The following is a 112,125-nucleotide window of genomic DNA, read 5'->3' as shown; positions in this document are numbered from 1 at the left end:
ACAGAGGTGGGACTACTGCCTGTATGGTTTATTCAGAGGTGGGACTACTGCCTGTATGGTTTGAACAGAGGTGGGACTACTGCCTGTATGGTTTGTACAGAGAGGTGGGACTACTGCCTGTATGGTTTGTACAGAGGTAGGACTACTGCCTGTATGGTTTGTACAGAGGTGGGACTACTGCCTGTATGGTTTGTACAGAGAGGTGGGACTACTGCCTGGTTGGTTTGTACAGAGAGGTTGGACTACTGCCTGTATGGTTTGTACAGAGAGGTGGGACTACTGCCTGTATGGTTTATACAGAGGTGGGACTACTGCCTGTATGGTTTGTACAGAGAGGTGGGACTACTGCCTATATGGTTTGAACAGAGGTGGGACTACTGCCTGTATGGTTTGTACAGAGAGGTGGGACTACTGCCTGTATGGTTTGAACAGAGAGGTGGGACTACTGCCTGTATGGTTTGAACAGAGAGGTGGGACTACTGCCTGTATGGTATGAAAAGAGGTGGGACTACTGCCTGTATGGTTTGAACAGAGGTGGGACTACTGCCTGTATGGTTTATACAGAGGTGGGACTACTGCCTGTATGGTTTGAACAGAGAGGTGGGACTACTGCCTGTATGGTTTGTACAGAGGTGGGACTACTGCCTGTATGGTATGAACAGAGGTGGGACTACTGCCTGTATGGTTTGTACAGAGGTGGGACTACTGCCTGTATGGTTTGTACAGAGGTGGGACTACTGCCTGTATGGTTTGAACAGAGAGGTGGGACTACTGCCTGTATGGTTTGTACAGAGAGGTGGGACTACTGCCTGTATGGTTTTTACAGAGAGGTGGGACTACTGCCTGTATGGTTTGAACAGAGAGGTGGGACTACTGCCTGTATGGTTTTTACAGAGAGGTGGGACTACTGCCTGTATGGTTTATACAGAGGTGGGACTACTGCCTGTATGGTTTGAACAGAGAGGTGGGACTACTGCCTGTATGGTTTGTACAGAGAGGTGGGACTACTGCCTGTATGGTTTGTACAGAGGTGGGACTACTGCCTGTATGGTTTGAACAGAGAGGTGGGACTACTGCCTGTATGGTTTGAACAGAGGTGGGACTACTGCCTGTATGGTTTGAACAGAGGTGGGACTACTGCTTGTATGGTTTGAACAGAGGTGGGACTACTGCCTGTATGGTATGAACAGAGGTGGGACTACTTCCTGTATGGTTTGAACAGAGGTGGGACTACTGCCTGTATGGTTTGTACAGAGAGGTGGGACTACTGCCTATATGGTTTGAACAGAGGTGGGACTACTGCCTGTATGGTTTGTACAGAGAGGTGGGACTACTGCCTGTATGGTTTGAACAGAGAGGTGGGACTACTGCCTGTATGGTTAGAACAGAGAGGTGGGACTACTGCCTGTATGGTATGAAAAGAGGTGGGACTACTGCCTGTATGGTTTGAACAGAGGTGGGACTACTGCCTGTATGGTTTATACAGAGGTGGGACTACTGCCTGTATGGTTTGAACAGAGAGGTGGGACTACTGCCTGTATGGTTTGTACAGAGAGGTGGGACTACTGCCTGTATGGTTTGTACAGAGGTGGGACTACTGCCTGTATGGTTTGAACAGAGAGGTGGGACTACTGCCTGTATGGTTTGTACAGAGGTGGGACTACTGCCTGTATGGTTTGTACAGAGAGGTGGGACTACTGCCTGTATGGTTTTTACAGAGAGGTGGGACTACTGCCTGTATGGTTTATACAGAGGTGGGACTACTGCCTGTATGGTTTGAACAGAGAGGTGGGACTACTGCCTGTATGGTTTGTACAGAGGTGGGACTACTGCCTGTATGGTTTGTACAGAGGTGGGACTACTGCCTGTATGGTTTGAACAGAGAGGTGGGACTACTGCCTGTATGGTTTGTACAGAGAGGTGGGACTACTGCCTGTATGGTTTGAACAGAGGTGGGACTACTGCCTGTATGGTTTGAACAGAGGTGGGACTACTGCCTGTATGGTATGAACAGAGGTGGGACTACTTCCTGTATGGTTTGAACAGAGGTGGGACTACTGCCTGTATGGTTTGAACAGAGGTGGGACTACTGCCTGTATGGTTTGAACAGAGAGGTGGGACTACTGCCTGTATGGTTTGAACAGAGGTGGGACTACTGCCTGTATGGTTTGTACAGAGGTGGGACTACTGCCTGTATGGTATGAACAGAGGTGGGACTACTGCCTGTATGGTTTGAACAGAGGTGGGACTACTGCCTGTATGGTTTGAACAGAGAGGTGGGACTACTGCCTGTATGGTTTGTACAGAGGTGGGACTACTGCCTGTATGGTTTGAACAGAGGTGGGACTACTGCCTGTATGGTTTGAACAGAGAGGTGGGACTACTGCCTGTATGGTTTGTACAGAGGTGGGACTACTGCCTGTATGGTTTGAACAGAGGTGGGACTACTGCCTGTATGGTTTGAACAGAGAGGTGGGACTACTGCCTGTATGGTTTGTACAGAGGTGGGACTACTGCCTGTATGGTTTGAACAGAGGTGGGACTACTGCCTGTATGGTTTGAACAGAGGTGGGACTACTGCCTGTATGGTTTGAACAGAGGTGGGACTACTGCCTGTATGGTTTGAAGAGAGAGGTGGGACTACTGCCTGTATGGTTTGAACAGAGGTGGGACTACTGCCTGTATGGTTTATACAGAGGTGGGACTACTGCCTGTATGGTTTGAACAGAGGTGGGACTACTGCCTGTATGGTTTATACAGAGGTGGGACTACTGCCTGTATGGTTTGAACAGAGGTGGGACTACTGCCTGTATGGTTTGTACAGAGAGGTGGGACTACTGCCTATATGGTTTGAACAGAGAGGTGGGACTACTGCCTGTATGTTTTGTACAGAGGTTTGTACAGAGGTGGGACTACTTCCTGTATGGTTTGAACAGAGGTGGGACTACTGCCTGTATGGTTTGTACAGAGGTGGGACTACTGCCTGTATGGTTTGTACAGAGGTTTGTACAGAGGTGGGACTACTGCCTGTATGGTTTGAACAGAGGTGGGACTACTGCCTGTATGGTTTATACAGAGGTGGGACTACTGCCTGTATGGTTTGAACAGAGAGGTGGGACTACTGCCTGTATGGTTTGTACAGAGAGGTGGGACTACTGCCTGTATGGTTTGAACAGAGGTGGGACTACTGCCTGTATGGTTTATTCAGAGGTGGGACTACTGCCTGTATGGTTTGAACAGAGGTGGGACTACTGCCTGTATGGTTTGTACAGAGAGGTGGGACTACTGCCTGTATGGTTTGTACAGAGGTAGGACTACTGCCTGTATGGTTTGTACAGAGGTGGGACTACTGCCTGTATGGTTTGTACAGAGAGGTGGGACTACTGCCTGGTTGGTTTGTACAGAGAGGTTGGACTACTGCCTGTATGGTTTGTACAGAGAGGTGGGACTACTGCCTGTATGGTTTATACAGAGGTGGGACTACTGCCTGTATGGTTTGTACAGAGAGGTGGGACTACTGCCTATATGGTTTGAACAGAGGTGGGACTACTGCCTGTATGGTTTGTACAGAGAGGTGGGACTACTGCCTGTATGGTTTGAACAGAGAGGTGGGACTACTGCCTGTATGGTTTGAACAGAGAGGTGGGACTACTGCCTGTATGGTATGAAAAGAGGTGGGACTACTGCCTGTATGGTTTGAACAGAGGTGGGACTACTGCCTGTATGGTTTATACAGAGGTGGGACTACTGCCTGTATGGTTTGAACAGAGAGGTGGGACTACTGCCTGTATGGTTTGTACAGAGGTGGGACTACTGCCTGTATGGTATGAACAGAGGTGGGACTACTGCCTGTATGGTTTGTACAGAGGTGGGACTACTGCCTGTATGGTTTGTACAGAGGTGGGACTACTGCCTGTATGGTTTGAACAGAGAGGTGGGACTACTGCCTGTATGGTTTGTACAGAGAGGTGGGACTACTGCCTGTATGGTTTTTACAGAGAGGTGGGACTACTGCCTGTATGGTTTGAACAGAGAGGTGGGACTACTGCCTGTATGGTTTTTACAGAGAGGTGGGACTACTGCCTGTATGGTTTATACAGAGGTGGGACTACTGCCTGTATGGTTTGAACAGAGAGGTGGGACTACTGCCTGTATGGTTTGTACAGAGAGGTGGGACTACTGCCTGTATGGTTTGTACAGAGGTGGGACTACTGCCTGTATGGTTTGAACAGAGAGGTGGGACTACTGCCTGTATGGTTTGAACAGAGGTGGGACTACTGCCTGTATGGTTTGAACAGAGGTGGGACTACTGCTTGTATGGTTTGAACAGAGGTGGGACTACTGCCTGTATGGTATGAACAGAGGTGGGACTACTTCCTGTATGGTTTGAACAGAGGTGGGACTACTGCCTGTATGGTTTGTACAGAGAGGTGGGACTACTGCCTATATGGTTTGAACAGAGGTGGGACTACTGCCTGTATGGTTTGTACAGAGAGGTGGGACTACTGCCTGTATGGTTTGAACAGAGAGGTGGGACTACTGCCTGTATGGTTAGAACAGAGAGGTGGGACTACTGCCTGTATGGTATGAAAAGAGGTGGGACTACTGCCTGTATGGTTTGAACAGAGGTGGGACTACTGCCTGTATGGTTTATACAGAGGTGGGACTACTGCCTGTATGGTTTGAACAGAGAGGTGGGACTACTGCCTGTATGGTTTGTACAGAGAGGTGGGACTACTGCCTGTATGGTTTGTACAGAGGTGGGACTACTGCCTGTATGGTTTGAACAGAGAGGTGGGACTACTGCCTGTATGGTTTGTACAGAGGTGGGACTACTGCCTGTATGGTTTGTACAGAGAGGTGGGACTACTGCCTGTATGGTTTTTACAGAGAGGTGGGACTACTGCCTGTATGGTTTATACAGAGGTGGGACTACTGCCTGTATGGTTTGAACAGAGAGGTGGGACTACTGCCTGTATGGTTTGTACAGAGGTGGGACTACTGCCTGTATGGTTTGTACAGAGGTGGGACTACTGCCTGTATGGTTTGAACAGAGAGGTGGGACTACTGCCTGTATGGTTTGTACAGAGAGGTGGGACTACTGCCTGTATGGTTTGAACAGAGGTGGGACTACTGCCTGTATGGTTTGAACAGAGGTGGGACTACTGCCTGTATGGTATGAACAGAGGTGGGACTACTTCCTGTATGGTTTGAACAGAGGTGGGACTACTGCCTGTATGGTTTGAACAGAGGTGGGACTACTGCCTGTATGGTTTGAACAGAGAGGTGGGACTACTGCCTGTATGGTTTGAACAGAGGTGGGACTACTGCCTGTATGGTTTGTACAGAGGTGGGACTACTGCCTGTATGGTATGAACAGAGGTGGGACTACTGCCTGTATGGTTTGAACAGAGGTGGGACTACTGCCTGTATGGTTTGAACAGAGAGGTGGGACTACTGCCTGTATGGTTTGTACAGAGGTGGGACTACTGCCTGTATGGTTTGAACAGAGGTGGGACTACTGCCTGTATGGTTTGAACAGAGAGGTGGGACTACTGCCTGTATGGTTTGTACAGAGGTGGGACTACTGCCTGTATGGTTTGAACAGAGGTGGGACTACTGCCTGTATGGTTTGAACAGAGAGGTGGGACTACTGCCTGTATGGTTTGTACAGAGGTGGGACTACTGCCTGTATGGTTTGAACAGAGGTGGGACTACTGCCTGTATGGTTTGAACAGAGGTGGGACTACTGCCTGTATGGTTTGAACAGAGGTGGGACTACTGCCTGTATGGTTTGAAGAGAGAGGTGGGACTACTGCCTGTATGGTTTGAACAGAGGTGGGACTACTGCCTGTATGGTTTATACAGAGGTGGGACTACTGCCTGTATGGTTTGAACAGAGGTGGGACTACTGCCTGTATGGTTTATACAGAGGTGGGACTACTGCCTGTATGGTTTGAACAGAGGTGGGACTACTGCCTGTATGGTTTGTACAGAGAGGTGGGACTACTGCCTATATGGTTTGAACAGAGAGGTGGGACTACTGCCTGTATGTTTTGTACAGAGGTTTGTACAGAGGTGGGACTACTTCCTGTATGGTTTGAACAGAGGTGGGACTACTGCCTGTATGGTTTGTACAGAGGTGGGACTACTGCCTGTATGGTTTGTACAGAGGTTTGTACAGAGGTGGGACTACTTCCTGTATGGTTTGAACAGAGGTGGGACTACTGCCTGTATGGTTTGTACAGAGAGGTGGGACTACTGCCTGTATGGTTTGTACAGAGAGGTGGGACTACTGCCTGTATGGTTTGAACAGAGGTGGGACTACTGCCTGTATGGTTTGTACAGAGGTGGGACTACTGCCTGTATGGTTTGAACAGAGGTGGGACTACTGCCTGTATGGTTTGAACAGAGGTGGGACTACTGCCTGTATGGTTTGTACAGAGGTGGGACTACTGCCTGTATGGTTTGAACAGAGGTGGGACTTCTGCCTGTATGGTTTGAACAGAGGTGGGACTACTGCCTGTATGGTTTGAACAGAGGTGGGACTACTGCCTGTATGGTATGAACAGAGGTGGGACTACTTCCTGTATGGTATGAACAGAGGTGGGACTACTGCCTGTATGGTATGAACAGAGGTGGGACTACTGCCTGTATGGTTTGAACAGATGTGGGACTACTGCCTGTATGGTATGAACAGAGGTGGGACTACTGCCTGTATGGTATGAACAGAGGTGGGACTACTGCCTGTATGGTACGAACAGAGGTGGGACTCCTTCCTGTATGGTATGAAAAGAGGTGGGACTACTTCCTGTATGGTATGAACAGAGGTGGGACTACTGCCTGTATGGTTTGAACAGAGGTGGGACTACTTCCTGTATGGTATGAACAGAGGTGGGACTACTTCCTGTATGGTATGAACAGAGGTGGGACTACTGCCTGTATGGTTTGAACAGAGGTGGGACTACTGCCTGTATGGTTTGTACAGAGGTTTGAACAGAGGTGGGACTACTTCCTGTATGGTATGAACAGAGGTTGGACAACTTCCTGTATGGTATGAACAGAGGTTGGACTACTTCCTGTATGGTATGAACAGAGGTGGGACTACTTCCTGTATGGTATGAACAGAGGTGGGACTACTGCCTGTATGGTATGAACAGAGGTGGGACTACTGCCTGTATGGTATGAACAGAGGTGGGACTACTTCCTGTATGGTATGAACAGAGGTGGGACTACTGCCTGTATGGTATGAACAGAGGTGGGACTACTGCCTGTATGGTTTGAACAGAGGTGGGACTACTGCCTGTATGGTTTGAACAGAGGTGGGACTACTGCCTGTATGGTTTGAACAGAGGTGGGACTACTGCCTGTATGGTTTATACAGAGGTGGGACTACTGCCTGTATGGTTTGAACAGAGGTGGGACTACTGCCTGTATGGTTTGTACAGAGAGGTGGGACTACTGCCTGTATGGTTTGTACAGAGGTAGGACTACTGCCTGTATGGTTTGTACAGAGGTGGGACTACTGCCTGTATGGTTTGTACAGAGAGGTGGGACTACTGCCTGGTTGGTTTGTACAGAGAGGTTGGACTACTGCCTGTATGGTTTGTACAGAGAGGTGGGACTACTGCCTGTATGGTTTATACAGAGGTGGGACTACTGCCTGTATGGTTTGTACAGAGAGGTGGGACTACTGCCTATATGGTTTGAACAGAGGTGGGACTACTGCCTGTATGGTATGAAAAGAGGTGGGACTACTGCCTGTATGGTTTGAACAGAGGTGGGACTACTGCCTGTATGGTTTATACAGAGGTGGGACTACTGCCTGTATGGTTTGAACAGAGAGGTGGGACTACTGCCTGTATGGTTTGTACAGAGGTGGGACTACTGCCTGTATGGTTTGAACAGAGAGGTGGGACTACTGCCTGTATGGTTTATACAGAGGTGGGACTACTGCCTGTATGGTTTGAACAGAGAGGTGGGACTACTGCCTGTATGGTTTGAACAGAGAGGTGGGACTACTGCCTGTATGGTTTGAACAGAGAGGTGGGACTACTGCCTGTATGGTTTGAACAGAGAGGTGGGACTACTGCCTGTATGGTTTGTACAGAGGTGGGACTACTGCCTGTATGGTTTGAACAGAGAGGTGGGACTACTGCCTGTATGGTTTGTACAGAGGTGGGACTACTGCCTGTATGGTTTGTACAGAGGTGGGACTACTGCCTGTATGGTTTGAACAGAGAGGTGGGACTACTGCCTGTATGGTTTGAACAGAGGTGGGACTACTGCCTGTATGGTTTGAACAGAGGTGGGACTACTGCCTGTATGGTTTGAACAGAGGTGGGACTACTGCCTGTATGGTATGAACAGAGGTGGGACTACTTCCTGTATGGTTTGAACAGAGGTGGGACTACTGCCTGTATGGTTTGTACAGAGAGGTGGGACTACTGCCTGTATGGTTTGAACAGAGAGGTGGGACTACTGCCTGTATGGTTAGAACAGAGAGGTGGGACTACTGCCTGTATGGTATGAAAAGAGGTGGGACTACTGCCTGTATGGTTTGAACAGAGGTGGGACTACTGCCTGTATGGTTTATACAGAGGTGGGACTACTGCCTGTATGGTTTGAACAGAGAGGTGGGACTACTGCCTGTATGGTTTGTACAGAGAGGTGGGACTACTGCCTGTATGGTTTGTACAGAGAGGTGGGACTACTGCCTGTATGGTTTGTACAGAGGTGGGACTACTGCCTGTATGGTTTGAACAGAGAGGTGGGACTACTGCCTGTATGGTTTGTACAGAGGTGGGACTACTGCCTGTATGGTTTGTACAGAGAGGTGGGACTACTGCCTGTATGGTTTTTACAGAGAGGTAGGACTACTGCCTGTATGGTTTATACAGAGGTGGGACTACTGCCTGTATGGTTTGAACAGAGAGGTGGGACTACTGCCTGTATGGTTTGTACAGAGGTGGGACTACTGCCTGTATGGTTTGTACAGAGGTGGGACTACTGCCTGTATGGTTTGAACAGAGAGGTGGGACTACTGCCTGTATGGTTTGTACAGAGAGGTGGGACTACTGCCTGTATGATTTGAACAGAGGTGGGACTACTGCCTGTATGGTTTGAACAGAGGTGGGACTACTGCCTGTATGGTTTGTACAGAGGTGGGACTACTGCCTGTATGGTATGAACAGAGGTGGGACTACTGCCTGTATGGTTTGAACAGAGGTGGGACTACTGCCTGTATGGTTTGAACAGAGGTGGGACTACTGCCTGTATGGTTTGAACAGAGGTGGGACTACTGCCTGTATGGTTTGAACAGAGGTGGGACTACTGCCTGTATGGTTTGAACAGAGGTGGGACTACTGCCTGTATGGTTTGAAGAGAGAGGTGGGACTACTGCCTGTATGGTTTGAACAGAGGTGGGACTACTGCCTGTATGGTTTATACAGAGGTGGGACTACTGCCTGTATGGTTTGAACAGAGGTGGGACTACTGCCTGTATGGTTTATACAGAGGTGGGACTACTGCCTGTATGGTTTGAACAGAGGTGGGACTACTGCCTGTATGGTTTGTACAGAGAGGTGGGACTACTGCCTATATGGTTTGAACAGAGAGGTGGGACTACTGCCTGTATGTTTTGTACAGAGGTTTGTACAGAGGTGGGACTACTTCCTGTATGGTTTGAACAGAGGTGGGACTACTGCCTGTATGGTTTGTACAGAGGTGGGACTACTGCCTGTATGGTTTGTACAGAGGTTTGTACAGAGGTGGGACTACTTCCTGTATGGTTTGAACAGAGGTGGGACTACTGCCTGTATGGTTTGAACAGAGGTGGGACTACTGCCTGTATGGTTTGTACAGAGAGGTGGGACTACTGCCTGTATGGTTTGAACAGAGGTGGGACTACTGCCTGTATGGTTTGTACAGAGGTGGGACTACTGCCTGTATGGTTTGAACAGAGGTGGGACTACTGCCTGTATGGTTTGAACAGAGGTGGGACTACTGCCTGTATGGTTTGTACAGAGGTGGGACTACTGCCTGTATGGTTTGAACAGAGGTGGGACTTCTGCCTGTATGGTTTATACAGAGGTGGGACTACTGCCTGTATGGTTTGAACAGAGGTGGGACTACTGCCTGTATGGTATGAACAGAGGTGGGACTACTTCCTGTATGGTATGAACAGAGGTGGGACTACTGCCTGTATGGTATGAACAGAGGTGGGACTACTGCCTGTATGGTTTGAACAGATGTGGGACTACTGCCTGTATGGTATGAACAGAGGTGGGACTACTGCCTGTATGGTATGAACAGAGGTGGGACTACTGCCTGTATGGTATGAACAGAGGTGGGACTACTTCCTGTATGGTATGAACAGAGGTGGGACTACTTCCTGTATGGTATGAACAGAGGTGGGACTACTGCCTGTATGGTTTGAACAGAGGTGGGACTACTTCCTGTATGGTATGAACAGAGGTGGGACTACTTCCTGTATGGTATGAACAGAGGTGGGACTACTGCCTGTATGGTTTGAACAGAGGTGGGACTACTGCCTGTATGGTTTGTACAGAGGTTTGAACAGAGGTGGGACTACTTCCTGTATGGTATGAACAGAGGTTGGACTACTTCCTGTATGGTATGAACAGAGGTTGGACTACTTCCTGTATGGTATGAACAGAGGTGGGACTACTTCCTGTATGGTATGAACAGAGGTGGGACTACTGCCTGTATGGTATGAACAGAGGTGGGACTACTGCCTGTATGGTATGAACAGAGGTGGGACTACTTCCTGTATGGTATGAACAGAGGTGGGACTACTGCCTGTATGGTATGAACAGAGGTGGGACTACTTCCTGTATGGTATGAACAGAGGTGGGACTACTTCCTGTATGGTATGAACAGAGGTGGGACTACTTCCTGTATGGTATGAACAGAGGAGGGACTACTTCCTGTATGGTTTGTACAGAGGTGGGACTACTGCCTGTATTCTTGCCTCTGATGTACTGTACAGTTGCCTTCTTTTTTTTAAATACAATAAAAACTTCAAAGAAAACATTTCCAATTTTCACCCCCCCCCCCCCCCCCCCCCCCCCCACCTCCATTTTGTTCTCTCCATTAATAATAATTAATACCATGACAACCATTGACGTATTGAGCTCTGCTAATATTATTAAACACACAATCATATCAGACCTAACGAGTGATTATGTTTTATGGAATTAAGAAAACTGAAACACGCACTCCCTGGACAATTAAGTATTCTTGTCTGCGGCAAATGGGCCGATGCCAATAATATAGTACAGTTGTGTAGAGTTGTACTGGGTCGGTAGAAGTGCTGAGTGTAGAGACTTTATGACTTGAGGGGTCACTTCGTTTTAGGGTCAATAAGGAGTGCTCAGAACCAGACATAGTGTTTTCATGGTTTTTATGGAAGGGGGCCTGAATGGGTGAAGAATGAATGACTGAAGGAATGACTCACAAAAACAACTATAAGATGGTATATGCCTCCCCTTTTGTAAGCAACGTGTTATTCTCAGTCTGCTGTTTCCCATGGCAGAATACAAGGTACCTCTCAGTTTGTGAGACAGTGAAGACGACATTTTTTGGGGCAGGTCTCCTGGGCTTTTGAATGTAGTTGGCCAATTCAATAAAGCACATACAATGGCAAGAAAAAGTAATACCTGGATTTCTGCATAAATTGGTCCTCAAATTTGATCTGATCTTCATCTAGGTCACAACAATAGACAACCAGTCTGCTTAAACTAATAACACACAAACAATTATACGTTTTCATGTCTTTATTGAACTGGTTGACCCTCCTCTGGCAGCAATAACCTCAACCAAACATTTTCTGTAGTTGCGGATCAGACCTGCACAACGGTCAGGAGGAATTTTGGACCATTCCTCTTTACAAAACTGTTTCAGTTCAGCAATATTCTTGGGTTGTCTGGTGTGAACTGCTCTCTTGAGGTCATGCCACAGCATCTCAATCAGGTTGAGGTCGGGACTCTGACTGGGCCACTTCAGAAGGTGTACTTTCGTCTGTTGAAGCCATTCTGTTGTTGATTTACTTCTGTGTTTTGGGTCGTTGTACTGTTTTATCACCCAACTTATGTTGAGCTTCAATTGGTGGACAGATAGCCTAACAATTTTCCTGCAAAATGTCTTGATAAACTTGGGAATTAATTTTTCCGTCGATGATAGCAAGCTGTCCAGGCCCTGAGGCAGCAAAGCAGCCCCAAACCATGATGCTCCCTCCACCATACTTTACAGTTGGGATGAGTTTTTGATGTTGGTGTGCTGTGCCTTTTTTTCTCCACACATAGTGCTGTGTGTTCCTTCCAAACAACTCAACTGTAGTTTCATCTGTCCACAGAATATTTTGCCAGTAGTGCTGTTGAACATCCAGGTGCACTTTTGCAAACTTCAGACGTGCAGCAATGTTTTTTTTGGACAGCAGTGTCTTCTTCCGTGGTGTCCTCCTATGAACACCATTCTTGTTTAGTGTTTTACGTATCGTAGACTCATCAACAGAGATGTTAGCATGTTCCAGAGATTTCTGTAAGTCTTTATCTGACACTCTAGGATTCTTCTTAACCTCAATTAGCATTCTGCACTGTGCTCCTGCAGTCATCTTTGCAGGATGGCCACTCCTAGGGAGAGTAGCAACAGTGCTGAACTTTCTCACATCATTTTTCTTGCCACTGTATATTGTGATTTTTCAGAGACAACGGTAGACTGACAGACTTTCAGCAGGTGTCGTTGATAGACCTACAGTATGTTCTATGGAGAGACCAGCATCATCTCCCCTCTCAGCTAACTATGGAGAGAGACCAGCATCATGTCCCCTCTCAGCTAACTATGAAGAGAGACCAGCATCATGTCCCCTCTCAGCTAACTATGAAGAGAGACCAGCATCATGTCCCCTCTCAGCTTACTATGGAGATAGACCAGCATCATGTCTCATCTCAGCTTACTATGGAGAGACCAGCATCATGTCCCCTCTCAGATAACTATGGAGAGAGACAAGTATCATGTCCCCTCTCAGCTAACTATGAAGAGAGACAAGTATCATGTCTACTCTCAGCTTACTATGAAGAGAGACCAGCATCATGCCCCCTCTCAGCTTACTATGGAGAGAGACCAGCATCATGTCCCCTCTCAGCTAACTATGGAGAGAGACCAGCATCATGTCTCCTCTCAACTAACTATGAAGAGAGACCAGCATCATGGTTCCTCTCAACTAACTATGGAGAGAGACCAGCATCATGTCTTCTCTCAACTAACTATGAAGAGAGACCAGCATCATGTCTACTCTCAGCTTACTATGGATAGAGACCAGCATCATGTCCCCTCTCAGCTTACCATGGAGAGAGACCAGCATCATGTCCCCTCTCAGCTAAATATGGAGAGAGACCAGCATCATGTCCCCTCTCAGCTAACTATGGAGAGATACCAGCATCATGTCCCCTCTCAGCTTACTATGGAGAGAGACCAGCATAATGTCCCCTCTCAGCTTACTGTGGAGAGAGACCAGCATCATGTCCCCTCTCAGCTAACTATGGAGAGAGACCAGCATCATGTCCCCTCTCAGCTAACTATGGAGAGAGACCAGCATCATGTCCCCTCTCAGCTTACTATGGAGAGAGACCAGCATCATGTCCCCTCTCAGCTAACTATGGAGAGAGGCCAGCATCATGTCCCCTCTCAGTTTACTATGGAGAGAGACCAGCATCATGTCCCCTCTCAGTTTACTATGGAGAGAGACCAGCATCATGTCCCCTCTCAGCTAACTATGAAGAGAGACCAGCATCATGTCCCCTCTCAGCTAACTATGGAGAGAGACCAGCATCATGTCCCCTCTCAGTTTACTATAGAGAGAGACCAGCATCATGTCCCCTCTCAGTTTACTATGGAGAGAGACCAGCATCATGTCCCCTCTCAGCTTACTATGGAGAGAGACCAGCATCATGTCCCCTCTCAGCTAACTATGGAGAGAGACCAGCATCATGTCCCCTCTCAGCTAACTATGAAGAGAGACCAGCATCATGTCCCCTCTCAGCTAACTATGAAGAGAGACCAGCATCATGTCCCCTCTCAGCTAACTATGAAGAGAGACCAGCATCATGTCCCCTCTCAGCTAACTATGTAGAGAGACCAGCATCATGTCCCCTCAGCTTACTATGGAGAGAGACCAGCATCATGTCCCCTCTCAGCTAACTATGGAGAGAGACCAGCATCATGTCCCCTCAGCTAACTATGGTTCATGAGTACCAATGAATAAAGCTCTGACTCTGACCGGCCTCTGCAAGTATTACATACCTTCTCTCTGTGAGAGAGCTGTTTCTGCCTTGAGGGGTAAACACAGGTCTGTGAGTTCTCTCTCTCTCTCTCTCTCTACACCACGACTCAAAATATCAGAATAGGGCCATGCATACACTGATAGCAGGAAACACGTTGGGAATTGCTGGTGCTTGCAGTTTGTATGGGATCAACATGGATACAGAGGTTTTTATTCAGGGTGATACATTTGAAGTCTGTGGAAAAGTGCTGATGTGACTATTTCAGAAGGTGTATTGACTGACTCCCCTTCTACAAAATGGCTACACAGACTATCTGAGTTGACCCTCATATTTCATTACATTTTTGCAGTGTCTCCATAAACACTCACAGGGCCCACTCACAGGGACTCACAGGGCCCAGTCACAGAGTCCACTCACAGGGCCACCTCACAGGGTCCACTCACAGGGACTCACAGGGCCCAGTCACAGTCGACTCATAAGGTCCACTCACAGGGTTCACTCACAGGGCACCTCACAGAGCCCACTCACAGGCCACCTCACAGAGCCCACTCACAGGCCACCTCACAGAGCCCACTCACAGGCCACCTCACAGAGCCCACTCACAGGCCACCTCACAGAGCCCACTCACAGGGCCACCTCACAGAGCCCACCTCACAGGGCCACCTCACAGGGACTCACAGGGCCCAGTCACAGGGACTCACATGGCCCACTCACAGGGCCACCTCACAGGGACTCACAGGGCCCAGTCACAGGGCCTACTCACAGGGCCCACTCACAGGGACTCACAGGGCCCACTCACAGGCCCACTCACAGGGCCCACTCACAGGGCCCACTCACAGGACCCACTCACAGGGACTCACCGGGCCCACTCACAGGGCCCACTCACAGGGCCACCTCACGCTCCTGCTACTCTGTTTATTATATCCTGATGGCTAGTCACCTTACCCCAATAAATATCTGCCTCTATCACTCCAGTGACTCACTGCACGTTGTTAATATACAGGAACTGACCCTGTATATAGTCACCTTACCCCTATACATATCTACCTCTATCACTCCAGTATCACTGCACATTGTTAATATGGTACTGGAACTGACCCTGTTATATAGTCAGTCACCTTACTCCTGTATATATCTACCTCTATCACTCCAGTATCCCTGTCACCTTACTCCTGTATATATCTACCTCCATCACTCCAGTATCCCTGTCATCTTACTCCTGTATATATCTACCTCTATCACTCCAGTATCCCTGCACATTGTTAATATGGTACTGAACTGACCCTGTATATAGCTTCTTACTTTCTCGTGTTCTCCTATTTCTTATTTGATATGTTGTGTGTTTTTGTTCTACCTTGTTGTTTTTAGTACTACATTGATATTGATTACTGCATTGTTGGAGTTAGAGTTGACAAGAAAGGCGTTTGACTGTAATTGTGCACGTGACATTAAAACTTCAAACTGAAACTGTTATACTGTGTACATATACGTGTGCACACACACATGCACGCACACACACACACTCACACATGCTCACACAAGCTCACACTTACAGACAGGCAGACAGACAGAGCCTGGTTTACCTTTATAAAGGCTGATGAACGAGGCTCCAAAATACCTGCATGATTTTAAAACACCCCTCTGAACGAGGCTGCGTTCACACCTAAAATAGAGATTCTCAAATAAGACGCCCTGAGACAAAAATAGTGTCCATACATTTACAGTCCTGTCATATGGCGTTATTTACTCTGCTTGACTATGTCAGAATGCTTCTCTTACAAGCTCATTATAATATTTGATAAAGATTTGTAAAAATAACCATGAAAATTAGCTTAGTAGGTCTAATTTAACAAACCCACAAGGATGACACAGACGAGCTACCTAATCACAATTTAGTACTGTTTATTGGTAAGTTTATTAAAATACATGCGTATATAAATATTTGTATCTGAAATACTTATTTTCTGTGTATTTGAGTTTTTTTTTAAATAATGTGGCCAAATCAACTACTTATATTTGAAGTATACAAAAGTATTTTCAAATAATTTTCTATTTACAACTTTTTTTAAATACTTGTTTCCAAATACATTTAAAATACCCTTAGGACCAAACAGACCTGGGTTCAAGTATTTGCATGTATTTAAATATTTGTATTTTAAAATGCATGCCAATAGTTTCCTAATGTATTTCCAAATACAAGTCAATCCTCAACTATTTGTACTTTCAAAGAAAAAATATTGAAATGCACATCTCGAAAATGTATTTGAAAGTAATTGAAATACAATATAAATATAATTTGAACCCTGGTCTGATAAAGAGATAGAGAACATTTTTAAATAAACATTACAATATTTCCAAGGGACATTAACAGTAACACACAAATACAAGCACACAGACTCCAGACTTCATTTTAAGGTGGATAAAAATATATTTGCATTGATGGATTCCTGACATTCACTCCTGCAGTTAATCTTCACAACCAACAGATGGCGCTGTCACTCGGAGACAGTAATGAGCCGCAGGGGATTATCCAAACTCTCCAGTCAACTCTATGGGGTTTAGTTGTATACTGCACTGTAATAGTCCCTCCCCTGGCGTTAATGCTTATACTCATCACTCTCCTCCATCATGACTTGGGGCCACAGGGCTAGACATAATGGTTCCTTTCACTCAACCTTCAATCTCCTCTCCCCTGCTCAGGGCTCCTTTCACTCAGCCTTCCATCTCCTCTCCCCCCCGCTCAGGGCTCTGTTGACACAGCCTCTCACTGTCTGTCAAGGGAGAAGACAGATTTTTTTTTTCTCACAGCCCTCCATATAAATGAATAGCTAGCTGTATTATGGGAGGCAGGGCATAGTCACTAAATATATAGCCTACATATGTGTTTACGCAATTTATACCCCAATTTATGGCTCCCTCTGCTATGCCAACTTATTGGGATGTCTAGGCAAACCGGCCCTACTGGAAATCATCTGTTGAACATTGTATGATGGGAATAGACTGGTGAACGTGTATAAGTAACAGGTAGGCACTTAAAGGCACAGTCTATTGATGTGCTGTAAACATTTTGTTAGGCGACAAAACAGTGTCTCAAAAGTGATGTTTTAATCACACACTGAGACTAGAGTGGAAGTTGTAACTGTTATACAGTAGCTAGCTTAGCTACTATACAGGAACACACGTGTGTGATGTATCACATTGTAAATCACTATGAATAATGATCCGTGAGAAATTAACAGCTCCTGTTATTGTAATGTTGAGAGGTTAGCAGGTCTTAGGGGGTATGACATTTGTGGGTCTCTAACTTTTCTCACTCATCATTATTCACGATCCATTCAGTATGATCTGTAATCATGGTAGCATCCACATTAATGTAGGAATGTTTACAAACATATTATATTCATATTTACAATAAAAGTTACCCCAAAATGACAAAATACATTATTTGCCATTCATTTTTATTAGGCACAAAATATGAATCTGAAACACAACCAAAACAAACAGCAAAATGCATCCAACAAGTTTGTAGAGTCACAAGCTTGATGTAGTCATTCTGTGCTGGGAATATGGGACCAAAGACTAAACTTTTGACTACTTTAATACACATAAGTGAATTTGTCCCAATTTCTAAACGGTTCACCTGATATGAATGAAAAAACCCTCAAATTAAAGCTGACAGTCTGCACGTTAACTTCCTAGGCATTGTATTATTTCCCAATCCAAAGTGCTGGAGTACAGAGCCAAAACAACAACAAAATAGTCACTGTCCCAATACTTTTGAAACTCACTGTAAGTCTCCAACTGGACAGTTTAAAAAATGTTTTTTACCATTGACTATGTGGCTAATTTAGTCAGGACAAACAATGACATACACAGAGTTTATCCAACTGTTTTTTTGCTCTGTCACAAGATGTATCGAAGCTCATATACCCCTCTCTGATGGCCTTTAATGTTCTAAATGGCTCACTCTGCACCTGAGCTAAATGACATGCCACTGCGTTCTTTACACAAACCTCTTCACCCCAGATTTCCTCTAGTTCTCTTCCCTTGTAAACTATTTACTAGGAACAAGGCCCTAGTTTCTTCCCGGGTAAAAAAAACAAGATGGCCACCACTGACCCAAGAGTACTGGCACCAGAGGCGGCCGGTCGACCAATTAGGCTCTGGGGAGAAGAAAAAGGGCGCCTAAGAGGTTATTACTACCTCCACTGCCTTCGTCTTTACTACATAATCATATCCAAATGTACACTGTAGAGCCCGAGTGGTGTCTGAGAGGTGGAGGGGGGATTTGAGAGGGGTGAGTGTTGGTTTTTAGGGAACACTGAATCCTTATGCCACAGTACAGACTGGCCTCTCATGTCCTGTTTCATGATGGGACCGGGAGCCTCCCCACACAGGCTTCTTCTTGACAGAGAGCCCACAGGACCGATACAGACCCGTCTGCAGACACGCCAGGGCCGTCTCTGTCTACGCCTGAGTGTCAGTGTGAAAACGGATCGTCCTCATTTATATATCTACTGTATGTCCGTTGAAATGTATAAGGTCTGTTACTAATGTCACATCTCCGATGGCCATGTTTGAATTTTACTATATTTAGCTCATTCAACTTGTATTCAGCTTGAATTCTTAACGAATTATACTTGATCCAACACTACTTTATACTTGATCCAACACTACTTTATACTTGATCCAACACTACTTTATACTTGATCCAACACTACTTTATACTTGATCCAACACTACTTTATACTTGATCCAACACTACTTTATACTTGATCCAACACTACTTTATACTTGATTAAACACTACTTTATACTTGATCCAACACTACTTTATACTTGATTAAACACTACTTTATACTTGATCCAACACTACTTTATACTTGATCCAACACTACTTTATACTTAATTAAACACTACTTTATACTTGATCCAACACTACTTTATACTTGATTAAACACTACTTTATACTTGATTAAACACTACTTTATACTTGATCCAACACTACTTTATACTTGATTAAACACTACTTTATACTTGATCCAACACTACTTTATACTTGATCCAACACTACTTTATACTTGATCCAACACTACTTTATACTTGATTAAACACTACTTTATACTTGATCCAACACTACTTTATACTTGATCCAACACTACTTTATACTTGATTAAACACTACTTTATACTTGATTAAACACTACTTTATACTTCATACAGTATGTGTTTCCTACATTTCTCAACAGCAATGTGTATCTTTGGGCCAAAAAAACAAAAATCATCCAGAAAACATAGAATGCAAGCCTCGAACGCAATCCCCGCGACAGCTGTGGACAAGGCCTTACACGTCTTTAGGTCGAATGCAATCTGACTCCCAAATTCTGTATTGCTTTGGCCTCAGCTCTCAGCTCCTCACACCTGAGAGAGCTGGACATGCGCTACAATCACCTAGGCCGTTCAGGAGTTATGCTACTGTCTGCTCCACTGAGAGATCCGCACTGTAGACTGGTGAAACTCGAGTATGTATATATTTGTGTCAACAGTATTCATGTGACATGAATTTTAAGGGTATTATTGTCATTATTGAAATTGTGCCAAACAAACTTTTAACTGATGTTGTTTAGACCAAGACATTGATAGTATAACTCCCATAATGGTAAGAACAGTGTCACGCCCTGACCTTAGAGAACCTTTTTATGTCTCTATTTTGGTTTGGTCAGGGTGTGATTTGGGTGTGGTGTGGGTGTGTTCTTTATTTCTTTGGCCTAGTGTGGTTCCCAATCAGAGGCAGCTGTCTATCGTTGTCTCTGATTGGGGATCATACTTAGGCAGCCCTTTTCCCTCCTTCTGGGTGGGATCTTGTCTTTGTTTGTGTGCAGGTAGTTTGCACAATGAAGCTGTTCAGTCGTTGTTTTCGTTATTGTGTTGTCTTTTCTATTCTAAAGTTTCACTTTGTTAATAAATTATGTAGAACTCAAAGTACTCTGCGCCTTGGTCTCATCCTTCATCTGACGACACTCGTGACAAACAGTAATGTGGTAACTGTTTGTTGACCTCTTTTCTTTGCCTTTTAATGTCACAGACCTCTTTAAGGTTGGCTACTATTGAGTTGTCACAGTGTGGCCCATGATGGAGAGTTCTGGTTCCACTTTTCTCTACAGTGTGGCCCATGATGGAGAGTTCTGGTTCCACTTTTCTCTACAGTGTGGCCCATGATGGAGAGTTCTGGTTCCACTTTTCTCTACAGTGTGGCCCATGATAGGGAGTTCCGGTTCTACTTTTTTCTACAGTGTGGCCCATGATGGAGAGTTCCGGATCTACTTTTCTCTACAGTGTGGCCCATGATGGAGAGTTCCGGATCTACTTTTCTCTACAGTGTGGCCCATGATGGAGAGTTCCGGATCTACTTTTCTCTACAGTGTGGCCCATGATGGAGAGTTCCGGTTCTACTTTTCTCTACAGTGTGGCCCATGATGGAGAGTTCCGGTTCTACTTTTTTCTACAGTGTGGCCCATGATGGAGAGTTCCGGATCTACTTTTCTCTACAGTGTGGCCCATGATGGAGAGTTCCGGTTCTACTTTTCTCTACAGTGTGGCCCATGATGGAGAGTTCCGGTTCTACTTTTCTCTACAGTGTGGCCCATGATGGAGAGTTCCGGTTCCAGAAGTCTAAGTTTTGATGACCGCAGTGAAAAACAACGGATGACAAGTCACAGTAGTATATCCAATGAAATATAAGGAGGGTGTAGGCTCGGAAGACAGATTTGTGTCCACAAAAAACTTTGAATCCAAAGTATCCGAGGGGGATTCTAGGTATCCTAGATACCGTCTCCTGCCATTGTGACCTTGAGTAAGGTACTTAACCCTAAACGTACAGTAATACTACTAGGTACAGTTCACTTCTCAGCACCTACGGTACTTGTGTTGTGCCTCTTAAGTGGTCTGGTTTCTGGAATCTTTTAGAATCTGTCAGAGGGTTTTCTGAAAAAGCGTTATTTGAGATTATTAAGTGACATTCTCTTATTTGTCTTGGTCTTCCCCATCAGATGCCTGTGAGCTCACACTGGACCTAAAAACAGCACACAGACTCCTCTCTCTAACATGATCAAAAAGGTGACGTGGGAGAAATGAACAGTCGTATCCTGATCACCCAGAGAGATTTGAGAAACGATCACAAGTGCCTCCTGAGCAATGGTTCTGACTGAGCAATGTTACTGGGAGGTTGAGTCATATTTATTTTTTATTTATTTAACCTTTCTTTAACGAGGCAAGTCAGTTAAGAACAAATTTTTATTTACAATGACGACTTACCAAATGGCCTCCTGCGGGGACAGTGGCTGGGATTTAAGAAAATGTGTACAGTGCCTTGCGAAAGTATTCGGCCCCCTTGAACTTTGCGACCTTTTGCCACATTTCAGGCTTCAAACATAAAGATATAAAACTGTATTTTTTTGTGAAGAATCAACAACAAGTGGGACACAATCATGAAGTGGAACGACATTTATTGAATATTTCAAACTTTTTTAACAAATCAAAAACTGAAAAATTGGGCGTGCAAAATTATTCAGCCCCCTTAAGTTAATACTTTGTAGCGCCACCTTTTGCTGCGATTACAGCTGTAAGTCGCTTGGGGTATGTTTCTATCAGTTTTGCACATCGAGAGACTGAACATTTTTCCCATTCCTCCTTGCAAAACAGCTCGAGCTCAGTGAGGTTGGATGGAGAGCATTTGTGAACAGCAGTTTTCAGTTCTTTCCACAGATTCTCGATTGGATTCAGGTCTGGACTTTGACTTGGCCATTCTAACACCTGGATATGTTTATTTTTGAACCATTCCATTGTAGATTTTGCTTTATGTTTTGGATCATTGTCTTGTTGGAAGACAAATCTCCGTCCCAGTCTCAGGTCTTTTGCAGACTCCATCAGGTTTTCTTCCAGAATGGTCCTGTATTTGGCTCCATCCATCTTCCCATCAATTTTAAACATCTTCCCTGTCCCTGCTGAAGAAAAGCAGGCCCAAACCATGATGCTGCCACCACCATGTTTGACAGTGGGGATGGTGTGTTCAGGGTGATGAGCTGTGTTGCTTTTACGCCAAACATAACGTTTTGCATTGTTGCCAAAAAGTTCAATTTTGGTTTCATCTGACCAGAGCACCTTCTTCCACATGTTTGGTGCACAAGGTGGCTTGTGGCAAACTTTAAACGACACTTTTTATGGATATCTTTAAGAAATGGCTTTCTTCTTGCCACTCTTCCATAAAGGCCAGATTTGTGCAATATACGACTGATTGTTGTCCTATGGACAGAGTCTCCCACCTCAGCTGTAGATCTCTGCAGTTCATCCAGAGTGATCATGGGCCTCTTGGCTGCATCTCTGATCAGTCTTCTCCTTGTATGAGCTGAAAGTTTAGAGGGACGGCCAGGTCTTGGTAGATTTGCAGTGGTCTGATACTCCTTCCATTTCAATATTATCGCTTGCACAGTGCTCCTTGGGATGTTTAAAGCTTGGGAAATCTTTTTGTATCCAAATCCGGCTTTAAACTTCTTCACAACAGTATCTCGGACCTGCCTGGTGTGTTCCTTGTTCTTCATGATGCTCTCTGCGCTTTTAACGGACCTCTGAGACTATCACAGTGCAGGTGCATTTATACGGAGACTTGATTACACACAGGTGGATTGTATTTATCATCATTAGTCATTTAGGTCAACATTGGATCATTCAGAGATCCTCACTGAACTTCTGGAGAGAGTTGGCTGCACTGAAAGTAAAGGGGCTGAATAATTTTGCATGCCCAATTTTTCAGTTTTTGATTTGTTAAAAAAGTTTGAAATATCCAATAAATGTCGTTCCACTTCATGATTGTGTCCCACTTGTTGTTGATTCTTCACAAAAAAATACAGTTTTATATCTTTATGTTTGAAGCCTGAAATGTGGCAAAAGGTCGCAAAATTCAAGGGGGCCGAATACTTTCGCAAGGCACTGTATATATAGGACAAAACACACATCACGACAAGAGAGACAACACAACACTACATAAAGAGAGACCTAAGACAACAACACAGCATGACAGCAACACATGACAACACAACATGGTAGCAACACAATATGGCAGCAGCACAACATGGTAGCAGCACAAAACATGATACAAGCATTATAGGAGTGGCATATGAAAGAATTGACTGATTTCATAGTGTGCTGATGTCATAGTGCTAGGCCACAATGACATATCTTGGAGTCTGAGGTGTTATAATGACATATACACTGCCTGGCACAATGATAAGGGCACTTTCTTAAGTAACCCCTTCTCCAATAGAGTAAGAGTGTATCTGGACTGGCAAACCGGCATGCTGTCCTTCTATCCCATCTCCCAAGACACATTAACCCTCCTGCACTTATTTGAGACCACATTCACTGAGCTCTCGATCCAGGTTTTTATGTAGGGCCTTTCTCCTCAATGTCCCCGTGTCAGCTAGAATAGCCTCGTGTCCTGGTTTCGTTTGGTTTGGTTTATTCAAATCCCCATTAGCTTTTGACAAAGCAGTAGCTATTCTTCCTGGGACACAAATTTTAAATACAACGATATACAAACAATGCACCTGAGCAAAAAAGGGAGGTCCCACTCCTGTTCCTATGTGATATGATGGAACATGTTTCCCTGAAAATACAACACACAAATGAAATACAATTAAGTCATGTCATGTATTTGTCACACGCTTCGTAAACAGGTGTAGGTAGACTAACAGTGAAACATGTGAGGCTGCTGCGGGGAGGACGGCTCATAATAATGGCCGGAATGGAGTGATGTGTTTGATACCATTCCATTGACTCCATTCCAGACATTACACTCCATTCCAGACATTACATTCCATTCCAGACATTACACTCCATTCCAGACATTACATTCCATTCCAGACATTACACTCCATTCCAGACATTACACTCCATTCCAGACATTACACTCCATTCCAGACATTACACTCCATTCCAGCCATTACACTCCATTCCAGCCATTACACTCCATTCCAGACAGTATACTCCATTCCAGCCATTACACTCCATTCCAGACATTACACTCCATTCCAGACATTACACTCCATTCCAGACATTACACTCCATTCCAGACATTACACTCCATTCCAGCCATTACACTCCATTCCAGCCATTACACTCCATTCCAGCCATTAGACTCCATTCCAGCCATTATTATGAGCCTCCACTGGTGTTGAGCCTTATTTGCATATATCCCCGTGTCCCTTTCGAGTGAATTTTAGAGTTACCAGTATCACCCATGACTGTGTTTGCTAGTGACAGAGACATGGTTGTTGCATTCATTCATTTTCAGTTCTGTGGCCATCACCAAGTGAGATCCTAAGTGATGTTATCATTAAAATGAAATGATTGAAGACAACAAAATACACATTTCATAAGGCCTTATTTTGAGGGCCTAGTTTTACCCTAATAAAGTGGACTGAAACTCATGGTTTACAGGCCACATCAGGCCTGCAAGTCACATTATGCTGGCTTGCAAAGTATTGTGTAATTTCTATTGGAATCCACCCAGAGTGGGGATAACAAACATTTGGAATTTTAATTCACCCGCAATCTGCATTCAGAAAGACTGCCAAGGTTAGAAAGACTAAAATATGAGACTACCCAAAGCAGGGGTATTCAACTCTTACCCCACGAGGTCCGGAGACTGCTGGTTTTCTGTTTTTCCTGATAAGTACAGTACTCGGGTTCCAGGTCTAAATAAGTCCCTGATTAGAAGGGAACAATGAAAAAATGCAGTGGAACTGGCTTCAAGATCCAGAGTTGAGTTTGAGGGACGTAAAGCATCTAAAATGGAACAACCATGTCAATAACGGGTAAAATAAGTCAAAATAATCGATTGGAGTAGTTTAGAAAAATGTATGTTATTTATATTTGAGTAGCATAACATTAATTAATCGATCAATCAATGCAAAAACATAAAATAAAATGAAATCAACCTGCAATACAGCATGCTGGGAAATATGATAATGATGGCCATGGTTTTGGTTAAACTCTGCTTATAAATGCTGTGTTCTGGTGCTAGTCGGAACAGGAAACGCAGACATTTCCGACATTTCCGACTCGGTCTGACTAGCACGTGAATGCGGCATTACACCAACACTGGGGTTCTTTTATGCCACTGAATTTTAATTGAACTTTTTTTTTCTACTAGTACTGACTTTTCCGATAGCTAAGATATTGAGGAAAAATGTACTTCCTATGACTGAGATCTGTGGTTGTTCCACCTAGCTATCTTAAGATGAATGCACTAACTGTAAGTCGCCCTGGATAAGAACGTCTGAAAACGTCAAATGTAAAACTCTTCACAGTGTTAATTTAACTCCTGAATCAACACTAGAAATGTAACATTGAAAAATCAACACTAGTTAAACACTGACCAATTTGCTGTGTGCTATGAAAGGGATACATTTCAATAACCTTTCAGAATTCTAAAGAACCCTAGATGCCATGTCAAGAACCCCCCCATTTAACTCAGTTTTTTTTAATCGGGCAACAGTTCTCCAAGGAACCTTAAAATCTGAGGAAGAACCATTTAATAACGTTGATTTTCCTCCCGTGTAGGTAGAATGTTTATTTGTCAGGTTGACACAACAATACTGTTTCTCAGTGAACTCTTTTGCACCGAGTGTCATTTTATGTTTGAGACATTTGATTTAGCTGTTTTTTTTTTTAAACCGATGAGAGAACATTATGGCTTTTCAATCAATTGAGTCCTACCTAACCGTGCTCTGTACCAATCCTTCATCCTAAGATGTTTTTCTTGCCATTGAATTGTATTTTTATTTATAAAAGTCAACATTGTAAATCAAATGCTTGACAAAGACACCCTCCCCAGGATTTCACATCCCTAGTCTGTCAGATGTATAATAGGTAGCAGAATTCTCCTTCTAAATAAAATAACCTTACCAAGAACGTCATAATTTAAAACATTGTAAATCATTTGTTTCTATGTACTTATGATAGCACTGTGAGCTCATTATCAGAAACACAAAATTGATTTCCAGTCAAGGTCATGTTCCGGCACACTCCAGACGGTAGATGGCAGTGACAAAGGCCTTTGTTTTAAAGAACCAAATCCTACTTCAAAGGAAAGGCGAAGCCCGCGTGCACGACAAAACAACTACCGAGGGGGAAGGAAGTTGACAGTTGGTTAATATTTAGTGGTAAGTAACTTTAATTGAGCACCGCAACACTCATTTACCAATCTTTATCGTCACTGCAGTGTGTTGGCTGTAATGTAAAGTTGACTAGCGAAGTGGGATACGTTGTAACTATTTATTTGCACGCAAAAACATTTGGCATGCAGGCAAGGTTGTTACAGTGTGCACACTTTCTTGACAGGAATACACATGAACCATTCGTGACAGACCGGTTCCAAAGCTTGTTCCTAAAAGAAAAATATAGCTGACTAAACTCTGATGAACTCCAACGGAGTGGAGCAGAGACCTAAACCGTATTCCCATTACGGAAACCGTTTATGAACCAAACGGAACAAAACGAAGTTTATATTGGACAAATTATGTTAGGTCCCTCCCCGTTGCGTTCCGTTTGCTTCTGTATAATAAACGTTTTTGCAACAATTGCCTCAGGGGTGTATTCATTGCGGAAAACGTTTAGCGTTTAAGAACCAAACAGAAGTAAACGGGGAAGGGAACTTCCTGAATTTGTCCAATATAAACTATTGTTTGGAGTAAACTGTTTGCAACATAATTTCATTTAATGACTACACCCCAGGTTTGTTGGAATTAATCATTAAATTTTTTTAAAGTATTGACCTTGGGTGAATCCATGTAGTTGGAGTTGAATTTCCATTGGTGAAGTGGAGCTGGAACTGAGCATGGCCAATTTTGACTGGAGGTCGGACAGAAATTCTCAAAGGCTGAAGCATTGGTCTTCTTGCCTGCTCCAGTAGTGCTAACTCTCACGCATGGCCGCCCATCATTTATTTAAACAGGAAGTCACATTGAGATTCAAATCCCTTTTACAAGAGAGCCCTGTACACATAACAATAAAAACAGAATATTAAAACAACATACACATGTGTATAAAACAATACAATTCAGCACAATAAGACAATTAAAAATAAAATAAAAACATTTAATTAAAGCAATCACATTCAGCTACAAATAAGTCCTCAATCAATAATTTAAACTGCCTGAGTGACACCACCAAATCTAACTGCAGATTGTTACACAAATCTGGGGCATAAAAAAACAAAATGCAGATTTTCCCAAATCTGTGGCGACTGAAGGGATCTCTAGTGTTATTCATTCCTGTGGAACAGGTTTGGTAACTTGTGATCTTAATGAATGATGTTCCATATGGAGGGAGTTTCTGTCAGATTGCGTTTGTATATAACTAAAAGAGAATGCAGCTCTCTTCTTACAGACAGAGGTCCATCCCATGCATTTGTGTGCTGCTATTGCTTTAGCTTACTGGCATGGAATTTGCAAAATATTTTAATACCGAAACTGATATAACACACAGGTGCTATAAATCACTACGTGCACATGATAAATTGCACATGATAAAGAAAGGAATGAGGTGGGTAGCTAATAAGTTTGTAGTAAAGTATTTATTTAAAAAAGTTTAACTAAACTTAAGTTTAGTTCGTTTTTGTTAGTGTACAGCTTTATGTCCATACATATTTTGTGTGTGTTTTTTTTGCCTTTACCGCCCTTATCTCACCTCATTTGCTCACATCGTATATAGACTTATTTTTCTACTGTATTATTGACTGTATGTTTGTTTTACTCCATGTGTAACTCTGTGTTGTTGTATGTGTCGAACTGCTTTGCTTTATCTTGGCCAGGACGCAATTGTAAATGAGAACTTGTTCTCAACTGGCCTACCTGGCTAAATGAAGGTGTTCTCAACTGGCCTACCTGGCTAAATGAAGGTGTTCTCAACTGGCCTACCTGGTTAAATAAAGGTGTTCTCAACTGGCCTACCTGGCTAAATAAAGGTGTTCTCAACTGGCCTACTTGGCTAAATAAAGGTGTTCTCAACTGGCCTACCTGGCTAAATAAAGGTGTTCTCAACTGGCCTACCTGGTTAAATAAATGTGAAATAAAATGTAAAAAAATACAAGCCTATTGTGTCGCACTTTCAAATGCTTCAGTGTATTTTTTTGTTGGCTGTAGCCTTGAAATAATGGAAGTAATATAGCCTAAATAATAGATTTGGTTCCTTCTTACGTTTCCTGTCTGGCTCCTGACCTATTTAGTGTTTATATGCTGTTTAATATGACATGTAGCTTATTTGAAATGATGAGCGCTTCTTACAGTCACCGATTCATGTTTATTCAAATACTTTTTTAATTCAAATCCATTTTGGTTTCAATACTTAACCAAATGGTAGTTCCAGGTAATCAGAAAAATAGATGGGTAAAAAAATTAAAGAAGCGAATTTAGTTTTAGTTTAGTTTATTTTTTATTTTTACAGGGACAGTGCACATTAATCAACGTTTCAGTAAAAGTGCCGGTTTTAGCCAGCCGGCTAATTTTCAACCGCAGTCCCTGGGCAGGTTATTAAAAACAATTACAATATAGACAATAGCAGCATAGAACAAGCAAGACATAGCAACAGGACAAGCAAGACATAGCATACAGACAGAGCAACATAGGACAAGCAAGACATAGCATACAGACAGAGCAACATAGGACAAGCAAGACATAGCATACAGACAGAGCAACATAGGACAAGCAAGACGTAGCATACAGACAGAGCAACATAAAACAAAAAGCAGCAAGACAAAATTCATAAAAGCAACAAAGTGTTTCCACACCTCACAAGCTACAGACAACAGACAACATGGAAAGCGGCAACACACAGCTAGGGACCATGTTCACAAATCTGATTGACCTTTAGCCATGTCTTCAAGCATTTTGTGAAAGTGTGATATGTGGTGCAGTTATGTGTGTCTGATGGCAGTGTATTCCAGACATGGGAAGCTCTCACAGAGAATGCAGATTTACTAAAGGTGCTTTTCCTTAGGGGAACTATACAGTCACCTCTCATGGCAGACCTTGTGGATCTGCTGCCATATGTCTGGGTTTTCTGTTTAACAAAAATATTGAGTGGAGGGGGAGCCAGGCCATTAAGGATCTTGAATACAAGACATGCGTCGGTGTATTGCACAAGATTTTCCCAACTCAAGAGCTCATGCTTTCTAAGAATGTGACAATGATGATGGCTATTGGGCTTCCTATCAAGCACTTTGAGAGCCTGTTTGTAGACAGACTGAATAGGTTTTAATGTTGTACAGCAAGCAAATTTGGAGCGGCAGTTTTTTGTTGTTGAGATTTTTAGCAGAGCAGGTGGAGAGCACAGAAGCAGTGGGAAGGCACTCCTCCATGAGCTATGAGGGGGATTTCTGACCTCTCAACTCCACTCACATACTCTTGAGTGGAGTTCATCAGAAACTTCCTTCACAGTGGAGTTTAGTCAGCTACCTCTTAAGCTAAAGTGATGTTTGCTAATGTCAGCAATCAGTCAGTGGTGACCTTTTTTTTAGAACATTTTTTAAACTTCTGTTTCATTGTTTGACAATTGCCTTGTTTTCCCCTTGTGTAATGTTGCTAGGTCACCCACTCTCAGGTTGGTTGTAAATAGAGTAAGCATTTTGTTGTGCGTGCCTCGCTATACAGTAAGCATTTTGTTGTGCGTGCCTCGCTATACAGTAAGCATTTTGTTTTGTCTGTGCTGTAGATGGCATCTGGGTCAAGGAGTGTTGGGGTATGGAGACTAGAGGGCTTAAGCTATTTCTGTGATGTGTGGCCGGCGGTGGGGAATGAGGTATTGTCATTCCTCGTCTGTACGTTCAGTACACTCCAGACTATTGAACATAATGATGAACAGATTTGTTAAAGATTTAAGCATTGGAGGCTACTCCGATTTTTAAAAATAAATAATAATAATCACCTGTGCACAGTCTCGATTCTGTCTCAGTGTTTCTGATAATACCTGTTAGGCTGTGTGAAGTCTCAGTGTTTCTGATAATACCTGTTAGGCTGTGTGAAGTCTCAGTGTTTCTGATAATACCTGTTAGGCTGTATGAAGTCTCAGTGTTCTGATAATACCTGTTAGGCTGTATGAAGTCTCAGTGTTCTGATAATACCTGTTAGGCTGTGTGAAGTCTCAGTGTTTCTGATAATACCTGTTAGGCTGTATGAAGTCTCAGTGTTCTGATAATACCTGTTAGGCTGTATGAAGTCTCAGTGTTCTGATAATACCTGTTAGGCTGTATGAAGTCTCAGTGTTCTGATAATACCTGTTAGGCTGTATGAAGTCTCAGTGTTCTGATAATACCTGTTAGGCTGTATGAAGTCTCAGTGTTTCTGATAATACCTGTTAGGCTGTATGAAGTCTCAGTGTTCTGATAATACCTGTTAGGCTGTATGAAGTCTCAGTGTTCTGATAATACCTGTTAGGCTGTATGAAGTCTCAGTGTTCTGATAATACCTGTTAGGCTGTATGAAGTCTCAGTGTTCTGATAATACCTGTTAGGCTGTATGAAGTCTCAGTGTTCTGATAATACCTGTTAGGCTGTATGAAGTCTCAGTGTTCTGATAATACCTGTTAGGCTATATGAAGTCTCAGTGTTCTGATAATACCTGTTAGGCTGTATGAAGTCTCAGTGTTTCTGATAATACCTGTTAGGCTGTATGAAGTCTCAGTGTTCTGATAATACCTGTTAGGCTGTATGAAGTCTCAGTGTTCTGATAATACCTGTTAGGCTGTATGAAGTCTCAGTGTTTCTGATAATACCTGTTAGGCTGTATGAAGTCTCAGTGTTTCTGATAATACCTGTTAGGCTGTATGAAGTCTCAGTGTTCTGATAATACCTGTTAGGCTGTATGAAGTCTCAGTGTTCTGATAATACCTGTTAGGCTGTATGAAGTCTCAGTGTTCTGATAATACCTGTTAGGCTGTATGAAGTCTCAGTGTTCTGATAATACCTGTTAGGCTGTATGAAGTCTCAGTGTTCTGATAATACCTGTTAGGCTGTATGAAGTCTCAGTGTTCTGATAATACCTGTTAGGCTGTATGAAGTCTCAGTGTTCTGATAATACCTGTTAGGCTGTATGAAGTCTCAGTGTTCTGATAATACCTGTTAGGCTATATGAAGTCTCAGTGTTCTGATAATACCTGTTAGGCTGTATGAAGTCTCAGTGTTTCTGATAATACCTGTTAGGCTGTATGAAGTCTCAGTGTTCTGATAATACCTGTTAGGCTGTATGAAGTCTTAGTGTTCTGATAATACCTGTTAGGCTGTATGAAGTCTCAGTGTTCTGATAATACCTGTTAGGCTGTATGAAGTCTCAGTGTTTCTGATAATACCTGTTAGGCTATATGAAGTCTCAGTGTTTCTGATAATACCTGTTAGGCTGTATGAAGTCTCAGTGTTTCTGATAATACCTGTTAGGCTGTGTGAAGTCTGTGTTCTGATAATACCTGTTAGGCTGTATGAAGTCTCAGTGTTCTGGTAATACCTGTTAGGCTGTATGAAGTCTCAGTGTTTCTGATAATACCTGTTAGGCTGTATGAAGTCTCAGTGTTCTGGTAATACCTGTTAGGCTGTATGAAGTCTCAGTGTTCTGATAATACCTGTTAGGCTGTATGAAGTCTCAGTGTTCTGATAATACCTGTTAGGCTGTATGAAGTCTCAGTGTTCTGGTAATACCTGTTAGGCTGTGTGAAGTCTCAGTGTTCTGATAATACCTGTTAGGCTGTATGAAGTCTCAGTGTTCTGATAATACCTGTTAGGCTGTATGAAGTCTCAGTGTTCTGGTAATACCTGTTAGGCTGTATGAAGTCTCAGTGTTCTGATAATACCTGTTAGGCTGTGTGAAGTCTGTGTTCTGATAATACCTGTTAGGCTGTATGAAGTCTGTGTTCTGATAATACCTGTTAGGCTGTGTGAAGTCTGTGTTCTGATAATACCTGTTAGGCTGTGTGAAGTCTCAGTGTTCTGATAATACCTGTTAGGCTGTATGAAGTCTCAGTGTTCTGATAATACCTGTTAGGCTGTATGAAGTCTCAGTGTTTCTGATAATACCTGTTAGGCTGTATGAAGTCTCAGTGTTCTGATAATACCTGTTAGGCTGTGTGAAGTCTCAGTGTTCTGATAATACCTGTTAGGCTGTATGAAGTCTCAGTGTTCTGATAATACCTGTTAGGCTGTATGAAGTCTCAGTGTTCTGATAATACCTGTTAGGCTGTATGAAGTCTGTGTTCTGATAATACCTGTTAGGCTGTATGAAGTCTCAGTGTTTCTGATAATACCTGTTAGGCTGTATGAAGTCTCAGTGTTTCTGATAATACCTGTTAGGCTGTATGAAGTCTCAGTGTTTCTGATAATACCTGTTAGGCTGTATGAAGTCTCAGTGTTCTGATAATACCTGTTAGGCTGTATGAAGTCTCAGTGTTTCTGATAATACCTGTTAGGCTGTATGAAGTCTCAGTGTTTCTGATAATACCTGTTAGGCTGTATGAAGTCTCAGTGTTCTGATAATACCTGTTAGGCTGTATGAAGTCTCAGTGTTTCTGATAATACCTGTTAGGCTGTATGAAGTCTCAGTGTTCTGATAATACCTGTTAGGCTGTATGAAGTCTCAGTGTTTCTGATAATACCTGTTAGGCTGTATGAAGTCTGTGTTCTGATAATACCTGTTAGGCTGTATGAAGTCTGTGTTCTGATAATACCTGTTAGGCTGTATGAAGTCTGTGTTTCTGATAATACCTGTTAGGCTGTATGAAGTCTCAGTGTTTCTGATAATACCTGTTAGGCTGTATGAAGTCTCAGTGTTCTGGTAATACCTGTTAGGCTGTATGAAGTCAGTGTTTCTGATAATACCTGTTAGGCTGTATGAAGTCTCAGTGTTCTGATAATACCTGTTAGGCTGTATGAAGTCAGTGTTTCTGATAATACCTGTTAGGCTGTATGAAGTCTCAGTGTTCTGATAATACCTGTTAGGCTGTATGAAGTCTCAGTGTTCTGATAATACCTGTTAGGCTGTGTGAAGTCTCAGTGTTCTGATAATACCTGTTAGGCTGTATGAAGTCTCAGTGTTCTGATAATACCTGTTAGGCTGTATGAAGTCTCAGTGTTCTGATAATACCTGTTAGGCTATATGAAGTCTCAGTGTTCTGATAATACCTGTTAGGCTGTATGAAGTCTCAGTGTTTCTGGTAATACCTGTTAGGCTGTGTGAAGTCTGTGTTCTGATAATACCTGTTAGTCTAGATGACTAACTAGTCATGATGGCCTACTTTGTTTTCATAGTGAACGCTTGTATGCTGCTGTCAATCAGCACAAGTAAATGGCTAGTGGAAGACAACAATACTCTGACTGTGCCGGTCTTTGCGGTCTCCTTCAATCCCTTTGAAATGAAACACTCTTTAATGGACAGCATATGGCTCCTGTATTTGCACAGACAGTTCTGTGTCATTGGCAGTGGCAACCCGCCCCTAAAAAAATGGTTGGATTATGGATTGTTTTAAATGCTCATAAAAGTGAGGTAAATGTGTACATATGGTGGTGAAAAAAAATGTACGTGAACCCTTTGGAAATACCTGGATTTCTGCATATATTGGTCATCAAATTTGATCTGATCTTCATCTAGGTCACAACAATAGACAACCAGTCTGCTTAAACTAATAACACACAAACAATTATACGTTTTCATGTCTTTATTGAACTGGTTGACCCTCCTCTGGCAGCAATAACCTCAACCAAACATTTTCTGTAGTTGCGGATCAGACCTGCACAACGGACAGGAGGAATTTTGGACCATTCCTCTTTACAAAACTGTTTCAGTTCAGCAATATTCTTGGGTTGTCTGGTGTGAACTGCTCTCTTGAGGTCATGCCACAGCATCTCAATCAGGTTGAGGTCGGGACTCTGACTGGGCCACTTCAGAAGGTGTACTTTCGTCTGTTGAAGCCATTCTGTTGTTGATTTACTTCTGTGTTTTGGGTCGTTGTCCTGTTGCATCACCCAACTTCTGTTGAGCTTCAATTGGCGGACAGATAGCCTTACATTCTCCTGCAAAATGTCTTGCTAACCTGGGAATTAATTTTTCCGTTGATGATAGCAAGCTGTCCAGGCCCTGAGGCAGCAAAGCAGCCCCAAACCATTATGCTCCCTCCACTATACTTTACAGTTGGGATGAGGTTTTGATGTTGGTGTGCTGTGCCTTTTTTTCTCTACACATAGTGCTGTGTGTTCCTTCCAAACAACTCAACTGTAGTTTCATTTGTTCACAGAATATTTTGCCAGTAGCGCTGTTGAACATCCAGGTGCACTTTTACAAACAGTCATGAAGCAATGTTTTTTTGGGGCAGCAGTGGCTTCTTCCGTGGTTTCCTCCCATGAACACCCTTCTTGTTTAGTGTGTTACGTATCTTAGACTCAACAGAAACAAACTTTATTTAACTAGGCAAGTCAGTTAAGAACACATTCTTATTTTCAATGATGGCCTAGGAACTGCCTTGTTCAGGGGCAGAACGACAGATTTTTACTTTGTCAGCTCAGGGATTCAATCTTGCAACCTTACAGTTAACTAGTCCAACGCTCTAACCACCTGCCTCACGAGGAGCCTGCCTGTTGCGCGAATGCAGTAAGAAGCCAAGGTAAGTTGCTAGCTAGCATTAAGCTTTTCTTATAAAAAACAATCAATCAATCATAATCACTAGTTATAACTACACATGGTTGATGATATTACTAGATTATCTAGCGTGTTGCATATAATCGATGCGGTGTGCATTCGTGAAAAAGACTGTCGTTGCTCCAACGTGTACCTAACCATAAACATCAATGCCTTTCTTAAAATCAATGCATAGAAGTATATATTATTAAAACTGCATATTTATCTAAAAGAAATCCAGGATAGCAGGCAATATTAACCAGGTGAAATCGTGTCACTTCTCTTGCGTTCATTGCACGCAGAGTCAGGGTATATGCAACAGTTTGGGCCGCCTGGCTCATTGCGAGCTAATTTGACAGAATTTTACATAATTATGACATACATTGAAAGTTGTGCAATGTAACAGCAATATTTAGACTCATGGATGCCACCTGTTAGATAAAATACAGAACGGTTCCGTATTTCACTGAAATAATAAATGTTTTGTCTACGAGATGATAGTTTCCGAATTCAACCATATTAATGACCTAAGGCTCGTATTTCTGTGTGTTATTATGTTATAATTAAGTCTATGATTTGATAGAGCAGTCTGACTGAGCGATGGAAGGCAGCAGCAGGCTCGTAAGCATTCATTCAAACAGTACTTTTGTGCATTTTGCCAGCAGCTCTTCGCAATGCTTCAAGCATTGCGCTGTTTATGACTTCAAGCCTATCAACTCCCGAGATTAGGCTTGTGTAACCGATGTGAAATGGCTAGCTAGTTAGCGGGGTGTGCGCTAATAGAGTTTCAAACGTCACTCGCTCTGAGACTTGGAGTAGTTGTTCCCCTTGCTCTGCATGGGTAACGCTGCTTCGAGGGTGGCTGTTGTCATTGTGTTCCTGGTTCGAGCCCAGGTAGTGGCGAGGAGAGGGATGGAAGCTATACTGTTACACTGGCAATACTAAAGTGCCTATAAGAACATCTAATAGTCAAAGGTGAATGAAATACAAATCGTATAGAGAGAAATGGTCCTATAATTCCTATAATAACTACAACCTAAAACTTCTTACCTGGGAATATTGAAGACTCGTGTTAAAAGGAACCACCAGCTTTCATATGTTCTCATGTTCTGAGCAAGGAACTTAAACATTAGCTTTCTTACATGGCACATATTGCACTTTTACTTTCTTCTCCAACACTTTGTTTTTGCATTATTTAAACCAAATTGAACAGGTTTCATTATTTGAGGCTAAATTGATTTTATTAATGTATTAAATTAAGTTAAAATAAGTGTTCATTCAGTATTGTTGTAATTGTCATTATTACAAATAAAAAAAAATGTCCGATTTAATCGGTATCAGCTTTTTTTGGTTCTCCAATAATCGTTATCGGTATCGGCGTTGAAAAATCATAATCGGTCGACCTCTACCATGTTCCAGAGATTTCAGTAAGTCTTTAGCTGACACTCTAGGATTCTTCTTAACCTCAATGAGCATTCTGCACTGTGCTCTTGCAGTCATCTTTGCAGGATGGCCACTCCTAGGGAGAGTAGCAACAGTGCTAAACCTTTTGTCAATTTGTCTTACTGTGGACTGAAGAACATCGAGGCTTTTAGAGATACTTTTGTAATCGTTTCCAGCTTTATGCAAGTCAACATTTCTTAATCTTAGGTCTTCTGAGATCTCTTTTGTTTGAGGCATGGCTCACATCAGGCAATACTTCTTGTGAATAGCCAACTCACATTTTGTGAGTGTTTTTTATAGGGCAAGGCAGCTCTAACAAACATCTCCAATCTCGTCTCATTGATTGGACTCCAGATTAGCGGACTCCAATTAGCTTTTGGAGAAGTCATTAGCCTAGGGGTTCACATACTTTTCCCAACTTACACTGTGAATGTTTTAATGATCTATTCAATATAGACAAGAAAAATACAATAATTTGTGTTATTAGTTTCAGCACACTGTCTATTGTTGTGACCTAGATGAAGATCAGATCAAATTTTATGACCAATTTATGCAGAAATCCAGGTAATTCCAAAGGGTTCACATACTATTTCTTGCCACTGTATGAAGTTATCTCAGATTGCAAGTTAACTGGCTAGTTGTGGCATGTTAGCTAGCTATCCCCAGTCAGATTGCAAGTTAACTGGCTAGTTGTGACACGTTAGCTAGCTATCCCCAGTCAGATTGCATCTGCATGCTTGTTGCGTTCTCCCTGGTGCGTGCGTGCGTTCGTTCGTGAGCTGACTGCTCATTCTAAATAGTATATTCGAATCCGTGTCGGCGTGAAGCTGCGTTCATTCGGTTTTTGACACGCAGAAGTAAAATGGGTGTGTTTATGCTGCTGTTCAAATGCACAGATCACTTTATATGTCTTCACAAAAAAAACTCCCGGTAGTTTGAAAGCTTGGCATCATATTTTATTCATGCAGCTTTGTTGATGACTCCAACCACCTCACTCCCCTAGTATTCAACCAATCAGTGGCTGTCATTGGGCCTGTTATCAGTGAGTCGGATAGTGCGTGCCTTTTCTGAGAGCTCCGTTGATGATCCCACCCTAATCATAAACATTGGTGGAAGCAAGGACTTTCTACAGGACACTGTCACAAAGGTTACTGTCTCAAAGGTTAAAAGCCTTTATTGGGTTCGTCACACTTTGGGTGGTGGAGGTGACCCACTGCCAGACAGACAGTGGGTCGGTCGATGCCAGAGGGAGATGGGAGATGGGGACGTGTTCTATCAGCCATCTTGGATTTAATTAATCATAGGTGTCGGAGGAGGACGTCGTAGGCATCGGCAGAAGTAGTGCCTTTTTAATGAAGGCTGAATCTTACAAAAATTGAGATGGTGAGGTAAAGGGATGAATGAAGCACAGCAAGGATTGGAAGATTGGAGACTAGAAACAAAGATGGAGCATTGTGCGCGCAGGCATTAGGACAGACGCGCAGGCATTAGGACAGACACGCAGGCGTTAGGACAGGCAGGCAGGCAGGCAAACACGCAGGCATTAGGGCAGGCACACAGGCAGGCAAACACGCAGGCATTAGGGCAGGCACACAGGCATTTGGACAGACAGGCACACAGGCACTAGGACAGACAGGCACACAGGCATTAGGACAGACAGGCACACAGGCATTCGGACAGACAGGCATTAGGACAGACAGGCACACAGGCATTAGGACAGACAGGCACACAGGCATTAGGACAGACAGGCACGCAGGCATTAGGACAGACAGGCACGCAGGCATTAGGACAGACAGGCACGCAGGCATTAGGACAGACAGGCACGCAGGCATTAGGACAGACAGGCACGCAGGCATTAGGACAGACAGGCACGCAGGCATTAGGACAGACAGGCACGCAGGCATTAGGACAGACAGGCACGCAGGCATTAGGACAGACAGGCACGCAGGCATTAGGACAGACAGGCACGCAGGCATTAGGACAGACAGGCACGCAGGCATTAGGACAGACAGGCACGCAGGCATTAGGACAGACAGGCACGCAGGCATTAGGACAGGCGCACGGCATTAGGACAGGCGGCGGGCATTAGGACAGGCGCGCACACAGGCATTAGGACAGGCGCGCAGGCATTATGACAGGCTTGCAGGCATTAGGACAGGCATTAGGACAGGCAGGCAGGTAAACACGCAGGCATTCAGACACAGACGCGCAGGCATTCAGACACAGACGCGCAGGCATTCAGACACAGACGCGCAGGCATTCAGACACAGACGCGCAGGCATTCAGACACAGACGCGCAGGCATTGACACAGACGCGCAGGCATTCAGACACAGACGCGCAGGCATTCAGACACAGACGCGCAGGCATTCAGACACAGACGCGCAGGCATTCAGACACAGACGCGCAGGCATTCAGACACAGACGCGCAGGCATTCAGACACAGACGCGCAGGCATTCAGACACAGACGCGCAGGCATTCAGACACAGACGCGCAGGCATTCAGACACAGACGCGCAGGCATTCAGACACAGACGCGCAGGCATTCAGACACAGACGCGCAGGCATTCAGACACAGACGCGCAGGCATTCAGACACAGACGCGCAGGCATTCAGACACAGACGCGCAGGCATTCAGACACAGACGCGCAGGCATTCAGACACAGACGCGCAGGCATTCAGACAGACAGACAGGCAGGCATTAGGACAGACAGACAGGCAGGCATTAGGACAGGCTGACAGGCAGGCATTAGGACAGGCTGACAGGCAGGCATTAGGACAGGCTGACAGGCAGGCATTAGGACAGGCTGACAGGCAGGCATTAGGACAGGCTGACACGCAGGCATTAGGACAGTCTGACAGGCAGGCATTAGGACAGGCTGACACGCAGGCTATAGGACAGGCTATAGGACAGGCGGACGGGCAGGCTATAGGACGGGCAGGCTATAGGACAGGCAGACAGGCTGGCACGCAGGCTATAGGACAGGCTTTACGGACAGGCGGACGGGCGGGCTATAGGACAGGCTATAGGAGAGGCTATAGGACAGGCGGACGGGCAGGCTATAGGACAGGCGGACGGGCAGGCTATAGGACAGGTGGACGGGCAGGCTATAGGACAGGCGGACGGGCGGACGGGCAGGCTATAGGACAGGCTGACACGCAGGCTTTAGGACGGGCGGGCAATAGGACGGGCTATAGGACAGGCAGACCTAATACTTTAAAGGGGCAATCTGCAGTTGCTACATCTTAAAAAAAAAAAATGTTTTAAATGAATGATTGAAAGGTATAGCTTCATAAGGCGGCAGGGTTGCCTAGTGGTTCGAGCATTGGACTAGTAACCGGAAGGTTGCAAGTTCAAATCCCCGAGCTGACAAGGTCGTTCTGCCCCTGAACAGGCAGTTCCTAGACCAGTTAACCCACTGTTCCTAGACCAGTTAACCCACTGTTCCTAAGCCGTCATTGAAAATAAGAATTTGTTCTGACTCGCCTAGTTAAATAAAGGTAAAAATAATAGAATATAACAGTAATATCTACCAGATTTGAAAGTCAATCTTCATCACTAGTTGTTCAACCATCATCACTAGTTGTTCAACCATCAACACTAGGTGTTAAACCATCAACACTAGGTGTTCAACCATCAACACTAGGTGTTAAACCATCATACATTAGCCATCAATTAAGGAAGGAAACTGAAGAGGCCGGCCTTCCAGTACCACTATTCTCCTCAACCCACCAGTTCTATCTCCCCCAGTCACTCAAGGCCTGATAGCCTTACTGCTGTGTTTCTTTTGAGCGCGGTGGTGTTGAGTGTCTTCACACTGTCGTTGTAGCTATGTATTTATGAGTTTATCTCCCGTCCTCGGCTGTCCGAGATGAGCTTCCACTTGGTTTAGTGCGGCCTGTCCGTGTCAACGCCGTAGAGGAGAGTGATGAGTTATGTTTGGGTAGCGGTACTAGTGTAGGCCTCTGCACCCAATACTTTTCTCTACCCTGTCCACCCCTGGCCCTCTTTCAACCTCCCTGAAAGGAGGGCAGGCTATTCTGGGGACCGGGGTTACCCATGGTCACATGTTATGTGTGACAAAGTTGAGATATGTGTGGGCAGGATCTGTCTAAAAGTAGCATGTGGTTTTAGCTAGCGTGCTAGCATTCTATAGCATATCATGAAAGGAGTTGGTTTTGTTTCAAATCAGATCAAATTTTAATTTGTCACATGTTTATTAACAACAGGTGTAGACTAACAGAGAAATGCTTACTTACTGGGCCCTTCCCAACAAAACAGAGAGGATGGGGGGGAAAAGAAAAGTAATATAAAGTAGCACAAGGAATAAATACACAAATGTTTTGTATACTGAGTGTATTTAGCAGACTTATGGCTTGGGGGTAGAAGCTGTTTAGGATCCTGTTGGTATCACTTATGAGATGAAGGTCAGGAGGTCAGAGACCTGGCAGTGTTGTGCCAGGACAACAACCTCTCCCTCAATGTCAGCAACACAAAAGGAGCTGATCGTGGAAACGGAGGGCCGAACACACCGTCATCCACGTTGACAGAACAGTCTATGACTTGGGCGGCTGGAGTCTTTGACCGTTTTTAGGGCCTTGGAGGTTGCGAGATAAATATGCCAATGAGCAGAAACGAAAATAAACTAATTGTAAAAAAAAACAGGCAATCCAGCGCATACATTTATGCATGTTTAAGTAGAAGCTACTGAATGTAATTTTTGGTAAGTTTGGATATTTTACAAGCGAATCTGAACGAGAGACATTGTGCAAATGAACAAAGTTTTGACGCATGCTTGTCTGCTCTGAAGCAGCATGTGTACACTGCGTCTGTCTGGAGGGAGAAGGGGCGGGAGGAGATGACTGGGAAGAGCAGACTGGCCGAGAATGGAGAGGAGAAAAAAGGCATGAAAATCAAATCAAGATGGTGGCAGCTGTACATAACTCCTCCAAAGGGCTTTGACTTCTTAAACATGGCAGAAAGCTCGCACAATATGTGACTCGTTTCATGAAACTATGTGTATGTCGCATGGCACTACTTCACAGGAGAGCCATTTGAATACATTTTTTAAAAATATAAATATTTTTGGCAGAAATGTGTTCTGGAACATGTGAACTTTCATGTGCCTTAATAACAAACGTGTATGCCATCTGAAAATGCAAATACAATTGTTAAATTAGGAGCCTAGTTGGTTTAGCCACAGAAAAAGTCAGCAACCTTCCCACTAGTCATGATTGGCTGAGACAACGAGTGGGCTGGACATGCCAAGAGATGAGTTTGCATTGGTCTGCCATGTAGCACGCTCCTGTCTATATCATGAGCTGGTCAGTATGTGTAGATAATAATTTCTAACAGGGTTTTTTTGTAGAACTGCATAAGTGTTGCTCTCCACTTTCTGGAGGACCGAGTTTTGAAATCAGTGGAATTAGAGTATGATAGCTAAGGAGATGGGGAACATTCTGGTGTTTCATTGCAAATATGCAGACTGAACCTGTCTCAGAGAGAAACACTCTGAATTTATGAACAGACAATCTGACAACGCTCTGAGTTTACAAATGCCCTGAGCACACTCTGGCACTCCAGATTAAATTGACCAACACACCCGTAGTACATAACAGCCTTTAGACAATGAGCTCTCCAGTAGGTACCAAAACATTCCAGGGCCATTTTCTCAAAAGTGAGTTTACAAGTTTATCAACATTCAAAGTAGAATTACTTTCCTATTGTTCCTCAACTCTAGTGTATGATATACCATTTTCTAGCTCTGAGTCTCTACTTTTATCCGATGTAAAAAAAACAACACAATTTCAAATTTTGCTACATAAGACCGACTCGTGCCTGTCGGTCCCATATGATGGCCCGTCAATTTATTAATTCAGTAAATGACTTCGAAAACCAGCAAGTTAAACTTAGGGGTCGCGTTAACAGAGATTTCTTTATTTTTCACACAGGAAAAAACAGTGCTTAAGAAATCTCTTGCTGTGTTTTGTAAGCGGAGATCTACAATGCTTATTGTAATTTCTGTTCACCATCGGCAATTCAGATAATGACTGTAACTCCTTATTTAGAATTTCAGTGAGCTCACTGGCTTTGGGTGCTGACATGTAGAGTGTACATAATCATTCTAGCTTTGTGTAAGACCAGTGGCAAATCATTTGTAAAATAGAGAAGAGTAATGGCCCAAGGGAACTGCCCTGAGGGACACCGCACTGTGCATATGTGACATGCTCAATCATAATCAGTCGGAAGTTGCGATGGCTAATTTGCATATCAATTATGTGTTTGTCCATTGAGATACAATGTGATTTCGGCTAGAAAATAAAGATGGACTAACTTTAACAAACGACTGTATATCACAGGACAAAAAAGGACCGTTTTAGTTATGCTCTTCACGGCATGTGGCCATAGCAACTCCAAACAGTGGTACGACACCCAGTAGATGAGTAGAGCTGAGTTAGAGAGATGAGGCAGCATTATTAGACAGCATGCGGACTTCTTCACAGGCGCTGAACTCAGTCTCTCAGGGTTGGTCTGTTTCTCAGTTTTTCTTTCTGTGTTGTCCTCCGTAGGTGTTGCCTGGTGGTGAGACTGGAGGGACCTTTGTGAACCAGTCATCTCATTGTCCTCAGCTTAGAGCGATGCCACTTTGCAGAATGAGACTCTTCTCCTGACACAGGGACTGTACTCCTCCCCCCAACCTTAGCAACCCGGACTCTCTACCTACCTACCTCACCCCTGACCCCCATTACCTCACCCCTGACTAACCCATAAACCCTCCCCTCTAATTACTACCTCAACACTCTCCTCTATGTAAACCTGCTGCTCTTAAACCGCTCTGTCCCCACCCTCCGGAGTATTACATTACATTCAATACATCAACAGGGGGAATTTAAAAAGCATTGTCAGTGCCTACTCCCTGGTGTCCATTTTGTGCCCAGAGTGTATCCTCAGTAGGGTGCTCTAAGCCTGTGTACTGGCACGTGACGATGCTGCTGAACTTCGAGTGACGTCCCCACTCTGTGATGTCAGAGGCTAGAGGAGAGGGGCGGGACCAGAGTGGGAATCTCTCGTTTGTGGTTGGTGGTGTCGATGAAGACCACCGAAGCTCAGAAGAAGGAGGAAGAATAAAGAACGAGGGAGAGATGCGAAAAGGAGAGGAGGAGGACGATGACAAGGATGATGACTCGGTGTGTATGTGGAAGCAGAAAAAAAAGACTAGTCTTTACTTGCTTCCTTGCTTCCTCACCTCCTTCTCGAACCGCATTTGAGGGGAAGAATCCAAGATCCCGTTCCTTGGACCTTCTCCTCCAAATGCATTTTGAAAAGGAGGAGAGATGACAGAACAGGAAAAAAAAATTGCCTTTGCAAGTAATCTTATAACACATCATGTACATTAAATGACAAACAGTGATCTTTACCTTTACACCCCCCCCCCCCCCTGGTTCCCCCAGCCTCCAGAGAGGCAGATCGTGGTAGGCATCTGCTCCATGATGAAGAAGTCCAAGTCCAAGCCCATGACCCAGATCATGGAAAGGCTGTGTAAGTTTGAGTACATCACGGTGGTCATCTTCCCCGAGGAGGTCATCCTCAGCCAGCCCGTGGACAAATGGCCCCTGTGTGACTGCCTCGTCTCCTTCCACTCCAAAGGTACAAACCAGCGTACGTACGTGCACCCACCGTACACTATTAAGTGCATCAGGTACTGGTTTTCTCGCATGCACATTGCGCAGCTACAGATGAATACTGAATATGCATGCCTGTAGTATACATGCGTACACAATCTCTACATTAAGCATGCACAAAGGAAGGAAATACCGAATGTGCACACACACACACACACACACACACACATTCCCGTCTTGCCAGTGTGTAGCCGTAGTATACGTCTGGCCTGGTCTTAGAACAGAGGTCAGAAAAATTAAATCTACATGGAAATGTATTTAGCCTGTATACAGACCCATGGAACAATGTCATGTATTTAGCCTGTATACAGACCCATGGAACAATAATGTCATGTATTTAGCCTGTATACAGACCCATGGAACAATAATGTCATGTATTTAGCTTGTATACAGACCCATGGAACAATAATGTCATGTATGTAGCCTGTATACAGACCCATGGAACAATAATGTCATGTATTTAGCCTGTATACAGACCCATGGAACAATAATGTCATGGTTAAGACATGTGTTTCCTGTATTTATTTACATGGTTGTGTTTATGTATGTGTTGGGGTGGGTGTGTAGGTTTCCCATTGGACAAAGCGGTAGAGTACGCCAAACTCAGAAACCCGCTTCTCATCAATGACCTGAACATGCAGTACTACATACAAGACAGGTATGATGGGAAACACTCAGTCATTCCTAGCCTGTTCATACTCTTGTAAAAGTCTACTGACTCGTTCCATTATATAATCGTTGTATTCTGTCCCCTCAGGAGGGAGGTGTATCGTATCTTGCAGGAGGAGGGCGTTGATCTTCCTCGTTACGCTGTGTTAACCCGAGACCCAGACAGACCTGAAGGTAAGTGTTACCATGCATCTTGTCTCTTGTGCCAGACTGGTACTATTAAATCAATTAGCTAGCTAGCTAGCTAGCATGCACCCAAGATTTGGTTCTGGGTGCCAAGATTACAAGTGTAGCCACTTGCACTGCTGAATGTGGCCTTTTTCCATAGCGCGATTGGTTAGAATGCTTCAGGAGGGTGGTTCAATGTCAATGCTCGAGTCTCATTATGAGCTAGATCAGGAGGAAGTGCTGCAGCTAAGGAAGCACAGCCACTTCCTTTTACATATGCATTTTCTGTAGATCTCAAGTTCCGCCTAGCCTAATGGAGATGAAGGCTGTTACCGTATCGCCAACCCCTACCCAGTCGGGCATAATTCAAGTGTGCTTCGAGGCCCTGTCTCTGATTGGCTGGGTGGCTTTTCATTCTAGAGTGTAACCTGGTGGAGGGGGAGGATCATGTGGAGGTGAACGGGGAGGTGTTCCCCAAGCCCTTTGTGGAGAAGCCTGTGAGTGCTGAGGACCATAACGTTTATGTCTACTACCCCACCTCAGCTGGAGGAGGCAGCCAGAGACTCTTCCGCAAGGTACTGAGGGACAGTCGGACGCTGTATTGGATAGGAACTGCTGTTGGAATTATAGTGGATGGGTGGAGTTTTTTTGGAGCCATGCTGTACAGAATGGGTTGAAACGCAACTGTACACACTTAGTACTCAAACCAAACTTTCAACCACTTATTTAGATATTTTAGTTGCACTTTATTAGATTTTGTTTTCTTCTTGAAAGAATCAAACAAATGGAATAGTCCCAAAAGTGCAACCCCGTCCCCCCCGTCCCATCTTGCTGGCTCAACCAAGCGCTCTGTCGATACGATTTTAACTCGGGTCTGATTGTCTCCTCTCTCCTGTAGATAGGGAGCCGCAGCAGTGTGTACTCCCCAGAGAGCTGTGTGAGGAAGACTGGCTCCTACATATACGAGGAGTTCATGCCAACGGACGGCACTGATGTCAAGGTATCATCTTAAGTGTGTGTTGGTGTGTGAGCCTGGTTGCAGTCAGTCATTTGTTTGATCGGCTGTATGGGGTGTGTGTCTTGTTGATGTTCAGGTTAATCGATTGGTGTACTATATACAGTGCCCTTTGAAATTGTTCCCACATTTTGTTGCGTTACGTCCTTATTCTAAAATGGATTAAATCGTTTTTTCCTCATCAATCTACTCACAATACCCCATAATGACAAAGCAAAAATGTGTTTTTAGTTTTTTTTGTGCTAATTTATAAAAAAAATAAGAGGATATATTTGCATAAGTATTCAGACCCTTTAATCAGTACTTTGTTGAAGCATCTTTGGCAGCGATTACAGCCTCAAGTCTTCTTGGGTATGACGCTATAAGCTTGGCACACCTGTATTTGGGGAGTTTCTCCGTACATTTTTTTAATACTGCATCAGGTGTACACTGTGGGGACTAGAGCTGTGAATTTTCAGCGACTTTACGATATGATATTATCACCATACCAAGGTGCCGATACGATATGTATTGTGATTTAGGAACGGTGATTTAATAAAAACAACTAAACATATTGCTCACCTTATGTCTGCTGCAGAGGGACACGATAGATGCCATGGGAAAACAAAAAGTATAGATCAGTCATGGAAATTAACATGCAGGTACACCCAACTAGTGCAAAAATAATATTGTCAAAACGATACGATATATCATCACCAAAATAATATCCCCATATGTCACTGTATTGTGACACTACAGTGGGCCCTGACGATGTGTCTATGATATGATGTCAGGTGAACACAGTGGGCCCTGACTATGATATGATGTCAGGTGAACACAGTGGGCCCTGACTATGATATGATGTCAGGTGAACACAGTGGGCCCTGACTATGTGTCTATGATATGATGTCAGGTGAACACAGTGGGCCCTGACTATGATATGTCGTCAGGTGAACACAGTGGGCCCTGACCATGATATGATGTCAGGTGTACACAGTGGGCCCTGACTATGATATGATGTCAGGTGAACACAGTGGGCCCTGACTATGATATGATGTCAGGTGAACACAGTGGGCCCTGACTATGATATGATGTCAGGTGAACACAGTGGGCCCTGACTATGATATGATGTCAGGTGTACACAGTGGGCCCTGACTATGATATGATGTCAGGTGTACACAGTGGGCCCTGACTATGTGTCTATGATATGATGTCAGGTGAACACAGTGGGCCCTGACTATGATATGATGTCAGGTGAACACAGTGGGCCCTGACTATGATATGATGTCAGGTGAACACAGTGGGCCCTGACTATGATATGATGTCAGGTGAACACAGTGGGCCCTGACTATGATATGATGTCAGGTGAACACAGTGGGCCCTGACTGATATGATGTCAGGTGTACACAGTGGGCCCTGACTGATATGATGTCAGGTGTACACAGTGGGCCCTGACTATGATATGATGTCAGGTGAACACAGTGGGCCCTGACTGATATGATGTCAGGTGAACACAGTGGGCCCTGACTATGATATGATGTCAGGTGAACACAGTGGGCCCTGACTATGATATGATGTCAGGTGAACACAGTGGGCCCTGACTATGATATGATGTCAGGTGAACACAGTGGGCCCTGACTATGTGTCTATGATATGATGTCAGGTGAACAGTGGGCCCTGACTATGATATGTCGTCAGGTGAACACAGTGGGCCCTGACCATGATATGATGTCAGGTGTACACAGTGGGCCCTGACTATGTGTCTATGATATGATGTCAGGTGAACACAGTGGGCCCTGACTATGATATGATGTCAGGTGAACACAGTGGGCCCTGACTATGATATGTCGTCAGGTGAACACAGTGGGCCCTGACTATGATATGATGTCAGGTGAACACAGTGGGCCCTGACTGTGTGTCTATGATATGATGTCAGGTGAACACAGTGGGCCCTGACTATGATATGATGTCAGGTGAACACAGTGGGCCCTGACTATGATATGATGTCAGGTGAACACAGTGGGCCCTGACTATGATATGATGTCAGGTGAACACAGTGGGCCCTGACTATGATATGATGTCAGGTGTACACAGTGGGCCCTGACTATGATATGATGTCAGGTGAACACAGTGGGCCCTGACTATGTGTCTATGATATGATGTCAGGTGAACACAGTGGGCCCTGACTATGATATGATGTCAGGTGAACACAGTGGGCCCTGACTATGATATGATGTCAGGTGAACACAGTGGGCCCTGACTATGTGTCTATGATATGATGTCAGGTGAACAGTGGGCCCTGACTATGATATGTCGTCAGGTGAACACAGTGGGCCCTGACCATGATATGATGTCAGGTGTACACAGTGGGCCCTGACCATGATATGATGTCAGGTGTACACAGTGGGCCCTGACTATGATATGATGTCAGGTGAACACAGTGGGCCCTGACTATGTGTCTATGATATGATGTCAGGTGTACACAGTGGGCCCTGACTATGATGTGATGTCAGGTGTACACAGTGGGCCCTGACTATGATATGATGTCAGGTGTACACAGTGGGCCCTGACTATGCCCATGCTGAGGCCAGGAAGTCCCCAGCCCTGGACGGTAAGGTGGAGAGGGACAGCGAGGGGAAAGAGATCCGCTACCCTGTCATGCTCTCCGCCATGGAGAAACTGGTGGCCCGCAAGGTCTGCCTGGCCTTCAAGGTGAGGCTTTTCAACCAATCAGACCACTCGCTGTTTGTGTGACTGTCATCTCACCCGATCAATCTGAAGCCATCTTAAACTTGCGGTGCATCCCAATAGTCTGAAGAGGCTTCCTCTCTTCAACCTCGTCTTATCTCCTTCATCTGCAAGAGCTGCGTTTGGTAAAAGCTTCTGTTGTGTTTTTTCAGGTAAGTGCTGATGAATGAAGGGGAGGAACCCTCTTTAGACTACTGGGATGCACTCCACTTGATTGGCTACATTCAGTTTCAATGTCTGACTTGCAACACTCTCTTTCTATCCCAGCAAACTGTGTGTGGCTTCGACCTCTTGAGAGCAAACGGCCACTCCTTCGTCTGTGACGTCAACGGCTTCAGCTTCGTGAAGAACTCCATGAAGTACTACGACGACTGTGCCAAGGTCTTGGGGTAGGTGAGGCAGGCTGTCATGCTGAAGGTTCAACTAGCGCTCATCCTTACATCTTCGTTCCTTTACTTTAGTAAAGTTTTACAGGAACAGTGTGCACTTGAATCAAATACCCTCTCTATGTAAGTGCCAGTTTTAGCCAGCCGCCTAATTTCCAACTGCAGTCCCTGGTTTAGCCCTCTGATTTCCACGTTGCTACCCAGGGGACAGCTGGGTAACTAGTCATATTGTACGTTGACACCCAGGGGACAGCTGGGTAACTAGTCATACTGTACGTTGACACCCAGGGGTCAGCTGGGTAAATAGAGCATACTGTACGTTGACACCCAGGGGACAGCTGGGTAACTAGTCATACTGTACGTTGACACCCAGGGGTCAGCTGGGTAAATAGAGCATACTGTACGTTGACACCCAGGGGTCAGCTGGGTAAATAGAGCATACTGTACGTTGACACCCAGGGGTCAGCTGGGTAACTAGAGCCATACTGTACGTTGACACCCAGGGGTCAGCTGGGTAACTAGAGCCATACTGTACGTTGACAAAGTAAAAGTGTATTTTTATTCACAACTCATTCCTTGAACTAGCTAGAATCCAAACTCTGCTATAGCTCACACTATTAGTTGTTCCCCCCCCACACACAGGAACATGGTGATGCGAGAGCTGGCCCCTCAGTTCCACATCCCCTGGTCCATCCCCCTGGAGGCTGAGGACATACCCATAGTCCCCACCACCTCAGGAACCATGTGAGTACCCCTCTCCTCTTTCTCTCCTCCTCTTCCTTTTTTTTTCATTTCTCCTCTCATCCTTCTGCTTCTTTCTCCTCTTCTTCCTGTGCCCCCCCCCCCCCCTCTTCCTTGCTCATCTCTTCTAGAGGTAGTCTGAGGTAGTTTAGTGAACCTTTCTCGAGACTTGAAAACTTGTTAGCTCCCACAGCTAACGTCTAGGCTTCATCTCATTGGACTGAACACAGTCCTGAGTCACATAAATGACCTAGTTTGATACCCGGTGTATATGACTGATTTACATGTCCATTAGCCTATTGGTTTTCCAGCCCTCAGCCTATTGAGATTCTCAATAACAAAGGATGAGTACAGTAAACAACTCCATATTGTCACCTATCCCACAGGATGGAGCTGCGCTGTGTCATCGCCATCATCCGCCACGGAGACCGCACCCCCAAACAGAAGATGAAGATGGAAGTCCGACACCCTCTGTGAGTCTATCTCTACCCCCTCTAAATCTATATACCTCAAATAGCCCCTCTGTGAGTCTAGATACCTCAAATACCCCCTCTGTGAGTCTAGATACCTCAAATACCCCCTCTGTGAGTCTAGATACCTCATAGCCTCTCTGTGAGTCTAGATACCTCAAACAGCCTCTCTCCCCATTCACAGTGGGCAAAATTTTACACGCTGACAAAATGAATGACTTCATTTGCTGTTCGTCCATATAACAAATACAAGTTGTAATTCACCTTCCCCAGTCCTGTTGCATTTCAGTGTTGAATCTGTTGTTTTTAGATTCTTTGCGCTGTTTGAAAAGTATGGAGGCTACAAGTCAGGAAAACTGAAGTTGAAGAAACCCAAACAGCTACAGGTCAGTCCAAGTACATCTTCTTTTCCCATAACACAGAAACCCTCTGTTGAGCTAAAGCCTATTTGTGGTGTTGGGGAAGCTACTCTGAAAATATAGTTCACCAAGCTACCAATGACTTCACACTGGAAGAAGTTAAGCTACATTAAAGCTAGCCTTAAGAAAAATATAGTTTGTTTACTTAAGTTACTTTGAAAAAGTAGTTCACTACCTCCAAACTACAGTACTTTGTGAAAAATTATCATATGGAAATCTGAATAGTGTGAATTAGGCAAGTCTAATGTCAAAAAATAAAGTTAATTATTGCCCATATGTGACCGACCGGCTTGATTCAATCTTATGTAGCAAAATTTGAAATGGTGTTTTTTACATCGGATAAAAGTAGAGACTCAGAGCTAGACAATGGTATATCATACACTACAGTTGAGGAACAATAGGAAAATAATTCTGCTTTGAAAGTTGATAAACTTGTAACCTCACATTTGAGAAAATGGCCCTTGAATGTTTTGGTACCTACTGGAGAGCTCTTTGTCTAAAGGCTGGCTTATACTATGGGTGTGTTGGTACATTCAATCTGGAGCGCTCTTGGTGTCTGTAAACTCAGAGCGTTGTCAGATTGTCTGTTCGTAATTTCAGAGAGTTTCGCTCGTGGAGCGTTCAGAGCGCACACTGGATGCTATGGCCGAGGAGTAGGGTTGATCCGAGCATTCTGACCTAACAACAGAAGTCACGCACACAAGCTAACGTTGGCTAGCTTGCTAGCTACTTCCAGATACAAATGAAAGTACAGCTCATTCTGACCATTTTACTCGGCCTAGCAGAGTTGGTTAGGCTTTTTTAAAAATGTTATCCAGAGCGTTGATGACTGCAACTGTGCTGCTAGCAAACATTTTAATTAAGCTTTTTTTTGCCAACATTTACTGACACCGGCCATATTCAACGGGTGTTGAGCGTTCATAAATTTGTCAGTTATTCTGCGCTTTGGCACACTCAGACGAGAGGGCTCCGAAATCAGAGTAGTGACATCATGAACTTTCTATTGAAATGGTTACTTGCATAGTGGAGACTTTTTGTTTAGACATGTAGCTAGCTAGCTGAACAATTAACCATAATCCCAACTCATAACGATACTACCCTGCATTAATCTGCAGGTAGCTAACCAACCAGGTTCAATGTTAGCTAGCTTAAATTAGGCTATTACTAGTAATGCAAATGGCTCTGAGAGAGGATAAATATTACTACACAGATCATACACGTAACGTTACCTAGCGAGGCAGTCAGCTAACGTTAGCTAGCTAGCTAACAATACACTAACTTTAAATGAAAACGACTTTCTGCCAAAATTAGAAATGTGTAATATCTGAAAATATAGCTAGCTAGACTCTCTTACCCATATACATGGATGGACACTTCTCCTTCTCTGTCACCGATGCCATGGTTGCCCTTTAGTTTGAAGATGTAATCCGGAGACAGGTTATACAACAGCCTTCTGTGTTCTCTTTTTGACTCCGTCTGCATATTTGCAATAAAACGCCAGGATGTTCTCCATCTCCTTAGCTATCATACTCTAATTCCACTGATTTCAAAACTCGGTCCTCTAGAAAGTGGAGAGCAACACTTATGTAGTTCTACTACGTGATATCTTTAGAAAAAGCTGCATTAGAAAGGATTACCTACACATACTGACCAGCTCATATTATAGACAGAAGTGTGCTACATGGCAGACCAATCCGAACTCATCTCTCGGCATGTCCAGCCGACTCATTATCTCAGCCAATCATGGCTAGCGGGAAGGTTGCTGACTTTTTCCGTGGCTAAAACAACTAGGCTTGATATTTTATCAATTTTATTAGTATTTACAGATTGCATGGTAAAACAATAGTGTGTAGTTCCAGTAGTTAGCTGCACCGCTACATGGTAAACAGTAGTGTTTAGTTCCAGTAGTTAGCTAAACTGCAACGTTTTAGACTGATCCAATGAACCATTGCTTTTCTGTTCAAAATATTGTATCAAGTCTGCCCAAATGTGCCTAATTGGTTTATTGATACATTTTCAAGTTCATAACAGTGCACTCTCCTCAAACAATAGCATGGAATTATTTCACTGTAATAGCTACCGTAATTTCCGGACTATAAGCCGCTACTTTTTTCCCACGCTTTGAACCTCGCGGTTTATACAATGACGCGGCTAATTTATGGATTTTTCCCGCTTTCACAAGATTCATGCAGCTCAAAAACTGAGCACCGTCACATAATGTGACGTAAATCGAGCGCGCTCAAACTTCCCATCATTCTGATTACGGTAGTCATTTTGTCACCCTCATCATGGCAAAGACACAGAGAAATGCATATGATGCAGCTTTCAAGTTGAAGGCGATCGATCTGGCTGTTGGAAAAGGAAATAGAGCTGCTGACAGCGTGGAGCATTGTCAACAAAATCCACTATCATCAACGGGTTTCGAAAGGCTGGACTGCTGCGTGTTGAAGAGGGCAGCGATCCAACATCGGATGAAGCAATTCTTAGGCTATTCAACTCCGACACCGAAGGAGATGACTTCAGTGGTTTCAGTGCACAGGAGGAGGAAGATAGTGACCAATGACTTTCTTGGTAGGCTACTGTTTAATTTTTGTTACAAGCCGTGTTTCGTTTAAAGGCTGTGTAAAGTTCATTTGTTTCAATGTACCGGTAGGCACCTGCGGCTTATAGACATGTGCGGCTTATTTATGTACAAAATACAAAATACATATTTTTTAATAATTCAGTGGGTGCGGTTTATATTCAGGTGTGCTTAATAGTCCAGAAATTACGGTACTGTAAATTGGACAGTGCAGTTAGATTAGCAAGAATTTAAGCTTTCATCAGATATGTCCTGGGAAATGTTCTTGTTACTTAAAACCTCATGCTAATCACATTAGCGCACGTTAGCTCAACCGTCCTGTGAGGTGGGGGTGGTGGTCACCGATCCTGTAGAGGTTAAGCACTTTGTGACAAATGTCAGTTCGATTGACTGTTGTGTGTGTTTTGTGTAGGAAGTGCTGGACATTGCCCGGCTCCTACTGGCTGAGTTGGGGCAGCACACAGACTGTGAGATCGAGGAGAAGAAGGGTAAACTGGAGCAGCTCAAGACGGTCCTAGAGATGTGAGAGACGCTTATGGGCACGCTACACACACTCACACCAGGGTTGACCATTCACGTGACCAGTATTGCGATACTCAGAAATATTTCGGCAAGGAAACAAAACATGATGTAGACTTAATTTCTTATGGAAACCAGTCCTAATGTTGACGAGGAACAAAGTCTGCTTTGTTTTTATTTTGTTGCCATGGAAAATCTGGTATCCTAGTACACACGTCACGCTCTAATCTGTCCATCATTTTATCCATGCATCAAGTAGTGATCTGCTCTTCTGTATGTGATGCTTGGTGTAGAAACCTCCTTCGTGTTGCTGTGTCTGTAGTCCAGTGTAGAAATCTCCTCTGTGTCATTGCTGTGTCTGTAGTCCAGTGTGGAAACCTCCTCTGTGTCATTGCTGTGTCTGTAGTCCAGTGTAGAAACCTCCTCTGTGTCATTGCTGTGTCTGTAGTCCAGTGTAGAAACCTCCTCTGTGTCATCGCTGTGTCTGTAGTCCAGTGTAGAAACCTCCTCTGTGTCATTGCTGTGTCTGTAGTCCAGTGTAGAAACCTCCTCTGTGTCATTGCTGTGTCTGTAGTCCAGTGTAGAAACCTCCTCTGTGTCATTGCTGTGTCTGTAGTCCAGTGTAGAAACCTCCTCCGTGTCATTGCTGTGTCTGTAGTCCAGTGCTCCACACATATTGAATTAGCCTCGTCCCTGTATTCCTGAAACACACCATAGCCTAGCAGCTTTCACTTTGTGGACAATCCCCATCCTCCTTGTGTCTCTAATTCTCTTTTCCTCCCTCCCTCCTTTCTCTCTCTCTCTCCTCCTCTTTCCAAAGGGAGTCCAGCTTGAATGACACTCGGTATACCCCCCCACACTCCCCCGGTTCACTCCTCACCCCTCCCCTGGTTCACTCCCCCCCCACCCCTCCCCCAGTTCACTCCTCCCCCTCCCCCGGTTCACTCCCCCCCCACCCCTCCCCCGGTTCACTCCTCACCCCTCCCCCGGTTCACTCCTCCCCCCACCCCTCCCCCAGTTCACTCCTCCCCCTCCCCCGGTTCACTCCTCCTCGCTCTGTAACCACCACTGCCATTAACCTCCATTCATAACGAGGGATTTTATACTGACCATTAGAATCAGGGACTGCTAGCCACATCCATGTGTGTGTGCGTTTTTGAACGAGTGCTGTGTTTGTCTGCGATGCATGTCGTTCTGAAAGTTGCCCTCTAATCTCACTACACCTTCGTCCTCTCACTCTTCTCATTCTCTGTGTACTGTATGTAGTCTTCCTGGTTAAACTTGTTGATAATGGTATGGGATTGCATATTAACCACAATTCAATGCAAATGGCACCTCTTTGACAATAACCAAGGATCAAACAGACAGGTCCATGATCTGTGAGGGTTATTGATCTGTGAGGGTTATTGATCTGGAAGAGTGCGGGAACGGGGAATCCAGGATCGGTTGTAAAACACAAACTGTATCGCCTATCAAACCCATTTTCACGGGGCTGTCATGTGTTCGTTCTGTACGTTGTCAAACCAGATGCTTGTCCCAAGGACACTCTTTTCTATTAGAGGAAGGTATGTTTTACATTAGTGACGGATATGCTAAAGTATTATAATTGCCAGAGCATTGAACAGCAGTAGGTAGCCTATCACTGTCACATCAATGTATCTCAAACCACAGGGGATGTAGAGCTAGGTGGGAGGGGTGTTATGCACTTTTACCAAGTGCATGCTGGTGTGGCACATAAGGGATTACCAGTAACACAGTGACCTCAGGCTACCAAAGGTCGTACACAACCACCCAAAACATGTTTCCAGAAACCAGGCAGCTAGTTTAGCCTAGCACTTGCTAGCTAGCGTTTGAAGCTGGTCGAAGACCTCTGAACTATGGTTCTGAAACTAAATGTTGTGTCAGTTCCATTTAAAAATAGCCAATTCCAAATGTACTTCCTAAATTGACAGAGTTCGATTGGAGTTGAGCTCAACGCTAAGCTCTTGACATTTGTCACATGTCTGTAAGGAGTGTGTACTGTACCTGTATAATGAGGACTGATCTTCATTAAGGGTGGATACCTGTATAATGAGGACTGATCTTCATTAAGGGTGGATACCTGTATAATGAGGACTGTTCTTCATTAAGGGTGGATACCTGTATAATGAGGACTGATCTTCATTAAGGGTGGATACCTGTATAATGAGGACTGATCTTCATTAAGGGTGGATACCTGTATAATGATAATCTTCATTAAGGGTGGATACCTGTATAATGAGGACTGATCTTCATTAAGGGTGGATACCTGTATAATATTGACTGATCTTCATTAAGGGTGGATACCTGCCCCCTGTGTGCGTGTCTCTTCCAGGTACGGCCATTTCTCAGGCATCAACAGGAAGGTGCAGCTCACCTACCTGCCCAACGGACAGCCCAAAGCCTCCAGTGAGGAAGAAGGTAGGGAGGAGGAGTCGCAGGCATACACCATCTCTGCTCATGTTCATGATTAACTTCTTTCACACACAGTTGAAGTCTGAAATTTACATACACCTTGGCCAAATACACTTAAACAGTTTTTCACAAATCCTTGTACAAATTCCCTGTCTTAGATCCGTTAGGATCACCACTTTATTTTAAGAATGTGAAATGTCAGAATAATAGTAGAGAGAATTATTTATTTCAGCTTTTATTTCTTTAATCACATTCCCAGTGGGTCAGAAGTTTACACTCAATTCATATTTTGTAGCATTGCCTTTAAATTGTTTAACTTGTGTCAAATGTTTTGGGTTGCCTTCCACAAGCTTCCCACAATAAGTTGGGTGAATGTTGGCCCATTCCTCCTGACAGACCTGGTGTAACTAAGTCAGATTTGTAGGCCTTCTTGCTCGCACACGCTTTTTCAGTTTTACCTACACATTTTTTATGGGATTGAGGTCAGGGCTTTGTGGTGTCCACTCCAATACCTTGACATTGTTGTCCTTAAGCCATTTTGCCACAACTTTGGAAGTATGCTTGGGGTCATTGTCCATTTGGAAGACCCATTTGCAACCAAGCTTTAACTTCCTGACTGATGTCTTGAGATGTTGCTTCAATATATCCACATAATTTTCCCCCCTCATGATACCATCTATTTTGTGAAGTGCACCAGTCCCTCCTGCAGCACAGCACCCCCACAACATGATGCTGCCACCCCCATGCTTCATGTTCTATTTTTGTTTCATCAGACCAGAGGACATTTCTCCAAAAAGTACGATCTTTGTCCCTATGTGCAGTTGCAAACCGTAGTCTGGCTTTTTTTATGGCAGTGGCTTCTTCCTTGCTGAGCGGCCTTTCAGGTTATGTCGATATAGGGACTCGTTTTACTGTGGACATAGATACTTTTGTAGCTGTTTCCTCCAGCATCTTCACAAGGTCCTTTGCTGTTGTTCAGCGATTGATTTGCTCTTTCCGCACCAAAGTACGTTAATCTCTAGGAGACAGAACGTGTCTCCTTCCTGGGCGGTATGACGGCTGCGTGGTCCCATGGTGTTTGTACAGATGAACGTGGTACCTTCAGGCGTTTGGAAATTGCTCCCAAGGATGAACCAGACTTGTGGAGGTCTACAATGTTTTTTTCTGAGGTCTTGGCTGATTTCTTTTGATTTTCCCATGATGTCAAGCAAAGAGGCACTGAGTTTGAAGGTACACCTTGAAATACATCCACAGGTACACCTCTAATTGACTCAAATTATGTAAATTAGCCTATCAGAAGCTTCTAAATCCATGACATCATTTTCTGGAATATTCCAATCTGTATATAGGCACAGTCAACTTAGTGTATGTAAAATTCTGACCCACTGGAATTGTGATACAGTGAAATAATCTGTCTGTAAACAATTGTTGGAAAAATTACTTGTGTCAAGCACAAAGTAGATGTCCTAACCAACTTGCCAAAACTATAGTTTGTTAACAAGAAATTTGTGGAGTGGTTGAAAAACGAGTTTTAATGACACCAACCTAAGTGTATGTAAACTTCCGACTTCAACTGTACGTTTAACATGCACATTCTTGGCCTGAAGGAACGAATGCAGTTGTTTTTGTGTGTGTTCAGAGTGTCCAACGGAGGGTCCGTCTCTGCTGCTGGTGTTGAAGTGGGGTGGGGAGCTGACCCCGGCAGGCAGGGTACAGGCTGAGGAGCTGGGCAGGGCCTTCCGCTGCATGTACCCTGGAGGACAAGGTACAGCACTCTACAACTGGACACTCCTACTACCTCTGGTTCCACTCCTCACCTCTACACTATATACTATCTCTGGTTAAACTCCTCACCTCTACACTATATACTACCTCTACACTATATACTACCTCTACACTATATACCACCTCTACACTATATACCACCCCTACACTATATACTACCTCTACACTATATACTACCTCTACACTATATACCACCTCTAAACTATATACCACCCCTACACTATATACCACCTCTACACTATATACTACCTCTACACTATATACCACCTCTACACTATATACCACCTCTACACTATATACCACCTCTACACTATATACCACCTCTACACTATATACCACCTCTACACTATATACCACCCCTACACTATATACTATCTCTGGTTAAACTCCTCACCTCTACACTATATACTACCTCTACACTATATACTACCTCTACACTATATACTACCTCTACACTATATACCACCTCTACACTATATACTACCTCTACACTATATACTACCTCTACACTATATACTACCTCTACACTATATACTACCTCTACACTATATACTACCTCTACACTATATACTACCTCTACACTCCTCTCCACTATATACTACCTCTACACTATATGCTACCGCTACACTATATACTACCTCTACACTATATACTACCTCTACACATTATATAGTACCTCTGGTTACACTCCTCACCTCTACACTATATACTACCTCTACACTATATACTACCTCTACACTATATACTACCTCTACACTATATACTACCTCTACACTCCTCACTATATACTACCTCTACACTCCTCACTATATACTACCTCTACACTCCTCACTATATACTACCTCTACACTCCTCACTATATACTACCTCTACACTCCTCAACCCACACTATATACTACCTCTACACTCCTCACCTCTACACTATATAATACCTCTACACTCCTCACCTCTACACTATATAATACCTCTACACTCCTCACCTCTACACTATATACCACCTCTACACTATATACCACCTCTACACTATATACTACCTCTACACTATATACTACCTCTACACTATATACTACCTCTACACTATATACTACCTCTACACTATATACCACCTCTACACTATATACTACCTCTACACTATATCTACACTATATACCACCTCTACACTATATACTACCTCTACACTCCTCACCTCTACACTATATACCACCTCTACACTATATACCACCTCTACACTATATACCACCTCTACACTATATACCACCTCTACACTATATACCACCTCTACACTATATACCACCTCTACACTATATACCACCTCTACACTATATACCACCTCTACACTATATACCACCTCTACACTATATACCACCTCTACACTATATACCACCTCTACACTATATACCACCTCTACACTATATACTACCTCTACACTATATACTACCTCTACACTATATACCACCTCTACACTATATACTACCTCTACACTATATACTACCTCTACACTATATACCTACACTATATCTACACTATATACCACCTCTACACTATATACCACCTCTACACTATATACCACCTCTACACTATATACCACCTCTACACTATATACCACCCCTACACTATATACTACCTCTACACTATATCTACACTATATACCACCTCTACACTATATACTACCTCTACACTCCTCACCTCTACACTATATACCACCTCTACACTATATACCACCTCTACACTATATACTACCTCTACACTCCTCACCTCTACACTATATACCACCTCTACACTATATACCACCTCTACACTATATACCACCTCTACACTATATACCACCTCTACACTATATACACACTATATACTACCTCTACACTATATACCACCTCTACACTATATACTACCTCTACACTATATACCACCCCTACACTATATACCACCTCTACACTATATCTACACTATATACTACCTCTACACTATATACTACCTCTACACTATATCTACACTATATACTACCTCTACACTATATACCATCTCTACACTATATACTACCTCTACACTATATACCACCCCTACACTATATACCACCTCTACACTATATCTACACTATATACTACCTCTACACTATATACCACCTCTACACTATATACTACCTCTACACTATATACCACCCCTACACTATATACCACCTCTACACTATATCTACACTATATACTACCTCTACACTATATGCTACCTATTCACTATTTGGTCAAACCCAAATGATTTGACATCAAAAGCAGCCCTGGTTTCAATTGAATTCAGTTGAACTACATGTAGATAACGCTGTACAGTGTTTGATAAGAAAACTTCCCTGCCTGTCCATACATACAGTAACACGTTTCTAGAGCCCTGGGCTTGTCTTCATGAGGTCACATGGTCAGGGAGAACTTGGGACATATTGTCATAACGTAAGATCCATGCGTTGAGGTTAATGGGGTATTTTTTTGTACGAGCTCAAATTAGGCATGCGGCTCTAAAGTTGGGATTCGTTCCAACGTCACTTCTGCCCTTCTCATTGCTGAAGGGAAATCACATCTCAAACGAAGACAAACGTCGTCTTGCGTTGACCATGTACTTGAGGAGCTCTCAGTCCTCTTGTTGGACACACCTTTTCTTTCACACACACCTTTCATTTTACACTGTGACCCCCCCCCCCCCACCAACCACCAAAGACACTCAACCATGACGTCACGTTGCAACTGCATTGTAACATACAGGGTGTCATTGAGGCACTTGTTCTAGGTTCAGCGGAAGAGACAGACCCTCAAGACTTCTGAACCGTCTGCCTGCTGCTTTTTTTCCCTCTTCCTTAATCATATGGACATTTTTAGAAGATGCATTGTATTGCCAAGATGATCATTAGTCCAACTCAATTTCTAACAAAAGTTGTGCAATTTTGTTGCACGGGCGTACACAAATGTTTATGTTTATGAGAGAAAAATAGTTGAAGATGCGCATGGAAGACTTGACATTTTATTTATCCTTTATTTAACTAGGCTTTAAGTCCATTAAGAATGGGTCTCCCAATCACGGCCGGTTGTGATACAGCCTGGATTCAAACCAGGGTGTCTGTAGTGCCTCTAGCACTGAGAGGCATTGCCTTAGACCGCTGCGCCACTCGGGAGGATTCATTATGGACGACTATTAAACAACCTGCAGGAGGATTCATCATGGATGACTATTACACAACCTGCAGGAGGATTCATTATGTTAGACTATTACACAACCTGCAGGAGGATTCATTATGGACGACTATTACACAACCTGCAGGAGGATTCATCATGGACGACTATTACACAACCTGCAGGAGGATTCATCATGGATGACTATTACACAACCTGCAGGAGGATTCATTATGTTAGACTATTACACAACCTGCAGGAGGATTCATTATGGACGACTATTACACAACCTGCAGGAGGATTCATCATGGACGACTATTACACAACCTGCAGGAGGATTCATCATGGATGACTATTACACAACCTGCAGGAGGATTCATTATGTTAGACTATTACACAACCTGCAGGAGGATTCATTATGGACGACTATTACACAACCTGCAGGAGGATTCATCATGGACGACTATTACACAACCTGCAGGAGGATTCATTATGGACGACTATTACACAACCTACAGGAGAATTCATCATGGACAACTATTACACAACCTGCAGGAGGATTCATCATGGACAACTATTACACAACCTGCAGGAGGATTCATTATGGACGACTATTACACAACCTGCAGGAGGATTCATCATGGATGACTATTACACAACCTACAGGAGAATTCATCATGGACAACTATTACACAACCTGCAGGAGGATTCATCATGGACAACTATTACACAACCTGCAGGAGGATTCATTATGTTAGACTATTACACAACCTGCAGGATTCATTATGGACGACTATTACACAACCTGCAGGAGGATTCATCATGGATGACTATTACACAACCTGCAGGAGGATCCATTATGGAATTTCCCAGGTCTTTAGTGGTTTATGATTTCAACCTCATTACATGAACCATATTTCATCCCAGGTATGAGATGCGAAGGACTGTTTCCTTTTCAGGCGAACAGAATCCCGAGTGGCGCAGCGGTCTAAGACAGTGCAAGAGGCGTCACTGCAGTCCCTGGTTCGAATCCAGGCTCTATCATATCCGGCCGTGATTGGGTGTCCCATAGGGCGGCGCATAATTTGCCCAGTGTTGGCCGGGGTAGGCTGTCATTGCAAATAAGAATTTGTTCTTAACTGACTTGCCTAGTTAAATTTTAAAAATCCAGTTGACGTCTTTTTGAATCACCAAATAACCAATGTTACCGACCTCATCAACTTTTTGCAGAGTCTGTGCCGTTGCGTAGATGGGTACCCTTTCTTCATGCTTTACCTTCCTCTGTGATGTCCTGTAAGCCGGATGTTCCTTCCTTCTCTGATGTCCTGCAAAAGCCTGATGTTCCTTCCTCTCTGATGTTCCTTCCTCTCTGATGTTCCTTCCTCTCTGATGTTCCTTCCTCTCTGATGTTCCTTCCTCTCTGATGTTCCTTCCTCTGTTCCTTTGTCTGTGATGTTCCTTCCTCTGTGATGTTCCTTCCTCTGTGACGTCCTGCAAGGCTGATGTTCCTTCCTCTGTGATGTCCCTTCCTCTGTGATGTTCCTTCCTCTGTGATGTTCCTTCCTCTGTGACGTCCTGCAAGGCTGATGTTCCTTCCTCTGTGATGTTCCTTCCTCTGTGATGTTCCTTCCTCTGTGATGTTCCTTCGTCTGTGATGTTCCTTCCTTCTCTGATGTCCTGCAAAAGCCTGATGTTCCTTCCTCTCTGATGTTCCTTCCTCTCTGATGTTCCTTCCTCTCTGATGTTCCTTCCTCTCTGATGTTCCTTCCTCTCTGATGTTCCTTCCTCTGTTCCTTCGTCTGTGATGTTCCTTCCTCTGTGATGTTCCTTCCTCTGTGACGTCCTGCAAGGCTGATGTTCCTTCCTCTGTGATGTTCCTTCCTCTGTGATGTTCCTTCCTACTCTGATGTTCCTTCCTCTGTGATGTTCCTTCCTCTGTGATGTTCCTTCCTCTGTGACGTCCTGCAAGGCTGATGTTCCTTCCTCTGTGTGTTTGACTCTGAAGGGGACTACGCTGGTTTTCCTGGCTGTGGTCTGCTCCGTTTACACAGCACCTACCGCCACGACCTGAAGATCTACGCCTCAGACGAAGGCCGTGTTCAGATGACCGCTGCCTCTTTTGCCAAGGTGCGTGCGTATGTCTGTAGATGTTTCAGTATACGTGTACAGTATGCTCACTAGCCTTGTTTCTTTCATTTGTGTTCAGTGTCAATATATCTCCAACCCTGCATATGTCAACCCTTTCTGTGTACAGTACGTGTGAACATATGTGTATATCTCTTAACTGTGTGTGTGTGTGTGTGTGTGTGTGTGTGTGTAGGGTCTGCTGGCTCTGGAGGGGGAGCTGACTCCCATCCTGGTGCAGATGGTGAAGAGTGCCAACATGAACGGCATGCTGGACAGCGACAGCGAGTCTCTGACCGACTGCCAGCAGAGGGTGAAGGTACGGCTCCATGAGATCATGCAGAAAGACCAGGACTTCACTGAGGCCGACTACCAGAAGGTACAGTCAGCAGACCCGTTCACCTAGACCACTACTAACCACCCAATCGGGGTTGAAAAAAAAAACATAGGCAGGAAAGCCCTGTTTAATGGTTAATAACACCTTACTCACTGTGTGCAGGTGTAATTGCTTATGAGTTGTTATAACCATGAATGTGCTTATAATGTCTCATAAGGCATTCAACTAAGAATCATTGAGATATTAAGACGTGTCATTGTTACAAGTTTTACACTGCATCAATGTATTTTACCTGCGTGGCTGAAGTAGAGAAATGGTCAAATTAACCCTCTGTTTCACTGATGGGAGGCTCCATCGTCAATTCCATCAAGTCTTTCAGTATTCTTGAGATTTAAAAACAATGTTTCCCATTCATTCCTTACCGTACAGCCATCAACTGAGCATGACATCTCTGTCAATCTCCAGATAAGAGATCTCGCATTTCATCACTGGTTGTTATGGATACCAACGTTGGCGTTACGCCGTTCCATTAGGTTCTGCACTATTAGTACCACTGTATTAAAATGGGACTGTTACCATGTGTTGCAGCTGGCCCCTACAGGCAGCCCCTCCCTGGTCACCTCTATGAAGACCATAGGGAACCCAGTGAGGACGTGTGACCAGGTCTACACCCTCATCCAAAGCCTCACCTCCCAGATCCGCAGGAGGCTGGAGGACCCCAAATCTGCAGGTCTGTATCTGTAAGCTAAGTCCTGTTCTCAGACCTGCAGCTGTACCTGTAAGCTAAGACCTGTTCTCAGACCTGCAGCTGTACCTGTAAGCTAAGTCCTGTTCTCAGACCTGCAGCTGTACCTGTAAGCTAAGTCCTGTTCTCAGACCTGCAGCTGTACCTGTAAGCTAAGACCTGTTCCCAGACCTGCAGCTGTACCTGTAAGCTAAGACCTGTTCCCAGACCTGCAGCTGTACCTGTAAGCTAAGACCTGTTCCCAGACCTGCAGCTGTACCTGTAAGCTAAGTCCTGTTCCCAGACCTGCAGCTGTACCTGTAAGCTAAGTCCTGTTCCCAGACCTGCAGCTGTACCTGTAAGCTAAGACCTGTTCCCAGACCTGCAGCTGTACCTGTAAGCTAAGTCCTGTTCCCAGACCTGCAGCTGTACCACAGTGAGACCCTGGAGCTGATGCTGCAACGCTGGTCCAAGCTGGAAAGGGACTTCCGGAATAAGAGTGGTCGCTACGACATCAGTAAGATCCCAGACATCTACGACTGTGTGAAGTACGACACGCAGCACAACGCCACGCTGGACCTAGAGGACACACTGGAGCTGTTCAGGCTGTCACGAGCCCTGGCCGACATCGTCATACCTCAGGTGAGGGGAAGACATTATTTATTTATTTATCACACTATAGCTGTAGTGTAGACCGACTGCGGGGACTATATCTGTAGTATAGACTCACTGCGGGGACTATATCTGTAGTGTAGACTCACTGCGGGGACTATATCTGTAGTGTAGACTCACTGCGGGGACTATATCTGTAGTGTAGACTCACTGCGGGGACTATAGCTGTAGTGTAGACTCACTGCGGGGACTATAGCTGTAGTGTAGACTCACTGCGGGGACTATAGCTGTAGTGTAGACTCACTGCGGGGACTATAGCTGTAGTGTAGACTCACTGCGGGGACTATAGCTGTAGTGTAGACTCACTGCGGGGACTATAGCTGTAGTGTAGACTCACTGCGGGGACTATAGCTGTAGTGTAGACCGACTGCGGCGACTATAGCTGTAGTGTAGACTCACTGCGGGGACTATCTCTGTAGTGTAGACTCACTGCGGGGACTATATCTGTAGTGTAGACTCACTGCGGGGACTATAGCTGTAGTGTAGACTCACTGCGGGGACTATAGCTGTAGTGTAGACTCACTGCGGGGACTATAGCTGTAGTGTAGACTCACTGCGGGGACTATAGCTGTAGTGTAGACTCACTGCGGGGACTATAGCTGTAGTGTAGACTCACTGCGGGGACTATAGCTGTAGTGTAGACCGACTGCGGGGACTATAGCTGTAGTGTAGACTCACTGCGGGGACTATAGCTGTAGTGTAGACTCACTGCGGGGACTATAGCTGTAGTGTAGACCTGCTATGGTGGGGACCATGACTTCTGAATGTTTCTATGTCCCTGGTTGGATAGAGAAACGTCAACGTACACAGAGAGGGTGGAGGAAGAGGGGGGATTCTCAGTCCCCTCAGTCTGAGGATGATTCTTGGCTCATCTACCTCCTTTCTTACTCTTTGGCATTCCCTTTTTCAATTCTTAATACCAGCTTACTTTGTTACCCTTTCAAGTGACCTGGCTCCTCATGACTGTTCTGTCTTTTCAAGTACAGTAAACCTGGCTCCTGATGACTGTTCTGTCTTTTCAAGTACAGTAAACCTGGCTCCTGATGACTGTTCTGTCTTTTCAAGTACAGTAAACCTGCCTCCTGATGACTGTTCTGTCTTTTCAAGTACAGTAAACCTGGCTCCTGATGACTGTTCTGTCTTTTCAAGTACAGTAAACCTGGCTCCTGATGACTGTTCTGTCTTTTCAAGTACAGTAAACCTGCCTCCTGATGACTGTTCTGTCTTTTCAAGTACAGTAAACCTGGCTCCTGATGACTGTTCTGTCTTTTCAAGTACAGTAAACCTGGCTCCTGATGACTGTTCTGTCTTTTCAAGTACAGTAAACTTGGCTCCTGATGACTGTTCTGTCTTTTCAAGTACAGTAAACCTGGCTCCTGATGACTGTTCTGTCTTTTCAAGTACAGTAAACCTGGCTCCTGATGACTGTTCTGTCTTTTCAGAAAATGATCAACAGAAGTAAAAACTTAAAACTGTATTTTTTTAACATACCTTTTGAGCATGTTTGTCTCTCTCTAGGAGTATGGCATCAATAAGGCAGAGAAGATGGACATTGCCCAGGCCTACTGCCTTCCCCTGATGAAGAAGATTCAGCTGGACCTGCAGAGGACCCACGAGGACGAGGCCGTCAATAAGCTGCACCCGCTGTGAGTCGCAGTGCCACCTGTATGATGCACTTGTCTCGTTTCTGGAGTCAGTCTCTAATACACTCAGTGCCACTGATCTAGGATCAGTTGTTGTTGTAGGTACACATCACTGTGAGTATGCCTCTGTCCTAGGATCAGTTCTGTGATGATGACATACCACTGGGGCAGAGCGATATCAAATGAATCTGAATTAAGGTTTTAGCGCGATGTTCGAAATGCCTGTATCGCAAGAATCGTGGTTCACATTTATTTTTGGTGTCTTCTTCCGGCCTTCTGACTGTGCTGTGTGCACTGTACACCTTCCCAGACACACACAGACACCAAGCCCCTCCCCCCAGACACCAAGCCCCTCCCCAGACACCACACCAAGCCCCTCCCCCCTGACACTAAGCACCACCTTCTGTTGCTGTGTGCACTGTGAACCTTCCCACTCTTCCACAGACTCCGAGCCCCTGCCACTCACAACAACAAAGAGTGGAAAAGGTCACTACTTGCTCTCTGACAACGAGCAGTTTCAACTCACCATTTTTTTTCCCAACTCTATTTTACTGTAATGGAGAACTTAACCTTTAACGATATCTGTTTCATGTCTCATCTCTCCCAAAATTTACAACAGAACAGACCCTACTAAGAAAAAGTGAAGAAAAAATATATATACTGTATCGTGAATCGGCAATGAGTTAGCCTAAAAATCATATCTCGGTTTTCTCACTATGTCGCCCAGCCCTACATACCACTGACCAGTTCTTAGTAGACCCTGTTACAATGATGGCATACCACTGAGTTGAGCCACTGTCCCAGAACCAGTTCTTAGTAGACCCTGTTACAACGATGGCATACCACTGAGTTGAGCCACTGTCCCAGGACCAGTTCTTAGTAGATCCTGTTACAATGATGGCATACCACTGAGTTGAGCCACTGTCCCAGGACCAGTTCTTAGTAGACCCTGTTACAACGATGGCATACCACTGAGTTGAGCCACTGTCCCAGAACCAGTTCTTAGTAGACCCTGTTACAACGATGGCATACCACTGAGTTGAGCCACTGTCCCAGAACCAGTTAACCCTGCCTTGAAGTGTCTCTCTAGAGCCCCAGTGAGTGATCACCCATTTGCCTTTCATTCCCTCTGGTGTTCCAGGTACTCGCGGGGGGTCATGTCTCCGGGGCGCCACGTCAGGACACGTCTCTATTTCACCAGCGAAAGCCACGTCCACTCACTGCTCAGCATCTTCCGCTACGGCGGATTACTGGACGTAAGTACATTGCTCCCAGATCTGCTTGGCACGACAATGATCATAGGTCAAGGTGTTTGCAAGATGGCACGACCAGATCTGGGATCAGATTTGTTGTTGTAATGTAAAGGAATAGTTCACTGAAAGTACCAATTGTGATTTAGATGTGGTCATGAATATTGCAGACCTGGGTTCACACTATTATTTTGTTTGTTTTGCAGTTGTCTCATATAGGCAGAATGAATCGTCAGGATCCAGATATCTCTGGTTGTAATGTTGTGTGTGTGTGACAGGAAGTGAAGGACCAGCAGTGGAAACAGGCCATGGATTACCTCAGCGCCGTCTCTGAACTCAACTACATGACCCAGATAGTCATCATGCTGTATGAGGATAACAACAAGGTCAGTTAGGTGTCTCTGTCTCTCTCTGCCTGTCTGTGTAGTTTAACATCATTTTTCATGTTTTTTTGGTTTCCGTGTGTTTGTGTTGAACAGGACCCTGGGTCAGAGGAGCGTTTCCACGTGGAGCTCCACTTCAGTCCCGGGGTGAAGGGCTGTGAGGACGAGGAGAACGTCCCTCTGGGCTTTGGCTTCCGCCCAGCCTCCGCTGAGGTGTGTGTCCGTGTGTGTGGTGTGTGTCTGTTTGTGGTGTGTGTCCGTGTGTGTCCGTGTGTGGTGTGTGTGGTGTGTGTCCGTGTGTGGTGTGTGTCCGTGTGTGTGTGGTGTGTGTCCGTGTGTGTGTGGTGTGTCTGTGTGTGTGGTGTGTGTCCACAACCGCCGTTAACGGTCTCTTTGATCCAATCCAGAACCAGGAGAAGCAGACCAACCAAGGCAGTCTGGAGGACCTATCACAGGATGAGACTGACCGGGCCCTGTCGCTCTCTGAGCCAATCAGCATCAAAAGATCCCCCATGAGCCGCAACCGCAAGACTGGCTCCATGGAGGTAGCTGACCAGGGTCACGTCCATGACCCTAGCCCTCTCTCCCACATTCAGTACAGTCCACTTCTGAATCACAGGCATAGCGTGAATCTGTTCAGATATAGACTCTCTGGGATAGACCTGATTTTTCTAAGACGGCTGTTCATAGGTACCAAATAATAATGGAAAAAATTATTTCAGAAAGAGAGCGATTGACCTTGACCGAACGTCTGTTTCCCGTTGCTAAACGTTTTCTGTTGTGTAGCCTGATGAACAACATCCAGGTAACTGTGTGCGCTTTGCAACTCATCTCAGAATACGTAGTCTTTGTACTATGTCCCTATTAGTGATGATTATTCACAGTGGTGGGAAAAGTACGCAATTTGTCCTACTTGAGTAAAAAATAAAGATACCTTGATACAAAATGACAAGTAAAAGTAACGCAGTAAAATACTACTTGAGTACAAGTCTAAAGGTATTTAGTTTTAAATGTACTTAAAGGGAAGGTTCACCCATTTTTTTATGTCATATTGTTTTTGTGCATCTCTGAGTGATGTTCAATCGATCCCCTGGGTCATTTCACGGTTTTCATGTGTATCTGAGTTACTGGCGTTCAAGCAGGTAGAAATCCGTCCGCTTTGACGTAGCACAGTGGTAAAGTCTCTCTCACTACACTGGCAGTTCACTGGAATACAACACTTTTTAGATGGTGAAAACCTCTATCATACATGTCAGATTTCAATTCTGTCCGATGTCATAACTCGGTAGGATGTCTTCTCTCGGATGAGCCGTTGATCATATTTTTGCCATTTTCCTACCTGGAGAAATGTGTAATTTAACCGAGGGTCTAGCACATTTCTGCTATTTGTCTGCCTTTTTAGACCAGGGTGCATTGCATGGTGCCGTGCCAGAGATATTATCCACAGAAGATAGGAATCTAATGAATAAAGGAACATAAAACGCCCCCATCCAGCAGACTGTCGACCAATCGCGTTCACGTTGTCATGCTGCGGTTGCTAAGCTAATCGTAATGCAATCCCTTCTCAAAATCAGTGTATATGTCGAGAAACGTGCCTATTTTTCCTCGCAACTACGCAATGTCACGATTCCAAAACTGTCTGATGCTACAGATCAGGGGCGTAGCCAGATTTCTTTGGGGGGGGGGATAGGCCAATAAAAATGTGGATAGGTATTTTTCTGCTTATTTATTTATTTAATTTGCGACGCACACCATATTATTTTGTAAAACAATGGTTTTATACTAGTGCATAGTACACGGAGCAACCTCGTTAAATATACAAATAAATACCCATCCCAGCATATTAAAATAAGACGGTAACTTCAGACCAGTTGCCAACAACATAAAACTCATCTTCAGACGCACTTTAATCTCGATGGGCAAACAAGCCTATATTTGATGTTACCATTTATACCAGGGCGGGCAGTAGTACTATAAAAAGGTACCTTACCTTTTAGTAGACGTATCAATAAGTCGTGACCTACATCACAAGGTGCAGACGGCGAGGCTTTGAGTTGAATATGGTGATGATGTCATCACAATCCAATGGATCTGTCAGTTGACGCTCTAAAGACAGCAAACTGAAGTGGTTCAGCTGGGCCCTGGTCACTGATGTGTGAAGACGATGTTTTATCCTAGTTGTTGTTGAGAAAAGTCTCTCCACGCTGCATGATGTCATTGGAAGTGTGAGAATGATCCTTAACAGAGAGTTTATATAAGGGAAAATATCATCAGGGCAGCTGTCGAGTACACTCATTATGGAGGAAACGTCACTCTTTCCCATGTTCATTTTGGGACTCAACTGCTGAATAAAAACAGTGAATTCCGCATCCTCACTTTATGTTGCATAATGATCGCATGTGGTCTTCAGCTGCTCTTTAAGGCCGCAGGTTTGGGATTCTTTGGGAAAGGAGGCTGCCGCTTGCATGATCCCATATGGGTCTTCTTGAGATCAACTCAGTAATCTGTCGGTCTAGAATATTGTTCCAAAGTTGCCTCAGGTCACTGTCACTCTTGATGCTGGATGTCTTCCCTAATGAAGTTGTGACTGTCTGCCACTTTTACAGTCAGTTTTCGCTGCCGTGATGTCGTCACATACCAATTACTAATATCATTCTTTTTTTGTGTGTTTTTTGTTAATTTTACCCCGTTTCCTCCCCAATTTTGTGGTATCCAATTGTTTTTAGTAGCTACTGTCTTGTCTCATCGCTACAACTCCCATACGGGCTCGGGAGAGACGAAGGTTGAAAGTAATGCGTCCTCCAATACACAACCCAACCAAGCCGCACTTCTTCTTAACACAGCGCCATCCAACCTTGTGTCGGAGGAAACACCGTGCACCTGGCAACCTTGGTTAGGGCGCACGGCCCGCCACAGGAGTCGCTGGTGCTCGATGAGACAAGGATATCCCTACCGGCCAACCCCTCCCTAACCCGGGCGACGCTAGGCCAATTGTGCGTCGCCCCACGGACCTCCCGGTCACGGCCGGTTACGACAGAGCCTGGGCGCGAACCCAGAGTCTCTGGTGGCACAGCTGGCGCTGCAGTACAGCGCACTAATATCATTCTTAATCATCATCTCTTCAGTTAGCTTGAACTTTATCAAAGTCTCCCCCTGAGTTCTCTGAATGTAGAAAAGCTGCTTTTGAGGATTTCAATTAAACCAATACAGTCCATCACAGATAATGTAGAGCTCGTAAAATCACTAAATGTCAAAACAATTTACTAAATGTGACTAACAGGAATAAAAACGTCTTGTTCTGGATTTGTTGTAAGAGGGCATCGGCTTCTAATTTGGTTCGTCCACAAGCCTCTGAAAATTCTGCAAGAACCTCTAAAAATGACATCTAGTGTTAACAGCACTTTACTCACAGACCCTGACTTTGAACTCCAACGTGGATCTTTCTAGATCGATACATGAGTCTAATGGGGATGCAACTCTTTCTGTACTTCTATGAATCCAGCATGTCTGTGGGATCCACTCATAAATGTGTGTAGCTGATGTATTACTGTGTCCAAAAAAAGGTACTGACACTTTTGCCGCGCTGCACAGAACCAAATTCAAACGGTGGGAGTGGCAATGCACATATACCGCTTGCTTAAATGTTTGCTTTAGTAGGACAGGTACCCCTCCTCTGTTCCCTGATGTAACCGGTGTGAAATGGATAGCTAGTTAGTGGGGTGCGCGCTAATAGTGTTTATCAGTGACGTCACTCGCTCTGAGACATTGAAGTAGTGGTTCCCCTTGCTCTGCAAGAGCGATGGGTAACGATGCTTTGAGGGTGGCTGTTGTCGATTTGTGCAGAGGGTCCCTGGTTCGAGCCCAGGTAGGGGAGAAAAGAGGGACAGAAGCAAAACGGTTACACTGACATGACTGAAGCGCCATCGAAATAAAACCCCACACAGAGTGGGATCCAACTCCAGGGGTTCCAACACTAAGTATTCTCAGAGAGATTCCTTGTGCAGATAAATCAGCGGTTTCATTCAACCCAACAGCTCTTTTCTTTAATCATTCCAGCATGAATGTATTGGACGCACACAGCAATAAGTTCTTGTTTAGATTGATCTTTATATTCATCTGCTAGTTTGGCAAAATACGTGGAAGACGCAGAATGAGCTTCATCTTTTATCCTCCACAGTAACAACGATGCTGCAACTCGTTCTGAATTCCGGGGCTCATAAGCGTGGCATTGCGAGGTAGCTCATTAAGCCTGTTTTGTATTTCTCATACTTTGAGATGAAATTGAAGGTCATACCACCTTGAAGAGAAGCAGCGTGATTTGCCATTTATCATACTTGAAGGGAACGTTGCTAGCTTTGGTTGACAGGCTGGTTCATCAACCGCAGACACATCTGTCGGTGGACCTACTGCAGGTTCTCCCGCAGCATCAAGAACGAGAGGAGACGGTGGGATAGCAAACATGCCTGGCTCAACGTGGCATTGGCAGTAGTGATGGCGATTGTGGTTGTGTCTATCCTGGCGCCACCTGTTAATGTCTCATTCTGGAAGCTATAGGTAGATTGATCCAAATTATTCTCAGGCACACACACCTTTTCCTCCAGATGTCTTTTTTTGAAAACCCCAGTGATGGACATTTTGGTTTGCCATTGTTAGAACTACTAAATTACCGTAGCTGGTGAGTCACTTTGAGTAAACTAGCGCGGTAGAGCGTGCTTATGCGTTATAAAGTTTAGCCACGTGACGTTTTTGATGTAAACCACCAAGTTTTTTCTTAAATGTTACCAACAGTCGGCGCCAACTTGATTGTCGCGGACTATTTTTGTTACATTATAATAAAATGACCCATAGAAAATATATCTCACATGGGTTTCTTTTTTTTAAAATGTAATAAAATAAAACAATTTTATATTGAATAATTTATGTTACATTTTTGTTGGTTAGGCCTGAGATCAAACTGGGCAGGCCTACCCCTGGCTACGCCACTGCTACAGATAGCAAGTTAATTATTTCACATCTCTGAAAAGTGTTGTAATGTTGTACTTCCTGTTGATGAAATGTGTGCTAATGTTGGGTTTTTGTTAGCCTAGCATAGGCAACGTTTCCCTTAAAAATATATCTGCTGTTGCGAATGTTAGACTCCACTCTGAGAGGCACATCCATCTGCAGGTTGAACATGCCGATATTGTAGACTCCTAAATTGATAGTGCAGTTTGTTTAGGCGATTACAGCTAACTAGTATTAATGTGTGTAGCTACGTTTGCTTGCTAGCTAGCTAGCCAGTCAGCCCGTATAGAGCGCATTGCATTGTGGATTTTGTAGTCAACTTGAGATGCAACAGATTTACACAACGATCCATGTTGCAACAAACCGTTTTAGAAAGCCAAAATGAAGCATTTGATCACAAAAATATTGTTCTCAAATATTAGTAGTTTAACACTATAAATGAAAGGAATGAGTGGTTTTGGGTGTATTTTTCCATTGAGTATCAAAAGTAAAATATATAAATGATTTCAAATTCCTTATATTAAGCAAACCAGATGTCACTATTTTCAAGTTTCATTTTATTACCCATAACTACTTTAAATTACTTTTACCTAAGTGCTTCACACCACTGATTATTAATCTCGGGCACAGTAGACTATATGGTCTGTGTACTGTGTCCTTATTAGTGAGGATTAGTCAAGTCATGTTTGTGTTTTTACAAGTTATTCCTGGTTATTTAACTACCTGTCTGACAGTCAGCTGTTTGACTGTCGCTGTCTGTCTCACTGTGACCATGTGTCCCTGTCCCCAACCAGGTCCTCTCCGAGACCTTGCCCACCTCCTCCAAGGGCACCTCCTATCGCCTCTTCCCCTCGTGCTCGTGCCAGTCCCCCGAGATTAAACAGACTGGCCTAGGTGGGTATCTGGTTTCTGTCCCCCTGGACCAACCACTGCTGCCACTGTCATATTTCTTCCCCCTGACATCAACACTATCTCACTGATCTCTCTGGGTTATGTGAACTACCTCACTATCTGTTGGCTCTCGCTCATGTTCTCTCTCTCTCTCGTGTGCTCTCTCTCTCTCTCTCTCTCTCGTGTGCTCTCTCTCTCTCTCTCGTGTGCTCTCTCTCTCTCTCTCGTGTGCTCTCTCTCTCTCTCGTGTGCTCTCTCTCTCTCTCTCTCTCGTGTGCTCTCTCTCTCTCGTGTGTTCTCTCTCTCTCTCTCTCGTGTGTTCTCTCTCTCTCTCTCTCTCTCTCTCGTGTTCTCTCTAGTGTTCTCTCTCTCTCTCTCTCTCGTGTTCTCTCTCTCTCTCTCTCGTGTTCTCTCTCTCTCTCTCTCTCTCGTGTTCTCTCTCTCTCTCTCGTGTTCTCTCTCTCTCTCTCTCTCTCTTGTGTTCTCTCTCTCTCGTGTTCTCTCTCTCTCGTGTTCTCTCTCTCTCGTGTTCTCTCTCTCTCTCGTGTTCTCTCTCTCTCTCTCCGTGTTCTCTCTCTCTCTCTCTCCGTGTTCTCTCTCTCTCTCCGTGTTCTCTCTCTTTCTCTCCGTGTTCTCTCTCTCTCTCGTGTTCTCTCTCTTCCTGATGGCTGCATAGCTGCCATCATTGCGTACAGTATGTAGGTCCAGCAACCAAAGCTCCCAGGCCAGAGTAGCCTAGATTATGTAGGCCAGTGGTTAGAGTAGCCTAGATTATGTAGGCCAGTGGTTAGAGTAGCCTAGAATATGTAGGTCAGAGTAGCCTAGACTATGTAGGTCAGAGTAGCCTAGACTATGTAGGTCAGAGTAGCCTAGACTATGTAGGTCAGAGTAGCCTAGACTATGTAGGTCAGAGTAGCCTAGACTATGTAGGTCAGAGTAGCCTAGACTATGTAGGTCAGAGTAGCCTAGACTATGTAGGTCAGAGTAGCCTAGACTATGTAGGTCAGAGTAGCCTAGACTATGTAGGTCAGAGTAGCCTAGACTGTGTAGGTCAGAGTAGCCTACACTGTGTAGGTCAGAGTAGCCTAGACTATGTAGGTCAGAGTAGCCTAGACTATGTAGGTCGAAGGTCAATAGAGAGAGAATGTATCTAAGACCGTGTCCCAAATGTGTTCATACTAGAAAGACCACTTGTTTCTTAAATCCATGACGTCCTATGAGTCCATGATCCCAAAGGTGACTAATGTCAGTCACCTTTCCCAGAAGGTCTTAAAGGGGCTTCACAACCTCTCTGATCAGGGAAGAGGTGCAGGTGTTAGGAGTATCACACACACACACACACACACAGCTCCCTTGGCAACAGTGATCTGCTCTTACTAAGAACTGCATGATATGCAATGAGGACTAACCATTTCCTCCCTACCCCCATCCCGCTCCTCTCTCCCACCCCGCGGATCTTCCACAACAGGGTCCCTGTGCTCGGGCCTATTCAGTACCTCTGTCCTGGGGGTGTCCTCTAGCACCCCCAACCTTTGGGACTGCGTCCGCACCCACTATTGCAAACCCCCCCCCCCCCCCCCCCCCCCCCCCCTGTTTGCCTTTTTCAAGATGGTACGCCTCCCTCCAAATCTGAGCTCCTTTATCGATCTCTATCTCCCATCTCTTCTTCGTGGAAGAGGCCCTACTATATAGTGTAAGACTACCTTGAAGATTTGGAATGGCGTCCCGAGCTGATGTTTAGATCCTGTTTCTTCCAACCTTAGTGGACAAGAGGTTATTATTTGATCAGACAAGTTATCGAAGAGCCCTCCTCTTTTCCTGCCTCTTTTCATCCGCCTCTTAAGAGCAGCGCTGTCCAACTAATTCGCTCTTCAACCAGTTCCAGGAAGAGCCACACTGAAAATCGGTTGTGACCTCGCCGTCAAGATTTGCCAAAGAAATGTGGGTGAATTTTCTATGCTCCCTGACTGTCCTAGCTTTCATTTTCGGGTAATTATTAGCACGTCGGGCACAGTCAAGAAACTGTTTATGAATTTCAGGTCCATTATCAGTTCTACAGTTTTCGATGTGGTTTTAGTCGTTTGACAGGCTTTAGAGCAATCCTCTGCTCCCCCCCCCCCCCCTCTCCCCCAACAGCATGACAGTGACCACATCCGTGATTACATGCTAAGAATTGTTTGTCCCCATACAGTGTATGCAGAGCATGATTTGTTAAAAACCCTGGCATAAAGGACAATACTGTATGACCTGCCCCATGCATGTGGAGAGGATAGGTTGTCCCACTGTGGGTTGAACTGAAGTTCCCCATGTTGTCCACTGGGTGGCATTGTGTACTGTTTCCACTATGCAAGTGATGTCACACTTAATGAAACGGTTGCTTTAATATTATGCTTTGAGATGTTACTTCACTGTTGGCTTGTATGAGACTACAGAGTGTGACAAGTGTGGGGTGTTGAAATAACACCAATGTTTTTCTATGACGTATGGGTGGGGGGGAGGGGGGTTTGTCTCGGTTGTTTTAAAGTGTGTGTTTTTGCAAACGTCTATTTCTCGTAATGCACTTTTAGGTTACAAAGACGAAATATCAATACACCTCCTATAATCCAGATGATTACAGTATTTTAATATAACACATGTTCAATATAACAGGATGGTCAAATGTCATTTGCCTTCATCGTACGTTTCATCTCATACGTTTCAGATCATACGTTTCATCTCATACGTTTCAGATCATACGTTTCAGATCATACGTTTCAGATCATACGTTTCATCTCATATGTTTCGGATCGTACGTTTCAGATCGTACGTTTCATCTCATATGTTTCAGATCATATGTTTCAGATCATACGTTTCAGATCATACGTTTCAGATCATACGTTTCAGATCATACGTTTCAGATCATACGTTTCAGATCATACGTTTCAGATCATTTTGGCATGGAAATAGACTGAACAGTCAGTCAGTGTTCCAGAAAGATTTAAAACGAGCTAAAGGACATTTTAGGTAACTTCTTCAAAAGCCCAATTCACCAGTGCCTAATGTTGCGCAGGAGGTCTAAGGCACTGCTATCTCGGTGCAAGAGGCGTCACTACAGTCCCTGGTTCGAATCCAGGCTGTATCACATCCGGCCGTGATTGGGAGTCCCATAGGGCGGCGCACAATTTGGCCCAGCGTCGTCCGGGTTTGGCCCGTGGTAGTCCGTCGTTGTAAATAAGAATTTGTTCTTAACTGACTTGCCCTAGTTAAATAAAGGTTAAATAAATAAAAAAAATAATGTCACTCCTCTGTCTGAATTCAGAACAATCACAAGCTGAGTTGTACAACGGACTAGGTATCTCCCTTTTCCCTTCACATTCTCTGTCATTCCTCTGTTAGCCCTTCCCATGCTGCGTATGTCTCACCACCAACAGAGAGACACCGACAGAGAGACACAGACAAACATGCACAGTGCACACATAATAAGGCTGCAGCATTAGAGAGGGGCTCTACTTCGGAGAGTTCGAAGACACACATGGGGTCAGGAAAACACACACACACACACGCGTACGTACGTATACACACACACACACACACACACGTACGTACACACACACACGTATGTATACACACACGTACGTACACACACACACGTATGTATACACACACACACGTACGCACACACACATATGTACACACACACACGTACGTATACACACACACATATACACACACACACGTACGTACACACACACACACACACGTACGTACACACACACACATATACACACACGTATGTACACATACATATATATATATATACACACACACACGTATGTACACACACACATATATACACACACACACGTATGTACACACACACATATACACACACACACGTACGTGTACATACACACATATACACACACACGTACGTATACACACACACACACACACACACACATATACACACACACGTATGTACACACACACATATACACACACACACGTACGTATGCCCTCAGATACTAGGTACAAGCGTGTTCACGGTTAACCTGCGGGCCCCAGTAACACCATTACCCTTCTTATTTCCTCAGAGCTCTTCTCTATGCCGGCAGTAAAGAGATTTTCTGTGTCGTTTGCCAGGCATCCGACTAATGGTACGTCTGTTTAAATATACCTCGCCACTCAGTTTCCCTTCATCTTTGCATGTCTTTTTGGGGAAACAACTCTATTTTGGTTTGATGTTGGCTGCATAATGACGTCATTATGCCAGAATCTCAATTTCTCTTGAGTTTTCTACTTCACAATACTTCCTGCCTTCACCATCTGTTTTGGTTTGGACCCTCACTCTTAACACCATCCGTGTTCTGCCTTGACACTGATTTCACCTGTTAATACGCGTCTCTCTGACCCTACCGTTTTCCCACAGGATGGGTAGATGTATGTGGAATATATCTTCTTGTGTGGTTGTGTGTACATATCATTGTATATCATCACATGCTCCTTTTGTTCATTCAAACTCATTTCTCTGGAGAGACGGTTAGCTCCCCCCACCATTCCAGTTTACTTTTTGATGAGGATAACCCGTGTGTTGTTTACAGCTATTTTAATAGCCTTTCAAAAAACATCCTTTTATTTCTGAAGTAACTGGCAAACCTCTTGTTCAACTCTTGAGCGATGTTTCAATTTGACCCAATGAAAACTGAGTTCATGCTAAACCTACTAATTTAATACGGTGGGTACGGAATGAAAGAGTTTTAACATGAAACCTGTCCCATCACTCATCACCATGTCAGTGAATCTATTCATTTCATTTGAAGGGATGGTTGGTGTTCAAACGAGAGAGAGGGCATTCACATAGAGAGAGGGCATTCACATAGAGAGAGGGCATTCACATAGAGAGAGGGCATTCACATAGAGAGAGGGCATTCACATAGAGAGAGGGCATTCACATAGAGAGAGGGCATTCACATAGAGAGAGGGCATTCACATAGAGCGAGGGCATTCACATAGAGCGAGGGCATTCACATAGAGAGAGGGCATTCACATAGAGAGAGGGCATTCACATAGAGAGAGGGCATTCACATAGAGAGAGGGCATTCACATAGAGAGAGGGCATTCACATAGAGCGAGGGCATTCACATAGAGCGAGGGCATTCACATAGAGAGAGGGCATTCACATAGAGAGAGTGCATTCACATAGAGAGAGGGCATTCACATAGAGAGAGGGCATTCACATAGAGAGAGGGCATTCACATAGAGAGAGGGCATTCACATAGAGAGAGGGCATTCACATAGAGAGAGGGCATTCACATAGAGAGAGGGCATTCACATAGAGAGAGGGCATTCACATAGAGAGAGGGCATTCACATAGAGAGAGGGCATTCACATAGAGAGAGGGCATTCACATAGAGAGAGGGCATTCACATAGAGAGAGGGCATTCACATAGAGAGAGGGCATTCACATAGAGAGAGGGCATTCACATAGAGAGAGGGCATTCACATAGAGAGAGGGCATTCACATAGAGAGAGGGCATTCACATAGAGAGAGGGCATTCACATAGAGAGAGGGCATTCACATAGAGAGAGGGCATTCACATAGAGAGAGGGCATTCACATAGAGAGAGGGCATTCACATAGAGAGAGAGACAGAGGGCATTCACATAGACAGAGGGCATTCACATAGAGAGAGGGCATTCACATAGAGAGAGGGCATTCACATAGAGGGAGAGAGAGGGCATTCACATAGAGAGAGGGCATTCACATAGAGAGAGGGCATTCACATAGAGAGAGGGCATTCACATAGAGAGAGGGCATTCACATAGAGAGAGGGCATTCACATAGAGAGAGGGCATTCACATAGAGAGAGGGCATTCACATAGAGAGAGGGCATTCACATAGAGAGAGGGCATTCACATAGAGAGAGGGCATTCACATAGAGAGAGGGCATTCACATAGAGAGAGGGCATTCACATAGAGAGAGGGCATTCACATAGAGAGAGGGCATTCACATAGAGAGAGGGCATTCACATAGAGAGAGGGCATTCACATAGAGAGAGGGCATTCACATAGAGAGAGGGCATTCACATAGAGAGAGGGCATTCACATAGAGAGAGGGCATTCACATAGAGAGAGGGCATTCACATAGAGAGGGGGCATTCACATAGAGAGAGGGCATTCACATAGACAGGGCATTCACATAGACAGAGGGCATTCACATAGACAGGGCATTCACATAGACAGAGGGCATTCACATAGACAGAGGGCATTCACATAGAGAGAGGGCATTCACATAGAGAGAGGGCATTCACATAGAGAGAGGGCATTCACATAGAGAGAGGGCATTCACATAGAGAGAGGGCATTCACATAGAGAGAGGGCATTCACATAGAGAGAGGGCATTCACATAGAGAGAGGGCATTCACATAGAGAGAGGGCATTCACATAGAGAGAGGGCATTCACATAGAGAGAGGGCATTCACATAGAGAGAGGGCATTCACATAGAGAGAGGGCATTCACATAGAGCGAGGGCATTCACATAGAGAGAGGGCATTCACATAGAGAGAGGGCATTCACATAGAGAGAGGGCATTCACATAGAGAGAGGGCATTCACATAGAGAGAGGGCATTCACATAGAGAGAGGGCATTCACATAGAGAGGAGGGCATTCACATAGAGAGAGGGCATTCACATAGAGAGGGGGCATTCACATAGAGAGAGGGAGAGAGGGCATTCACATAGAGAGAGGGCATTCACATAGAGAGAGGGCATTCACATAGAGAGAGGGCATTCACATAGAGAGAGGGCATTCACATAGAGAGAGGGCATTCACATAGAGAGAGGGCATTCACATAGAGAGAGGGCATTCACATAGAGAGAGGGCATTCACATAGAGAGAGGGCATTCACATAGAGAGAGGGCATTCACATAGAGAGAGGGCATTCACATAGAGAGAGGGCATTCACATAGAGAGAGGGCATTCACATAGAGAGAGGGCATTCACATAGAGAGAGGGCATTCACATAGAGAGAGGGCATTCACATAGAGAGAGGGCATTCACATAGAGAGAGGGCATTCACATAGAGAGAGGGCATTCACATAGAGAGAGGGCATTCACATAGAGAGAGGGCATTCACATAGAGAGAGGGCATTCACATAGAGAGAGGGCATTCACATAGAGAGGGGGCATTCACATAGAGAGAGGGCATTCACATAGACAGGGCATTCACATAGACAGGGCATTCACATAGACAGAGGGCATTCACATAGACAGGGCATTCACATAGACAGAGGGCATTCACATAGACAGAGGGCATTCACATAGAGAGAGGGCATTCACATAGAGAGAGGGCATTCACATAGAGAGAGGGCATTCACATAGAGCGAGGGCATTCACATAGAGAGAGGGCATTCACATAGAGAGAGGGCATTCACATAGAGAGAGGGCATTCACATAGAGAGAGGGCATTCACATAGAGAGAGGGCATTCACATAGAGAGAGGGCATTCACATAGAGCGAGGGCATTCACATAGAGAGAGGGCATTCACATAGAGAGAGGGCATTCACATAGAGAGAGGGCATTCACATAGAGAGAGGGCATTCACATAGAGCGAGGGCATTCACATAGAGAGAGGGCATTCACATAGAGCGAGGGCATTCACATAACACTGTGCTATGGAAGAGAGGCTGCAGTCTGCGTGTTGCTGTACAGTACCAGTCTAAAGTCTGGACACACCTACTCATTCAAGGGTTTTTCTTTACTTTTCTTTACTTTTTGAAGAATCTAAAATATATTTTGATTTGTTTAACACTTTTTTTTGGTTACAACTTGATTCCATATGTGTTATTTCATAGTTTTGACGTCTTCACTATTTTTCTACAATGTAGAAAATAGTAAAAAAATAAATAAATGAAAAACTCTTGAATGAGTAGGTGTGTCCAAACTTTTGACTGGTACTGTATGTGAACATGTGTCCACAAGAATACCCATTGAAAGGGTATTCAATTGACCAATTTGAATTTATTCTGTCTGTTTTACTGATCTCAAGTGAGTCATGTTGCTATGCACTGTGTTATGAAATATATTACTATGTTATAGGGGTCCAGGCAGTGGTAGGATGAGTTTGTCATGCATGGGTGAGTGCTGTGGTATCTCTCAAACAATGTAAGGACCTGAGCTGCTGTGGTATCTCTCAAACAATGTAAGGACCTGAGCTGCTGTGGTATCTCTCAAACAATGTTTTAGGATTGAGCTGCTGTGGTAAGAAAGTAAGTGGTTGAATTGATCATTTTTGCCCGACACAATGACTTTACTGTTGGGGCTGTACAGATACAAGTCAATGTTTTGTGAAATGCGCTTGATTGTATTTTCCTGTAGCTTGGAGAATGACGAAGGAGAGCGGACACATTGAAACTACCGACTCTGGGCCTGGCTCTCACCCAGTTAAACTGAGTGAATTTGGCATTGAATTCTAGGTAAATAGCAGTATTAGATGTTATCCAAGTGCCTGGGTCATCTGGCTACTAGGACCGGATGTGACGTGTGTCCCCCCCCTAGGATCGGATGCGATTTGTCCCCCCCAGGACCGGACGTGTCCCCCCCTAAGACCGGACGCAAAGCGCGACACGGGCACGGAATCACCCCCCCCAGTCCTAGGACCGGATGGACCAGACTAATTGCGATATTCGATGCATGGTTTCTGCGTCTGTGTTAACAGAGTTTTGGGTGAACTTCTGCTAGCTACTCACTGCAATGGCTACAGTGATCAGTGGTTTTATATTAGGCCCTAACCTAGGGTCAGTGCAGCTCATGTCGAGAGGTGTGCTGGATTCAGTAAGGTCTGGCCCTGCATCAAGTATGAAGTATAAAGAAAGCTGTATAAGTTGGCAGTACTTACCGAAAAGTGAGGTGGACAAATGGTGTAGTGTCTCCTAACTTCATAGTGTGATGCCAGTTCTTGAAACGAGCGTGAACAGGTGTGTGCTCAGATTAGAGGCACAGTAACGCTTCTATTCATACGACCTGTAGTTCTCAACAAGACTTCCTCATCCGTGTAACCAACCTTCTCCGTCTGCTCATGAACAACTGTTGTCTTTGGTTCAGACCTCTATCCAGATGGTTGTTCTGCCATTTTGAAGTTATCCATCCACGGTCAAGGTGTCACAATACTGTGCCGGCATGAAAGATGCATTATATCAAAGGAAAGGTTTGAGATCGAATAGTCCTTGTCTGAGGCAGATATCTCTGTCTGTGCAGTTGTTTTGTCTTTCTGGGGTGATGTACAGAGCATTCAGAAAGTATTCAGACCCCTTGGCTTTTTCCACATTTTGTTATGTTACAGCCTTATTCTAAAATGGATTAAATACATTTTGTTTTACTCCTCAATCTACACACAATAACCCTATAATGACATCACAATACCCCATAATGACTTCACAATACCCCATAATGACTTCACAATACCCCATAATGACAAAGCGAAAACAGGTTTTCAGAAATACAGAAATATCTTATTTACTTAAGTATTCAGACCCTTTGCTAGGACACTTGAAATTGAGCTCAGTTGTATCCTGTTTCCATTGATCATTCTTGACTGTAGTCCACCTGTGGTAAATTTGGAAAGGCACACACCTGTCTATATAAGGTCCCACAGTTGACAGTGCATGTCAGAGCAAAAACCAAGCCGTGAGGTCGAAGAAATTGTCCGTAGAGCTCAGAGACAGTATTGTGTTGGGGCACAGATCTACCTTTCTGCAGCATTGAAGGGTCCCCAATAACACAGTGGCCTCCATCATTCTTCAATGGAAGAAGTTTGGAACCACCTAGACTCTTCAAAGAGCTGGCCGCCCGGCCAAACTGAGAAATCGGGGGAGAAGGACCTTGGTCAGGGAGGTGACCAAGAACCCTATGGCCACACTGACAGAGCTCCAGAGTTCCTCTGTGGCGATTGGATACCCTTCCAGAAGGACAACCATCTCTGCAACACTCCACCAATCAGGCCTTTATGGTAGAGTGGTCGGACGGAAGGCACTCCTCTGTAAAAGGCACATGACAGCCCGCTTGGAGTTTGCCAAAAGGTGCCTAAAGTACTCCGATCGTGAGAAACATGATTCTCTGGTATGATGAAACCAAGATTGAACTATTTGGCCTGAATGCCAAGTGTCACGCCTGGAGGAAGCCTGGCATCATCCCTACGGTGAGGCATGGTGGTGGCAGCATTATGCTGTGGGGATGTTTTTCAGCAGCAGGGACTGGGAGAACAGTCAGGATTGAGGGAAAAATAAATGGCGCAAAGTACAGAGAGATATTGATTTTAGAATAAGGCTGTAGCTTAGCAAAATGTGGATAAAGTCAAGAGGTCAGAATACTTTCCAAATGCACTGTAGGTACTACCCATATTACCAATAAGTTTCTCTTTTCCCGTTGTCTGGTATTCTGGTTGACCCTGAATACTTTCCGAATGCACCGTAGATACTACCCATAAGCCTCTGTTCCGGTTGTTGACCGTTCTATGAATTCCAGATTTCACCCTGTTTGGATTCTACATGAAAACATTGATGCCTCGTTTTGTAGTTGCAGTTCGGTTTTATGTCTGGAAAGAAAGCATTGTCCTTTCTTTGATGTTGAGAAGCCTTGTTTACTTACTGGTGATCGTGACCAGCAAGGAGGTGTTTTGACTGACATGCCTGTCATCTTCCAATGTGTATTACCCCATGAACATCAACGATGGAGAGACTGTAGCTCTGGACAGCAGTTAGATGTTTCTCCATCTGTCTTATTGAATGGATGGGAGAGAGCCTGGGACCTGCAGCCTCGTTTCTTTTTAAATGAGAGAGTCACAGCCTCTTTAATATTGTGAACATGCTGGCCTGCCTACAGCCTTTCACTACTCTTCCTCAGAGCCATGAGACTAGCACCATGTAGCCCAGCTGCTGAAGGGGCTCTCCACTGACACGATCCTCCTGTCTTGTTCCTCTGGATGGGGGCCATGGCCCTCTACCTGCAAAAGTGCCCTTACCACCGGCGCCTTCTTCCGGAACCGTCTGGTGTCCAGCCAAGACCTCCCAGAGTGCCTCTATGGTCGGACCCCTGTAGACCTCCCAGAGTGCCTCTACGGTCGGACCCCTGTAGACCTCCCAGAGTGCCTCTATGGTCGGACCCCTGTAGACCTCCCAGAGTGCCTCTACGGTCGCTTCTGTCTTCTAATTCACTGTCTACATGACGTTTGTTGGCCTATTCCTTCATGTCATTCCCATTAACCTGTCTGTCTGTCTCTCTCCTCTCTGTCTGTGTCTCTCTCTGTCTGTGCCTGAGAATGCAGCCGTGACAACTATAAAGGGAGTGTTCATTCTCCAATCGATGGGTCAATATCCCTTACTCATTTTGCTGAGTCTTTTAATCCAAAAGGATGTTTGCCAGCTTTCTCTTCGAGATCTTTACGGTGAAATGAGAAGAAAAAAGTCCCTGCTAGGTGGAAAAATGTCGATCTGCCCTTCAGAAAAGCACTTAACCCTAATTGGTCCAGGGTCGCCGTCAATATTGGCTGATCCCTGGTCATGACCCCGCTCTCCGAGGGCCGTGACCCCGCTCTCTGAGGGTGTCGCAGGGGAGTGCGATATGCCACAAAAACACATTTGCATTTCACACCACACACTTTCATATATTTGAAACAGGAAAAATATAAGCACCCCCTATTTGACCTTTTACAGTCCAGTTGGGTATTCTGACTGTCAAGATAGTTGCTCTACTTATGGACACTTGATTGGAGTGATGTGGAGACTGCACTTTTGGTGGCCCTCCTGGCTACCATTGGAAATCCCTTCGCTCTCATGAAAGATGTTTTGGTATTTTGACCAGATTTAAGATCTGAGATCTGCGAAGAATATCTAGGTCACCTTGGCTTACCTCATTTTAATTGGCCGAGTAAGCGGTAGTCTGTCCTTAAACCACAGAGTTTTAGGGGAGTATCTGGAGTCTCTGCTTCCCCCTTTTAAGCCTACGCATCCCCACAGGATGTACTAGACATCAGCCCCAGAACTCTGTAGCTGGACAGGAAATCACTTGGTAGACTTGGAAGAGGTTGATAGGAATATTACATTTCCATAGGTAATTGACTGGGCACAGTTGAATTGTCAAAGCCTGACGGGTTTTTTTTTCTTCTCTCATCTTACTTTATTTTTCCATTTCCCTCCTACCACTTTTTTTTTTTCATTACATATCTTAATTCGCTTCGTCTCTCTCCCTCTCTTGCTCTTCCACTCTGTTTCACGGGTAGTAAATTAATGGCGCAGTGTAGCATCAGTGTCTTCTGCTACATCTGGTGTGTGTGAGCTGAATTAAATATCCTTACAGAGTGGTAGGCTGCAACACGTCGCGAGGGAGGGGTGGAGACAGAGGGAGGGGTGGAGACAGAGGGAGGCAAGCAGAGGGAGGAAGGGAAAGACAACAGAAAGCTAGAGATCATATCAGGCCTTCTCCACAGACATCTGGGTTGATATTCTTTAGCGACGTTATCAGAGAATTTTAGGCAGGCAAAACGCTCTCATGTTGTACTCTGACCTTGTCTTGCCCAGGTGAATAATGATGCTGAAAACTGCTTCTGGTTGAAACTCGGCAAATTCAAAGACTCCACAAAAGGCTTCACCAATCACAACAACACTCTTTTGGGGGTTGGTGAAAGTCCATCCTGACCAAGTTGACTTGTTATTTGTGACATGAACACGTTGATTAATCTCAATGAAACTGTCAGTTGGTTGGGGAAGAAACATTATGGCGGAATACTGCAAAATGCGGGCCTTGGAAGCCATTTGTGCTAACCATCGAAGTGCTGTTGGGATTTAGGTTACAACAGTTGGACAGTTCGGGGAGAAGGCTGACAGCATGCATTCTGGGAAATGGATGACTGGATGACTCATTGCTTGACCTCATACATTCCTTGTTTTTGTGTGAGGTGCTGTCACTTCCATTGTGGTGTTATTTCGGGCTGCACTGTATGTCAAAGGATTGATTGGCTGCACAGGCCTGTTGGTGTGTGAAAAGCCTGTCGTCACACAACACAAGGCCTCAGGGCAGGACGTGTGTACTGTACGCCATTCGAGACGCAAAGCCTGTCCTTGGTCGAGCTGCTCTATGGCTTGGTACTTTTGTGTGAATGACTGACTGGATTTTGGCATGGTCCTTGCAGAGTGCCCTGGGGGACGCCCAATGTCTATCTTTCTCCGTTGAGTGATGTCACATTGAAAGGGGGCGGTGCTACGTGCTATATTACTGTGTCGCCACGTTTCATAGCTCAGATGGAGGGGTGGTGCCACCGTGTGTTTGTGTGTCTCCTCTCCCATGCAGGCTTTGAAGGCTGCTCCATGGTGCCCTCTATCTACCCGCTGGAGACATTGCACAACTCGCTCTCCCTCAAGCAGGTGGACAAGTTCCTCAATGCCGTGTGTGAGCACAGCAGCGATGCCCACGCCAAGACCATGAAAGGTAAGCATTCTAGTCAGAGCCATGCATTTAGAGAGTTGGGACATTGAAGTTTCTGCATTATGATGCATTTACATGAAACTACAACATTCTATGGCAGCCATGTTGGCTCCCCCATTAACATTACATGGGGAATAGAATGTCTAGAATGAGCATTATGATGCATTTACATGAAACTACAACATTCATTCTAGGAACAACATACCTAGCCTCTACAATACAGACCTGATCCAAGATCTGTTTGTGCTGCCGTACCAACTCCAATGGCCATTGGCCTGATAATGACCATAAGTGTTGGCAAGATTGGAGAAACAGATCTGGGACCAGGCAAACAAATGAATATATTTGGTGTCAGTCATCACTGTGTTTCTCAGTGGCATATAATACATCCACCTTTTATGATGTTTAGTAGCGAACATGATCGTTTCCCTCCAGCTCTCTCTGCCTTGTTCGACACGTCGAGTCAGGGGTACGGCCAGGCACACATCTACCCCCCCCCCACCGAAAGCCCTGTCCTCCTCAGAAACTCCTGTCCGGTCCCCTGAATGCCCACTTTGGTGTGAGTATAGCGACGTCCACGTTCTTCAGTCTTCATACATATTTCTTTAAACATATCTCTCTTTTAAATGTGAGAATATTAAACGCTAAACTAAATACTGAGCATTAACATCACCGTACTGTACTTGCACCACAGAGTAATATGCTGCGTTCTTTTGAGTACCAATTAGCTACAGTAGGTCAACCTGGCAGTCTGGTACCTCTGCTTCTCAAAATGCTATAGTGAGAGAGAAAGAAAGAGAGAGAGAAAGAGACAGAAAGAAAGAGACAGAAAGAGAGAGACAGAGATAAAGGAGAGACAGAAAGAGAGAGAGATGAAGGAGAGAGACAGTAGATGCATATGCAAAACTTTACAATCAACACAGGTTCAGGTGCATGTCAGTCCGACCACAACCTGTAGCCCTTACCTAGATGGGTTTGAGAAATATGGCGGAAGCCTCCCCCAACCCCGTGGGTAGGTTAGTTTGAGATTACACCCACTCAGTCCCTTCAGATCTGAAAACATGAAAGTGATGCTAGGGGAAAGGGTTCGTTTTAGGACTCAACACTACAGTCGTAATGCACATTTCCATTGTCCTAGAACACGGTTGTGTTCAGTGGGGCGTGCAACAGAGAATGTTTTAAAACAAAATGAATGTCTTATTGAACAGTCTATTTTCTTCCGTTTGGAGCCTATTATTGCCTAATGGTTACGAGGCCAACCAGCACCAGAGACAGATCTTTCCCAGAGCAGGATGTATAAAAAGCCTAAAACTGTCAGATTAACTAAATAAGAGCGCTGTGTTTTAGTCTTTCTTTGCCAAGAAGAGAGGCGCTATCAATTTAAGACTTCTGTAAAATAGGACTCGGGATAATAACCCCCCCCCGCCTTAGTTTTATCTAGCCATCTCTGCCTCGCCGCTGGGGTCCATTGTTGTCGGTGCCCCCCCCCCCCTTCCAGTGGGGATTAATTTGGCCCTTCACCAGTCTTTTAGTTTCAACAGCTGCTGTGAGCTGCTTTATCTCTCTCTCTCTCTTTCTGTCTCTCTCCTTTCTTTCTCTATCTCTTTCTGTCTCTCTCCTTTATCTCTCTCTCTTTCTGTCTCTCCTTTATCTCTGTCTCTCTCTTTCTGTCTCTTTCGTTCTCTCTTTCTCTCTCCTTTCTCTCTCTTTCTGTCTCTCCTTTATCTTTGTCTCTCTTTATGTCTATCTTTGTCTCTCTCCTTTCTTTCTGTCTCTCTCCTTTCTGTCTCTCTCCTTTATCTCTCTCTTTCTGTCTCTCTCCTTTATCTCTGTCTCTCTCTTTCTGTATCTCTCCTTTATCTCTGTCTCTCTCTTTCTGTCTCTCTCCTTTATCTCTGTCCCTCTCTTTTTGTCTCTCTCCTTTGTCTCTCTCTCTTTCTGTCTCTCTCCTTTATCTCTGTCTCTCTCTTTCTGTATCTCTCATTTATCTCTGTGTCTCTCTCTTTCTGTCTCTCTCCTTTATCTCTGTCTCTCTCTTTCTGTATCTCTCATTTATCTCTGTGTCTCTCTCTTTCTGTATCTCTCTTTTATCTCTGTCTCTCTCTTTCTGTCTCTCTCCTTTCTGTCTCTCTCCTTTCTGTCTCTCTCCTTTATCTCTGTCTCTCTCTTTCTGTCTCTCTCCTTTGTCTCTCTCCTTTATTTCTATCCCTCTTTCTGTCTCTCCTTTCTCTCTCTTTCTGTCTCTCTCCTTTATCTCTGTCCCTCTCTTTCTGTCTCTCTCTCTCCTTTATCTCTTTCGCTCTCGCCCCAAAATCGAACTTGCAGTAACCATAGCTTTATCTGTCTCTCTTCAGTCTTAATAACCCATCTAATGTTTATTAGGGTGTAGAGGAGGAGTAGAAAGCATGCTGGAGGTTAGAAGTGTCCCTCTGGTGAATAGCAGCTTTGTTCTCATTTGAGTGTGGCGTGACATTAGTTTATTTTCTCACTAGACTCTGTAGACTGAATTCATTGCAGAAGGTAAACAGTTTTACTGGAAATTAGATATACGTATGTGATTTGTATATGTATGGAAACAAATTAGATTCAACACCAATAGAGTTTTGCCCAGCGGTAGAGTTTCGCCCAGCGGTAGAGTTTCGCCCAGCGGTGGACCCAGCGGTAGAGTTTCGCCCAGCGGTAGAGTTTCGCCCAGCGGTAGAGTTTCGCCCAGCGGTAGAGTTTCGCCCAGCGGTAGAGTTTCGCCCAGCGGTAGAGTTTCGTCCAGCGGTAGAATGACTGATATTACACTTCAAATTTGATATGTTGTTTAATAATGTTTGACACATTGTAAATAATAATTTGTTTTTAATTGACTTACATGTATAAATGAAGGTACAAAATAATTATCCCATCACAATTACTTGTTTATGTTCATGTTTGTGTGGGTCTCTCTCTCTCTCTTTTTCTCTGTGTGTGTGTGCAGACAGCAGTGGCCCCTCTAGCACAGTGTTCAGTGCAAGGTCCTCTTCCCCCACCTCAGTGAACCCAGACATACATTTCAGCTTCAGTGAGTAGACCACAGCCCCCTCACCGGATCCCAAAGAGAAACTAGAGGACAACACAACACCTGGATCCACTCCCTATTAATCCATCCACCCACCCATCTATTCATCTGTCTACCCATCTGTCCACCCACCGAGCCATTCATCCATCCACACTATGACTTCTACCCGCCTGTGAGTGCTTTCAAACTAATCACAGTCACATACAGTGCTGGACCCTAAGGACCGCCAGTCTCATTTTGTGGACAAAAACAAACCAAAACCCACTGGCCCCTCCCCTCAGGCGGATGTGTGTCCAACCAACACTCTGCCCCAGTTGAGCGACAGCGAGGGGAGCCTATCCCCAGGCTCCTTTGCAGTGTATAGACGGGCCTGAGGCTGGACGGATCCATGCCGTCTGTACTGGATTCAGACTGCTGTCCTGCCGTCTTTCCCAGATTCAGACTGCTGTCCTGCCGTCTGTCCCAGATTCAGACTGCTGTCCTGCCGTCTGTCCCAGATTCAGACTGCTGTCCTGCCGTCTGTCCCAGATTCAAACTGCTGTCCTGCCGTCTGTCCCAGATTCAGACTGCTGTCCTGCCGTCTGTCCCGGATTCAGACTGCTGTCCTGCCGTCTGTCCCAGATTCAGACTGCTGTCCTGCCGTCTGTCCCGGATTCAGACTGCTGTCCTGCCGTCTGTCCCGGATTCAGACTGCTGTCCTGCCGTCTGTCCCGGATTCAGACTGCTGTCCTGCCGTCTGTCCCGGATTCAGACTGCTGTCCTGCCGTCTGTCCCGGATTCAGACTGCTGTCCTGCCGTCTGTCCCGGATTCAGACTGCTGTCCTGCCGTCTGTCCCAGATTCAGACTGCTGTCCTGCCGTCTGTCCCGGATTCAGACTGCTGTCCTGCCGTCTGTCCCGGATTCAGACTGCTGTCCTGCCGTCTGTCCCGGATTCAGATTGCTGTCCTGCCGTCTGTCCCGGATTCAGACTGCTGTCCTGCCGTCTGTCCCGGATTCAGACTGCTGTCCTGCCGTCTGTCCCAGATTCAGACTGCTGTCCTGCCGTCTGTCCCAGATTCAGACTGCTGTCCTGCCGTCTGTCCCAGATTCAGACTGCTGTCCTGCCGTCTGTCCCAGATTCAGATTGTGCTGTCCTGCCGTCTGTCCTGGATTCAGATTGTGGCTGCTGATTAGAGACGATGGGAGAAACAGGAGCTGATTATTTCCATGCTTCATCCAAATCCTATTCTATATGGAACTGCACACACAAAATGTGTCGGTGCATGAGTACCTCCTCTCTCAGAGGCGGGAGGCAGGTTCAGAATGTTCTGCATTTTCAATCATGGCTGACCATATTCTTTGGAACACAGAGATAGTTGAGCCAGTTGATTAAATATGGACTGCTTTCTCCAGTTTTGTTGGTGTTGTCCCTTTTTTTTTTTTTTGTAGACTGTTTGGGTTTCCGTACTTTACATGATTTTGGGGGAAAGGGTACAATACAATGGGGATACTATTTCCTGTCATTGTCTACACAGCATTATTATTCTGAAAGGGTCTGAAAAACAGACATTGCAACGTAAACCGTGAGCCGATTACTTTCAGTCACGTTATTAAATAGCCGTCAGTCAATATGCATGCACCACTTTGTCGCAAAATAACAACTCCTTCTATACACATACTGGTTATGTTTTAAGTGTAAAAGATATTTCATACACCTCCTTCAACCTACCAAACTAATAAACTATACACGTGCCTCAACTCCCTTACAACGAGAATCAGTGTTACTGAATCTATTTTTTTTACAGTGTTTCAAGGGTAAACCACTCCAGAGGAAGTAGCTGACTGTCTTTTAGGCTACTTCAGTCTGTACTGGATCCAGTCCTCTTACTAGTTTAAACATGTCTGCTGTTTTGCCATAGTTAAGTGTTTAATATTAATTTAAACGATTCTATATCATATGTTGTAATGCATTTGATTTTGCCATCTGTGTTGCACCTGAGAGGATAATAAACGTATATTGAATATGTAATTAGGGCTAAAAAAATAAAATAAAAATGAGATGGGAGGGATCTGTTAAATCGTTTGTACAAAACATATCGTTATGAATACAACTTCATACAAAACATATCGTTATGACTACAACTTCATACAAAACATATCGTTATGGATACAACTTCATACAAAACATATCGTTATGGATACAACTTCATACAAAACATATCGTTATGGATACAACTTCATACAAAACATATCGTTATGGATACAACTTCATACAAAACATATCGTTATGAATACAACTTCATACAAAACATATCGTTATGGATACAACTTCATACAAAACATATCGTTATGGATACAACTTCATACAAAACATATCGTTATGGATACAACTTCATACAAAACATATCGTTATGGATACAACTTCATACAAAACATATCGTTATGAATACAACTTCATACAAAACATATCGTTATGAATACAACTTCATACAAAACATATCGTTATGACTACAACTTCATACAAAACATATCGTTATGACTACAACTTCATACAAAACATATCGTTATGGATACAACTTCATACAAAACATATCGTTATGAATACAACTTCATACAAAACATATCGTTATGAATACAACTTCATACAAAACATAAACATATCGTTATGAATACAACTTCATACAAAACATAAACATATCGTTATGAATACAACTTCATACAAAACATATCGTTATGAATACAACTTCATACAAAACATATCGTTATGAATACAACTTCATACAAAACATATCGTTATGGATACAACTTCATTTAAAACATATCGTTATGAATACAACTTCATACAAAACATAAACATATCGTTATGAATACAACTTCTTACAAAACATATCGTTATGAATACAACTTCTTACAAAACATATCGTTATGAATACAACTTCATACAAAACATAAACATATCGTTATGGATACAACTTCATACAAAACATAAACATATCGTTATGGATACAACTTCATACAAAACATATCGTTATGAATACAACTTCATACAAAACATAAACATATCGTTATGAATACAACTTCATACAAAACATATCGTTATGAATACAACTTCATACAAAACATATCGTTATGAATACAACTTCATACAAAACATATCGTTATGAATACAACTTCTTACAAAACATATCGTTATGAATACAACTTCATACAAAACATATCGTTATGGATACAACTTCATACAAAACATATCGTTATGAATACAACTTCATACAAAACATATCGTTATGAATACAACTTCATACAAAACATATCGTTATGGATACAACTTCATTTAAAACATATCGTTATGAATACAACTTCATACAAAACATAAACATATCGTTATGAATACAACTTCATACAAAACATATCGTTATGGATACAACTTCATTTAAAACATATCGTTATGAATACAACTTCATACAAAACATAAACATATCGTTATGAATACAACTTCTTACAAAACATATCGTTATGAATACAACTTCATACAAAACATATCGTTATGGATACAACTTCATACAAAACATATCGTTATGAATACAACGTCATACAAAACATATCGTTATGGATACAACTTCATACAAAACATATCGTTATGAATACAACTTCTTACAAAACATATCGTTATGGATACAACTTCATACAAAACATATCGTTATGGATACAACTTCATACAAAACAGATCGTTATGAATACAACTTCATACAAAACATATCGTTATGAATACAACTTCATACAAAACATATCGTTATGAATACAACTTCATACAAAACATATCGTTATGGATACAACTTCATACAAAACATATCGTTATGAATACAACTTCATACAAAACATATCGTTATGGATACAACTTCATACAAAACATATCGTTATGGATACAACTTCATACAAAATGTTTTTTTTTTCTTGTACAGTGCCATTACATTCTTGACATAATTCTCAGAATTGTAAACCTGAAACGTTTCAATAGAGTACGAAGAGAACATGCTTGTCATTGTGTTTTGTAGTTTTGTACGTCGTCTTTTTGTATGTAGTCTTGTGTGCTATCTCAAGGATGCTCTCAACTGCACTAATGCAGACCTACCGTAGCACTGCTGAATCTGTCCAACAAACCTTTCTTTGACTTTACTTCACGTTGTTTTTTATCGTGATAGTAAGGATTTATTTAACGATTGGTGTTTCTGTAGGTGAAATTTAGGGCTGTATTTGTGATTTTACTTAATGTGGCATGTAATGTCAGCCAAAGACATGTTGATGCTGTGTAGAATCCTCTCCTTAGACTTTCAAAATAGAATACCAAGGTTGTTTTATTAAAAGTCATATCGGCTCTCTGAAGGTTGTGTTTCTCTATTAAGCTCAGGCATTACAAATCCATCATTTTAACTAGTCTGATGGGTGCACAAGTTTGTGTGTGTGTGGGGGTATAGCAAGGTTTACTATCATATTATAAAGCCCTCAAACTCAACTCTGGACCTCGAAGCCAGTTCCATTGCATTATTTCACTGTTCCCCCTCTAATCAGGGACTGACTTAGACCTGGGACACCAGGTGGGTGAAATTAATTATCAGGTAGAACAGAAACCCAGCAGGCTCCGGATCTCGTAAGGTCAGAGTTGAATACCCCTGTTATAGAGGATGATATGCTCTCACAGTGGCTTCACACATCAGATCACAAAATACAGCTGGCTTCCATTAGTACTTTATATGAAGAGGAGTGAGTGGAACAGTTCCTGTCTGTTTAGGCAACGGAGAGAAAGACGGAGAGATATTTAACGACCCTGTTTTTATACTATATTGTTCAACAGCTGATAAAACGAACACTGAAGAAGTGTGAAACAATGTGATCAGTGTTATTTCCTGATAACTGCTGGTTGAAAATACAAAATCGACACAGGACCTTCTGGTCAGCAGGTTTTCATGGGCGGAGTCTCGGTGACATCACCATGCAGTAAATTGGTTAAAGGCCCAGGGCAGTCAAAAAAACGTGATATGCCTGTGTTTATTTATATATACTGTATGTATGTGTGTGTGTTTTTATTTAGATATATATATTGAACAAAAATATAAATGCAACAATTTCAAAGATTTTACAGTTCATATAATGAAATCATTCATTAGGTCCTAATCTATGGATTTCACATGACTGGGAATACAGATATGCATCTGTTGGTCACAGATACCTTAAAAAAACAAAAGGTAGGGAGGGTTGTGGATCAGAAAACCAGTCAATATCTGGTGTGACCACCATTTGCCTCATGCAGCACAACACAACTATTTTGCATAGAGTTGATCAGGTTGTTGACTGGGTCCTGTGGAATGTTGTCCCACTTCTCTTCAATGGCTTTGCGGAGTTGCTGGACATTGGCGGGAAATGGAACGCGCTGTCGTACAAGACGATCCAGAGCATCCCAAACATGCTCAATGGGTGACATGTCGGGTGAGTATGCAGGCCATGGAAGAACTGGGACATTTTCAGCTTCTAGGAATTGTGTACAGATCCTTACGACATGGGGCTGTGAATTATCATGCTGAAACATGTGATGGTGGTGGATGAACAGCAAGACCATGGGCCTCAGGATCTCGTCACGGTATCTCTGTGCATTCAAATTGTCATTGATAAAATGCTATTGTTTTCATTGTCCGTAGCGTATGCCTGCCTGTACCATAAACCGCTCTGGTGGACATTCCTGCAGTCAGCATGCCAATTGCACGCTCCCTCAATTTGAGACATCTGTGGCATTGTTGTGTGACAAAACTGGCCTTTTATTGTCCCCAGCACAAGGTGCACCTGTGTAATGATCATGCTGTTTAATCAGCGTCTTGATATTCAACACCTGTCAAGTGGATGGATTATTTTGGAAAAGTAGAAATGCTCACTAACAGGGATGTAAACATTTTTGCACAACATTTTAGAAAAATAAGCTTTTTGTGCATATGCAAAATTTCTGGGATCTGTTGTTGAAGCTCATTAAACATGGGTCCAACACTTTACATGTTGCGTTTTTATATTTTTGTTCAGCATTTCCACACTGAGGTTGGAATAATATTGTAAAAATTATAATGCCCTTTTAGTGAAATGTCAGCCTCTTTTGGTGGGATTGAGTCTTGGCCTGCCTGGTGACATCACAAAGGCAGTAAATTTTTTAATAGACCAATTAGAAAGAGTTCCAAACCCCTCTGCCAATAACAGCTAGTTTTCAGTTTTCCAACTCACATCACCCCCATACAGTCCTAGCAAAATTCTTGCTTTGCTAAAATGCTATTTTTTTTTGCCAATTTTAGTCGAGCTCTATTATAGTAAGGTACTTAACTGTTACCCAGAAATGATTTGGTATTGCTATAAAAACATCTCCATTGATCCTTTACCAAGCCTTTATTGATGCCCACACAGAGATTTAATGCAACATTTACAGAATAAAGAGAAAGACCGAAGCCACTGAAGTTGCTATGTTTATCATGATCACCAACGATCCTGAAGGCTATAAAGACAAACTCCTTCAATCTTTTAATGTATTAGTTCTCCTCACATAGGGAAGAGTGGGAAGCCACTGAAGTTGCTATGTTTATCATGATCACCAACGATCCTGAAGGCTATAAAGACAAACTCCTTCAATCTTTTAATGTATTAGTTCTCCTCACATAGGGAAGAGTGGGAAGCCACTGAAGTTGCTATGTTTATTGTGATCACCAACGATCTTGAAGCTTATAAGTACCATGTAGGACACATCCCCTCCTCCAGCTCTAAAGTCACTGCAATGTATAAATATTAATAACCTCCAGCTCTAGAGTCACTGCAATGTATACATATTCATAACCTCCAGCTCTAGTCACTGCAATGTAAACATATTAATAACCTCTAGTTCCCTCTAGAGTCACTACAATGTAAACATATTCATAACCTCTAGTTCCCTCTAGAGTCACTACAATGTAAACATATTCATAACCTCTAGTTCCCTCTAGAGTCACTACAATGTAAACATATTCATAACCTCTAGTTCCCTCTAGAGTCACTGTAATGTAAACATATTCATAACCTCTAGTTCCCTCTAGAGTCACTGTAATGTAAACATATTCATAACCTCTAGTTCCCTCTAGAGTCACTACAATGTAAACATATTCATAACCTCTAGTTCCCTCTAGAGTCACTGTAATGTAAACATATTCATAACCTCTAGTTCCCTCTAGAGTCACTACAATGTAAACATATTCATAACCTCTAGTTCCCTCTAGAGTCACTACAATGTAAACATATTCATAACCTCTAGTTCCCTCTAGAGTCACTACAATGTAAACATATTCATAACCTCTAGTTCCCTCTCGAGTCACTACAATGTAAACATATTCATAACCTCTAGTTCCCTCTAGAGTCACTGCAATGTATACATATTCATAACCTCCAGCTCTAGTCACTGCAATGTAAACATATTAATAACCTCTAGTTCCCTCTAGAGTCACTGCCATGTATACATATTCATAACCTCTAGTTCCCTCTAGAGTCACTGTAATGTAAACATATTCATAACCTCTAGTTCCCTCTAGAGTCACTACAATGTAAACATATTCATAACCTCTAGTTCCCTCTAGAGTCACTACAATGTAAACATATTCATAACCTCTAGTTCCCTCTAGAGCCACTGTAATGTAAACATATTCATAACCTCTAGTTCCCTCTAGAGTCACTGTAATGTAAACATATTCATAACCTCTAGTTCCCTCTAGAGCCACTGTAATGTAAACATATTCATAACCTCTAGTTCCCTCTAGAGCCACTGTAATGTAAACATATTCATAACCTCTAGTTCCCTCTAGAGTCACTGTAATGTAAACATATTCATAACCTCTAGTTCCCTCTAGAGTCACTACAATGTAAACATATTCATAACCTCTAGTTCCCTCTAAAGTCACTACAATGTAAACATATTCATAACCTCTAGTTCCCTCTAGAGTCACTACAATGTAAACATATTCATAACCTCTAGTTCCCTCTAGAGTCACTGTAATGTAAACATATTCATAACCTCTAGTTCCCTCTCGAGTCACTACAATGTAAACATATTCATAACCTCTAGTTCCCTCTAGAGTCACTGCATTTGTAAACATATTCATAACCTCTAGTTCCCTCTAGAGTCACTACAATGTAAACATATTCATAACCTCTAGTTCCCTCTAGAGTCACTACAATGTAAACATATTCATAACCTCTAGTTCCCTCGAGTCCCCCCCTCCCTGTAACTGGACTGTAGACGTTGCCGATGTTAGTGGTGACATTTAGTGTAGACCAGATTTAATATTGTTGTTGTAGGGTCCCATCGCAACTACCTAAAAGTAGCAAAGAATGCTACCTATGGTCTGTTTGCGTTCTCTCCAGTCCATCTGGCTCTAATTGGCTGTTCTTCGGGCCAATAGAGATAGGGGACTCATCTTTATATCGGTGCCATTAGAGCGTCTGTGACATGAGCAGCGCCACTGAGGCTAAAACCCATAGGAATTCCTACTATGACTACTTTAAAATGGCGGAATCATGGTGGATGCCTTCAATGGCGCTGCCCATGCTAAAACAGCCTTTTGGCAACTAGAGGCCTCTCATTCTCTATGCTCTTGCCTTCTGTGTTCCTCAGCTTCACTCTTTGTTCCACCACCATGTGTCAGAGCGTTCTCATGTCAGGTCGCGTGGTCTATGTTGAGTGATGTCATTCTGTCTGACCTCTCCACTCTCTTTCCCTGAGCCCGTTCCCCCAGACGGACAGAGCAGCAACACCAGCAGAGAGTAACCACCTCTCATTCTGAAACAGAAATGATCCATCCATGAGGCTCAGTCCCCTACTTTTTATATATTGAGTACCACAGAATGAGTCACAATACCCATAAAACCTAGCGATTAAACGAGGAAATGGTTCCACTTGTTTTGCCACCATTTTATTGTCCCACGGAGTATTTTAGAAACACTTAAAATAAGGGCTGTGTTTCGTGTAGGCTCACCCTGGGGCCACGTTTTGATAACTGGAAATCTCTCCACGACATCAATATACATTCAGAAGGTGAATGGACAAGACAAAATATTTAAGTGTCTTTGAATGGGGTATGGTAGTAGGTACCAGGGGCACTGGCTTGTGTCAAGAACTGCAACGCTGCTGGATTTTGTTACACTCAACAGTTTCCCGTGTGTATTAAGAATGGTCCACCACCCAAAGGACATCCAACCAACTTGACACAACTGTGGGAAATATTGGAGTCAACATGGGCCAGCATCACTGTGGAATGCTTTCGACACCTTGTAGAGTCCATGCCCCGATGAATTGAGGCTGTTCTGAGGACAAAAAGGGGGTGCAACTCAATATTAGGAAGGTGTTCTTAATTTTTTGTACACTGTATCTCTGTATGCGTGAGACTGGTCCCATCTGGTTGACCAGTCCAGACAGGGAATGTTGTTCCTGGTCTCTGTTTAAGGTCTACAGGCTGGGTTGTGTTGTTGATCTATAAAGAAAGAGCGGGTGCTGCCTGACAGTTGAGTCACTGCTCTGGGATGGGACACCTTTCTCTCTCCTCTCACCCACCCTCTGTTCCCCGCTCCCTCCCTATCCCGGTGAACAATAATGATGACTCATTCCTCGGCTCCAGCACCCAATGCGTTGCTATGGAAACCACTTCATTTCAGCTACCCCCCCCCCACGTAATTGACTTCTCCTGAGAGACGGTGGGTGAATGCAGAGAGCTGTGTCACCCGATAGGGAGAGAGACGGTGAAAGCTGTGTTTCTTCACCGGATGCCAAACACTGATGTCATTCATACCAAACACTGATGTCATTCATACCTACCACTGGCAACCACACATACACACACACACATCACTCTCTCGCGTTCTCTCTCACACACACATATCTCTCTCTGTCTTTCTCTCTCTCTCTCAATTCAATTCAAGGGGCTTTATTGGCATGGGAAACATATGTTAATGTTGCCAAAGCAAACAAAGTAGACAATATGCAAAAGTGAAATGAACAATAAAAATGAACAGTAAACTTTACACTCACACAAGTTCCAAAAGAGCAAAGACATTACAAATGTCATATTATGTCTATATACAGTGTTCAAATAGTTAAAGTACACAAGGGAAAATAAATAAGCATAAATATGGGTTGTATTTACAATGGTGTTTGTTCTTCACTGGTTGACCTTTTTTCTCGTGGCAACAGGTCACAAATCTTGCTGCTGTGATGGCACACTGTGATATTTCACCCAGTAGATATGGGAGTTTATCAAAATTGGGTTTGTTTTCAAATTCTTTGTGGGTCTGTGTAATCTGAGGGAAATATGTCTCTAATATGGTCATACGTTTGGCAGGAGGTTAGGAAGTGGAGCTCTCTCTCTCACACACACACACACACACACATACACACACACACACACACACACACACACACACACACACACACACACACCTCTTCCTCACACACCTCCCTCTCTCACACCTCCCTTTCTCTCTCTCACACTTCCCTTTCTCTCTCTCACACACCATCTATCTCTCACACACACACCTCCCTCTCTCTTACACACACAGCACAATCAGCTCATTGCTATTTCAATGATTTATGAGGAGCTCACAGCCAGAGGGGAATCGAACTGATGCCAGTGGTCTCCGGCTGTTCCCCACAAGGACCATGTAAATCCTTTACTGAACATTCCATTCTGCACTGAGATGTCCTAGCAATGCCTTTTTATCCTTGTAACCAGAACTTGATATACACATTTTTTAGGTACATATTTTCTAGGTCCAGATTTTCTAGGTCCTAATGTGTGTGAGACAGTGTGAGAGAGAATCAGATTTTGACTGCGAGTGAAAGTTATATTATGTAAGGTAAGGCTATTCATATTCACCCATTTGCTCAAATTAGATTCCAAATGGGTTGTGTTCATTAGGCACCCCCCCCCCCCAAAAAAAAATACAAAAACAAATGGGGAGGGAATACCTGGACTTTAATAAGAAATGTCACTTGCAAAACGATTTCCCGCTGTGTGCTCTAATGAGCACAAACCTAATCAAGGGGCCTCTCTCTCGCCATTATGGTCCTCTGACTGGAACATCAGACATGCAGCCATCGGTATCCAATTACACTTTCTAAAGCGAAATGGGTCACCATGGCAACCCCTGTTCCGTTCCTAGGGAGACTACCTGCAAGGGGCTGTTTTGCTTGGCTGGAGGGTGGCAGAGAGGCTGTGTGGGGGTCTGGTCACCCAACTGCAGACCTCAGAGAGACAGAAAGAAGGCAGGGCTGCCAGCTGAATATGGACCAGCCTAGCTCTGCTCACTCTCCCTCCTGCCTTGCATCTGCAACGTGTGTGTGTGTGTGTGTGTGTTTTACCTCTCCTAGGGTACAGAGAGTCATTAAGAATCATTCACATCTGTAGATGACTGCTGCAAAATGTATTAGCAGAAATCGAGAGAGAAAGAAAGAGTAGAGTGTACAAAACATTAAGAACACCTTCCTAATATTGAGTTATGAGTTGAGTTATTATTAGAGACAGCCTCAGAACAGCCTCAATTCGTCGGGGCTTGGACTCTACAAGGTGTCGAAAGCGTTCCACAGGGATGCTGGCCCATGTTGACTCCAATGCTTCCCAAAGTTGTGTCAAGTTGGCTGGATGTCCTTTGAGTGGTGGACAAACTGTTGAGAGTGAAAAATCCAGCAGTGTTGCAGTTCTAGACATTAGAATGTCTAGTTTGAGAAACAGACACCGGTCTCGATGTCAACAGTGAAGAGGCGATGTACAGACTAATCTAAGTTTGAGGTGTTCGGATCACAAATAAGAACATTTGTGAGACGCAGAAAAAATGAAAAGATGCTGGAGGAGTGTTTGACGCCATCTGTCAAGCATGGTGGAGGCAATGTGATGGTCTGGGGGTTCTTTGGTGGTGGTCAAGTGGGAGATTTGTACAGGGTAAAAGGGATATTGAAGAAGGAAGGCTATCACTCCATTTTGCAACGCCATGCCATACCCTGTGGTCAGCACAGTCACCGGATCTCAACCTTACTGAGCTGTTGTGGGAGGAGCTTGACCGTATGCTACGTAAGAAGTGCCCATCAAGCCAATCCAACTTGTGGGAGGAGCTTGACCGTATGCTACGTAAGAAGTGCCCATCAAGCCAATCCAACTTGTGGGAGGAGCTTCAGGAAGCATGGGGTGAAATCTCTTCAGATTACCTCAACAAATTGACAACTAGAATGACAAAGGTCTGCAAGGCTGTAATTGCTGCAAATGGAGGATTCTTTACAAAAGCAAAGTTTGAAGGTCACAATTATTATTTCAATTAAAAATCATTATTTATTACCTTGTCAACGTCTTGACTATATTTCCTATTAATTTTGCAACTCATTTGATGTATGTTTTCATGGAAAACAAGGACATTTCTAAGTGACCCCAAACTTTTGAAGAGTAATGTACATGGTAGCTAATAAGTGTGTGTGTGTGTATCAATAAATCATCAATCAATAGCATGATCTGGCATGATACCAGATAAGGAGAGAGACGTAATAATATTGGCCAAGACCAGAGCCTTCACTCATTTTGCAGTATAAAGTCAGCCAGGTGAAATATATTGAGATTTAGTTAAAACCAGCTCATTTACTTATTCAGGGCTCTGTAAATATCAAAATAAAATGTAAAAATACCTTTGACAGATACAGTGCCTTCAGAAAGTATTCACACCCTTTACTTTTTCTGCATTTTGTTGTGGTACAAGGTGGGATTAAAATGTATTTAATTGTTACATTTTGTCAACGATCTACACAAAATACTCTAACATTTGTACAAAATAAAATAAATAGAAAAGTTTTCAACCCCCTGAGTCAATACATTCTAGAATCACCTTGCTGTGAATCTTTCTGGGTAAGTATCCAACCCCCTGAGTCAATACGCTCTAGAATCACCTTGCTGTGAATCTTTCTGGGTAAGTATCCAACCCAGTCAATACGCTCTAGAATCACCTTGCTGTGAATCTTTCTGGGTAAGTATTCAACCCTCTAGGATTTTGCCTTTCCTAGATTTTGCCTCTAGGATTTTGCTTAGCTCCATTCAGTAAAAAAAAAAACTTCCAGTCCCTTATGATTACAAGCATAACCATAACAGGATGTAGCCACCACCATGCTTGAAAATATGAGAGTGGTACTCAGTAATTTGTTGTATTGTATTTGCCGCAAACATAAAACTTTGTATTCAGGAAAAAAAGTGAATTGCTTTGCCACATTTTTTGCAGTATTACTTTTAGTGCCTTGTTGCAAACAGGATACATGTTTTGGAATATTGTATTATGTACAGACTTCCTTCTTTTCACTCTGGCATTTAGATTAGTATTGTGGACTAACTACAATGTTGTTGATCTATCCTCAGTTTTATCCTGGTGAAATCCTTGAGCGGTTTCCTTCCTCTCCGGCAACTGAGTTAGGAAGGACGCCTGTATCTTTGTATTGACTGGGTGTATTGATATACCATCCAAAGTGCAATTAATAACTGCTCCTGAGTGGCACAGTGGTCTAAGGCACTGCATCTCAGTCCTAGAGACGTCACTACAGACCGTGGTTCGATCCCGGGCTGTATCACAACCGGCCGTGATCGGGAGTCCCACAGCGCGGCGCACTGTTCGACTGAGGGACTTTACAGATGACTGTATGTGTGGGGTACAGAGATGAGGTAGTCGTTCAAAAACGATGTTAAACTCTATTATTGCACACAAGAGTCTGGGACTTGTTAAAGCACATTCCTGAGCTTATTTCGCCATAACAAAGAGGTTGAATACTTACTTATCCACATTTCTGAAGGCACTGTACAGTGTGAGTGTGGTGCAGTCTGCACTGGTAAAGCTTACTCTCATATTTACCATATATAACTTTTCAAACCTCCTGTAGGCAACAGGGGTAACAGTAATATTTACCTGTCAAATGATATGGTGACCAAGTCTGTAACGTGTTCTCTGACGTCTCTCCTTACATCTTCTGTTGACATACGGTTGACTCCTAACCTGAGATACTGTATGCATTCGTAAATCATGCATTGATGTAAAGGGAACATTTGCAGAACGGAAAGTAAGATATCATCCCTGCATTGAGAATCTATGTAATTTTCTCCTACTTTACAGTTTTCTGGTTTGAATTATGCAGTATGTTAAGTCAGGATTCAGCCCTTAGACCATGTAAAAAGATTGACAGACATTGACTTGGCTCTTGCTGAATGATTAAATATTCATTATTAGCATATATTTGACTATGAACCTATATTATAGTCTCCCAAGATTGACAATAGCAATTTATAGACCAAAGCATATCGTGCCATTAATAATCCTCACAAAAATGTACTATTTGTCTTAACAGCATTGAAGAATAGGCATTAATCAAGGTTTGCAAATACCTGGCTAACAAGAATGTCCAAAATAGGGGGCGCTAGAGAGCGTGCTATGGAGTAGACGTGCTTTGGAAGAGCTCTGCTCTATTTTGAAACAAATTAGTATTTATCTTAACCTCTCACAACCTATAACTTCAAACAAATATGACAGAGGTAAAAGGCAGCAAAAAAGGGGTCGCTAAACAAGATAATTTGAATGAGATAGACAACGAACCAATTTCAGCGTCGCCGACCCACGAGGAGTTAGCTGAAGAGGCTAGCTTCCAAGAGTTCCCCACAGAGCCTACGCAAAGTGACATACTGGCTGCCATAAACTCACTAAGCAAGAAGGTGGACACAAGGTTGGCTGATATCTCAAAGAGTATTGGGACTTTGGACGGAACTGTGAAAGCAACTAAGGGAAGGGTGCATGAGGTTGAGCAGACGACAGTCGATCACGAGGCCAGGCTACAGAACATAGAGAAACAGTGTGCAACGTTCAAAAATGACAACAAAACCCTGAAAGCCCGACTGGAAATGTTCGAGTCGCATTCAAGACGCCAGAACATCTGAATATGTGGGATCCAGGAGGACACTGAGAAAGGGAAACCCACTGAATTTGTGTCGGAGCTGATACCGGTATTGCTGGGGAGTGAACACTTCAAAACGGCCATCCTGATCAACCGCGCACATAGATCTCAGGCAACGAAGCCGGCCAAGGGCGGGCCACCAAGGCCATTCATTGTACGGCTGCACTATCCCCAGACCAGGATCTCATCCTCAAGCTGGCTAGTCAAAAGTTCCCCCTTAACTACAACGGAGCCAGGGTGTCTTTCTACCCAGATCTTACCTTGGAGGTGAGGAACCAACGGAAAGAGTATGACTCATCATACTCTTTCCGTTGGTTCCGTTGGTACACTCCCCAGCAAATGCAGGGCGGCCAACATCCGATATGGATTCCTCTTCCCAGCCCGGTTTAAGGTGACAGTCGAGGGATCAACACGTACGTTTGACAACCCAAAAGAGGCCGATCTGTTCTTGACAAGCAAGCTCCTTGGCTGAGGATACAGAACGGCTGTGTCAGCCGGCTAAATGGCCAAATACAGGCCAGGAATGTGTTTGCATTTCTTTTCGATCAGAAGATCAGAAATTGGGACTTATATGATAGGTGAGATGTTGTGGCTAATATAGCATTGTTTAGCATATCATGTATTAGCGCCACTCACCCCCTAACGTGAGAGTTAAGTGTTATTTAATATTAGTTTATATGCGGAGCATCTATAGACGACGAGTTAGTTCAAGCTGTATGTCTAGACACCCTAAGGTTTGTGTGTTAGCCAAGGAGTGCTTCATTTGGGGAAGTCACTCAGTAAAGGAACGGGAGGGGGGATGGGGTATGTGTTTTATGTTCATGTTTATTAATACAGGTGGCATGACAAGCTCCCGCACGGCGGGACGTTTTTCATCTGAGTTTTGTATGACAGCAACAATTTGCTCTAAAATAAGAAATGCCACATAGTGACAGAGCACAGAGTAGACCAGGTGGAATAAAGATAGTCAGCTGGAACTGTAATGGCTTAGGGCATGTTGGTGAAACGGGCTAAGGTTTTTTCTCATCTTAAATCACTGGGTGCTGACATAGTGCTTCTTTAAGAAACTCATATTAAACGCTCCGCTCAGGCCAAGCTACGAGTCGGCTGGATTGGTCAGATATACCAGTCTAACTTTGATGCAAAAGCGAGAGGGGTAGCAATCCTGATAAGGAAAAACATTCCGTTCGGTTACTCATCCTCGATTTCAGATCCTAATGGTCGGGATATTATTGTAGCTGGTACACTGAATTCGAAACCAATAACCTTGGTCAATTTATATGGACCCAACTTCGATGATCCATTATTTTTTCAAAGGGTATTTAAGGACATACCAAATATGTCGGATACAAGTGTTATTGTTGGAGGGGACTTTAACTGTACGTTAGATCCTCTTTTAGATGAACAGCTATCAAGGTCACTTCAACAATCAAATGCCAGTGTCTGTCTAAGTACATTGATGACAAACCTTAACATTGTCAATATTTGGAGACTGACGCACCCAACAGACAGGGATTATTATTTCTTTTCATCAGTTCATAAATCATATTTTGTTGGACTCCAAACTAATTACAGCAGCTGCGTCGGTTACCTATCACCCTATTCTAATTACGGACCACTCTCCTCTGACCATGGTGCTGAAACTCGACAATATGTCGACAGGTCGGCGACCGTGGCGCTTAGACGCATACCTGTTGAATCTAGAGCTATTCACAAAATAAAAGACAAGAAGGGTAAAATAGTAACAGATCCGCAGGATATTAATAAATGCTTTGCACAGTTTTACTCAGAGCTATACCAATCAAAATGCGATGCTACTGATCCACAAACTATGGCACGCTTTCTCGCTGAATGTAAACTACCTAAACTAGACAGGGGGGCAGCTTCTGCACTCGATGCAGGGATAACTTTAGAGGAAATTAACACAGCGATAGCACAATTTCCAAACAGCAAAGCCCCTGGGCCCGATGGATATGTAATAGAATTCTATAAGAAGTACTGCGCCAGTCTATCTCCACTTATGTTGCGAATGTTTAAATAATCCAAAGAAAATGCCAAACTCCCTCAAACACTGTATGAGGCTACAATAGCACTGATCTTGAAAAAAGATGGAGATGTCGTCTTATAGCCCCCGTGTCGTTACTCCCCATAGAAAACAAGGTGTTGACAAAGATATTGGCAAACCGATTGAAAAAATATAGACAGGTTTTATCCCGGGCCGAAATATAAACTACAATTTGAGACGTCTTTTCAACGTAATGCATCATGATCATAAGGTTGAGGCAGTGGTAATAGCTCTTGGTGCAGAGAAGGTTGAGGCAGTGGTAATAGCTCTTGATGCAGAGAAGGTTGAGGCAGTGGTAATAGCTCTTGATGCAGAGAAGGTTGAGGCAGTGGTAATAGCTCTTGATGCAGAGAAGGTTGAGGCAGTGGTAATAGCTCTTGATGCAGAGAAGGTTGAGGCAGTGGTAATAGCTCTTGGTGCAGAGAAGGTTGAGGCAGTGGTAATAGCTCTTGATGCAGAGAAGGTTGAGGCAGTGGTAATAGCTCTTGACACAGAGAAGGTTGAGGCAGTGGTAATAGCTCTTGACACAGAGAAGGTTGAGGCAGTGGTAATAGCTCTTGATGCAGAGAAGGTTGAGGCAGTGGTAATAGCTCTTGACACAGAGAAGGTTGAGGCAGTGGTAATAGCTCTTGATGCAGAGAAGGTTGAGGCAGTGGTAATAGCTCTTGGTGCAGAGAAGGTTGAGGCAGTGGTAATAGCTCTTGATGCAGAGAAGGTTGAGGCAGTGGTAATAGCTCTTGATGCAGAGAAGGTTGAGGCAGTGGTAATAGCTCTTGATGCAGAGAAGGTTGAGGCAGTGGTAATAGCTCTTGATGCAGAGAAGGTTGAGGCAGTGGTAATAGCTCTTGATGCAGAGAAGGCGTCTGATCAGATTGAGTGGAAGTATATGATGTCGGTTCTGGAGCACTTCGGGTTCGGAAAAAGGAATTTATTAATTGGATAAGAATTATTTATGCACACCCAATGGTGTCCGTGGTAACCAATCAGGAAATGTCGCAGTCATTCCGCTTGTTCAAGGGGTGCCGACAGGGGTGCCCTATTTCGCCTGCTCTCTTCTCTATAGCCATGGAACCCCTTGCTACTCGCATTCGGGCATGTGCCGATATAGCTTCTGTTAAAATAAAAGACACCCAGCACAAAATTTCCCTATATGCAGACGATGTTCTTTTGTTTTTGTCCAAGCCTAAAACTTCTATTCCACCCTTACTTAACTTGATAAACACATTCGGCTCCTTCTCTGGCTACAAGATAAACTGGCAAAAAAAGTGAGTTGATGCCAATATAATCTACCCCGTTTAGAACAGCCTTGGCATTGTAGTGACAAGAGCTATTGAAAGCGAACTGGGACATGAAAATATATCAGCTTAAATAAAATATAGATTTTTGGAAAACTCTGCCTATTGCCTTGGTTGGTCATATAAACGCTATTAAAATGGTTGTCCTACCCAGGTTTCTTTACCTCTTCCAATGTCTACCCAATTTCATACCACAAAGCTATTTTAAGAAACTGGATTCAATAGTAACTCCATTTTTATGGGATAACAAGGCAGCCAGAATTTCAAAGAAGCATTTTTGCAAGTACAAGATAGAGGTGGGACTTTGGCCTTCCTCACTTCAAACTGTATTATTGGGCTGCTAACCTGAACATTGTGTCTTTCTGGAGGGAAAGTTTACCTGCGATGAGACGGAAGGATATGCCTTCATGGCTTTTGATTGAGCAGGCCTCCTGTCAACGTTCCTCACTCCCTGCACTTGTTAATAGCCAATCAAATTTGAAAAAAGTCACTTATGACTCTAATCCAGTCATTTGTCATACTCTTAGGATCTGGAAACAGATTAGGTATTTTCTTAACATACCCACTGTATACATTGACAGCACGATTTGCCTGAATCATGCTTTCCACCCTGCATTGGATGATATGGTGTTTTCACAGTGGAGGGAGAAGGGGCTCACAACAATTGGTAATCTATACATAGATGGTCAGTTAGCTTCATTTCAACAATTACAGGGAAAGTTCAACATGCCAACAACATATTTTTTCAGATACCTCCAAATCAGGAATTTCTTAAGGACACATATCCCACAGTATGGCATGAAGCCAAATAGTCCTACATTAGATAGCTTGACCCTTGTCAAACCCCATTCAAAAGGGTCGGTCTCTAGACTGTATGATGTGCTACAGGCCCACATAGAGGTATCCACAGACACTATTAAAATGTCTTGGGAACAAGAACTTGGTTCAGAAATCTCAGATGAGGACTGGGTAGAAGCTCTCAGGAATATAAACCACAGTTCAGTGAATGCCAGACACAAACTTGTACAGTTTAAGGTGATACACAGGTTACATTACTCAAAAGTAAAACTGCATAAAATATTCCCGGACACCTCACCACTGTGTGAGAGGTGCAAGCAGGATGAGGGGACGTTGACCCAGTTATTCTGGACATGTCCTAAGTTACATGCTTACTGGGCTCTCATTTTTGATGACTTATCTAAAGCCTTTGATAGAGTTCTAGCCCCAGACCCATTGATCACTCTGTTTGGTACAGTTGATGGGAATAACCACGAAGGGAAAGCTGTCTCTCTTTGTACTCTATTAGCCAAAAGGCTCATATTGCAATTTTGGAAACTGGAGACTGTACCTACCTTTGAAATGTGGCTACGGGATTCAGGGAATGTAATACATATGGAAAAGATTCGATACAATACCTCCAATAGAAGTCCAATGTTTTACAAAATATGGCAGCCGATACTGGATAAATGGTCGAGTCCCGCTTCATAACTGGGTTGACGATCTGCTGCTACTCTGTGCTGTAATGCTGCTACACTGCTTGTAGTGACTATATGCTGTCTTCTTATACATGCACCACCTAATAGGATTTAGTTTTATTCTGTGTATGTGTGAGTTAACTTTTGTTTTGTCCTCTAAATTGGCCATCCCATTCAACAGTACAATGAATGTCATTGTTTGTATTGCTGTCTTTTTTCTTCTTTTTTTTTAATATTGGGAAATAATAAACATGTTATTATTACAAATTAAATAAAAAGTCCAAATAAGGTATTAGAGCACCAATAGCGTAATTTTTGTTTGAGCAGGTACATTTTTTTTTGTTATGGAAAACTCTTCCATAACTCTTTGTTATGGAAAATTGATTTTAGATTCATTCCTATAAAAAGCATTGAGCTAGCACACACCCAGAGAACATTATTTAGTGTGGAGGTGCTGACTAACGGAGAATAAACAGGAAGATATAAAAAACAAAGAGAGTCACACACTCCACATGTATAAACTCCCAGTCATTTATTTGGGTAAAAACATTTATTGGGTGAAGTCCTGACAGAAGCCTGACACATTGTTGGGAGAAAATATCATGTTATACATGTCCTCTTGTATTTCATAGAACGAGCAGGTGTTCTTAATGTTTTGTACACTCAGTGTATAAACATCCATTCATCATTGGTTGCAGGAGTTTGAATTAGATTTCATTTGTAATCTCAGTCTTTCGCGACTTTAATCAATAAATGCTTATTGTAAGTGAGACTAGAGAGGATGAATGTGGCGTCAACAACCACCCAGTCTGCCCATTTGTTTTGTGTTTCTGTAAACAGCTCAGTGTTGACTTGTGTGTGATCAGTGTTAGCTTTCTGGGTGGTCAGTGTTAGCTTTCTGGGTGGTCAGTGTTAGCTTTCTGTGTGGTCAGTGTTAGCTTTCTGTGTGGTCAGTGTTAGCTTTCTGGGTGGTCAGTGTTAGCTTTCTGGGTGGTCAGTGTTAGCTTTCTGTGTGGTCAGTGTTAGCTTTCTGGGTGGTCAGTGTTAGCTTTCTGGGTGGTCAGTGTTAGCTTTCTGGGTGGTGAGTGTTAGCTTTCTGGGTGGTGAGTGTTAGCTTTCTGTGTGATCAGTGTTAGCTTTCTGGGTGGTCAGTGTTAGCTTTCTGTGTGGTCAGTGTTAGCTTTCTGGGTGGTCAGTGTTAGCTTTCTGGGTGGTCAGTGTTAGCTTTCTGTGTGGTCAGTGTTAGCTTTCTGGGTGGTCAGTGTTAGCTTTCTGTGTGGTCAGTGTTAGCTTTCTGGGTGGTCAGTGTTAGCTTTCTGTGTGGTCAGTGTTAGCTTTCTGGGTGGTCAGTGTTAGCTTTCTGGGTGGTCAGTGTTAGCTTTCTGTGTGGTCAATACTAGCTTTGTGTGTGGTCAATACTAGCTTTGTGTGTGGTCAATACTAGCTTTGTGTTGTCAGTGTTAGCTTTGGGTGTGGTCAATACTAGCTTTGTGTGTGGTCAGTGTTAGCTTTGGGTGTGGTCAATACTAGCTTTGTATGTGGTCAATACTAGCTTTGTGTGTGGTCAATACTAGCT

At 43.8% G+C, this 112,125-nt stretch overlaps 1 protein-coding gene across 1 annotated transcript; it reads left to right on the top strand.

Annotated features, from left to right (window-relative positions):
* The first annotated feature begins 26,453 nt into the window (after positions 1–26,453).
* LOC139406374 (inositol hexakisphosphate and diphosphoinositol-pentakisphosphate kinase 2-like) lies at positions 26,454–92,765 on the top strand. The gene is made up of 28 exons (XM_071148908.1): positions 26,454–26,522; positions 43,021–43,638; positions 43,903–44,098; positions 44,701–44,791; positions 44,891–44,976; positions 45,391–45,545; positions 45,869–45,970; positions 48,515–48,676; positions 48,980–49,101; positions 49,741–49,842; positions 50,226–50,312; positions 50,620–50,695; positions 53,722–53,831; positions 56,182–56,267; positions 57,901–58,026; positions 63,204–63,325; positions 63,519–63,701; positions 64,248–64,389; positions 64,802–65,025; positions 66,574–66,701; positions 67,840–67,954; positions 68,227–68,334; positions 68,428–68,544; positions 68,739–68,876; positions 74,130–74,229; positions 87,550–87,687; positions 88,120–88,243; positions 90,650–92,765. The coding sequence occupies exons 2-27, from the start codon at positions 43,474–43,476 to the stop codon at positions 88,227–88,229; spliced, it is 3,291 nt and encodes a 1,096-aa protein (XP_071005009.1). The 5' UTR covers positions 26,454–26,522; positions 43,021–43,473; the 3' UTR covers positions 88,230–88,243; positions 90,650–92,765.
* The last annotated feature ends 19,360 nt before the right edge of the window (positions 92,766–112,125 follow it).

Source organism: Oncorhynchus clarkii, chromosome 4 (assembly GCF_045791955.1).
Source record: "Oncorhynchus clarkii lewisi isolate Uvic-CL-2024 chromosome 4, UVic_Ocla_1.0, whole genome shotgun sequence".
In the NCBI taxonomy this organism is placed as follows: domain Eukaryota; kingdom Metazoa; phylum Chordata; class Actinopteri; order Salmoniformes; family Salmonidae; genus Oncorhynchus; species Oncorhynchus clarkii.
Note: the sequence above shows the minus strand (reverse complement) of the source record. Positions and strands in the feature narration are given on the sequence as shown.

What these genes read in the sequence shown, in the direction of transcription:
- LOC139406374 (XM_071148908.1), top strand. Translation starts at nt 43,474, where the DNA reads ATGTCAGAGGCTAGAGGAGAGGGGCGGGACCAGAGTGGGAATCTCTCG. An exon ending in CAGTACTACATACAAGACAG is followed by an intron (nt 44,792 to 44,890) that starts GTATGATGGGAA and finishes CTGTCCCCTCAG; the next exon opens with GAGGGAGGTGTATCGTATCT. An exon ending in CCGCTGCCTCTTTTGCCAAG is followed by an intron (nt 63,326 to 63,518) that starts GTGCGTGCGTAT and finishes GTGTGTGTGTAG; the next exon opens with GGTCTGCTGGCTCTGGAGGG.